This window comes from Odocoileus virginianus, chromosome 23 (genome assembly GCF_023699985.2).
Source record: "Odocoileus virginianus isolate 20LAN1187 ecotype Illinois chromosome 23, Ovbor_1.2, whole genome shotgun sequence".
In the NCBI taxonomy this organism is placed as follows: Eukaryota; Metazoa; Chordata; class Mammalia; order Artiodactyla; family Cervidae; genus Odocoileus; species Odocoileus virginianus.
The window spans coordinates 6,857,048-6,978,189 of NC_069696.1; the positions used below are offsets into that span (position 1 = coordinate 6,857,048).

Sequence of the window (121,142 nt, forward strand, 5' to 3'; positions counted from 1 at the left end):
CTCCGAAGTCTGGGGTTTGAACAGCTGAGATGGAGAGACTGGGTGTGTATGTTGCTGAGCTAGGGTTGATGCACAGGAGTGGGATCTTGGCTGTGCAGGGCATGGAGGCCCCATCTCCTACCCACGTGGAGGCGCTGAATGGGCAGTTGGATACAGTCTGGAACTCAAAGAGAAGCCGTTCCCTCTGGAAATACAAAATATGGAGCTCCTGAGCCTACAGATGGCATTTAAAACCACGAGACTAGATGAGATCATCGAGGCAGAGGGTGTAGGTCGAAAGGAGAAGAGACCCACGACTGTGGACTGTAAAATGAGACAAATGACACCTTCACCCGCGCGGCTCCGGGGAGATGTCGCGTTAACTGCCGCAGTCAGCGCTCTAACCGGGATTGAGAATCCCGGGGGGCGGGGCCTGGGCCTGGGCGGGGCCTATCTGGGGCGGAGATGGCCAGGGGCGGGGCTGGGGAGCCGGGAGGCCGCTCTGGGGCCGGGGGGCGGCCGGGGCGGTGACGTCACCGTATGACTGGGTTTTTATGAATGAAAGGAATCCTGTGAGTGAGTAATTCCGGGAAGCTCGCCTTACAACTCGGCGCGGCCCCCAGCGCTGCCCGCCCCACAACAAAACTCGGCGCGTCGCTCCGGCGATCCGGGCTGGGAGCGACCCGCGGTCGGGACCGGAGGGGGAGGCTGACCGAGGCGCGGGCCGAGGAGAACAGCTCTGACGGCAGCGGGACCCCGCGCGTGCCAGGGACGCCAGGCGAAGCAAGACGAGGGGCGGGTAAGGATCGCGGGACCAGCGCGCAAGGCCAGCGGGCGGCAGGGTCTCCGCGGTCCTGGAACGTGCCTGGGGCGGGGCGCCGGGCCCCACTCAGTCGGTGCTACCGTGGATCCCTCGCCCGGACTGCAGGCTTGGGAGGGTGTCGGGGTGAGGGTGGGGGGTGGGGCGGAGGTCCTGTGGGACCGAGACGCGGCCGAAACGAACTTGGCGGGGTGCGGGGTTAATGGGCCCCTTTTGGGGGCGCGGGCCGAGAGGCGGTGAAGTCGGGCAGGAAGGGGCAGCGCGGGCTGGCGAGCGTCAGCGTCCGCCCAGGCGGGGCCGGGGGCGGTGTGTGCAAGTACGTGACTCGGTGAGAACAGTCCCTGGACCGGTGCCCGCAGGCCGTGCGTGCGCGGTTTGTTTACGTCCGAGGGCGGGCGTGCGTGTGTGTTCCCTGGCCAGCGTCGTGGGTATCCTGCCCGCTGCGTGCTTGCGCCGTGTACCTTGGGGAGTGTGTGTGTGTGTGTGTGTGTGTACCTTGGGAAGTGTGTGTGTTTGTGTGTGTGTGTCCGAATGCTCCCAGGCGGGGCCTGTATAACCAGCGGACCGTACCTCCGAATGAGCGTGACCACAGGAATAAAAGAAGCAGCGAGAGAAATGGCCCAGTCCATAGTCACAAGGGTCTGGGAATTCTCTCCCGGGTTGTCCCTTTCCCACCAGCCGGTGGCCGCCAGGCCCTTGCTCTCCCCGGAGTTTCCCAGGACCGCAGCCACGTGACTGCGGTGTTTGTCCCCCACCCAGAGCCGGCGCCTTCAGCCACGGGGTGGGGCGAAATATCAAAGATCCCACCGGGCTTCCCTGGGGGACGAGGTGAAGGTGCCACCCCTGGCTCCATCACCCCGGTAGGTCTGGCAACAAAGTAGACTGGTGTCCAGGTCCTTGTCCCCAGGTTTTTTGGCTGCCTGGGGAAGATGGACCCTCCCTCGGGACTCTCCATCATCCCCGAGGTTGCCCAGCCCCTCAGTCTCAGGAGGAACAGGAAGGGCGGGGGGGAGGGGGTGGGGGGGGGGGCGGGGAACACGGTAAAGGTTGGAGGTAGGAAGGGATACCAGGCTTCCTCTCTCTGGTGCCTACTCCTCTGTCTGGTCTGGGTTCTAGAGGTTGTACCTGCTGGATCAGGAAGGGTGAGAACCCAAGGTTGGGGTGGAGCTGGTTTCTGCCCTTCTGGTGGTTTCAGTTCACAAGTGGGACTAATCACACAGAGCTATCGATGACTGGACCTGAGGAGCTAGTTGAGGACCTGGGCCAGGCTTGGTTAACAGGCAGCGGGACTACTTGTCCTGGGGCGGGAGGGGTTACTGTGAGACGGCTGGGCCCTCCCACCACCACCTCACCCTGCCCCTGCTCCATCAGTGCCCTGCTGAGGGATGTTGAGGGCTGGGCTGGGGCCTGGGGCTTCCTTGGTCCTATTCTGCCCTCTCTTCCTCCTGCCCACAGGACTACAGGATCATGGGGTGTGTGGGGGGGGGCATTGAGCTGGACCAGATAATCTTTTAACTTTGAATCTCTGAGCTGCCACCACAGCTGGTAACTTCTGTGTCCCCATCTGTAGCAGCAACTAGGCAACATCCAAGGTGGTAGGATGGCAGTGGGCGTGACAGCCTCCACATACAGCCTAATTTCCAGGGGAACCATACAAGAGAAAACAGAGCCAACAGCCCCAGGCGGAGGCCAGGGATGTCCAGGAATATGTGGAATATGTAAGGGAGGTAGCCGCCAGGAGCACAGGAATCAGGCAGGCTGATCTTCAAAACTGGGCAGGAAACATCCCTGAGCAGGGTTAGGGAGCAGAGAACAAGAGGAAGTGGCCGATTGACTCCGTCATAGATGGAAAGGTTTAACCTCCCACTGAATCACCCCTGGACCTTCAGTAGGGCCCAGGACCCAGTGAGGGCTCCCTTGGCCCCTGTGCCTCCCTCAGTCCTAATACTTTTAGCCTGCGTTGCCATGGAGCCCACCAAGGACTAGATGCTGGGGATAAGATGGTGAACAAATCAGATCCAGCTTACAGTCAAGGAAGGAAGACAAAGTCGAGGAAAGAGCCACTAAACTAAATGCAAAACCACAGCTGAGATGGGTGGTATGAGGAGGAAGGCACTGTGATTACAAAGTACATAACACAGTTCTGACTTAGCCAGGGCAATCAAGGAAGGCTTCCCTGAGGAGGTGACAGTCAGGCAGAATGTCAGATCAAGTGATAATCATCTGTGAAGACCTTAAGGGCAGGGGCTTTGATTCAGCTTTGGGCCTTCAGGGTGCAGCACCAAGCCTGGGACCTACACGGTAGGTGCTTCTTGGGTGTTTGCTGATTGAATGAATGAATGAGCCCTGGGTCAGTGTCCTGGTAAAACTCCACAACACCTAGAGAAAAAGGCCTGGGAACCCCAGGTGAGCAAGAACTCCTGGGCACAGGCTATAGGATTCTTGAAGCAGTTTCTGCAAAGCAAGCAGATCCTGCAGGGCTCAAGTTGACAGCTCCTGTTACACACATGCACCCCGTGTGTCCCTTTTGGGAATGTGTGGGGATGGTAAGAGTTTGTTGTCTGCTCATTCGTTTGTTGTCAGCATGGGGATCCTGGAAGAGTGTGGGGAGAGAACGTGGTGGTGGCCAGAAGGGCCTACCACATGGACTAGAGGGGAGGCTGCATCATAGGGTTTTGAAATGGGCCGAACATGGTCAGGTTTGTAGGTTTGTGTCAGTAATGATCCCTCTGACAGGGAGGAGAGCTGGTGGGGTCAGAGGTGGAGGCAGGCAAGACTGGATGCCAGAGAGCAGGTGGTTTTGGTCACAGTGCAGCTGAAAGAGGAAATGCTTAAGGGCTAGGCATGGAGCAGAGGGAGAGTCAAGGCTGATAGTCTCTGAGTTTGTGTTCTCAGGTCCCTGCCCCCAGGAAGTCTTCCCTGATTTTCCTTCCCTTGCTCCAGGGCCTCTACTCTGCTGGTGGTCTTGGAGTTCCATTCCAGGCCAGAATCTAACTCTCTAAACTTTGACATTGTCAGTGCTAGGAGGTACTGTAGGCTTGGTGGTTTGGCGTGTTGGGCCCAGAGAGAGGGAGTGGTGTACCTGAAGTCACACAGCAAGTGTTAGTGGGTGGTAGACCCCCAGGCTGCTACTTCCCTGTGGTGCTGGGTTCTCCCAGCTCTGCTCCCCTTCCAGCAGGGAGGAGGCTCCACCAGTGCTGGCTGCCAAGGCCCAGGAAAACACATTTTTTCCCTCTGTCCTCACAGAGGAAGCAAAAATGGCTCAGCAGCCAGAGGAGCCCATGCCAGCGGGTGGGCCGTTTCCAGGATGCCTCTGAGTGGACTAGGGGGCCAGGGGCCGTGGCTGCTGACTGGGCAATGCGGCTGTCAATCCCCCAAGCCATGTCTCCAGGGAATGTTAGGAACCTGCAGACCCTGGAGGTCAGGACTGCTGGCTGGTCTCAGGAAGGGAAGAAGCAGGGTTTGGATGTGGGGAGTATTCAGTTCAGTTGCTCAGTCGTGTCCGACTCTTATCCTTCAGAGAGGGGAGTATAATGGCTGGCTTTGAAGAAAGAGCCCTGAGCTGGGGACTCCAGGGTTCCAGTCCACCACTGCCACCAAACAGTTACTGAACAAGGAGGTTGGATCAGTTGCTGTCTCAGGCCCAAGGTCTACCACACTGGCCGAGGCTGCCTGGAGGAGGACCCCGGGCCCCTTGTTTGACAGCCCAGCAGCTCCCGGTCTGAGTTGGAGAGCTGAAAGTCTGAGGTTATCAGCCAATGTGACCTTCTTGTGACTTTCCCTCCGTGACTGCCTGACTCTGCTGAGCTAGGATGTTCCTGGGCAGACATGGGTACCTCAGCTGACATGTAGCATGTGTGAGGGGCTGAGGCTAGGACAGGAGGAGAAAGAGGAAAGGAGGCAAGAACAGGTTTAAAGCCTCCCTGGGGTCCCAAAGTACCTAGAATCGCAGCCAGCAGAGAGGATGGGACCTTCAGTCATTATCTAGTATAGGGCATGGCCAACAGTTATCTCTTGGGCCTACTCTGGAGGGCTGTGTTGAGGAGGAGTCTAAGGTTATGTCCAAGCTCAGTGGAAAACAGCGCTGTGTTGAGAAAGATTCAGGAGCTGTGTCCAACCTCAGTGAGAAAAAGTGCGGTAATTGATTATTGATGTCCGTGTTAGGAGTAGAGGGAGGAATGTGGGGGAGATAAACCAACCATTTGCCACTTCTGATCTTTCTAACCCTCTTGTTTTTACACACGAACACCATGATGATTGTCCCCACTGTGTAAGTAAGGAAACCAAGGTCCAGGGAGGAAAAATGCCTTGTCCTAGGGGCCATACCTCCAGAGTTCTGCATCGGTCACCCACCACATATTGCTCAGCACCCAGCAGGCTCTTAGATCACCTCTCCCATCAGGCTCTCTGAGTAGCCCATACTGCCTGAGCGTCACGTAATACCCCAGCCCCCTAAACAGCCAGCCAGGAGGCCTGGATATCTGTATGACACTTGCAGACCCAGCACAGATCCTGGCACATCAGAGCTGGGTAGCCTTGGAGCCGGGCGAGTCCTTCTCTTTACAAGGGTGGGGAAACAGGGCCCAGAGAGGGTGCCCTGTGAGGACCTCACTGCGAGGAGACATGTGGCTCCATATGGCCTCAGTCCCAGGCTTTATCCACTATTGGCTGTGTGACCCTGGACTACTCTATTGACCTCTCTGGCCATTACCTCACAGGGTTGTTGGGAGAACTGGGGTACTGATGGTGTGAAGGCAATCAGGATTCAGTCCTGGGACCTTTACACGTGTTCAGAATTCCTCCTGATTTAGAGAAGGCAGCCATTCACCTGCTGTGTGACTTCAGGCAAGAGGGGCCTCTCTCTGGTCTCTACCTCCCCTTGGGTGAAGTGAGGAGGCAGGGGCCAGACAGTCTCTAAGAGCCTTTCCTGTGTGACCTTGGCCAGCCAGGAGACGCCCAGTCAAAGCGAGGTCCCAGGAACTGCTACAGGCCCAACCCCTCCTGGACAGACTCAGCAATTCTAATGGTGCTCACTGACCTCTCCAGTTTGCATTATTTGGTTCCATCAAAACCCTGTGAGACAGGTATTGTTCCCAACCTACAGACAGGAAAGTGGAGACCTAGAGGGGAGGAGTGACTTGCCCACAGTCACACAGCCTGGAGAAAACAGAGATGGGACTCAAACCAGGCTTGACCCTTCATCCACTGTTCCTTGCCTTGTTTCCTATACCCTCCCTGGGAGCCAGTTATGAAGACAGAATCCCTTCTTCTCCCTCCCATCCTCTTGGTATCTGTATGCTATCCCTGCCATGCAGAAGCAGATAGAAAGGAGGAAGAATTGAAGGCAGGGCCAGGAGGTTTTTCTCTCGATGGTCTTCAGCAGGGTTTGGGCTTGGCACAAGGTTCAGACCTTGACAAGCTGGGTGACAGACAGTGTCATAGACCCACCAATCCATACCTCACCAGTGCCTGCTCCCTGCCAGCCCCTGTGCTGGCAGCCTCACACCCAGAGCTGTCTGCTCCTGGTTCTTGGCTGTGGAGGCCCCTGTCTGGTGGGGAGTCAAGGAAACAGACCCTTACAACAGAGGGCAGAACTGCTCGGGTGGGTGGTGCTGAATAAGTCCTAGGAGTCTGGGAGGCCTTCCTGGAGGAGGAGATGTCCATGCTCAGGGCAGAAGGCTGAATAGTAGGAGTCTGCCAAATAAAGTGGGAGTGGGAGGAGAAGTGTCACAAGGTTTGGCGTGACCCAAAGGCAAGAAAGCATGGGGTGAGAGGAAGTGAAAGAAATTCCTTGTGACTGGAGGGCAGAAGAGAGGAGGGCAGTAGTGTGAAAGGAGCCTGGAGGTTAGTAAATGGGGTTATGTGATATGGGACAAGGGGTGTTTTAGCCTCTCTGAAGAGGTAACACTGAGCAAAGATCTAAATGATGAAGAGACTTTGAGAAGATAAAAAGGAAAAGAACAGTAAACCCAAGAAAAACCCAAGAGCCAGAAAAAGCCAAGAAAGTGCAAAGGCCCTGAGGCTGGAATGAACCATTCAATGAGGCCACTGTAGCTGGACCACTGGGGCCAAGGGAAGTGGTATGAGATGAATTCTAAGATAGCAGGGGCCTTGAATGTGAAGATAGTAGTGTTTGGATTTCATTCTAAGTGGAAGAAAAACTGACTTTGGTCTCCTCTCTCCCCTAGGTCTTAGCCCAGAGGGTACCTTCTGCAAACATGTCTGTGGATCCCTTATCCAGCAAAGCGCTGAAGGTGAGAAGGCAGCCCTTATTGTCTCCAGGCCTCCCCTCCCTCCCTGCCCAGGCTGAGCTCCCATCCCAACTTCCCCTTCAGTCCCTAGAATCCCCAAGAGGGCCTCAGCAGACATCAGGCATTCATGAAGCCAATCATGGGGCCTTTTCAGGCCCGGCCTGGCTGGGAACCAGCAAGCCTGGGCTCTGGCCATAGGCTGTGTGCCCCAGGGCAGGTCACTTCCCTCTCTGGACCTACTTCCCCATGAGGACAACGTCCACGGAGCAGTGGGACTTTAAAAGTGCTTTCTTGGGTTTTTCTGGCTGAGTCCAGGCCGAGTCGCTGGGTTAGAATCCGGACTCAGCTCTAAGGTGGCTCCTTTTGTATCCAGATCCCTGTCTCACCCGGTTTCCGCTTTGGGGATTCCTGCTCCCCTTCGGAGTTTTGGAGCAAGTCCACCACCTGCTCAGTTTCCCTGGCAGGGAAGGGGGAACACTAGCGGTGGAGGGGAAGCCGACCCCAGCACCCTCTGCGCGCCGGGTCCAGAGCTCAGGGCCCGCAGTGTAGAGTGTCACCCTGAGCCTCAGTTTCCCCACGCGCCCACGCCCGCAGATCAAGCGTGAGCTGAGCGAGAACACGCCGCACCTGTCAGACGAGGCGCTGATGGGGCTGTCTGTGCGCGAGCTGAACCGGCACCTGCGAGGGCTCTCGGCCGAGGAGGTGACGCGGCTCAAGCAGCGGCGCCGCACACTCAAGAACCGCGGCTACGCGGCCAGCTGCCGCGTGAAGCGCGTGTGCCAGAAGGAGGAGCTGCAGAAGCAGAAGTCGGAGCTGGAGCGCGAGGTGGACAAGCTGGCGCGCGAGAACGCCGCCATGCGCTTGGAGCTCGACGCGCTGCGCGGCAAGTGCGAAGCGCTGCAGGGCTTCGCGCGCTCTGTGGCCGCCGCTCGTGGGCCGGCGGCGCTGGTGGCGCCGGCCAGCGTCATCACCATCGTCAAGTCCGCCCCGAGCCCCGGCCCGGGCCCCGCCCCTGGTCCGGGCCCCGCCCCCGGCCCCGCCCCCGCCGCCTGCTCCTAGTGCTCGCCGAGTCCCGCCCGTTCCACCCCCGCCCATTTCCCAAACCACGCCCCTCCGGCCCCAGCTGCCTTCCTTAAGTGCCTAAACGCCGTCTCTGTCTCCAAGTGCCATTTCTCTGCAGCCACCAGCTCCCCCCGTGGTGAACACATGTTCCCTCCCCAGATCCTGTCTTCCTCGTGCGGTCTCTGAAACTGGGACCTAATGGCCCCGGGGAGGGGCAACTTTGGTGAGATAGGAGGTCTGGTAAGGTCGAGGTCTGGCGTTTCCTTTCCTAAAAACTTCAGCCTTCTCAGTTTGGGAGGATGGGATACAAAGCTGATTAGAGAAGGGCCATCGAGGGGAAGATGGCCACCCCTCATTTTGTAACTGCTCAGATCGTGCCATAGGTCTGTCCCCACCCTCCAGGATACAGGACCAGACTTTACCCCCGCATGCCTCTGGTAGGATTGACCAGTTGGGAAGTTGATGTTCCCGTCTCTGCTCTGGGCCTGGATGCCTGGCCCTCCAGAGCTGGAAGACTCATCAGAAATCACCTAGTGAAGTCCAATTCACAGATGGGTAAAACAGGCCTCCAGCAGACCTGACAATGCCCGAGGCCACATATACTTAGCGGTTAAGCTGGAACCATGTCTTTCCACTTCTGCCCTGAGATTTCCAGCCATGATTGTTGGGGGCAGTGGTTGGGGCCTGAAAAGGTGATGCAAGGGCCTCCGTGGTCTGAGAGGTGGCTCTCTGTGAGTCAGGTGAAGAGAAGGAAAGAGAAGGTGATACAGATGGAAGAGAGGGAAGGAGCTGGCCTGACTCTGTCCTGGGCTCTCCCTGAACCCAGGGAGCTGGCCAAAGAGAAAGGGGACAAAGGAAGTGACCACAGAGGCAGGTGGGGAGATGAGAAGACAGATCCTACGGTTCTGAAACCTGGGATAGGGGTCCTTAAAAAGGGAAGGGACCTACCTGTCCATCCTGTTGGGTGGGGGCAGGTCACTGCCATTGACTGCTATTCTCCTGAGAAGTCTGGCCCCAGCCCCTCCCCCTCCCCTATTAGACAGCTGCCCCTTCCCCGCTGTTTATTTATTGCACGAATCTAAGTTATTCTCCCCAGCCAGAGGCCTAGCGCCCACTGCCTGGGAAAAGTGGTGTGCAGCCCTGAGCTGGACTTTATATTTTATATCTGCAAATAAAACACATTTTATCTTTTATTTAGGGAAAGCCGGATGGCAAAACAACCAAAAAATGTGTTTTAAAAGAAAAGTGCCGGCCCCCAGAATTTATTTATTTTTCTGACTTACAGTAAGCGAGTTATCCGCCTTCTGTATTTTGTAGACTTCCTGAATAAAGTCGAGTTCTCTTTTTCCACAGTTTAGAAGTATGTGTCCTGGTTTATGATTTTTTTTTTTGCAGGGGTGGGTTCTGAATGAGGGGCCCAAGATGGATTCTGCTTTCAGTCCCAGACAGAACCCTCTGATGGGTGGGGGGTTTCCTCCAATTTGCGGATGAAGAAACTGTGACCCATCACTAACTCTAGCACCTGGGCTTGCGCTGGGGTAGGGTGTGGTGGTGGGGGCGAAGGGGGAGGTAGGGTGTAGGTGGGAACCAGACAGGGTCCTGTCCTTCCATCTGGGTGCCTGGAGCCAAGGAGCCTCCCTGGGGAAGGCAAAGCTAGGCGAACAATGAAATGTAGGGTTAAATTCCCTGGGCATCCCGTCAGCAAATAAACAGTCCCACCCAGAGAGGAAAATTCCCCGATTTAAGAGGAATTGTTCCAGTACTTTCACATTGAGGTCTGACTTTCTACAGCCAAGTAAAAAATATTTTCCTCGTGTTCCAGAAAGGCACAGGGAGGCAGAGAGAAGTGACTTCCTCAATCCCAGCCTGCAGGCCTAGAACGCAACCCTGGGTCTCATCCTAGGCCCCAAATTCCCTGCTGTTGTTCAGTCACTGAGTAGTGTCCGACTATTTGTGATCCCATGGACTTCAGCATGCCAGACTTCCCTGTTAATTTAATCCGATCTGCCAGTGCTTCCAGGGCACCCTGGGAAAGAGTGTTCTGTGGTCCAGGGGTCAGGGAAATTGGGGTGTGTCTTTCTCTAGCTGTATGACCTTTGATGACTTATGTCATTGCTTGCAGCCTCAGTTTACCCATCTGTACAACTCAAGAAGTGTAAGGTCGTACATGTGGCAAACACTGGGGATGCCAGGGGCTGCAAGCTTCCACAGGCAGACTGAATGCTTACCCCAGTGCACCTGATGTCCGGGAGGAGGAGTTCCATGTGGCTGGGTATGGAGGGATGGCTGGGCTAGAAGGATGCTTCTGGGGAGGACCTGAAAGCTGGGAAACGGCCAGACCACACTGGCTGAGTGGGTCCACAGGCCCGTCTCCTCTCTCAGGCTGGGGTCCAGGATCCTGATTCCAAGACACTGAGCCCAGGCCTGTGAAAAGGACAGCAGGAAGCCGTGTGGGGGACCCAGTGGAGGGTGGCCGGGCTGGGAATTTCCCCCGCCCACGCCACATTCCTGAGCGCCCCTGTCAGCTAGGCCAGGCCACAGAAGGCATGCAGTGATGGCAGGAAGGTGCCAGGTGTCGCGCATGCCCACTGCTGGGCAGGCCCTGCTCCAGGCCTCCTACCCCGGGTCCCAGGGTGGAGGGTGGGCTCCTGGAGGCATGGAGATAGACTAGGAGGCATGAGGATTGCAGGAAATTCTTTAAACCCCAGGAAGACAGCTGCAGGAATGGGGCTGCTGGAGGGTGTACCCCATTTAGTTGGTTGACTGAAGCCAGCACAAGGCATCAACCCGCTGCTGGGTGTCGAGGTGGGTGGACCCCTAGTGACCAATGTCCCACTGGCCAGAAGAGGGGGAGACACTCTGTCCAATGGGAACCTGGGCCCTAATTTCAATCTGGCAATGTGAACCCCCCATCACTTATACCTACAACCTGGACAGAAGAGGGTTTCCTAGGACACCTTTGAACCCACAACCACTAACCCCACCCCCAAACACACACACAGGAGCTGGGGAAAAAAATCTCACCCATTGGCAGAAGAGATTTCAATACAATCTATATTATCTCATATATATATTTCTTTCTCACTGTATTTGCTCACTTCTGTCACGCATTTAAAATGTCACAGAGACCAAAATAGAGCGGCTTTCTGGTGGAACTCATGGCAGTCATACACGAGATACAAAACTAGGGGACTCTGTCTTCTCATACATCATACAATTAATTTTTCAAGTATTTTTTATGTACAAAGAGCTACTCTATTGGGGGAAAAAAATTAAAAAAAATAAAAAGACAAGGTAGGTTACACATCCTAGGAAGGAGGGGTGGAGTGGTTGGGCACGCGTTCCCAGCCCCCATCTCCCCAAGGACTGCTAGCTCCCTGCCACAAAGCACCTCCCATCCACCTTGCAAGTGGCCAGGGCCAGAACAGGCAAAGACGGGGGTGGAGGACAGGGGGTCAGCAGCACACTTTGGCCTGGAAGGAGAATCAAATTCATGAAAGCAAATGACAGGGGCAGCCCAGAGGTTCTCCGTGGACAGCCCACACCTTCCTGCACAGCGCGGTACCAGCTGGCCAGGCCCATCCAATGGGGCCCACGAGCCAGCCTCTGTGCCCCTCAACCCCAGTGCTGGCTTGGTTGCCACAAGAGGCAGGGGAAGACTCCTGGGATAGAACCCCCTGCCCGACCTTGGCGTGGTTCAGTCCAGGAGTGGCCAAAAAGTTAAGAGATGCCAAGGTCCCTCAGGGTCGGGCCCCCTTCCCCTCCTCCAGGCTGGTGCAGCCCACACCCGCGTGCTCTCTGGGTTTCATGTGATGGGAACGCTCTGCCTGAATGAACATGCAATTGTGTCCCATTATCACGAGGCTCCTCCAAAGACAGTGGCCAGTGGAAGCCTGGCCTGCCTGGGGGCTCCGGCCCTGGGAGGCTCCATGCATGTGGGCGTGGAGGTGGGTGAAGGGAGGGGACTGGTGGTCCTGGCCACCCCTGAGGCCTGTCCAAGGGTACTTGGCCCTGCACTACAGGATCCACGGAGTGCCAGCAGCTTAATAGGGAGCCCCCCAGGGAGTATCTGGGTCAGACTGATAGCCGGGGGCAGGGGCGGTGGGGGGCTTTCATATGTGACTAAGGCACAGAAGAGATGGGCCGTGGGGCCAGATGAGGCAGGACACCAGGCCCTGTGTGGATATGGGGCCACAGAGAGGAGTCCCCCAACTCTGGGCTCCCCGCCACACGCCCCATCCCTCCCGCCTGCGCTCCTCCTCCAGAAGCTGGTCTGCAATGCAGAGGCCAGGCCCTCCCCGTGAAACAGGAGCGAGGAGCCCCAGGGAGAGACGAGGATCCAGCAGAGGAAGGAGGGCTGGGAGCCCCTGACCCTTTGAGTAGCTGGGATGCAAGGGCTCTGCTCAAGATGCTCTCAAGAAGGACCCCTCGTGGGAGGGCAGTGTGCACTGCTGGCTCCTCAGCAGGCCCACGGAAAGGGGTGTGAGGCAGGCAGAAGGGGCAGCCTCAGAGGACGCCCAGGCGCCCTCCGAGGTGGGACCCATGGCTCTTGGTGTCTGGCTCTGATCCCTGCAGCATGCCAGGCAGGCCTGGGTCGGGAGGAGGATCCGCAGAGAGCATCCATGCCCTCTCCTCCCACCCAGGTGAGGCTAATCTAGCATGGGACCAGGGGAGCAGGGTTGGGAGCAGGTGGGAGCCCCAGGGGGAGAGTATTGCACGGTGTTTGGAGGAGGGGTTTACGTCTGGTTGGGGGGGGAAGAGGTGAGGGGCTGAGAAGACGGCAGCCGCTGGTCCACAACACAAGCGTCGGGGCCTGGGCACGGCTGGTCCTCACAGGACGAGCCGCAGGGGCACGGGGAGTTGCTCCCACCATCCTCTCCCCGTGGTCCAGGCAGCAGAGCCATGGCCTTGTATAAATATTCCTGAAGGCTCCTGGGTGAGCCTGGGCCGTTCCCTGGGCAGACGGCGGCGTCGGGCTGTTCCTCTTGAAGCGATATGTGAGTGTTTCTGGTCCAATAAATTAAACGGCGATGCCAAGGCTGTGCCAGCCGGCCTCCCTGCCTGGAGGTGAGGCCGGAGGCGGGGCACACCCTGCCCTGGGCCAAGGGGCCGGTCCGTCCCCCTGCCAGCAGCAGCCGCCCCTAGAACTCATCGTCGGAGCTGAGCAGGAGCGTCTTTTCGTTGTCGCGGCCGCTGCTGAGGCTGTGGGAGCGGGAGAGGCTGTGGGCGGCCCCACGCCAGGTCGGCCCGGGCTCCAGGGTGGACTGCTGTGTGTACTGCTGGTAGGCAGGCGAGAAGTTGTGGATGGCGTCCTGCACGATGTCGTGGGGGTTCATGGTCTCCTTGAGGCTGCTGGAGATGCTCTTCATGGGGGCACAGCGGCCTGCGGGGAGGAGGCGGGAGGCGGGGTGAGGGGTCTGGGCAGCAGGGTGCAAGGCAGCTGGGCCTCCGCCCCTGGTCCCAAGTGTGTGTCATCTAACCAACCCCTCTTGGGACGGAGAACAGGGTCCCCGACACGAGAAGGGACAAGCAAAGGGACGGCTCCTCTGGCTGCGGTGCACCCCAAAGGGAGACAGTCAAGAGCCATGAGGGGCAGGGGGGGTCTGGGAGTGGGGAAGGGAGCTCGGGTGGAGACTGGGGTGCTTCAGGCCTGAGTCCAAGGACCCCAGGGAGTGGGGGGAGAGGGCCCAGGCCTGTGGGATGCTCTCCTTCACTCTGGAGAGCAGACAAGGGGCCCGCTCCATCCTAACAGGCTGACAGGGGCCTGGACCCACAGCAGAGCAGACATCTTCGCTCTGACAGGGCGGGGCCCCTGTCTTGAGGTGCTCGATCGCTCAGTCGTGTCTGACTCTTTGCGACCCCATGGACTGTAGCCGGCCAAGCTCCTCTGTCCATGCGATTTCCCAGGCAAGATTACTGGAGTGGGTGGCCATTTCCTTCTCCAGGGGATCTTCCTGACCCAGGGATCGAATCTGCATCTCTTATGTCTCCTGCATTGGCAGGCAGGTTCTATATTCCTTCCTAATTCCCTAACACTGTCCTCAAGGGCTCAGGGAGGGAGCGGGGGCAGAGATGGCCCAGGCCCCCACACTGAGACGTAAGGGGCAAGCCCCACTCTGGCCCCAGTCCCAAATTCGCGTGCCCTTCCCCGCTTGGCGTTCTCTGCCACAGAACAGAACTAAATGCCCCAGTTTCCCATCAACAAGCGCTGTGCCCTGAGAATGCACAGGGCATGTTCCAGAACAATGAGAGATAGGATGAAGCAGGCAAGCTCTACGGAGGGCAGCCCTTGGCAGATGCTCTCTGTGCCCAGGGGTGCTTGTGCGGGAGGAGACGGGGACACAGAGAAGGAGCCAGGGAGAGACTCATGCTGGTGACAGGGACCAGGACCGGCGTGCAGGACAGACGTACAGACTGACAGTGGAACCTACCGTAAGGGCCGTATGTTGGCACTGCCCGAGGCCAAACCCGGGGCAAAAGCAGGGCAGGGGGAGAGGGAGGGGAGCCAGAGAAACAGAAGACAAGAGACAGCTGAGTGAACACCTTATGCCCACCACCGAGGCTGGCACCTCACCGCGTACGCTGCCCACCCCACCCCAGGTGCCGCCCCCTGCCCCCAGCGGGCACTCAGATAGCCCCACTGCCCCTCCAGGCCTGGGCAGGGGGCAGTTCTGTCCATCTAGGAGACTCCTCCTTCAGGGCTCAGGCTTTCTTCTGCTGGGGGACAAAGAGTGGACACCCAGGATGCTGGTCAGAGTTCAACCTTAGCACCTAAGGAGGGACCCACCCACCCCACTTCTCTTCACGCTTGGCTAGAAATCCTGAGCCTGTGTTACATGCGTTGCCAACTTTGCAACACTTCATAGATGGGGTGTGGAGGAGGGGGCGCTTGACAGGTACAGACCACACCACAGAGCTGGCTTTGCACCCAACTCTGATGGGGGCTGAGAGAGGCCAGGCGCTGTGGTTAACAGGTGGACAACCAGCCTAGGATCCACACAGTGGTGGGCAAGGGCATGTGGCAGCTTCCCCGGCTGGGCCGGGGTCCTTGCTAGAGCCGGATGCCTGGCCACGCTGTTTCTGGCTGGGGGTGGATGTGTCTTGGGGCAGTGGGCGAGAAGACAGCCTAGGTGACCGCAGACGGCCTCTGTGGGGAGGGCCACCACTGCAGAAGCAGAGCCTTAAACCATGTTAGACCTTAATGGTCTAGAAAGGGTTCTCGGCCACGGCCTCAGGCTCCAGGCACCAGAATGACCAGGTCCCAGGGACATCGCCCTCGACACTGGGAGGGTGCTGGCCACATCTCTTCCAAGTGGTGTGAAGTGTGTGGGATGCCAGCCAGCAGTGGTGAACCCTGGCCAGCACAGTCCCCCGGCACTAAGTGTAGAATCCAAACCGGAAAAAAGACGGAGAGTGCCCAGGCGGCAAGTGTGTTGGGTGAACGTGGTCAAATGCCCAGGAGTTGAGAGGCCTGGAGGCGATTCAGTCCACATACCTACAGCAGCCACAGGTTTTTAAGGCACCTTCTCAACTGGGGAAAGCACAAGACAAGTAGGGTGGGAGGGGGGGCCCCTGAGGAGCCCTGCACAGGCCAGGCCAGTGCTTCTGCACTCAGCTTAGCATGCCCAGGGAGCCTACGGCGGGCACAGGTGGTAGGCCTGGGCAAGTGGGCCCTGGGTCTTCAGCCACACATGCAAGGAGCTGGCAGCAACCAACCCCGTGGGTAGATGTGTTAGACCAGGCGGCTTCCTCCTCCCCAAGCCCTCCTACCTCCTCGAGGGGCAAGTTGGTTGAGGCATTGGCAGCCTCTTCTTCCTCGTCACCCTGAGCCTCCCCTCTCTGCCCAGCAGCAGCCAGAGGCAGCTCCCAGCCCCTGCTTCTCCTGAGAGCATGTTAGAATTGCCTGGGGAGCTGTTGGCACATTCTGCCGAGCCCAAACTGAGGCCAACTACTGCAGAATCTCTGAGGGTGGGGCCTGGACAGCATTTTAAGAGTCTCCAGGGCATCTTAATATACAACTGGGGTTGCCAACTGCTATTCTAACAAAGAGAAGATTAGCAGGTGTAAAAATAAAGCTGTTAAAAGCTATTACCATCTGAGTCTTTTTCTTGGAAGTAATCAGGTTAAAAAAGAAAGTTTTAGAGACAAGGAAATTACAGGACAAAATGTATAATGCTATTCGATACCAGGAACCGAAGGACACTGTTTATCTCAGGGTCTCTGTCCTGACCTTCCCATGGGGATAGTGTGCTTTATCATCTCAGGGTCTCCATACTCCAGACCTGCTGCAAGAGACCAGGGTAGGGGCAGGGGGGATGTCTAGCTTCCAGGACCAGTCGCCACCCCCACCAACCCCTTGTAACTGGGGGCAGGGGTGCCTGGACCTCGGTGGCCCCTTTGCTACACCAAGGGTCCCCTCCTGACCTCCTGATCCGTCAATACCAGAAGGACCCTGGGAGGCAGGAGGGGCCGAGGCGCAAGGCCGGGAAGCACTCTTCCTGCTGGTAGGGGTTTGGGGGTCAACTCTAGGACCCTGGCTCATACCTTGTGCATCCAGCCTCTTATCGGCATAGACCTTGTAGGTGAAGGCATGCCGCAGGGCCAGAGCTGCAAAGAACATCTCCACGCAGATGATGAAGTCCTGGTAGCCAGCAGCCACGGTGCCCTCACCCACCGACACGCGGGCCGAGTGGATCTTGGGGATGGCCCCACACTTCTCCAGGATGGCCAGGAGCATGCCTTGAAGGAGAGGTGTGGACGGAGTGCCATGGGTGTTGAGCCCAAGACAGGATTCCCTTCTCCTTTTCCTTCCACATAGCGCCCCAGTGTCACACTCCCCCGGGAGGATGAAAGCAGGGTGCATGGATGCTCCTATTGGGTGGGGGTGCTGACACAAGCTGGAGCCTTGAGGAAACTACCCCCAAGGTCTTGGCTGAACACCCACCCTGAGATCCCCCTGTCCAGGAAGCAATCCTGCCAAAGTTGGCTCCAGTGAGAGGCCCTTGGGGGCCCAGACTTCATGACCCACGGGTGCTCAATGGACAGAGGTTCCTTTGAGCTCCAGCCAGGATCACCCATGGACACCTGGCGGCCTGGACCCTTGGGGCACTGGGGATGGTAAGCAGGTGGCAGAGGATGAGGCTGAGGGGACAGGGAGCACAGGCTGGCCTCGCAGGGGCCGGGAGGAGGCTCACCTTGCCAGAAGGAAAGAAAGATGACAGACTTGACCATGAAGAACTTGAGGACAGGGCTGTAAGGGCTGAGCAGCTCCCGGGTGGCAAAGTAGAAGAGGAAGAGGGCATAGAGGGCCAGGCTGACGGAGATGTTGTAGATGATGGTCACGTAGAGGTAGCCGCTGGTGACGCTGCGGGAACCAGGGACATTCTCGGGCTTGAACAGACCCTTCTGAGCGACAAGGGGCCTCCGTCCCCCTTGGCCCTGCCCGCATGCCCCTCTGCACAGCTCTCAGAAGGCTCCCTGGGCTGTGCTCCCCGAGGCACTGACAGAAGTGGTCAGAACACTGGGGGCAGGGCACCGGTGAGCCTTGCCACCTGCAGCTCCAGTGCCCACGCTCCTGGCATAGGGCTCCAGGCGGCCTCGGGGGCAGGGCCTCAGCCTGATGGTCTGAGGGACAGAATCTGGCTTGGCTCTTTTCACTTGAGCCACGTTCCGTTCCCTCTGAGCCTGTTTGCTCACCGACCCCTGGGGACTGTCGTGCGGGACTACAGGGGGTGTGTGTGCAAGCTCAGGGCCTAGACACATGGTCATGCTCACTAAACCCTCAAGTGGGGTGTGTGTCAATCCATGCAGAAGAGACTCGAGCCGGGGCTCTCATGGATCTGGCTCTCTCATCCCCTCCCTGGGAATGGTCACTGTCCCTTCTTGCCCCACTTCCCCCAGGGGCCCCACTCTGTGGTCTGAAGGTGACAGACGCGCCTCTGTCAGAGGCGGGGCCAAGTGTGATGGCGCCACTGCCAGGCTCCGGCCCTGAACTCAGTGGTGCAGGGAGGCGTGAGGACGGATGGGGTCAGGCTTGCCCTCCACTCGGACTACAGACACAGATGTGGGGCCAGTCTGCAGCCACCCCTCCCCTCAGCCAGAGCCTAAGCCTCTGGGCAGAGCCGCCCACTCCTCCCTACACGCACCTTGGAGCGGGGGACCCGCCACTTACTCAAAGTCACCATCCCGGTACTTGCCGAAGGCCTGGAGGACCACGGTGCTGACGGCCATGAGCGGCTTCACCACGCAGAACTGCAGGGTGGCCTGTTGGGGAGAAGGCAGGAGTCAAGGCTGAGCGCACAGCCCAGGGCAGAAGCACCTCCTCTGGCCAGCTGGGCTGGTGCCAGAGGCCAGGGATGGGAGAGGCCCACTGTTCTGCCCCAGGGGAACTGCTGTCTGCAGAGAACATGAGACAGTAATAGGGCAATGCGGCTGCACACAAAGACGGGAGGGTGTGCAGGAAGAATGGAGGCGACACAGAGACAGATCCCATAGGAGAGACCACGAACATGCTAGATACGGGACGACTGGCAGAGGGGGCAGCCAGGGGCACGAGCTCAGCCCAGGGGCAGACAGCAGACAAGGGCAAGGGGTTAAGTGCTGGTGTGCGGCTGGCCGTGGGGAGCAGGCCTCCCACCCTGGGTGGGTGAGGGCCTCCTCGTCCACCCCAGGTCTGGCCCTTGGCCCCATGCTCTGGGACTGGGTCTAGGATTTATGTTGAGCTGGGGTTTTACTGGCGATGGAGATGACCCCAAAATAGGAAGTAGCCCAAAGCCCAAGAAAGGCCTGGAGTCCCGACATGAGTCTGAATTCTGGCCTCATCAACTACCTGCTGCGGAAGCTCAAGGGGGCAGTCACTCAGCCTCTGAGTGGCTGTGCGTGAAGGATGGTTGTGACCAGCCCCCTGCGGCAGGGTCACTGTGCGGGGACTGAAGCACAAGGCCACACAGGCTGCCCTTGGAGGTCTCCCGCATCTGAGCACTCAGCAGAGGCCTCTGCCACCAAAAGAAGCCCTCAGCCGGGTTTCCACAAGTCCCTCCAGAGGCCCCGGTAAATGCCAAGGGGAACTGCGGTGCTCATGTAATCATGAGAAGCACCACTCTCTAGGGGCTTCCCTGGTAGTTCAGTTGGTAAAGAATCCGCCTGCAATGCGGGAGACCTGGGTTCAATCCCTGGGTCAGGAAGGTCCCCTGGAGAAGGAATAGGCTACCCACTCCAGTATTCTTGGGCTTCCCTGGTGGGTCAGTTGGTAAAGAATCAGCCTGCAATGCGGGAGACCTGGGTTCTATCGCTGGGTTGGGAAGATGCCCTGGAGAAGGGAAAGACTACCCACTTCAGTATCCTGGCCTGGAGAATTCCATGGATGGTACAGTCCACGGGCTCGCAAAGAGTTGGACACGATGGAGCGACTTTCACTTCACCACTCTCTAGAAACCCAATAAATGTCTGCCACAAGGTCCTACTTGGGGAGGTAGGATTAGCTTTGAAAGGCTAAGCTAGTGTGGTTCCAAATGGGGCAAGGCCCCAGTGCAGAGAAAGTAACCTATGGAACCCTAAGTTTCTGACCTGAAAGTGGCTCGAGTGAGGTTTGCAGGGGAGCCCGGAGTGAGCTGAGCTGCATGGCTGCCAAGAGGAGAGGCGCACATGATAGGGTTAGATGGGTGATGCCCACAAACCCCCCGGCCCCCACCCCCTCAAGAAAGCGGGACCAGCACCTTTGGGGAGAGTCAGCAGCGTGTCTCAAATAAGCGCTGGTGCTGTCCTGGCTCAGCTCACGCAGTGCTCAGGACAGCTCCATGACATAAGTCTGTCATCACCCCCAGGGTACAGATAAGGAAACTAAGTCATGGGGAGACTGGCTGAAGTGGCAGAAGACTCAGACCCAGACGGGGGCCCTGATGACAAAGCCGCGGTGTCCTCTCTCGAAGGGGAAAGGGTGAGGGTTTCTTTAGTTCTCTTTGACGACCTGTCCCCGCCACCTCCAGGACCAGCAGCGGAACACCCGAGCCCAAAGGCTGGGGAGTAATTTCCAACAAGGCAACCAAGCTAGTGATCTAGGGTCAACACTTCGTACACAGTCCTCCAAGAAGAAGGCAGAGTCACAGCTGGGCCGGCACTAGTAAACAAAGGCTCTGAGAGGCCCCACCCTGAAGCCGGGACAGTGTGAACTCTTTCCCTGCAGGTCCCGCGGGGAGGTTTTGAATTTAGAAACACCCGAGGGAAGGAAGATCTGGAAGAACTGGAGACTGGCTGTCCAAGCAGGGCTCTGTGGGCGGGGCTGTGCACAGGGCGTGGCCCCGCCCAGGAGGGAGCAGAGAGGCCCGCCTCCAGCAGGTCTGGGGATGAGCTGTGGGTTTCATTTCCCAAGATGACGCTGCACGATGCTGGATGCTGGATGGGCTGACGGGCCCTGTGGAGATGAAGCCGAGGTCCTGACAGCGGGGCACAGTGCCTGAGACCCTCCTGAGCAAGGGATGGTAGGCTCAAAGCCAGGGCTGTGTTAAGGGCTTTCCTTCATCTGTTCCTCAAACCATCCCTTGAGGTTAAGTATCATTATGCTCATTTCAGAGAAGAGGAAACCAAGGCTCAGAGAGGTTTCATAATTTAGCCAAAGTCACAAAGTCAAGAGGAGAAGCCGGAATTCAAATGCAGACGGTCAGAGACCCAGATCAGGCACTTGAGCACAACACCACTCTGCCTCCTCCCAGGCCACTGGAGACCACTGGGAGGGTGGATCTGGAAACTGGAAGCTGCTGGGCCACCTGCCAAGTGGGAAACTAGGGAAAGAACCAGAGGCTGCGCAGGTCTGTTCCATCATGTTCCTCAATGCAGAAACCCTAGCCATAGCTGATAAATTTTCACACTGAGAGTCCATGCAATTCCTCGGACTCTCACACACACACTGAGACTTGGATGAAGTGAGCAAGCGTCTGGGACCACTTCCTGCTCAGGGGCTGCATCAGACACCCTGGGGCACCTGCTAATGTTTCTCTGAGGACACCCCGCCAGTGCTTGCGCATCCCTAACAGGTCGGGGAGTGGGTGCCTCGCAGGAAATGGGAACCCCACTGGTGGGCCTGGAGCAGGGTCCTCCTGGCCTGACACCTGCCTCTGCCGCCCTGTCATCCAGGGGCAGCCTGGTCCCTGCAGCTGCCGCTCCAGGGCACAGACCCAGGCTCCTGGTCCCCGGCCTGCAACTCGTGACCAGGGCAGTTGTAGGGGGTACCCACCTGCTTGCAGAACCGCAGGAACCCGATGGAGTATGTCTTTCCCCAGAGGCAGCAGGTGCCATACATACAGCTGGACCTGGAAGAGACAAGTGGAGAAGGGCTGGTGAGCAAAGAAAGAGCCGGGACTCAGGAAAGCAGGGCGGGGCAGGCCACCCTTACTCTCCTTCACACCCTGACAAGCTGGGGTAGAGCGGGGCAGGGCGGGGATCAGGCTCGGATCCTGGGCAGTCTTTGAGCAGCCTGAGGCCAAGCACTGGGGGAGACACAGCATATGCCGCAGGAACCCTTGGGATGACAAATCAGCCTGAAAGGCATTGAATGTGAAAACTGCAAGAGGGAAAAAATAGGAAAACAGCAAAGGACAGGAAGAGAGAGAAGGAGAAAGAGCCAGGCGGGCCCTCCCCAGAGTCCCAATGAGTGACCTTGCTCAGGAGGTGCAAGAGAGGCAGAGTAGGTCAAGGTCACAGGCAGAGATGGTCTGCGTGACCAGCTGATGCCAGGACGGCTCAGAGAACGTCAGGCCCAGGAAACAGGGTGGTGTGGAGGGCTCCAGGGGACTTCATACTCACTCGATGGGCTTCCCTCTGATCTCTGACATGATGGAACTTTCCCCCCCGAGGTATTCATAGCACAGGCTCAGGAAATTATAGATGACCAAGGCTGTGAAAACAAAGTCCAGAGAAAACCACTCAGATCAACAGAACGGATAAACAGATGGTGGAATTCTAAACAGCAACGAAAGTGAATGAACCACAGTCACAGGCAGAGACTGGAGGTGGGGAAGACTGGAAGTGGGTGGGGGGGACCTCAGGAATGTAAGAACCCACAGTGGATATTCCACTTGTATAATCAAACTCAGGCCCAGCTAAACCATGCTGTTCACAGATGCTGCTTGTCATACCATAAAAGAACGTGATTACCACCAAATGCAGAATTGTGAGGGGCGAGTTGGACGGGCAGGCTGGGGGTTTGGAGAGCTGGCAGGGTGCACATCCTGGGTTTTAGCCTTATAATTGTTTACTAGTTTTATGTACTTTTCTGTTTCTGTGTTACGGATCAGTTTTATGACCAAGCAGCAATTAAACATTCTCCAGAAGGATCTCAGGAGAAATTCTCAGCAAGAATGAGACAGAAAGAACCCTTATGCATTCATCAGCATGTAGCAGCATCTTAGCCTATAGCACGGTAAGCTACAACAAAACGTATGAGAGGTGCCCAAAATACAGTGCAAATGTTTCAGGAAGCTGGGCCAGCGCGTTCTGAATCAGGACACAGCTTGACATCGCCCACAAAGATATAAAATCTGCAACAGCCACCAACAGGGGCACAGCAGAAATATGCTATGAGTGCTATCAATACAGCACTACGTTGTAATTGGTCTCCTGGTCAGAGGACTTCTGAGGGGTCAGCAAATGAAGGCTGCTGCCGGCAGGGTGCTAGAAGTACCAGGACTTGCTGGAAGCCAGGGCACAGAGAGGAGGACGCATGGAGGAAAGGTGCAGGAAGCAGACCAGGGGCCCGGGGCAGGGGAACAGGACAGGCATCCGGCAAAGGAGTGAGGCCAAGGGGAGGGTCAAGGCGGGGTCAGGGGATAAGAAGATCTAGGAAGACACATCACAGGCCCTGCAGCCAGCAGGCCCCTTCTCATCTGACCCACCGTCCGCGTGCAGCAGAAAGGCCTTCAAGGCTCCCAGAGCAGGCCCCCGGCTCAGTTCAAGGTCTCTCAACAGGTGGCCTGGTTCCTGCCCACCCCTCACATTTCCTTCCCAGCAACACAAGGTGCTCCCTTCCCCTCAGCACGGTCTTATGCCCTTCGTGCTTCTGCCCTCAACGGTCCCACTGCCTGCGCCCTGCCCTCTGCACTCCTGGAACTGTCAACCCGTCAGACATCACCCTCCCTGAGAAGTCCCTGGCCACCACCACGGGGCCCTGTGCATCCCACATCCATGGAACCTGCTGATTTGCAGATACCAGGCAGTCGCTCCCCCCTGGAGTGTGATCACCGACTGGGATCAGCATGGGCCCAGCCCTCACCCATAGACTAACATAGACGCTTGACTGCCTGGAATTGGAGCACAGCAGATCCTGGCCATACGTCTGTAGGTAAAAGTTGGCCTTTAGCAACTTGGAAAGGGCTGTACACCCCTTAGTTGGTCTAACCTGCTACAGGTTCATGTCTGGGGCTGGGAAACAGGGGCCCAAGTGGCACCCTGTATAAACAGGACCCACAGCACCGGCCGCCTGTGCTGTGAATATCCCCTTGGAGAGACACAGCAGAGGGTTCACAATGTGGCTCTGCTGGGTACTTCTCTGCAGCTCAGTTTTCTCATCTGTTAAATAGGGGCAAAAAGAGCCCCTATCAAGTTAGGAGGTGGTGGGGTTTCTGTGCGTATGCAAGGTGCTCAGCAGAGTGGTTGGCACTCTCAGCATCGGCAGTCACAGCTCTTTATCTGTCTGCCTTCCCTGGGGGCCCGCTGTCCCCTGACAAGGCCTAGTGCCCTGCATGTGGCGGGAATCTCCACTGACTGGCCTCCAGATCCCTTTCCATGAACAGGAACTTTGGGCATCTGAAGGCAGGAGGTGAGGAGCATCAAGCCAAATCTGATGTCAGTCTACTAATATGGTTTTATCCAAAACCATATAAGGCCAAGAGGAGTGGATGTGTCTCTTCCAATCGGCCCAGCTATACTGTAGTCAATGGTATTTTTCCAAAGGCAGCCACATCCCCTGACACTGACACTCCTCTGCTGAGAGATGGGGGTTTTCTTCCCTCTTCTAGAATCTGGGTGAACCGGGGAGACCATAGCAGAAGCAAAGCTTTTTGACATCTGATGTTGTGGTTTAGAAACAGCAATTTATAAATTTTTGGCTGTGCTGGGTCTTCATTGCTGTGCACGCTTTTCTCTAGTTACGGCGAGCATGGGGGGCTATTCTCTAGTTGCGGCGCGTGGGCTTATTGCAGTGGCTTCTCTTGTTGGGGAGCATGGGCTTCAGTTGTTGCAGCACACAGGCTCTAGAGCACAGGCTCAACAGTTGTGGTGCACGGGCTCAGCTGCTCCAAGGCATGTGGGATCTTCTCAGATCAGGGATCAAACCCACGTCCTCTGCACTGGAAGACAGATCTTTACCACTGAGCCACCAGGGAAGCCCAGAAAAGGCCTCCTTGAGATGGCTGTCCTTAGACCCCGCCAACATGCCGAGAGGAAGCCCACACTGGTCCATGTGAAGAGTCCACATGAACAGGCTCACGTGGCAGGAACCCAGGCCCCCAGCTGATACCAGCATAAACTGCCAGTAACACGAGGAAACCAGACATCAGATGATCCATCCCTGAGCCTTCAGGTTCTCCAGCTCAGGCCCAGGTACCACGGAGCAGGGCCAAATTGTCCCTAGAGTGCCCTGTCCAAATTCCTGACCTGCAGAATTCATGGACAAAATAAACAGCTGTTTTACACGTGCCTGTTTTTGGGTAGTTACACACACAGCCAAGTGAGTGGAATGCACATAAAACCTCTTCTGGAATCCCCACGCCATGCCATGATCTCTCAGGCCTTCCCTTGGGGATACATTCAGGTCGTACTGCTAAATCCCAGAGGCAGACCCAGCTGCGACGCCACCTTGTCATTGGCTGGTCCCCTGTCTTATCACCATGCTGACGTCACACCCCACAATCTCTGTGGATCCACCTGCTCCTTCAGTACAAGAGGCAGCATAAAGCGGCCAGCAAGCCATGGACCCTGGAGCCAGACTGCCTGTGTGTTCCACCACTTAGGTTCCACCACTTAGGAGCTGTGTGGCAAATTTCTTCCGTGCTCTGGGCCTCGGTTTCCTCATCTCTTAAGCCGGGGCTAACAGCTCCTTCTGGGTGGGGGCTGCAGCAAGGATGGGGCTCGGGGCTGAAAGTGTGATGCCTTATCTACGAGGCTGGGCTTACAGTAAATACTGTACAGTGTTACCCACTGTCTTCTGTAAGCATCTTGCAGGCAGGACCCGAGGCCCACCCTCAACAGCGATCAAAGGGCTTGGCACTTCCACACTCAATCAGCATGGAAGAAACGAATGGATGGACACAGGTCACAGCTCCAGGTGAGGCTCAGAGAGGAGGACTGTGGATGTGGCCCTCATTCAGTCCTGTGCTGGAGGTGCTCACTCTTTCACAGGCTGGGAAGCTGCACCTTCCCCAAGGTAATCTGACTTCCGGTCACCAAAGACAAAGTCCAAGGGAGAGGCCACAGGGACCCAAGGTTCCTCTGCCCCTCCGTTCAGAACCAACAAACTAGGCTATCTTGCAATCCACTTCTGGGAAGAGCTTGGTGCCTGAGCTCACATCCTTTCCTGTGTCGCAACATATGTCAGCCCGCTCCTGAATTATGTGGTCCAGTTCTCTGTCCATATGCAGCTCTGCATTCAACTGGTGAGATCACCAAACTTCATCCATCTCTCCCAATTCCAGATTTTTGACCTTTGATCAGTGCTCTGGGGCCAGACAGTCTGCAAAATCCCGATTTGCTGATGGTTTCTGTTAAAAGAATCATTAGTGAGTTGATAATGCATCTTGGAGAAAGGAAACAAGACAGAATCTCCTGGAGATGACTCAACCAGCCCACACCAAGACCCACTGACCATCTGGAAAAATCAATGCCCTTCCTAGGAAATGACAGAGCCATGCAAAATACCACCCCCACACTCCAGCATGTATGTTTAAAATGGACAGCTCAACACACAGCCAGGGAACAAACACAGAGATAAGCTGGCCCTGAACGTCAGAAGAGCAAAAAAGATTAACAGTGGGGGTTCTCACCTGACCACGCTTCTGATCACAGCTCCCATTCTGGTTCCCTGGAGAGACCCCAGACACACAAGTGACCAGAGGGGCCACAAGGAGCATCCAGCATAAGAGAAAGAATGGGCTCTTTCTCTTTCTCTCACCCTGGACAGTCAGGTACCTGGAACTTCCATCTCCATTCTAGACACCAAATCTTAAATGAACTAGAGACAAATGCACACAATCAGAGGCAAAAGACCAGATTCAACTGCTGAGCAAACAGGGGCCACCCGAACATTCTTTCCCATTTTTCCAGTGACTGGTAATCAGCATGGACAATAATAGACACAACATGCTACAGCCAGGCGGGCAGGGTCCTCGCTCAGCACCTGCCCCCGGATTCTGAGCCACTGCGATGGTCCTAGCTCCTCCTCCCTCATAGCTTTTCTGCCCTTTACTGTTCCTGCTCACTGCTGCTCCTGCCACCCGAAAAGCTGACTCCGATCCCTGTCTTCATTGGTTTCTTCTGGTTGCCTGTCTTTATCCTGATGGGTTGAGCTCTTCTGATTCCTGGCTCTCTCAGAGCCGTGACCAGCAAGGGCCACATCCTGCTGGCAGCACACCGGTCGTTGAGTCTTTGGTGGTCCTCAAGCTGTATTTGGTGATCCTCAAGCTGGTGGTCCTCAACTGTACTCTCCCCACCTGGGAAGAAGTTTCACTTTGGACCAGACTCCAGGAATCCAAGTTCATCCCAAATTGGAAACTGGGTGAAAAAAGCATCATTCTTTGTTTCTCTCGTACATGTAAAACCTCTTCCCTTAACACGAGTTCACACTTTCGCAGGGAAGAACCTTGTCCTGTATTCCTTCCCCAAGCTTGGCCACAGAGCAATTCCTGGACCTCAGAGACCCAGACCAGAGTCTGGCCTTTGGCAGTTACTCTCTAGGTAACAATTTGGGCAAATTTTTTAGCCTATGTGAGTTTTTTTTCACATTTGAAACATGGGGATGATAACAGATACTCTACCAGGTAACTGAGGTGTGAGAATGAGCTGACAGTAACGAAAACACATGTGGTGAACTGAAGTGCCACACAAACCGTAACAAGACAGTGCCCGCATGAAGCAGCTGAGGAAGGCTCTGCCCCATCTGAGCTCCAGCCATCTGCAACTCTCCAACCACCGTGCTCCCCAGGTTGTCTCAGAGGCATCTTTAGGGGCGACCCCCTACCCCAATCAAACACTAAATGCAGGCAAGGGGGCCGGATCCCACCGCTTCACCGCCTGCCTGCCCTGCACACCCTGGTGGTCCAGCCCCAGCCCTGAGAATTCTGGCCCTCACGAGGTAGTAGACGCTCAGTGGTAGAGAATCTAGCGGCGTTGTAAAAGACCCAGGTTCAATCCCTCGGTCGGGAAGATCCCCTGGAAAAGGGAATGGTAACCCACTCCAGTGTTCTTGCCTGGAGAATCCCATGGACAGAGGAGCCTGGTGGACTACGGTCCATGGAGTCACAGAGTCAGACACGACTGAGCAGCTAACACTTCCATCAGGGGCACTGGGCAAGCATCCATTTCTCCCTCGATAGTGGAATCACGACCTCCAATTCACAGGGTTCACCTCCATTCTCCCCTAAAATGGCCCTGAAGTGAGAAGGAATTGGGGGTAAAGGTACAAACCTTCCAAGGCAAGGACATGGCCCCAGAGGCAGCAGGTGCCATGAGGCAGAGGGATGTCACAAAAGCTCTGGAAGGTGCGGCATGGTCGCTGACCTGGGGACAGGAGGGAGCCACAGAACCCCAGGAACCTGTGTAACCGGGCGCGCCAGGCAGCTCTGATGGCTGTGGGTGCAGATGCCAACACCAGCCACCAGTCTCCATGTGGCGCTCTTGGCTTTTTCCTTTCGAGACAGTTGAGATGGTTCTGCCCTCACAGAACTTGGCCCAGCTAAGGGCAGCGATGCAGAGACTTGCAGAAAATACAGACGGGAAGTCTGAACACGAAGGGAAGATGCCCAGGGCCCTTTCCCAGCTATAGATCAGCCCCTCAGCATCCTCCTCCTAGAAGGTGATGAGAACATTATTCTCTGGGGGAACAGGCCCAGAATCAAAGAGCCTTCATGTACTGTCTACCCCACCACTGCATGCAAAGAGCAGAGGAGCAACCTCCCTGGTGGTCCAGTGGTTAAGACGCCCCACTGCCACTACTGGAGGTGCAGATGCAATCCCTGGTCAGGGAAATAAGATCCCATATGCTGCAGTAAAAATAAATAAATAAATAAGTAAATAAAAGGCGGAGGAAATGTCCCACGTCCTATCCACGTCCTCCACCCAACTGGGATGAGGCCCAGCAGTTTTAAGACCCATTCTTCTTTTCCACTGTTTGAGGTTTCTTATTTTGGGCTCCAACATGTACTTGGTATTTCCTTTACTTATGTGTGTGCTCAGTCATGTCTGACTCTTTGCAACCCTACAGACTGTAGCCTGCCAGGCTCCTCTGTCCCTGGGATTTCCCAAGAAAGAATACTGGGTTGCCATTTCCTCCTCCAGGGGATCTTCCTGACTCAGGGTTTGAACCCACGTCTCTTGCATCTCCCACACTGGGAGACAGATTCTATATTACTGTGCCACCTGAAAAGCCCAAGCCCCCTTCTCAAATATATTAAAAAAAAAATAGCCAAGATCACCAGACATTTGAGGAAAGCTTCTTACTCAAAGGTCAAAGAGCAAAGTAAGCAAACAAATGGAAGAAACTCAAAAGACAGATATATTGTGGGGAAAAGAAGAAAAATGTACTAGCATCCCCAGAGAGAGAAGAACAAGACCACGAACAAGGGAAAAAGAGCAGGGAAGAGCGCCTGACATTTTACAACATGATAAAGGAAATAAAACCTTCAACAGAAAGCTCAAAGGCAAAGATTTGAAACATAATCAGAAAAATTCTTGGAAAGCGGAACAAAGAAAGAGATGGAAAATGCCAAGAAACTGTAAAGGAAATTTGAGGCTCAATCCAAAAGTGCAACATCCTACTTAACTTATTCCAGAAAGGGATGATAAAATGGAAGGGAAAGAATTATCAAAGAAACATTCAGGAAAATTTCCCAGAACCTTAAGACATGAGTAGTGTCCACCCTGAAAAAGCCCACCAGATGCCCTGCATGATGAACACCCCATCTCTCGTGAGATTTCAGAACAATGGGGATAAAGACAAGATCCTAAAAGCTAGGAGAAAAAAAAAAAGAGTTACATACAAGCTTTAAGGATCCAGCAGACTTTCCAAAAACAACACTGGAAGCTAAGAGACAGTTAAAAACACACCTTCAAAATTCAGAGGGAGAATGATTTTCAATTCAGAAATCATATTCCCACTGAACACCAGTGAACTTAAACATGATAATAAAGATATTTGCAGATAATGTTCAGATTTCAAAAAACAGAACTCCCGTGCAACCTATCTTCTCAGGAAGCCCCTGGAAGATGTATGCTCACCAAAAAGAGCAAACCTCAAACGCTGAAAAGATGGCACCCAGGGAACAGGCGGTTCAGGACAGGAAAGATGGCAGGATTCCTGGACTGACGGTGAAGGCAAGACCCAGGACAACAGCTGAAAAGTAAGAGGCCTCGAGGACAACCAGTCCAGATGGGGGCAAGGAGGGCAGGACTCCAGGAGGATCGCCACCTGGAAAACCCAGAACTAGGGGACTGACAGGAGGGCTTCTTTTTTTATTCGACTGAAGTGCTGGGGGGATAAATTAATGATAAGAGACAGAAAACAGCAAGCCAAAGAGACAGACAAGTAGTAACCAGAGGGAAAACAAAGCGGAAAAAGGAAATGTTGTCTTGGGTCATTGTAAGGCTGAGCCCTGAACAACAGTTACAGATGTTTAATCCACACACTGAACACAGACTAAGAAAAATCAGGATACGATCACATTAAAAAGAGGAAGGAAAGAAAACGTGTGTGTGTGTGTGTGCATGCGCGCGCGCACTGTAATTGGAGATAAGATGCCTAACTCAAAGCCTTCCCTGGACTTCCCTGGCAGTCCAGTGGTTAAAACTCTGCACTTCCACTGTAGGGGGAATGGGTTCAATCCCTGGTTGGGGAACTAAGCAAGATCCCACATGCTGCATAGCGTGACCAAAAACAAAACCCCAAAACCAAAACAAAAAGCCTTCTGCAGCAGGAAGTCACTATGTAACACTACATAAAACTGAAAAGCTAAGAAATAACAGTAAAAGCCTATTTTTAGGTCACTGGAACCAATGAAACCAGTTTCAAGAGTTGAAAGTGGGATGACTTTGAGAGTGAGGAGGAGTTAGGGCAGTTTTGTGTTTCAATCAAGGGCACACATTACTTCAATAAAAGTAAAATCCTAGTTGTTTAAATTTTGTTTTTAAAAAAAAAGCAAATGTCTCTAAGAGGCCCGACAGAGAGTCTGGCTCTGAGCCGGGTACACAACAGGTTGGTTCTATCTGAAATGAGAGGCCCCCAGTCCAGTGTTGGGACACTGAGGCGGAAGGGTGGGAGGATGATTCTTTTTGACTTTTCAGGGACACACCCCATCATCAACTCCGTGGGGGCGGCTCCTGCGGGCAGCTGCAGATAAGAGGACCAAGCAGGAGGCGCGGAAAAGGCCAGGCCAGGGCCCAGCCCACCAACTCAGACACTTCGAGCTGGCGGACTAGAGGGGCGGTCTGAACTCCACGGCAGCTGCTGCGCTGTTTGTAAACTCCTTCAGAGAGGCCAAGCAGATAATAGCGTTGCTAGGAGATGTGCCTCACAGGGCAGCCGGCTTCCTGTGAGGACCTTCGTGTGGCTGGAAGGATAGGCCGGGCTGGACCTGAACAAAAGGGTTCTGAGATGGAGTAGCCGCCGACCATCTGCTGCTGCCTCTGGGGCCCAGAGTAAGATGGTCTGGGGGCCTCGGGTGGTCCCCACTTCTGCCGTGAGCCCCAGTCTTCAGGGCCCTGGAGAGAAGGGAGTCTATAGTTGTCCCCCCATCACACGGGATAGCCCCACCCCAGGCCCCCAGTATGGAAGTGCTTTTTGCTTCCAAAGAAACCAGTGGGCAGAGGCTGCTCCTGGGCACCATGGCGAGGCTGGCAGCTGAACAGAAAAGGGAGCCCCACCGTCTCCATCCTCAGGCTTTACCACTCCCTAGGTGCTCAGTGCTTTCCCTGGGGACTCCAGCGCTTCCAGGAACATCGGGCTCTAGGGGCCCTGCCCAGCTGCCACGTTCTCACCTGACAGAGCCGGGCAGGGACTCCAGCCCCGGGGATTCAGCGAGGCCCCACGTGGGTGACTGCAAGGCACATAGCAGGCGTTTAATAAAGTCTTTTCTTGTTTTGGCTGTGCCAAGCCATACACATGCTCTTATTAGTTCCCCACCCAGGGACTGAACCTGCACCCCCTGCAGTGGAAGCTCAGAGTCTTCCTTTATCCGTTCCAAACATCCAGAGGCGTGAGCACCTCTTACCTGCTCGCTCTGTCGCCCGTGCTCTCTGCCCGTGTCTGCCCGTGGAGCTGACAGTCCACGAGGGAGACGGAGCCACTCAGGCTCACACGCTACCCATGCTTAACTGCAAACAGGGGCTGGGAGCCGGAGCCACGGGCAGGCCTTCCTGAGGAGATGCTGGAGTCAAGAGGAAAGGGCTCTGCAGACACTGGGAAAACGGATGTGGTGGGCTGGGTGGAAAAGGAGGCCGGCCTGGCTGCAGGGCCAGCGGGGCCCACCGGGTGCCTGCATTATCTCCTCAAGTTCAAAGGCCACTTCCTGTGCCCCGCGAGTCTTCAGGGATACACATGTTCAAAGTGAGATGAGAGGAGAGACTCTAGCTTCTCTGGGGCCAAGCACACTGCACTCCAATATCCAGGGCCAGGACAAAGCGCCCCCTGCCCCTCTTCCCCGGGGTCTGGGAAGCAGATAATCAGTCATGGTCAGAGTCTCGGTATAAGGAAAACCATGTTTGGGCATTCTACCCGAAACCATCAGCGCAGGTACGGACAGGAGACAGGAAAGCATAGAACTATTGAGGAGGGTGGGCGTCAGAGCAGGGATCTTGAGTTCAAGGGTCCTCCTTCCTCTCCCTGCAGGCCTGCCTGGGGACAAGCCAAAGCATCGCTGGCCTGCGACCTGTCCTGGGGTCTCTGGCCTCCCTTTCCTTCACCCACTCAGCACCTGGAGATTTTCTAAACTGCAATTTCCAGTCATGTCATATTGCTGTGTATCACCAGTAAAACAGAAAGCTTCTGTTTCCTTCTATGCCCCCAAGGCCGTGTACGTCCCCATCCCTGCCTCCCAGGCCCATCGCCTCTAGCCACTGGCCTCTCCTCTGGCCGTGGCTGCCCCCCACCCCTGCAGCTCCCAGCACCCCCAAACCGGCATGCTGAGACTCCTCTCTGCCCAGAATGAATGCTCATCCATGCCACTGCCTGGCAGATGCCAACTCATCTCTAAGACACTGATCCCTGCCCCATCCCACCCCCATCCCCAGCCAGGGCCACTGGGAGAGAGTATCCCTGTCTCCTTGTGCTGTTTAGGCCACACAGATTCCTGGACGGCAGGCAGGGTGAAGGTTGTCTTGCCTGGAGCCCAGCACAGGGCCTGGCCGGGTGCTTGAAGCTCAGCATAGGAGCAAGTGACGTGTCCACACCACACGAGACCCTTACCCACCTGTACCTAGTGGTACAGGGATGTGTGAAGCCCACGGGTTGTGTGTGGTGGTGCCCAGGCAGCCTTGAAGACCCGGGCCGTGAGGTCACCCCCAAGATTATGCAAATCAGTCAGGGATGAGCTGGGATCCACAGCGATGACACGCTCCCTGGGGACCAGGATGTGTACATGGCTGGGTTTGGGAACCAGGTGAATGATGCAGGAGTTGATTAACATGCATGTACTGTCCCTCCACCTCCAGGACTTTCTAAACACCTGCCCCTGGACTGTGGAGCTAAAACACAGGTGAACAGGCAGTGGCCCACCCTGCCCTGTCCCTTAACTAACTTATGGTGTAGAGGGTGGGACAGACGGGACCCTCCCTTCCACGAAAGAGAAGCCCTTTCTATCTACCAATGAGCCACTTATTTGCTGTCCCCACCCTCACCAGAGATGCCAGCACTGAGAAAGGAGCCCTGATCCCGGGTGTCTGCGGAGGAGTTTGGGGGCCACATCACAAAGCATCTCAGCAGGTGACACCTGGTTACATGTGTGCTGGTATCTGGGTGGAAAACCCTGAAGGGGGTCAAGAAGGGAAGGGTGGCCTCTCCAGGAGGAAGCCAGGAAGAGGGTCTTCTAGGTCCCAGACAAAGTGGGGGTGCACAGCTCCCAGCCACCCCCCCTACAGCCCTCTGGCTGCCGCCCGAGCCGTCCTCACCCTCGTAGCAGTCACGCACGGTGCCGAAGTACACGTAGTACTGGTCGTTGGTGAAGAAAAGGAGGCTGAGCCAGGAGTCGAAGGCGTAGATGGGCACGATGAAGAGGATGCGGACGATGTAGCGCTGCTCGTTGGGGCAGCTGTAGCAGCGCAGGTGCATGTAGATCTGGGGGTGGAGGGGGCCGTCAGCAGGAGCCCCAGAGACCACGGCCCGCCCGCTCCACGGGAGGAGGAGCCTGCCCGGGTCCGGCTCTGCCCTCAACTAGCACGGGGACCACCGCGTTAACTCAGCCCTGAGCCTCTGCGTCCTCCTCTCTACACTGTGATGACATACACTTCCCAGGTGAGGCTGTTGTAAGCATACGACCAAGGGGTGCGTGAAGCCCACAGGCTGCGTGCGGTGGTGCCCAGGCTGCCTCACAGACCCAGGGCCATGAGGTCACCCCCAAGATTATGCAAATCAGTCAGGGATGAGCGGGGTCCACAGCGATGACATGCTCCCTGGGGACCAGGACGTGTGCATGGCTGGGTTTGGGAACCAGGTGAATGATGCAGGAGTTGATTAACAGGCATGTACTGTCCCTCCTCTTCCAAGACTTTCTAAACACCTGCCCCTGGGGCGTGGAGCTAAAACACAGGTGAACAGGCAGTGGCCCACCCTGCCCTGTTGCTTAACTAACTTATGGTGCAGAGGGCGGGACAGAAAGGACCCTCCCTTCCACAGAAGGTGGAAGTCCTTTCTGGCTGAGTGGCGGCAGCAACAGCCTCATTCTGGGTCTCACTTTCCCATCTGTTGAACAGGGGGAGCGCTGCCTGCCTCGCTGGCAAGTTGGGAGAATGCACTGCAGTTTTTAGAAAGCAGGGGAAAAAATAAAAGCTGCACACAAATGCCAAGAACGGCTCTAACCACGATGCAACAGTCCCAGCAGCCAGAGTCTCCCTCGTCCCAGCTCCCATGACTTCATGCTTGGCCCAGCCAAGCCCTGTGCTCGGGGGAGGAGGAAGATGAAGCATTTCCCATCTGCTGTGAGCCAGCCGTCTGGGAAGCAATCGGGTTCTAGGAGGGACGGGGAACCCTGGGACCGGAACGGGCTCAGCCTCCCTCTTCACGGAGCAGCCTTCAAACCTTCTTCCTTGGGCAGCCAAGGAACATCCCAGCCCACGGCAGCCTCCTCTGGGAAGGCAAGCCCAGGGGGATGGGAAACTTGACTTCTGTCCCAGCTCTGCCACCAACTTGTATGTGACTAGGCTAGTGTCTCCTCCCTCCTTCCTCTCTGGGTCTCAATTTTCTCATCGGCAAAGGGGACACTGCCACCCTGTACACCGTTCCCAGGTTCCCCTATAGCTTGGGCTGGACGCGTGACCAGTTCTGGCCCACGGAAGGTGGACCATTTCTGGTTGAGAAAGTTAAATATTCAGAGTACTTTGTACACACATCCCTCCCTGCAGTTGTCAGACAGATGTTGTCTTGTAACTGTAAGATGCTGGAGCCACAGAATGGAAACTGACCGGCACTGGGCTGGCTGAGCAAGAACCCGACTCCCCCGGGGAAGCCCCCGAGATTCAGGGCTTATTTATTACTGCAGTGTAGCCTGGCCTGGCCTAACTAATACTGTGTTGGATGAGAAACCTCTCGGGACCACCTCCCCCGGAGCACTGGGGCTTGCTGGCTCGCCTGGCCTGGGTACCTGGTGGCAGGTGATGAGCAGGGCTGTCCAAACGAAGAAGCCAGAGATGGCCTGAGCAGCAGTTGTCATCAGGAACACGGGCTGCTCCATGGCCGTGGGGCTACCCTCAGGGATCACGGAGACGCTGGGCGAGGCTGCTGCCGTGGTGGGCGACGCTGGATCCGGGGCCAGCGCGGCCCCCCTCACGGTCATGGTGCCCGGCAGCAGGGGGCTTCCTGAGAGAAAGCCTCCGAGTTAATGACGAGCTGGCCTAGAAAGAGGGAACCACAGTGTTAGCCTCCTTCCAGTGTCAGCAGCAGCACTGGAAAGAACATTCTAGGCTTTACATCTCCCTTCAAAATGTGACCAGACCCTGACCATGCCTCACTCCAGCCGATGGATTAATGGAACAGGCTCTCTCTGCTTCTTCCTTGGCCCCACCATCCACACAGAGCAGCGAGTGAACCTTCTAAGACATCGGTCAGATTGAGCCCTTCCTCTGCTCAAAACCCTCCAATGGCTCTTGTCTCCATCAGACTACAAGCTGTTGTCCTTACAGAGGCCCACAGACTGCCTGATGGGCCCTCTACACTCTCTGATCTCAAGTCCATTCCCATCATAATCCTCCATTCCAGTCACACTAGCCTCCTCTGGCTCCAACATGCCATGCCTGCTCCTGCCACAGGGCCTTTGCACGGCCTCTGCCCCGCCACACAGCACCTCCCACACACCCTTTAGGTCTCTGCCCTGACCACCCATTCAAATATGACCACCCTCACCCAAGGCACTCTGACCTCTTTATTTCTCTCCAGAGCACTCATTACCACCTGACTTCAGCTGACAAACCGTACATCACTCACGTGTTCGTTAACCCTGTCTCCCGCATCAGATACTAGCTCCCTGACGTCAGGGGCCCTGTTCTGCTCAGGACTGGATCTGCGGCCCTTGGTCAGTGCGGGCACAGGACAGAGTGGGTGTTCAGTGATTGTCTGCAGTCTCCAACCATCTTTACACCTCTTTTACAGTCTAGCAGGGTCACTTTAGCACTGAGGCACCCCCTCTGATATTTCTCCCCAGTGTTCCTAGCGGCTGACACTTGGTCCTCACCATCCCGCTGTGTCGTGCTGGATATTTTGTGGCCCTTCCCCACCTCCAGACTGCTCACCTTTTAATTTAGCTCGCGGACCGCTCTTCCTAAAAGCCTGCCCTGTTCACTTTGCCCATTTAGGTTCTTCCATGCATGTCACCCGCCTCTGTTGTCCTACATGACACGTGCTGCTGTCATTTGCTTGCATTTATCCTCCTAAGTCTGCCCACTCTTCAAGGCAAGACCACTTTTCCATCTTGGAATCCCCAGCAGCAAGCTTAGCACCAAGACCACTTATAATGTTTATTTTATCATCCATCGATTTCCACTCCTCATTTCAAAAGGAATTTGAGGTACGTCAGAGAGAAGCAAAGAATAGGGTTGAGGCAGCTGACATAAAGGAAGATTCTGGGTGGGGAAAGTACACAGGATGGCACTCCAGCATCCCGGGCAGTTACCCCACGTAGACGTCATGTCAGCCCCACACTTCCTGGTAGCAACTTCAGTATCTGGGGTAACAAATTAATAGTTTCACATTGGAAGGAAACCATATATTACAGAACTGTTGTTATGGTTCTCCTGGCAAGTTTACAAACAAGGGCCAATGGTAGGCTGGGGGCTGGCATCACTCTCAAAGAGTGAAGCCATTCCATCAGAAGCACCTGGAAAGCTCTAGGAGGACCAGTCACTCCCCCCCCCCCCCCCCACAGACTTGCCAAGACCCACGGCCCTGATGGAAGTCCTTTACAGTGTTGCCACCTGTTGACAGGTTGGACAATGCCATCCTGGGGTCACAGAGCATCCATGCAGCAAAGGCCCCAGACTAACCAGAAATGGACCAGGTGACCATCCAACCACTGATGCAAACAGGTGAGAAGGTGAGACAAGAAAGAGCCCTGGCTGAGGCTCAAGCCTCAGCTCCACCACGACCGGCTGTGTGTCTGCACAGGCTCAGTGGACCCCAGAGGGTCTCCACTGCCTGACCCAGAAAACAGCCAACCCCCCACACCCAACCATCCCAGCCTGAACCCTGCAGTCAGCCCAGATGACCTCTCCCAGTGCCCTCCCCGTCTGAGCTACAAGATACCGACACCAACAGGAGGGTTCCTGGGGTCTTCCCGAGGTGCATCCTGACCCCGAGACAAAGGAGAGGATTTTTCCCACATCTCCCCACCCCTCTGCCCCCATCTGAGTCATGTCTGCTCTTAGCTATATGTTTTTACCCTGGAAGAGCCCCCTGTGTTTCTATTTTCCTGTAAAAATAAATGATCTCTAACGCGCCGACTGAGAGAAGAATCTCGATTAAAAACTCAAAACTGGAGAAGGCATCTATATAAAGAAACTCAAAACTGGAGAAGGTGTCTATATAAAGACTGGTGGCGCTTTGAAAAAGAGACACAGTGACAAGTCTAAGAATAGCTCCTGTAAGTATGGTTGCAACATTGAAAACCAGTGCCAGAAATATTTCCTAAAAGAGATTTGGGTTGTAAATCATCATCTTTGTCTGTCATCCCAAATTAAATGAATAAACACAAGGAAATGGGGGGGGGGGCTTCAGGAAGTAGAGACATGCTTCCATCTTCTCCTTCTGAGCAACGACTGGGTGTGTCAAAGGCTGTTTTGTCCTCGACTAACAGCAGTGCTGACGGGACTGTGTACGGACTTCCCGAGACGGGGTAACCGCTGAGCTCTGGCTCCGCCAAGGGGTGACCCCGCTAGGGCATCTATTCAGTGCGGCCGGTTTCCTGCGGGGCTTTGCTTCTTCTCCTTCGAGCGCTCTCCTTATGTCGGTCATCTGGTTCCCAAGAAGTCCACTCAGAGGGCGGGTGACTTGCCCCCAAATCAGACCCAGGACTTCAACCCGGGTCCTAGAACATGTTCCAGGTGCGTACTGTCTACCAATGGGGGCCATGGGTGAGCTGCCCCCCTGGGCTCCAAGCTCCCTTCCAGGACGGGGGTGACGGAGGTCATGGCTGTCTCACCATGGCCCTGACCCCTAGCAGGAAGGGGAGGGAGGTACTTTCCAGGAGGGGAAGCCGTGGCCTCGGCGGGCGCTCCTGCAGCCTGACCCACACCAGCCACGTTTCTGACCATGTCTCGTGCTGGGGCCCCGTGATTTACAGACCATTGACCTCATTCTCAGGCGGCCCTCGCTGTTTACAAACCATTTCCCCCCACATGACCTCATGCCTTTTTTCACAGCCACTCTGAAGTAAGTAGGACTGTCTGCATCTTAGAGATGAGGAGAACAAAGTGAAACTGGGTGTTTACAGCTTCCAGGGTACCACCAAATGACTCGAGGGCTTTCACAATAACCCCCAAAATACTTCTGAGGGTTCCACCAAATGACTCAAGGGCTTTCACAATAACCCCCAAAATACTTCTGGGGGTTCCACCAAATAACTCTAGGATTTTCATAATAACCTCCCAAATACTTCAGGCAGTGCTCTGACTTACAGGCGCAGGGTCCCTGGCACCCAGAGAGGCAGGTGAAGGCGGCTCTCAGGGCTCGCCCTGTTTCCGGGACCCTGGGCAGCTAGCTCATGGCACTAAACCCCGCAAACTTCACAGAGTGCGGGCGCTGGCGGCAGTGGGTGGGCACTGGTTCCCATGCTTTCACACTCGGGACAGGCACCTTCCTGGAAAGAAGCTCTGCCGGCCTGGGTCCCAAGAGCGAGCAGGACGCTGGCTTGGTGACACCTCAGACTTGGGAGAAGTAGGGGGTTTTGCTCCCCAGGGGAAAGGACCTCCATAGTTGCCTTTTCTCTACGCAACCCACACACACCAGAGGGGGCGGACTCACAGATGGAGCTCAGAACCTCAGCTCTAGCAGGTCCCCTGTATGTTCTTAATTGACTGAAGTTAAACTGCCAGGGTCGTGGTAGAGAGCCTGAGGGGAGACACTGGAGTCATCTTTCCAGCAAACACTACCTGAGGCCTTTGGACACTGTGCTAGGCATGGAAGACCAGGTTGAAGGACTCATGGCTCCTTTACACGCCTGCTCTACGTGACTGGGGAACCTGGAGGCCTCACCCCCACCACATTGCACAAGGGAATGCCCACTACCCAGGGAGCCCCGAGGAAGCACCAACCACCTTGGCCAAGGCTGGGGAGAGGGGTCGGGGAAGGCTTCAAAGTGGCAGCGGCTTTGGGCAGAGCTCCAAGGAGCACACCCAAGCTCCAGCTGTGAGGTCAGCAAGCCGAGTTCCTACTGGACTCCACCACCTGCAAGCTTGACTTCATGTCTCAGAGCTTCAGTTGCTTCATCTATAATATTTGAAGGTAACAACATCATTGTCAGGGGAGTTTCCACTTTACACAAGTCCCATTAGTAAATGAAGACAGAATGCAACCAAAAAATGACCATTTTGCAACTCCTAATACAAACAACGGACATAGATATGGATCATCAGTGGATGATAAAACCACTGGGTGAGGCTTCTGGGGAATCTGATAAAGGATGAAACAGGCCACAGTCAAGGTCAACATTACTGAAGAGGGGCATGGGGTACACAGAACACATACGACATCATCTAGGAAGAACCCTCATCCCAAAAGTGAACTGGAATCAAAGCAAGTCCCTAGAACCAACCACCAGTACCCAGGAAATACAGAGGGTGGCACAACAGATGAAATGATACCATGAGGAAGCAGCAGTAAAGCCAGACCATGGGACCACTTTATAGGACAAAGGACCTGGTTTCTCCCAGGAATCAAAGGTTTATAAACAAAGGTGGCTGAGGGGCAGTAATAGAACAAGAGGCCAAGGAGACATTACAACTAAATGCAACATGTGGACCTGGTTGAGTCTCTATGCTAGCTGCTGCTGCTGCTACGTCGCTTCAGTCGTGTCCAACTCTGTGCGACCCCAGAGACGGCAGCCCACCAAGCTCCCCCATCCCTGGGATTCTCCAGGCAAGAATACTGGAGTGGGTTGCCATTTCCTTCTCCAATGCATGAAAGTGAAAAGTGAAAGTGAAGTCGCTCAGTCGTGTCTGACTCTTAGCGACCCCATTGGAGTATAATGGGTTATACTCCTATATAAAACAAGAAGTTAAAGAAAATAAAAAATAAATCAAAAATAGAAGAAGACACCTTTGAAATAGATAGCACATGAGAATTCCTGCCAATTTTGTTAGGTACATGTGTTAAGTCGCTTCAGTCATGTCCAACTCTTTGTGACCCTATGGACCATAGCCCACCAGGCTCCTCTGTCCATGGGACTCTCCAGGCAAGAATACTGGTGTGGGTTGCCATTTCCTCCTCCAGGGGATCTTCCCAACTGAGGGATCGAACCCGCATCTTCTGTATTGGCAGGTGGGTTCTTCACTGATGAGCCACTTGGGAAGCCCACATTAGGTGCATGGTAGGTATGCAAAAATAAATGTGTTTATCAATGGAGGAAGAATAATCATTTCAATAAATAGTACTAGCTAGAACAACTGGATATCCAGAGACTAACCAAAAAAAGAACCTTAACCTAACTGTGGTGTTGGAGAAGACTCTTGAGAGTCCCTTGGACTGCAAGGAGATCCAACCAGTCCATCCTAAAGGAGATCAGTCCTGGGTGTTCATTGGAAGGACTAATGCTGAAGCTGAAACTCCAATACTTTGGCCACCTGATATGAAGAGCTGACTCATTGGAAAAGACCCCGATGGTGGGAAAGATTGAGGGCAGGAGGAGAAGGGGACGACGGAGGATGAGATGGCTGGATGGCATCACCAACTCAATGGACATGGGTTTGGGTGGACTCTGGGAGTTGGTGATGGACAGGGAAGCCTGGCGTGCTGTGGTTCATGGGGTCGCAAAGAGTCAGACACGACGGAGTGACTCAACTAACTAACTGAACTGAACCTAAACCCTACACCATATACAAAAATTAATTCAAAATGGATCATGGATTTAAATGCAAAATATTAAAAATAATAATAATAATAATTTTTTAAAATGCAAAATATAGGGACTTCCCTGGTGTCTCAGTGGATAGGTATCTGCCTGCCAATGCAGGGGGCATGGGTTCAATCCCTTGTCCAGGAAGATCCCATATGCCGCAGAGCAACTAAGCCCACACACCACAACTAGCCTTACTCCAGGGACCGAGAGTTGCAACTACTGAAGCATGTGCACCCTAGAGCTTGTGCTCCACAACAGAAAAACCATCACAAGGAGAAGCCCGGCACCTCAACAAATAGTAGCCCCCACTCACTGTGACTAGAGAAGGCCCATGTCAGGAGCAACAAAAATTCAGCAAAGTCAAAAATAAAATAATAGATCATTTTTTTAAATGCAAAATATAAGACTACAAACCTTTTAGAAGACATAGGAGAAAATCTTTGAAACACAGAGCTAGGTGCAGTGTTCTTAGACTTACCACCAAAAGCATGACCCTCTAAAAGGAAAAACTGAGTGGACGTCACCAAAAGTAAAAACTTGCATGCTGTGATTATGTGAACAGCATGAAAAGACAAGCCACAGAGCAGAAGAAAATATCGTTGAGCCACATATCCAACAAATAACCAGCATCTGGAATATAAAATATAAAATATAGCATATAAAATGCTCAAAGCTCAACAGTAAAAAAAAAAAAAAAACCCCAAACAATTCAGTCAGAAAATTTGCAAAAGATACAAACAGACATTTCACACAAGAAGTTGCATGGTCAACATGTAAACAGCTATTCAACATTAGCAATTAGGAAAATGCAAACTAAAACCACTATGAAGTATCACTACCCACATATAAATATGAAATAGTGACATCAAACGTAGGTGAGGATGCAGAGAAACTGGCTCACACATACATTCCTGGAGGCAGTATGAGATGGTAGAGCCGCTCTGGAAGAGAGTCTGGCAGTTTCTTATAAAACAGGCACTTACCATACAACTCCGTAATCACTCTTAGACGTTTATCCTAGGGAAATGAAAATGTACATTCACACAAAAACTTATACACGAAATGTTCACAGCAGCTGCGTTTGTAACTGTCTCGGAAACATGGAAACAATCCAAACGTCCTTCTACAGGTGAAAGGTTAAGCTTTTGGTACATCCAGACCATGGAACACCACTCAGCAACAAAGAGGAACAAACTATTGATACAGGCAGCAGTCTAAATGGATCTCGAGGTATTGTTTAAGTGAAAACTGTAAGTCTTAAAATATCACATACTGCCTGGTTCTGTTTATATAACATACTCAAGACAACAAATCTATAAAGATGGAGAACAGATCAGTGGCTGGCCGAGGCAGCAAGGAAAGGGGGCGCACAAATACACAGAGGGAAACACAGGAGTTCCCTCCAGGCAGAGACATACTTTGTATCTTGAAGTGGTGGTGGCTACATGAGACTACAGGAGACAAAACTGCAAAAAAGGACACACACAAGCAAACAGGGAAAACTGCACAAGGTCTGTCGTCTGTTGTCTAGTTGGGCTTCCCTGGTAGCTCGGCAGTAAAGAGTCCGCCTGCAGTGCAGGAGATTCGGGTTTGATCCCTGGGTTGGGAAGATTTCCCAGAGAAGGAAAAGGCAACCCACTCCAGTATTCTTGCCTGGGAAATCCCATGGACAGAGGAGCCTGGTGGGCTACAGTCCATGGACTGTAGAGTCAGACACGATTTAGAGTCTAAACAACAACTGTTGTCTAGTTAACAGCACCATAGGGACTTCCCTGGTGGTCCAGTGGCTAAGACTCCATGCTCCCAAGGCAGGGGCCCCAGGTTCAATCTCTGGTCAGGGCACTAGGTCCCACATGAAGCAACTAAGAGTTTTCATGGATCAACTAAATGTATCACATGCCGCAACTAAGTCCCAACACAGCCAAATAAATATTTTCAAAAAACTGTACTAATGTCCACATCCTGGTTTTGATATTGGCCCACAGCAATTTTGAGTTGTTAGCCTTGGGGGAGGAAAGGTACATGGGATTTTATGTACTACTTTTGCAACTTCCTATGAGAAATGGCAACCCACTCCAGTATTCTTGCCTGGAAAATCCCATGGACAGAGGTGCCTGGCAGGGTACAGTCCATGGGGTCGCACAGAGTTGGACACGACTGAGCGACTTCACTTCTTCACTTACTACATGAGCCTATAATTGTTTTAAAATTTAAAAGGTTTCAAAAGGTCCTTATCAAGTAGAGATGCATACTGAACTACTTAAGGGTGAAAAAGAATGTGACAGCTGGGATTTTGCTCTTTGAAAATGGGGAGAGACAGATGCCAACAAGACCGCCAGATGTCACTAACTGTTGCCTCTGAGTGACCGGCAGGTAGAAACATCGTCTACTAGGCACTCTACTTCCCCGTGTTAGACACTTTTCATAATAAAGTTTTCGACCACAGAACAGGAGAATTTCCCACCAGATTTGTAATGAGATGGATACTGACTCAGGAAATCATCTCTATCAGAGACTTACCGGTTATCTCGTAGAAACACAATCAAAATGATCTGTCAAACCTAATCACTGACCTCAACACATCTTTCTTTAACCAAAAAAAAAGAAAAGTTCTACTTGCCCATTTTCCCCTGTGACCACTGGCTGTCAGAGATGTGCATCCCAAGCATGTTTCAAAAACATCTTTTGGTGCTATTTTAGTGGCTAAGTCAAGTCCGACTCTTGTGACCCCATGGACTGTAGCTTGCCTGGCTCCTCTGTCCATGAGATTTCCCAGGCAAGAATACCGGAGTGAATTGCCATTTCCTTCTCCTGGGGATCTTCTTGACCCAGGGATCAAACCCACATCTCCTGCATTAGCAGGCGGGTTCTTTACCACTGAGTCACCAGGGAAGCCTAACATCTCTAAGCATGTTTAACATGTCCCTCACAGGAAAGGCTTGTTATCACAGTCAGTGAGAAAGAAACTGCTCTTTGGTGTGTTTTTTGTTTTTTTTTAGGAACTGCTCTTTGAAAGAAACCTCAGTTAGTGCAGAGGTTTCCAGAAAACTATATATAAAAACACTTCTCCTGTTACAAGAGTATGTCACCCAAAACAATATGCTGAAACTTAAAAAAAAAAATGCTCATATCTGAGCTCCTAAAAGCCTACGTAACAGAATTTTCTAATCTGTTTAAAAATTTCCAAAGCATCTGAGTGGGTTTTGGACTCATGCGTTAAGAACTTTAAAATACCTTCCATTTAGTTTACAGGAACATCTGATTGGCCTCAGGGAGGATGGAAATGTACTAGCCAAATTTCAACAAATCCTCTGCATACGCGTGCATGGATGGAAAAATGAGTAACCCGATTTAGAAAACAAGCCAGTGATGCGTTTCCTCTGTGTGCAGCTACGTGTCCCAGGCAGGGATCTTTTTCAGGGAGGGCAGCCATTAAAATGAAGTATCTAAACAAACTGCTCTCTCCCACAGCATCAGAGCACAGTTTCCAAAAATAAGTACATGAAGCCAGAAGGTTTTTGAACTACCCACAATTTTAATTTTTAAAAATCATTACATCTTTAACTCATCTTCTGAATCCCAGTTTTAGTGTAGGTTTGATGATACATGTATTGTAACAGTGTATCTTTACAGTTTTTGTGTAAACACTGGCTTCCCCAATGGCTCAGCAGTAAAGAATCTGCCTGCCAACACAGGAGATGCAGGAGACCTGGGTTCAACTTCTGGGTTGGGAAGATCCCCTGCAAGAGGAAATGGCACTCGACTGAGTGACTAAGCTTGCAATGTGTGTGTGTGTGTGTTATTTGTTCAGTCGTGTCCGGCTCTTTGCGACCCCATAGACTGTAGTGACTAAGCTTGCAGTGTGTGTGTGTGTGTGTGTGTGTGTGTGTGTGTGTTATTTGTTCAGTCGTGTCCGGCTCTTTGCGACCCCATGGACTGTAGCCCACCAGGCTCCTCTGTCCATGGAATTCTCCAGGCAAGAATACTGGAGTGGGTTGCCATTTCCTTCTCCAAAGTTCACAATGTAACAACAAGAAAATAAAAGTATATGATAACTACAACACTATCCATATAACGGGGGCATATGCCCCCAAAGTTCTTTTACTGATGGGGACATGTGAATAAAGAAAGTCTGGAGTGATGCTGGAAGCAGTGGGAAAAGCCAGTGACTGACATGGCTCCTAACTTTCTCTGCAATCTCTCTGCCTCTGTCCTCCCACCTCCCTCAGTCCCAGGCTGAAGCAGAATGAAAGCACCATCAAGGCCTGGTCCTGCCTCTTCCAGAGGCCCAGCTACCAGCGAAGTGGCTCCAAACGTGGGCCTTATTCGCCTGCCCCTGCTGCACTTGGTTGGAGGCTCTGGGTCAGGGAAGCCGAGCTGGAATCTCGGTGCTGCCACTCAGCAGTGACTGGGCAGGTGACCGAACTGGTTCTCTGGGTGCACCATGCTGTAAGCAGGACCCGTGGGCCAAAGGCGTCTACCAACTCAGAGTTGTTCAGATTTAAGGAAGGACTGTGCTGCTGTACGGGCCTCCCTGGTGGTGGCTCAGACGGTAAAGCGTCTGCCCGCAATGCGGGAGACCCAGGTTCGATCCCTGGGTCAGGAAGATCCCCTGGAGAAGGAAGCAGCAACCCACTGCAGTCCTCTTGCCTGGAAAATTCCATGGACAGAGGAGCCTGATGGGCTACAGTCCATGGGGTTGCAGAGTCAGACTTCACTTTCTTTTTCTACGGGTTTCCTAGGTGGCACTAACAGTAAACAACCCACCTGCCAGTGCAGGAGGCAGAAGAGACTCAGGTTCAATCCTTGGGTTGGGAATATCACCTGGAGGAGGAGAGGGCAGTCCACTCCAGTATTCTTGCCTGGAGAATCCCATGGACAGAGGAGCCTGGTGGGCTGCACTCTGCCGCTAAGTCGCTTCCGTCGTGTCTGACCCTGTGCGACCCCATAGACGGCAGCCCACTGGAGTGGGTTGCCATTTCCTTCTCCAATCATGAAAGTGAAAAGTGAAAGTGAAGTCGCTCCAGTCGTGTCCAACTCTTCGCGACCCTCTGGACACAAGTGGAGTGACTTTAGCATGCATGCATGGTGCTGTATGTAGTCCTTATGTGGTAACACCCCTAGAAGGGTCTGGGTGGCACCCCCAAATCAAACACATAGTATTTCCACAGAGAAAGGTGAGATATTTTTAAAGACCATAATTAGTCTTGCATCAATTCAGGTCAGATTTTTGCCACAAAATTAGTTTGCTGCAGACTTAGGAAGAACCTTTGGGATTTCAAGCGTTCTGGATTCCAGAAAGGAGGAGAAGGGACACGTGCCTGGACCATCCTCCAACATTTGGGGAGGTGATGCTCCAGGAAGCAGGAATCAAGTGCAGTTTATTTTTTCACTTATCTTCAAACATGCCCACATCCCTCCTCCTGATCTGAAACTCTGTGAGAACACATTAGGCTTTGATGGTGGGATGCAGAGGTCCAGAGCCCTTGGCAGCCAGGCCCCAGCCTCCCTCCCTGCCTCCTCCGTGAGTGCTGGCAACACAGGATCCCTCCACATGTGGCCTGGCCCCTGTCCCAACGCACCCTCCTCTCAGCCATGGTCCTCGTGGCAAGTGACCACCTTCACTCACAAGCCATCCTCAGCAACACAGCCTCCGTGAGGGCCGGCCCACTCCCTCCCAGCTGTCTCCATGAGGTTTGTTCCGACAGTGTTCCCATCTCCCTACACCTGAGTCATCTATCTCTCGGCCTGGCATAGCACCAGATACACAGCAGGGACCTGGAAGAGATGGATCAATCAGACGACTGATAATGCCAGGCATTAAGCCACGTAATGCAGGCTGCTGGCTTTCCGTCACCTGGTCCCTGCTGAAGGACCTCGATGTTTGGCTGGAGGAAGGGATAGGCCAGGGCAAAGGATGGAGGCTGAGTCACGCTGTCTCACACACGCCTTCCAATGTGGAGAGGCCACGCCATGAGGGCAAAGGGATTTGTCCCAAGTGCTCCATCAGAACTTAGTCCACCTGGTGTGAGCAACAGGAAGGTGAGAACCTGCCAAGATAGGGATGTTTGAACCAACTGGCACAAGATAGCAAAATGTTCTGGCTGCTTCCAGAAGAAGGAAGCTCCCAATCAAACGGGGCGAGAGGCCTCCTGGTGCAGGGACACTGATCGAGGAACCTCTGGAGGGCGGTTTACTCTTTCTTGTCTTCTCCCCAGTCAGCCTGCAAGCTTGTGGAGGTCAGAGGTCATGTCTCATGTGCAGCTCTGATCTCTAGCACCTACCTCAGGGCCTGGATGTGGTCAGCACTCAACAGGCTTTGGCTGGATAAGGGCGGGGGAAACCAAATGAATGTTTGGGCTCTGCCACTCCTTCCAACTCTAACACTCTATGACACCTCCCACCAGCCCTGTACCAACCCCCAGGAACACCACCTTCTCCTGTGCCACCCGCTCCCAGATCTTTACCACCACCCCCTCCTCCCTGCCTTTGTAGCTATCACCTTCTGTGGACTATTACAGTTTGCACGTGGCATGTCCTCCCTGGCCTTTCCCATTATTTACCACAACTGGGATTAAGTCTGTTCCCTTAACATCCTGTGAGTCGGGCTCTATGAGTGCAGGGACTAAGTACCATGATGAAATACACTTGCTGAACGATTGCTGTGGGGACATGGTGACAAGGACACTCAGCCGGGGTGCACCCAGAGCAGGACACGTCAGGTGAGGGGCATCGCATCGTGACTGACAGATGGCCTGTAGCACTCTACAGTTGACAAAGCACTCCTGACAGCCGTGTGGAGTGGGTTTTATTGGAGTCGCAGCATCCTGGCAGGGTAACAGGGCCTTCTGGGAAGGCCTCGGGGAGCAGCAAGCCACAAGGCTGGACAGAGCTCACCTGGCAGGTGCAGAAAGCCAGGCTTCAGAGGCCTGGGGGAACAGGGTCAGGCCAACCCAGCATGCAAGGGAGGAGTATGAATGTCCTGGTTTATGAATGTCCTCCGCACCTCCTATCAGCCACCAGAAGGGCACCTGTGATCATAGGATCAGAGTACAGGGAGATGGGGACATCTCAAGTAAAATTCAACCAGGCCCTGGCGAGGTTTGATGAACCACGCCACAGCTTAGCAAACAACTGGGAGTGATGCAAACACTCACAGCCGCTAAAAGAGCCCCACCCCGTTCTTCTCTGGGAAAGACATCTTCTGGCTGACTCCTGTTCTGAAGACACCCACCTTTTCCAGAAAAGCTACAGAGCTATATGTATAATCCCCAGACTCAGCCGCCTGCCTTGGAACTTAGGTATTTCAGAGACTCTCACCATCTCACCAAGATTTTATTCTATCATTTCACTTCATGCTTGGGCGATACCTTGCCGTTTTGTGTCCCCTACAGATTTTCTGTGTGGAAGGCTGAATAATGGCCTCCCAAAGATATTCACCTAAACCTGTGAATATCTTACCTTAAACGGCCAAAGGAACCTTGCAGGTGTGATTAAGGCTCTTGAGATGAAGAGATTATCCCAGATTATCTGAGTAGGCCAGACAGAATCACAAGGGTCCTTACAAGAGGGGAAAAGAGAGGCTTTGAAGTTGGAGGAAGGGCCCTGAGCCAAAGAATGCAAGTGGCCTCTAGAAGCTGGAAAAGGCAAGGAAACAGATTCTCCCCCGTCGAGCCTTCAGAAGGAACGGGGCCCTGCCAACGCCTTGACTTCAGCACCATGAAATACATTTCAGACTTCTGACTGCAAAACCAGAAGATAATAAATTTGTCTTTTAAGTCACTAAGTTGCTGGCAGTTTGTGTCAGCCGCAGTGGAAACTAATACACCTAGTTTACAGATGAGGAAAACAGGTCTGGAGGGCTAAGGTCATCTGCCCAGAGAAACCTGGGAAAGGGTTCCTCACGCTTCCCGTGCCGTCCTGTCAGGCCCCCGGATTTTCAAGGGCTGTTAAAGAGCCGTGCGCTCTGGGGTCAGACAGCAGGACTTGACTTCAAGCCCCATCACTCACTCACTCTGTGTCTGTGGGCAAGTTACACCACCTCCCCCTGCTGCAGCCTTCTCAGCGGTACGATGGGGCTGCAGCCACACTCAGGTTCGAGAGTTATAGGGAATAAACAAGTTACTACACAGACAGCACTGACGACAGGGTCAGGACGGCATGGCGTTATCTGTGACAATTCACTCCTGTTTCACAGGCATTCCCTCCTTTGGCCAGGGTGGGAGGGCACCCACCCAACAGTCTCTGAGACCTGGGCCAGTCCAGTCTCCGGTGGTCGGCTCTTTTTTAAACCTTCCAAGGTCATATTTCCATTCATCAGGTTCCGATCCAAAGCCTTTTGAGCTGCAGCCACGAAGTGCTTGCTCGGACGGTTGCTACATACCCATGAGCCAAGCTGGGCTGGCAACATGCTCACCCGCACATCTCTGGAATATTAACACAGCCCAGGAGGGATTTCAGTTCTTTTATTTAAGATCCATGGAGAAACTTTCACCTTCGCAGAGTCACTAGGCCACCCTTGATTTGAGCACAGTTAATCTGAACTGGCCACTGCTTCCACTTCAGCCATCGGGGGGATGACGGACCCTCCGGTCTCCGGGGGACTTCTGAGTGGCTGCCTTTTGGGGGAGGCTGACCCACATCAGAGCAGGTCAGCAGCCCTCAGCCTGGCCCTTCTCCAGAGGGGATTAGAGGGAAAGAGCAGCCAGGGGCTGGGCGGTTCTGCCTGGTTAGCCTCTGGAAAGAGGATCACATGCCCTCCCGAGGGGGCAGGGTCCTGTCTCTTGGTCCCACTCCCCTGGGATCAACAAAGACAAGCCAAGGCCACGCCAGCAGCTCTGCATCTGTCCCTCTTCTCCTGGGGCCAAGTTCCCACGAATCTCTCAACAGGAAAGAAAAACCATCCAATTGTGTATCTATCCTTCAATTGGTGGTAGGGACGGGCGGGGGGGGGGGGGGGGGGTGGGTGGGTAGGTGCAGAAATGAAAGAGAACAAAGTAATCCAAAATCCTTCAGCAAGAGCTTACTTATTTCAGCCTTGTAATTAAGTTTTGTTTTGTTTTTTTTTCCAATACATACCAGGCCAAATTTTGACCCTTACAGTATTCTCCCAAACTGAGAACAGATGGGCCAGAGCTCAGCCTCTGTAACTAGACTCTGTGTCCCTCTAATGAAACCACCTTTTCAACCAGCTAAACCCAATCAGCCCTAAGCAAACGAGTCCCCCTTTGGATAAGAAACCCTGAACCTCAATAGTCGCACTGGCCCGGAAAAACAGACTGTGGAAGCCGAGACCCCTGAACCTGCCCCGACCCCTGGGACTCCTCTGGCAAGAAGTCCAGCTCCAGCCCTGCATACCCAGTGAGAAACCCCAGCCTGAACGTCATTCATGAAAACACGTAGGTACTGAGTGGGCTGAGCCAGCATTCCACCCCGGGTGCACACCCCACAGGAATCCATCCACATGTGCCCCACAGATAAGAACAAGACATTTCATAGCAGCCCTGCTTAAAACACCCAAAACCTGGACACAAACCAAATGCCCATCCTCAGAGTGAATAAACAGGGATGGTGGGTCCACAAACAGTGAGTGAAGGGCTCTAGCCCTGGGGGGTGAAAAATCCACACATAACTTAGTCACCCCTTTGCTTCCACACCTGCAGATTCAACCAACCATGGATCAGGCAACACTGTGAGCGCATTTATTGAAAAAAACAATCCATGGATAAGTGGACCCACACAGTTCAAAGCCATGTTCAAGGACCAACTGTATGTTGAAACAGCGTGGACTTCCACGCCGCAGTGAGCAAGGACTGCTCTACACAACCTGGGCGACTCTTCTGAAGAGTAGGCCAGATCCAGTCAACAGTGGTGAGGTATGAGCAGTGGTTCCCTCAGAGGTTTGTGACCCAGGGAGCCCCAGGGAGAGCTTGGGAGTGTTCTGCAGCTTGAGCTGGACAGTGGTTTACACGGGCATTTACAGATGTAAAAATCACCACACGGTACACCTACCGTGCACTTTACTGTGGCTGGTTAGTGAACATACACCTTCAAGCACCTTCTGTGTGCTAAGTCCAAAGTGGATCTCAAGCAAGGCTCTAGCCCTTACGGGCTCACAGTCCAATAGGGAAGAAAATATTAATACATTCAAATAACAATGCAAAGTTGCCCGTGACCAGTGGGGCAGGTGATGAGAGTTGGCCAAGCGACTGCTGGCATCACTGCCGAGTCAGGGGAGGGGTAGAATAAACTGATCCAATGCAGAGTTTTGGAGGCAGCCAGACCTGTGTCCGATCCTACTTCTCACCGTGTGACCTGGACCCGACGTTTGCTCTGCTTCTTCAGCCTATGGCTTTGCCATATGCCACTTCAGCCTATGCCACTGTGAACCACAGTGGCAAACACAGCATTTCCTGGGTCCTTGTGAGGGTCGGGGAAAGAATGCACACAGAGCACTGGGCCGTGAGATTTGTTATTCCTGCCACAAGGCTGGGCCCGCCCTGTGCCAGGCACCATGGTTCACAGATGTGAAACCAGCCCTGCCCCCGCTCGGCTCCTGATCCCACCACGAAGAGGGCAGCCACCACTCACCCACTCGGCAAACATCTAACAAAACAGGGGCTGTGATGTGGACTTGGCCCTAAAGGAGCCGGCAGCCCAGTGGGGAATCAAACACCTAGGACACAATGTAAAAGGCTTAAGTGCCAGCGGAGGGGAAGAGATAAAGAAACGGGGGAGGGCAGAGGGCAGAGGGCGGTGGAAACCGAGCTGGGCCTTCAGAGGTAGATAGGATTTGGACATGGAGACGGCCTGGGAGGGAGAGGCAGGCAGGCAGAGGGAACGGCGTGAGCAAACAGCACGGAGGTGGGGAGGCGAGGAGGCACGTGGAGGAAAGGGCGCCCAGTCAAGTGCTCAACCAGGGGCCCAGTAAGCAGGGCCTGGGGCAGGGACTTCATTCATGTGTCAGAGGGGGAGCCCCTGAAGATTTCAGGGGTCAGAAAATAAACATATCAGAGCAGGGACTGAAATACCAAGCTAGACAACAGTGGGGCTTCAGAGGGACCAGACGGAGGGGGTCTAATTCTCCAGGGCTGGGACAAGGGGCCAGACTTCCCAAGAAACACCCAAACTTTCACGTCTGGCCCCCTTCGTGAGACCCAAGCTTGCATTCTTGATTAACTGATGGTCAGGGTGTCCCTGGGACAGCAAGGAGAACAAACCAGTCAGTCCTAAAGGAAATCAACCCTGAATATTCACTGGGAAGGCGATGCTGAAGCTGAAGTTCCAATACTTTAGCCACCTGTTGCAAAGAGCCAACTCCTTGGAAAAGACCCTGATGCTGGGAAAAAATGAGGGCAGGAGGAAAAAGGGGGGACAGAGGAGGAGATGGTTGGATGGCATCACCGATTCAATGGACATGAGTCTGAACAAACTCCGGGAGACAGTGAAGGACAAGAAAGCCTGGCGTGCTGCAGTCCATGGGGTTGCAAAGAGTTGGACACGACTATAACTACAGGGGCCTGAGTGAGGACGCTGCTCCTTGACAGGGTAGCCTTGGCCTTCCTGCAATGGACAAGAGCTGAGAATACCTTTCCCGTGCTTCTTGTTTATTTAATTGTATTCATTTTAAGTTTTTGGAAAAGTCACATAGTCACATGAATCGGCACTCAAAAGGTATGAGGGGTCTCCAGTGAACAGCTTCTGGGCACCACCCCGACCCCAGAGGCACCCCAGTCAGCAACTTCGTGTGAACCCCCAGAGACCCTGAGCACACACAGAAGCAAATGCACTTCCTACTTCCCTTCACTTTCGCACAGATGGAGGCAGAGCAGACACACATGTCCTGCACCGGCCTCGTTCACAGAACTCTATTTGGTGATTGCTCTGTATCCATGGATGGCCAGGAGCCTCCATCTTACTTTTCATGGCTACACAGTGGTCCATAGTTTGGATGGACCATAATTTGTTCCTGGCCCTCTGCGGATGGACTTTCAGGTTGCTTCCAACCTTGTGCTATTAAAAAAGAGGCAGCCATGACTAACTGCACAGTTACTTTGTACATGTGGCATTTCATCTGTAGGGTAAATTCCTAGAAGTGCAACTACTGGATGAGAGCATCAAGCATCTGTAATTTTAAAAATGTTGCTGGAGATGCAGGATACATTTTAATCGCTCATCCAATAAAGAAGCCTAATTATTGAGGAAAATACTGACAACACCCACGGACATCCAGATGAAGAAAGTCCCATTTTCAGCAGATAGAGAGCACTGGGTCAGGAGGTGGCTCCAGACCCGGAGCAGCCCTGGTCCAGTGCCCTGGTCCACGAACTCGCATTCCTCACCTCACCTGTGAAGGGCCGGACCTGCTCAACCCCTCAGCCCTTCCTGGCACAGACAAGCTCTGGTTCCAGGGCCAGCAGGAGTGTGGACGAAGACTGGCGTCACCACGACACCCAGCTTTAATTGGTCTCTCTGAGCAAAGGTACCAGGGGAGGGGCAGGCAGACCACGAAGAAGGCCTGGTGGGGAGGGGTGGGAGTGCAGAGCCCGAGAAGGTGGGGTGCTTTCTGTCTGGCCATCCTGATCCAGTGACACGCACCTGCATGAGCTGGAGGGACACCGCAGCCCTGCATGACACACTCAGGCTCCATTCCATTCACTGCTGTGTCCATCAGACCTGTTATGTAACAGCCACGGCCACCCAACCCTCGCTCATCAAGCAGCGGCTGGCAGAGGATGGAGGCGGGCCCCTGGATGCCTCGCGACCTCCCTGTGAGATAGGACAGCTGAGTAAATGCAGCGGGCAGGGTGGGGCTTCCTCCCACCCCCACAAATCCGGCTCAACGACCCAGAACTGCAAATGGAAGAAGTGGTCTTCTGCCCCAGCCGAGTGGGAGACACCTCTTGTCAAACCAAAGGCAGCATTTGAGAGGCAGAAGGCTCGCCAGCCTTCCCTGTTCCCAGCCCGTGCTCAGACTGGATGGCCAGGGCCTCCTGTAAATCAAATCATACTCAGATGCCCTGAGTTACGGCTGTTAACACTTTTCTAACCACTGCCCCGTGCACCAACCTTTCTTTGTAACGCAAACACGTACCGCCTTGCCAAGTCCAGACATTCATACATACTATTTGTTTGTATTGGTCCCACCGACCAATTCATGGGGAGACACACTTCTCTTCCTGGAAGCGAGGCCTCGATACCTACTGTTCCAGACAAGCTCACTCCCTCTGCTCCTCCACTCACCGGCCTGGGCCCGTGCTCTGGGTGGCCCCCCTACCTGCAAAGCCTTCTTCAGCTTCTCCACCTGCCCACTACCACTGTCCATCAGAGCCCCAGCTCAGCTGCCCTTCTCCCGGGGAGTCTCAGCTCCTCAGCCCACCGGCAGGCAGAGCAGAGGGCTGCCTCCTGGGGCTCCCACAGCTTCAACCAGAACCTCTACGAACATGCTTTCCAAGTCTGAGAAGCAATTCCACCTTCCAGGCTTCCCAGTGGGACTGCAGGCTCTCTGGGGGCCGTGGCTGTGCTGGAGGGGCCACTCAGAGCAGTGAGGGCACAGGATTTGAAATTGAAAACCTGGGTGCTTCCTTCCACAGTTTCTTAGGCAAATTCACCCTTCTGAGCATCAGTCTATCGGTCTACAAAATGGGCGCACAATTTCCAAGATGCCAGGACCTTCCGGAGGATTAAATGAAATGTTATTTGTGAAAAGTCATTTGCAAACTGCAAAGCCTCACACCAATCCCAGTGAGGATTAGGAATATTAGTACTAATTAATATAAGAACAATGATTAATATTCATTTCTTCACACACATCCCTTTACCAACACCTATCATTGTGCCTGCAGGCACCCAAAATGATTGCTTGTGGAATCTCAGGTTCTCTGTTCATTCTAGATGGAAATAAAATACACAACTGCTAGAAACATAGAGACCAAGAGCCTCTGCCAGCGGCTACAGCAGCCGCCGCCGTGGGGTTAGTTATTTTCGCCTGGAGCTTTCCTGTAAGTGATGACCCAGAGGGCTTTGGTGAACAGCCCTGCCCAGCAGGATGGAGGTGCCCAGCCACCTGCCAACAGGACAGGGCCTCCCTAGGTGCAGGCTGCCCAGAGGGGCTGCAGCAGGGGGAAAAATAAAGGTACCAAACTCCACACACATTTTGCTCAGGATGCAGAGGCTGTCAGATCTGAAAATCCCTTTCAGGGTGACAGATGCAGTAACTTCTAGAGGTCTCACGCCACCCCCTGCCTTGAGGTGAGGGTGGGGACAGCCATCCTGAGACCACCCTTGGCTAGAAGGTACAAGGCCCACAGATCACGGCTCCCCAACCAGGAGACTGAAGTCTTCCGGAAGATTGCCAAACAGACTTCAGGTTGGAAAAGAAGACACATGTGCGCGCGCGCGCACACACACACACACACACACCGACACATGTGCGCGCACGCGCGCGCGCACACACACACACACACACACACCCCTTCTCAGGTTGGAAAAGAAGACACATGTGCACACACACACACACACACCCCTTCTCCATTCATCTTCACGAGACGATGAAGATGGGTTCTCCCGAGGCCCCTCCTCTGGTGGGTGGGAAGAGGTTCAAGGTTTTCTAACCTAGGACCTCTTCTGGGCCCTGTGGCAGCCAGCAGATGACGAGCAGCCCCACTGGAGGGCAAGTGACTGAACCAAGGTCATCACCAGTTCTCTGACTCTGGGGAGTGTTCCGCCTGCTCCCCACACCGTAGGGCCATCCGGCAAACAGGGTGGAGACCTCGTCTTTCCCACAGAAACCTTGAAACAAAGCATTAGGAGGCACTGTTTTAGCCCCTCTCCGATTCTCTCACATTGATGGCTAACTTTTTCATGGAGTGGGTAAAGGCCTGTGACCCGATGTGATATCAACAATGAGATAACGCAGGATTATGCCTAGGAGGATTATGCCACTTTTCAACAGTGACTATTTCTTGGTTATTGGAAATCCAGGGTGACTTTTATTCTTACCCTCCACTCTCTTGCTCCAAATTTACTATAACCAACAAGTACTATTTTAAAAAGTAGAGATGCCTATTGTTTTCCATAGGCTGAAACATCCCAAGCTTTCCGTGAAATGCTCATTTCATCGTGTGTGACTTTTTAAAAATACAGTAAAGCTGGAAGTGACGCAGGTTAGGCACAAAGGCTTTCTGGGTGGGATCTTCCCTCTCTGGTTTCCGCTCCAGAAGAGAAGGAAAAGGAGGTGACTGTGGGGCTTCCTGCCTCCCAGCCCAGGCCCGAGACTTCCAGGCCATCAGATAGAGCCTGCCCTTGGGCAGACCCAAGGCTGTTTAATGTACCTGTCGGCTCCTGATACGAGCTCAATCCTAATAAACAATGTTGGTCTGACCTGTCACTTCTCAAGAATAATTCTAGCTTTATCCTGAGTGGCAATGATATTAAGCCATCCAAGTGTTGGCTTGTTTGGTCAAAAACTATTTCAGCACCTACTCTGTGCAAGGCATCATGCCAGACACTGAGTCACCATTAACCCCAGACTGGAAAAAAGACCAACTAGACAGAGGCAGGCCCCGTGTCACCCTTCTAAGTTCTGCTCAAGCATAGGGTTTCAGATGCACCAAACAGGAATGTGAACAAGTGCTGCCGAATTCCAGTGCTGCCCCTCCCAGGACTCGGGAAAGTGAGGGCCAAGCCTGAGTCCCTAGTGACAACCCAGCAGCTTAACTGCACTGAATTACGGTACCTGAACTGCAGGCCACTCAGCAGAGGTAGACAAGACGGGGAGGGAACATGAGATAACCCGAAACTTGGGGACCATCCAAATCTTCACTCCTGGGCCTCTCACACTGTACTTCTTCCCCTTGCTGTCCTCTTTGAGCCAAGATCACATTCAGTTAACATTAACTAAGGGCCTACTATGTGCTGAGGGTCTACTATGTGCTGAGCCCTGATGCCAAATAGTTTGGCAGACAAAGAAAACTCAGACCTTTGCTCTGCACGTGCTACGCCCTCTGCCTGGAACCTGCTTCCATATAGACCAGGTGACAGTTTACATGTCACCTGGTCAGAGCAGTGCCCGCCCAGGCAGGAATGCCCAGTGTTCCCTCAGAGCACCCATCACACCTGCAACGGTTCTCTCCCCAGACAGATACTCGGCTCCCTGCACTGACACACAGGTGTGCAAACCTCTTTCCTGAATAAACTGAACAGCTTAGAAGGGTATGATAAAAGCCATTGTTTACTGAGCACACGCTACGGGCCGAGGGCTGTGCGGAGCTCCACGCAGACATCAGAACATCACCGTCGTATGACGGCTGCACTATTACTACTGCCCTTTCACAGATGAAGGAAATTGCATCATCTCCCCCTATTTTTAAAGAATGGGAATTAGAACCCAGTCAGCAACTTGTCCAAGGCTACGCAGCTAATGAGAGTGAAGATTGAACCTCAGCTCTTAATTCACTCTCCAGAAGGCTCGGCTGACCTCCCTCTCTCCCTGGAACCCAAAGGGGTGCTTCTTGGCCCTGTGCTCCCAATGACCATTTCTGTCCCCTTTGTGAATCCTCAGCCTCCTCTCCTAAGGCACTGCATTCAAAAGTCATCCCTGACTCCTCCCCCCACGACCTACACCCATGGGTTCCCATAGCTGACGTGGACCCCCTCTGCTGGGCTTCACGGACATCCTGTGCAAAGACCCCTAGTCTTTCAGCCCTGCAGGGCAGGACAAGCTGGGACACTCAGCTGGCTAGTCAACACCCAGCAAAGCAGGTGGCTAGGGCGGGCATACCCTCTGTGAACCCACAAGTGAGATCGAGTGGTTAAGCCCAGCTCTCTGTGCCCACTTCCCCCTATGTCCCTAGCCCCACTCATGCCTGTATTTATAGCACTCATGAGCATGGGGGCCTGCAGGATACAAGATGGGGAAGGGGGCTACCCACTCAGTTCAGATCCACAGGGTGAGAAGTCAGGGGGGACCTGCCAGGCCCAGAACAGCCAGGAAGAACTGAAGTTCCAGCTCAGAGAACCACCCCCACCACCAGCCACAGAGGCCAGGCCAGAACCACCATGACAGCAGTGGGCTCCAGAAGCTCATCCGGCGTCACACAGGGCTGTCAAGACCAGAAGCTGCTGGAAGAACAGAAGGGAAAGGCTACAGGGACCAAAAGGATGCCACTGACCTGAGGGAAAGTAAAAGGAAGAAAAGCCCAGTGTCCTTGGAGTTACCTGCAGGAAGGAAGGGGGAGACGCGCCAGCATACTGCACTGGAACACGCAGCTGAGGATGCCGCTTGCTTTTTGAAACCTTCAGGACTCCCTGCTGGCCACTCTGGGGTCGAGTCTAAACTCCTTAGAAGAGCCTTCAAAGGTTTTCAGGCCCCGGGCCCTTGCAGCCATGTCTGGGAGGCGAGGTATTTCAGACCTTTGCACCTCTTCCTGGGGGCTCCCTCTGCCTGCAAGGCCGTATCCCTCTCCTTGGGCAGAGCATCCCCGTCCTTCCAGACCTGGCCAGGGTTAGTGGGGAAGAGCATGGACTCCAAGGTCAGCTTCCCAACCGGTGCAGCTTTACCCTCCTAGGCTGCCTCCTCTGAAAAACGTGGAGAAAACTGTCCCCACCTCACTGGGTGGTGGGGGATGAAACGCAGCAACTCACCAAAGCGTTTAGAACTGTGCCTGGCACAGAGTAAGTGCTTAATAAACGAGCTGTTGTTCCTACTGTCCTCTGGCCCCGCTAGGGCCCTCTGTTTTCACCACAAGCAGAGCACTGTCTGTCACGTATCTGTTACCCGGTGGACAGGCTCAGCCAACCACTGCCTTGCAGGAGACACAACCCACAACTCAGCACAGTGCTGGGCACACAGTAGGTCTTCAACAAGCGCTCACCACCTGTGAGGGTCCAACGGCAGACTCCCCCCAGAGCTCTTCCAGGGCCCAGCTGCTGGCCTTCCACAGCTCACACACCAAATCCCCAGTCTCCAGGCCCAGCAGAGTGAGAAGGGCATTCACAGTTACTTGGTTTCAAAACAATGAAGGGCTGTCCTCTGCCTTCCCAGGCTGCTTCCACTCCAGGGAATTCACAGGGAGAAATGAGCACAGCAGGGACTGGAAATAGCACGGAGCCCCTCTCGGGGAAGCAAGCATGGCCAGCCCGCCAGGAGCCAGGAGCAAAACCTCAAAGGCAGAGGAGAAAACAGCCTCCAGACTGAAGCCCGAGCTCTGCAGAACTCGGCCAACCCCAGCGAACTAGGACAAGATCACTTGCACCCATTTCGCCTAGAAGCTCTTCCTCCCACCCTCTTGGTGACCTTTAGATGGGGTTCCTGGTATAACCCACTACCACGTGGGAGCAACTGACAACACATCCCCCCAAGGCTGCACAAAGGAACCAGGCTGCCTGGGGTTCCTGGAGGGAGTTAACAACACCTTCTCCACACTCACTAGGTATCAGGGCCTCGTGTCTGGATTGAGGTCACTATCTACGTCCATCTCCCAGCAGACCAGAAGCCCTCAGAGGCCAGGCACCAGGTCCCATTCATCTTTAAATCCCTGTGCCCCTAGCATAGTGCCTGGCACGTAGTAGATGCTCAGTAAGCCATGCATGCTCAGCTGCTAAGTCCTGTCCGACTCTTTGTGACCTTATGGACTGTAGCCCACCAGGCTCCTCCATCCATGGGATTTTCCCAAGCAAGAATACTGGTGCGGGTTGCCATTTCATACTACAGGGGATCTTCCTGACCCAGAGATCAAACCCGCATCTCCTGTATTAGCAGGCATATTCTTTACCACTGAGCCACCTAGGAAGTCCTGCTGGGGAAGTTACAAGGCAGCAAAACCGGGCAGCAAGAGACAGGTGCTGGTTCATGATCACTCCATCCGGGCCTCCCACATACATGGACAAGGAGTCACGTGCTCCCTCTGGGTCCCACTTTCCACATTTGTAAAGAGGGATAACAAACCGTTCTGTATTCACACAGCCTCAGAGAGAACTAACTGGGGAAACACACATGGAAAGAACCATAGCATCAGAGGAATGCTAGTTACCCTTCCATTTCAGCTCAGCTCTCTCCGCACCTTCCCACCTCATGTTGGAGCCTTTTCTGCTGGCCATGTGCCCCCTCCCCCAGCACTGAACCTACTATTGTTTTATATCTTTCACATCATTGTGACTACTTGGTTTTAAGTTGGACTCCCCCACCGACCGGAGAGGTCCTGAATCCCAGAGGCACCATGTGTTCGTGTTCAAAGCCTGATAAAATGGGCACACAAGCCTGACTGCAGGGCCCCTCCTACCCACAGTCCAAGCTCTGATACACATACACACACACAGCACCCTCCAGCACACCGAAAAGGAAGGGAGATAGGAAGGGACGCTGCACACGTACCCTGTGAAGGAGTCACACCTCTGAGACCTGCACCTCCTCAGCAGGTGTGTGAGCTTGTTTGCCTGGCTGCCTCCGCGGCACAAGGGCCTCCAGGGCACTGATTGCTGCTTCTTTCCTTACATCAAGCACCGGGCAGTCAGATAAATAATACATGGCCTTTACCTCACTCACAGGTATCAGACGTGCAAACACCTACTTAGTCCCACAGTGCCCTGTGTGTGTGTGTGTGTGTGTGTAATGCCTGGCCTTACACAACTCCAGAGGGCATATCTAAGTTGGGAACTGATACTCATGCCCACCTCTCAACCCTATCCTCCTGCCATGGCCTGGAGTCCATCAGCACTGGACCTCATCAGCGTGTCCAGGGAGGAAACCGAGGGGAGGCATGCACACACCCTAAACCAGTCTCGGGAGGTCCCTTCCCCAGAAAACATCCTTGGAGCCCCAAGTCCCTGCCGGTGCCCCTCCAGACTGCAGACCTGTATGCAAGCCGTGTACACCTTCATGCACGGATCCCCGGGAGGTCTTGCCAGGCCAGTCACCATCCCAGATCATAGCTCCCCCCCGCACAGGAGCTCCCCCACTCACTCGGTCGTGCCAGGCGCCAGCACACCCACCAGGCGCACACAATCCCACTTGCAAAGGGCCTGTCCAGCCCGCCTCCCCTCTTCCCCCAGCCACCCCCACGGGCAGGTCCGATTACACTCCAGGCGCGGGCCCCGCCACGTTGGCGAGGAGGGGGCCAGGGCACACCCACGGGCGGCCCCGCGACCTCGCAGGGCGGGGAGAAGGCGCAGGACTAGGCCAGCGGGGCCGCAGACACCCCCTCCCTCCGCTGCCAAGACAGCCGCCTCCGTCCCCTTTCCCGCCTGAGGACCTGCGGCCAAGGCGACCCGCGGGGACGACCCCCCAAGCGGGCCCCTCCAGATCGGAGCAGCTCCTAGGTCCCCGAGAACCCTCGGCTACCTCCCCCCGCCTCGGGGCCTCCCGCGCAGGGCCGGTGGGCAGGGTACCTCAGGAGCCCATGGCGGCGGCGTGTGCGGGCGACGCGCGGCAGCCGGACTAGGAGAGCGAGGCAGGCGGACAGCACCGCGGCCCCGAAGCCTCGCCGCTGGCCGGCGCGTCCCGGACCCGGCCGAGTGCCGCCGCGGCGCGCCTGCGCACTGAGCGCGCCGCCGGGGAGGGCGGGGCGGCAAACGCGAGGCTGAGATCACCCGCCCGGCCTTAAAGGGGCCGTGGCCCCAAACCCCTGGTGGTGGGAGCGATCTCGGCTCTCCAGCCTCTAGCAAATCAGTCGAGTCGCCTCCCCCGACTCCATCCGACCCCCACCAACCCTGCCCACTACTGAGCTTCCTGAGGTGCAGGGACAGAGTAGTGGGCTCCAAGCTCTGTCCCGGCACTCTAAGGCTTTATGGAACTTCACTTCTTTTAACCCTAACTCCCTCCATTTGGGCCTGTTTGAAAATGAAACAGTAACGGCTTTTTAATCGAGTGAAGGATGCAGGTGTTTGTGGAATGAATGTCTACTGAAGTGCTGTGTGCAATAATCAAAATGAAATTGTAAAGGAGAGGAAGAGGTTTTTCTTCCCAGTCCACTTAGTAGCGCTTCCGTCTTGCCCCCACCTTGCTCTAGGTAGCCTAACTAGCAAATTCTTCAGATATCATTCAAACCGCCCACCTCATTTCTATGTGCCAGGTCCACACCAAACAGCAGTTTAACTGAAAAACAGAAAATCCAATCGAGTTTTGGCTTTGGTGTGTTCAAGATCCCCACAGTTATCTCTATCCTCAGCCCAGACTCCTCCCCTGAACTGTGTACTCAACACCTCATCCTTGAGGCCCAATAGGAGCTCAAAGTCAACAGGCCCACAACAGAACCATCTCCTCTCAAACTGCAGAGACCTGCACTCTCATAGCCTGTTAGCAGCTCCACCCTTCCAACACCAGCCAAGAACTCCTGGAGTTACTCTAGGATCCCTCCTCTCACCCCCTTACCCACTAGACCAGGAAATTATGTTGGCTTCCTGCTAAGTCACTTCTGTCGTGTCAGCTATTTGCGACCCCATGGACTGTAGCCCACCAGGTTCCTCTGTATGTGAGATTCTCCAGGCAAGGATACTGGAATGGGTTGCCATGCCCTCCTCCAGAGGATCTTCCCCACTCAGGGATTGAACCTGCGTCTCTTACGTCTCCTGCAGCTGAATTCTTTACCACTGGCACCAACTAGACTCTGACCTCTTCCACCCCATCTCCATTGCTACCAACCACTTTGCTTATTTTCTGTCCAGAATTATTGCAATATTCTTGTTAGGGAATGAATGTTTGTATCCACCCCAGATTCATATGCTGAAATCTTAACCCCCAAATGTGATGGTGTTAGGAGTTGGGGATGGAAGGTGATTAGCTCATCTAGGTGGAGCAGAGCAACTTTTGGAGCAAACTTAAATAGGATTTAAAAAGAGACCCCAGAGAACTCTGTAGCCTGCTTTCTGCCTCCTGAGAATACAGAAAGAAGTTGGCAGTCTATAACCCAAAAAAGGGCCCTCAGCAGAACCTATCATGCTAGAAGGCAGCCCGATCTTGAACTTCCAGCTTCCAGAATTATGAGAAGTAAGTGTCTCTCATTGATAAGCCAGTCAGTCTACAGTAATCTGTTATAGCAACCCAAGCTGACCAGTTGAATAGTTCTATGAAGACCTACAAGACCTTCTAGAAATAACTCCCAAAAAAGATGTCCTTTTCATTATAGGGGACTGGAATGCAAAAGTAGGAAGTCAAGAGATATCTGGAGTAATAGGCAGATTTGACCTTGGAGTACAAAATGAAGCAGGGCAAAGGCTAACAGAGTTTTGCCAAGAGAACACACTGGTCATAGCAAACACCCTCTTCCAACAACACAAGAGAAGACTCTACACATGGACATCACCAGATGGTCAACACTGAAATCAGATTGATTATATTCTTTGCAGCCAAAGATGGAGAAGCTTTCTACAGTCAGCAAAAACAAGACCGGGAGCTGACTGTGGCTTAAGATCATGAACTCCTGATTGCCAAACTCAGACTTAAATTGAAGAAAGTAGGGAAAGCCACTAGACCATCCAAGTATGACCTAAATCATATCCCTTACAATTATACAGTGGAAGTGACAAATAGAATCAAGAGATTAGATCTGATAGAGTGCCTAAAGAACTATGGACATGACTACAGTATGTGATATTGTACAGGAGGCAGTGATCAAGACCATCCCCAAGAAAAAGAAATACAAAAAGGCAAAACGGCTGTCTGAGGAGGCCTTACAAATAGCTGAGAAAATAAGAGAAGCTAAAGGCAAAAGAGAAAGGGAAAGATATACCCATTTGTATGCAGAGCCAAAGCCTTTGACTGTTTGAATCATAACAAACTGTGTAAAATTCTTAAAGAGTTGGGAATACCAGACCACCTTACCTGCCTCCTGAGAAATCTGTTTGCAGGTCAAGAAGCAACAGTTAGAACTGGACATGGAACAACAGACTGGCTTCAAATTGGGAAAGGAGTATGTCAAGGCTGCATATTGTCACCCTGCTTATTTAACTTATATGCAGAGTACATCATGAGAAATGCCAGGCTGGATGAAGCACAAGCTGAAATCAAGATTGCCAGGAGAAATATCAATAACCTCAGATATGCAGATGACACCACCCTTAATGGCAGAAATCGAAGAAGAACTAAAGAGCCAAAGAGCCTCTTGATGGAAGTGAAAGAGGTCAAAAAGTTGGCTTAAAACTCAACATTCAGAAAACTAAGATCATGACATCCAGTCCAATCACTTCATGGAAAATAGGTGGGGAAACAATGGAAACAGTGACAGACTTTATTTTGGGGGGCTCTAAAATCACTGCAGATGGTGACTGCAGCCATGAAATTAAAAGACACTTGCTGCTTGGAAGAAACGCTATGACCAACCTAGACAGCATATTAAAAAGCAGAGACATTACTTTGCCAACAAAGGTCCATCTAGTCAAAGCTATGGTTTCTCCAGTAGTCTTTACCAGTTGAGCCACAAGGGAAGCCCATGGATGTGAGTGTTGGGCCATAAAGAAAGCTGAGGGCCGAAGAATTGATGCTTTTGAACTGTGGTGTTGAGAAGATTGTTGAGAGTCCCTTGGACTGCAAGGAAATCAAACCAGTCCATCCTAAAGGAAATCAGTCCTGAATATTCATTGGAAGGATTGATGCTGAAGCTAAAATTCCAACACGTTGGCCACCTAATGTGAAGAACTGACTCATTGGACAAGACCCTGATGCTGGGAAAGATTGAAGGCAGGAGGAGAAGGGAACGACAGAGGATGAGATGGTTGAATGGCATCACTGGCTCAATGGACATGAGTTTGACCAAGCTCAGAGAGTTGGTAATGGACAGGGAAGCCTGGCGTGCTGCAGTCCGTGGGTCACAGAGAGTCAGACAAGACTGAGCAGCTGAACTGAACCGAAGCTGGCCAGGATGACTGTGATATTTTCCTAATCTGTTTCCCTTTTTCCAGGCTTTCCTGGTGCCCCAGTCTACTTCAGTGCAGGAGCCAGAGGATTCTTTTATTTATTCTTTAAGGTTTGGTTGTTTTTTTTATTTTTGGCGTGTACCATTTTAAAGTCTTTATTGAATTTGCTACAATATTGTTTCTGTTGTATGGCCATGAGGCATGTGGGAGACTAGCTCCCTAACCAGGGATCAAGCCTACCTCCCTGCCTTGGAAGAGGAAGTCCTAACCCCTGGACCACCAGGGAAGTCCCCAGAGGGATTCTTTTAAAATTTAACTCAGAACATAGCACTTGTTTGCTCAAAGCCTTCCACTGGCTGCCCAGTTCACTCTGAGTAAAAGCCAAAGACCTTACAGATCCCTGCTGAGTCTTCCCTTGCTTCATCTAACATTCCACCCACCCAGCCATGTCTGACCTCATCTCCTGTTTCTTTCCCTCCATGCTGACCCCTTGCTGTTTCTAGAACAAATGAAGCCTTGGCCTCAAATCCTTTGCACTGGCTGTTCCCCCTGCTGGGACTGCTGTTCCCTCAGATACCTATTGCCGTCCCCCAGTGGCTCAACAGTAAAGAATCCGCCTGCAATGCAGAAGGTGTGCCAGGTTTGATTCCTGGGTCAGAAAGATGCCCTGGAGAAGGAAATGGCAACCCACTCTGGTGTTCTTGACTGGAGAATCCCATGGACAGAGGAGCCTGGCGGGTTATAGTCCATGGGGTTGCAAAAGAGTCAGACACAACTTAGTGACTGAACACACACACAGATACCTGAATGCCCCCTCCTTCACTTCCTTCTAGGGTTTACTGACACATTCCCCACTCAGGAAGCCTGCCTTGACCACACTAGTGAAATTGCCAAACCCCTTACCTGCAAGTCCTGATTCCCCCTTTCCAGGCTCCAGTTTTCCCCCCATCACTTAATTTCTATCATAACATAGTTCGCCTGTTTTACTGTTTGTCTTCAACCCGTAAAACATAAACTCTAGAAGAACAAAGATTTTGTCCTTGTTGTTTCCTGATATAATCCCAGTATTTAGTACAAGGGCTGGTATGGACAAAATGCTCAAAAAATATTTGTAGCATGAACAAAGATCATCTAGAGAAAGTCTTCTAGGCAAATTCCTTCCCAGCTCCCAGGTAGGAAGTTGCTCAGGGCTTTCCCAGCACACAAACAACATTTATCATCAGTTGCATCATCTTCACTTGTTCTTGACTTCCTGATTCTCTCTCCTTACACGTGAACCCCTCCAGGGCAAAGTCCTTGTCTCAGTTATCACCATATCTTATGCTTAGCAAAGAAACCTAGAAAACAGACACATCTGGCATCAGACCAAACCACACCCTTATTCAAGTTCTTAGTCCCTGTTCACCAAGGGCAATCTTTGGGTTTCAATTTACAGAGGCCTCAGGCTGGCAGGAGCAGAGGCAGGTGGTGAGTATTTTTAGGTTTGGGTTGTTCAGAAAGGGGCTCACACACAGAAGGTCACCTGGCCTGAGTGACATGGCAGGTTGGCAGCAGGTGGCACTGGGAGCCCTCATTGTTTTCTCCTTGTCTTTCCTCATCCTCTCCCCAGGCTGTCTAATTTAGAAGATAAATGTTTCCCTGCTCTCTCACCTCCTCACTCCTTGCAAATTCTCAGTCGCCCTGGCTCAAAGATGTCACTCACATCAGTCCCCTCTCCCTTCCATGCCCAAGGCCACTGTCCTGGTTCAGGTCCCCTTGGTGTGTGTTAGTCACTCAGTCCTGTCTGACTCTTTGTGACCCCCTGGACTGTAGTCCGCCAGGCTCCTCTGTCCATGGAATTCTCCAGGCAACAATACTGGAGTGGGTTGCCATTTACTTCTCCAGCAGGATCCCCTTAGTTCTGGACAATAGTAACAGTTCCCCAGCCCACCAGGCACCTTTACCCCTGCTCACTGGCTACAGGAGGAGCCTTTTTCCACTTCCAGCAACCAGCTACTCTTCCTTCAAAGGCCAATTCAGATGTCATCCTTTGGTTCTTTCTAGATCCCCACCTCCCCCACCCTCCCTTCCCCCATTCTTTTTTAATTCGCTTCTCCCAACAAGAAAAAACTCACAAATGATTTGAAATTCATCACAGAATAGTTAAGTAATTATGGTAGATCCATGCCCTAGTGGTAAACAACCTGCCTGCCAATGTAGGAGATGTAAAAGACTGGAGTTTAATCCCTGGGTCGGGAAGATCCCCTGGAGAAGGGCATGGCAACCCACTCCAGTATTTTTGTCTGGAGAATCCCATGAGCAGAAGGGCAGAGGGACCTGGTAGGTTACAGTCCCTGGGTTTGCAAGCAGTCAGTCAGACAGCTGAAGCAACTTAGCACGCAGGCACACACACAATGATATATATTGTGTAGATATCAGAACAGCCTCTATGCATTACAAATAACAAGGGAACAATGATTAGGAAGACTACTCATCGGAAAAGGTAATAAATTTGTAATAAAAAGTAATAAATTTGCATGACAGCCTGATCTGAACTCTGTAGTAAAAAAAAAAGTCTTAGAAGAAAGATTGAAAGGAAATATAACAAAATGTTAATAGTGGGTTCTCCTAAGTAGCAGGATTATGAATATTAGTTATCTTCTCTCCCCACCTCCTTCTCTCTCTTTTACTTGTTTAATTTTTGTTTGCATTTTCCAAAATATGTTTGCAAAAAGCATGCAATGTTTTCAAAGTAAGAAAAAAGGTTGCTTAAAGAAATGATTTGTTGTTCCCTCCTGTTTGCATCATTTCAGCTGAATGCATCTGGTTCTCCGCCCCACCCTACCCCCAGACTAAGGGCCTCTCATGGATAATGGGGACCAGGTTGGATTATCTCTGATCCCAAATCCACTCCTAGTATCTGCAGGAGAGTACAGAGGAAAGAGCCAGGGCCTCAACGGTGCTACTGATGAGTGGCCTCGAGCCCAGAGCACTTCAGATACACTTGCCTGCAGTCTCTGCATCTCCCACTTGCCCCCAAGGATGCTGTGGGAGCTCTGGCCAGGTGCCCTGGAGAGGCAGTGTGGTGTGGCAGGCAGAGCACAGGGCCAGCTCCACTTACTTCCTAGCAGTATGGTCTTAGGCAGGTGGCTTTGACTCTCTGAGGCTCAGTTTCCCCATCATACAAAAGTGTTGACACAGAATTTTGCACACGGTTGACAAGAATGCTACAGTCTATGGCATGGGGCTGCTGAAGGCCCAACCAACTTATTACCCGAATTGGATCCATTTGGTTGCAGCGGATTAAAAGCCAATTCAAACTAACTTTTAAAAAAAAAAGAAAGAGAATTTAAGTGCTCACTTAATTAGAATGTGTGAGGCACAGCTGGATGTGAGGCTTCACATACCTTCATTAGCTCACTATTTCTCTCATTCTCTTGGGGGGTGTGTGTGAAGGGCTTGTTCCCAGGTGGTCTTCCCCTCTACAACAAACAGAATACCTTTCCTTTTGTGGCTGTTGTGCTCAGTCATTTCCGACTCTTTGTGACCCCATGGACTGCAGCACACCAGGCTTCCCTGTCCTTTACTATCTTCCAGAGCTTGCTCAAACTCATGTCCCTTGAGTCAGTAATGCCATCCAACCATCTCATCCTCTGTCGTTCCCTTCTCCTCCTGCCCTCAATCTTTCCCAGCATCAGAGTATTTTCTAATGAGTTGGCTCTTCCCATCAGGTGGCCAAAGTATTGAAGTTTCAGCTTCAGCATCAATCCTTCCAATGAATATTCAGGGTTGATTTCCTTTAGGATTGACTGGTTTGTTCTCCTTGCTGTCCAAGGGACTCTCAAGGGTCTTCTTCCAGCACCACAGCATCTTCTTCAGCACTCAGCCTTCTTTATGGTCCAACTCTCATGTCTATACATGACTACTGGAAAAACCATAATACCTTTCCCAAGAATTCAAAAAATTCTGTTTCATAATTGCCTCTGATTGGCCCATCTCGGGTCACTTTCCCATCTCTGAGCCAGTCACTGGAGCCAGGAGCTGCAGTGCTCCAACTGGCCAGGCCTAGGTCAATGGCCGTTTGGTGATGTCCAAGTGTAAAGTCATCTCTTGTGTTGTTGAAAAAGGGTGTTTGCTATGACCAGTGCATTCTCTTGGCAGAATTCTGTTAGCCTTTGCCCTGCTTCATTTTGTACTTCAAAGCCAAACTTGCATGTTACTCCTACTTTTGCGTTCCAATCCCCTATAATGAACAGGACATCATTTTTTGGTGTTAGTTCTAGGAGGTCTTCTAGGTCTATCATGGAACTGATCAACTTTAGCTTCTTCGACATAAGTGGTTGGGGCATAGACTTGGATTACTGTGATATTGAATGGTTTGCCTTGGAAAAGAATTGAGATCATTCTGTCATTTTTAAGGTTGTACCCAAGTACTGCATTTTGGACTCTTTCATTGGTTAAGCAACAGTTTAAACCCTATTTGGAACAACTGACTGATTCAGAATTGAGACAGGAGTATGACAAGGCTGTTTGTTTTCACCCTGTTTATTTAACTTATATGCAGAGCACATCATATGAAATGCTAGAGCTGGATGAGTTACAAGCTGGAATCAAGATTGCCAGGTGAGATAGCAACAACCTCAGATATGTAGATGATACCATTCTAATGGCAGAAAGCTAGGAGGAACTAAAGAGCCTCTTGTTAAGGGTGAAGGAAGAAAGTGTAAAAGCTGGCTTAAAACTCAATATTAAGAAGACTAAGATCATGGCATCTGGTCCCATCACTTCATGGCAAATAGAAAGGGAAAAGGAGGGAGCAGTGACAGATTTACTCTTTTTAGGCTCTAGAATCACTGCAGATGGTGACTGCAGCCATGAAATTAGAAGACGATTGCTTCTTGGCAGGAAAGTTATGACAAACCTAGATGGTGTGTTAAAAAGCAAAGACATCACTTTGCTGACAAAAGTCCGTATAGTTAAGGCTGTGGTCCTTCCAGTAGTCATGTACAGATGTGAGAGTTGGACCATAAAGAAGGCTGAGTGCCAAAGAATTGATGCTTTTGAACTGTGATGCTGGAGAAGACTCTTGAGAGTCCCTTGAAAAGCAAGGAGATCAAGCCAGTCATTCTTAAAGGAAATCAACCCTGAATATTCATTGGAAGCACTGATGCTGAAGCTGAAGCTCCAGCACTTTGGCTACCTGATGTGAATAGCTGACTCATTGGAAAATACTCTGATGCTAAGAAAGATTGACGGCAAGAGGAGAAGGGAGCAACAGAGGATGAGATGGTTGAATGGCATCATCATTCAATGGACAGGAGTTTGAGCAAACTCTGGGAGAGGATGAAGGACAGGGAAGCCTGGTGTGTTGCAGTCCATGGGACTGCAAAAGAGTCAGACATGATTTGGCAATTGAGCAACAGCTACCATACCGTCATCCCAGGGCTGATGTGAAGATGAAATAACACAAGAAAGGTTACTAGCACTGGGCCTGACATGCTGTTAGGACTCAGGAAGTATTGTATGTATTTACTCATCTATTTTTAGGCCATGCCAAGCTTGTGGCTCAGCTGGTAAAGAATCTGCCTGCAATGCGGGAGACCTGGGTTCGATCCCTGGGTTGGGAAGATCCCCTGGAGAAGGAAAAGGCTCCCCATTCATGTATTCTGGCCTGGAGAATTCCATGGACTGTATAGTCCATGAACTCGAAAAGAGTCGGATACAACTGAGCGACTTTCACTTTCACTTTTCACTTAAGCCAACAAGTGAGACTTTAGTTCCCAGACCAGGGATTGAACCCTAGCCCCTGCATTGGCCATGAGTAGTCGTAACCTCTGGACTGCCGGGCAAGTCCTCAAGAAAGTGTTGTGTTTTTGTTTTGTTTTTGTTAGTCACATTTGACTCTTTGAAACCCCATGGACTATATAATCCATGGAATTCTCTAGGCCAGAAGACTGGAGTGGATAGCCTTTCCCTTCTGCAGGGGATCTTCCCAACCCAGGATTCGAACCCAGGTCTCCTACATTGCAGGCAGATTCTTTACCAGCTGAGCCACAAAGCAAGACCGAAAGTGTTATTTTTAGTACCTATAAATATAACTAGCAAGAAGGCCTTTCCTGAAATTCCTGTTTGCAACTGAAAACATAAACAGGCCCAACTGGGTCAGTTTTGATGACCCTGCTTCAAACTCTGGCATCAGTGATTCTGTCCACAGCAACCACCTTGTGTCCAGTGTCAGGGCCTTGTTATTGTTCCCATCACCTGGACCACACTTCTTCTCACACCCTTTTCTTTCCCTAGTTAATTTCTGCCCCTCCCTCAGGTCCCTGATAAAATGTCAATTCCCCTGGATATGTCATTAAGTAGAGAAAAGAAAATACTGTGCAGAACAGTATTAAATATATCATTTATGCAAATATATGTGTGTACATCTATTTGTGTGTGGTTTAAAATACATAGTTACTGAAGCTGTGCTCTATAGCTCCTGAGCCGCAATTACTGAGCCTGCACATGGCAGCTACTGAAGCCAGCATGCCCTAGGGCCCGAGCTCCCCAACAACAGAAGCCACCACAGTGAGAAGCCCACACACAGCAACAAAGACCCAGCACAGCCAAAAATAAATGCTTTTTAAAAAAGTACATAAAAAAACAGGGAATGCCCTGGCAGCCCAGTGGTTAGGGACTCGGGCTTTCACTGCAGAGGGTGTGGGTTCAATCCCTGGCTGGGGAACTAAGATCCTTCAAGCTGTGTGGTGTAGCTAAAAATATAAAATGACTAAAAATAAATAAAATGCATAGTCATTTTCTGGAATGCAGAAGAATGGGCCCTCCCCTGAACAGAGGGCAAACAAGGACTGGGTCTTAGTCATCTTTGCTCAGAACCCGACACACAGGGCCATCATATTCATCACGACTACTACGCGCTGAGCAGTTGCTATGTGGCAGGCAATGTAGTAAGCTCTTCATTATCTCAACAAGCAGCGGTGGTGACTGCCATTTGGCTGATGAGGAAACTGAGGCACAGAGGCGCATCATTACCTGGCCAAGGTCACACCTGAGCCGCCCAGCACATAGGGAGCCCTACTGGTCCTCGGTTTATTAATTGAACATGGGACCCACACCAGTCCCACAGGGAACTAGGAAAAATCAGCTGGCAAGACAAAATGCTTCTGACTTCACAAAGACTCTCCTGTTGGGATGGTGACCATCAGCAAGCAGAACAAGGCCATTTCTGCCATCCAAGTTGTGTGTGTGTGCGTGTATGCGTGCGTGTGTGTGTGAATCAGGGATGTGGCTGGTGATGTTTTTATGGGTTGCTGTGAAAAGAGCCTGAGTTGGAGACACAGAGGAGCTTCCTCTTTCTGCCTGTCTGTCACACGCACACACACAGACTTACACACCTGGGCCTCCAACAAAGGCGAGATGAGTCCCACTTCAAGCTAACCTAGCCAAAACCAACAAGCAAATGAAAACAAAGAGAAGGATTTACTGCCAGTTTCCTTGGAATCACTAGGAGCTTGTTTCAGGTTCTCTACAAAATCCCAGGTTGCTGCCAACTATCCCGAGCACTGCAACTGGGAAAGGGAGGTTCTGCCACAGGTCAGGGACGTGCAGGAGCTGGGGAAGCTGGGTCCAGGGATTCTTGGGAAAGCCTTTAATAACAAGAGGGAAGGGACCAGAATAGGCCTGGTGGCCCAGTCTCAGATCTGCTGTGACTCAGTAAACCTGGAGGGGATGACTTCAGAGGGGCGGCACCTTAATCATAGGTGCTTTGAAGATGCAGGGATGAAAGGCCTTGGGAGGTATAATTACAGGAGATGCCATTCTCTCAGGGGCCTGCAGGAGCCCAAGTCACCATCTGCAGAGATATGTTGTGGGGGTCCCCAGTGGGGCCTTCTTAAAGGGGCAGTACCCCAGGGCTGGGCTCTCTGCTCCCTTCACTCCAGTTGCTGGCTGGACGGCTCTTCCATCCCACCAGCGTCCCCTGCACGGGCAGCGCAGCCTCTGCGAGGCCAGCTTCCAGCTCTGCAGCTTCCCGCCCCTCAAAAGGCAGCAGGACCCAGCCTCACAGGGAACAGTTGGGAGGACAGACAGGAAGATGCTGTTGGCGTCTCAGGGCTAGGGTGGAGGGAAGAACGGGGGGAGCAGGCCAGAGGAAGACGAGGAGGGGAAGGTGGCTCTCCGTCACCATGGCAACACTTCCCTGGCTCATCAGACCCCTTCTCCGTCACCCAGCCACGCACCGCCCCAGAAAGCTGGCCCCAGACAAGTGTGGCTTGAGCGCAAGATGTCTAGTGATTGGGCAGCTGGAGGCTGGAGCTTGGAACGTGTTTACTCCTCTGAACGATTAGACGGGTTCCTGTGGGCGCCTATGTTGCAGGCTTCGGGAATGAGGATGTGACGTGGGGGCCTCAGCCTTCTTAGCTGTAACTATTCCCATCTCCATTTCTGAAATAGAGCAGGGATGGGGGAGGTGGAGGCAAGGGAATGAGAGAGAATACAGGAGGGGAAGGCTCTCTCCTTGGCAAAGTCACGCTGGAGTGACTCCTACTGGAGCTGATGGCAGGGGTCTGCCTGATCCACTCCCCAAAGAGAGGCCCTGGCTTTCGGCAGAGGGGGGTGTAGGGGGGTGTGGGGGGCATCAGAAGGTAGGTGGGAAAGAGGAGGAGAGAGGCTGCCTTGGAGCAGCCCCGTGGGGCCAGCAGCGTGTGTTTTATGGCGGGAAGTGACTGAACCAAGTTCAGAGGAAGCCAAGTCCTTCCTTTTGTCCCAGACCATTTTCTCCGGGTGTCTCCTTGGTCTTCTCCCCGCTTTCCTCCTCCAGACCTTCTGCCATTCAGTCTTCAATCCCCTTCCTCCAGTGATCTTTGGCCGCCAAACAAGAGCAGGCCTCCTGGATCCTCAAAACCACCTCCTTCCACATCTCAACCCCAGTTGCTTTTTCCCTCCCCTCTCCCCGACACCCCCTCAGACCAAAGGTCACCTGCTGACTTTGGTTGAAGCGGTTCCCCTGTGTGCCAGAGGGGCAAAGTTGCACGGGTGGGGAGGGGCGTGAGGGACCTTGCAGGCGGGTTGCATTGCGTACATCTGTTTCAGGTAGTGATTACACAGGTACATAGAAACAGGCAAAAAGCTATGGATGCCTGTACACTTAAGCTGTGTGCGTTTTTCTGTGCATGAATTATACTTCAGTCCTTAGAAAAGAAAAAGACGACGACCTTGGGGGAAATGGTCGGTGGGAAGCTTGTGTTTTGCCAGCCCCCTTTCCTCTGCTGTTTGCTTTGAGCTCGCTGACCCCGCCCTCTTCCCTCATGCCCCGCCCCCAGCCGGGCGCCTCTCTCCCTGGCCCCGCCTCCTTGGTTTCCAAGCTCCGAAGGTTTCTAAGCTGCGAAGGTTTCCAAGCCCCGAAGGTCTGCCCTATCTGCGTTCTTGCCTGCGATGCTCCCAGGCTCCCGTGTAGGTCACCTCAGAGCCTCCGACTCCTCCCTCTCTCTCGATCGGCTAAGAACAGATCGGTTCTAAAAACGGTTCAGTCATCCTTGCCTTCTGGATGTCTCCTGCCTGGATTGTAACCGTAGCTCCCTAACTCCTCTCCCTGCCTCCTTTCTCCATCCTTCAGTCTCCCTGCCCACTGTTGCCGAATTCATATCCCTCAAGTTCACATCCGCCGTGCGCTCTTCTCTAATCGGTGGTTCCCCACAGTGCAGACGCTGTTGGATGGAAGTCAGGCCAGTGGGTTCCGGCCTCTGCCTTCTCCATCCTTGGCGGCTGTATATCTCCTCCCAACCCCTTTGTGCTTGGATCTCTGAGTATATATCAACCTAGTTCATACCTCTGGGCCTTTGCACATGCTGTTTCCTCTGGTGGGAATGACTGTCCCCACCTCATCCCTCCTCCCCACCCACCAGGCCACCACCACCCAGTAAATTACTCACGTTTCAAGGCTCAGATCAGGTATTTTTTGAACACCTTCCTGATACACTGCCTCCCTCCTTTGTCCCTGGTTCACACTGCATATCTCACAGCAGATTTTGGATTGGGATAAGCCATTGGTTAACTTGAGTCTTTCCCCTGACTTGGGCCCTTGGAAGCCAAAGTCACACCTCATGTTTGCAACATGCAGTAACCATTACTGAGCACTTCACGCAGCACTGGGCTAGAGTGAAGGTTAGGAGCATGGGCCACTGTGTCTCCATGTCCTCATGCATTCAACGAGCATCAGAATACACCAGCCTCCTAGGATGCTTGTGAGCAGAGAGGGTGGGAACAGAGCTTGGCACCAGGAGCCTCCTCAGCCCTTATGAGCATCTGTGGTTTTATTTAATCTTACAACCTCTGAAACAGGTAATAGCACCTCCACTTTACAGGAGAGGAAACCCAGACCCAGACAATGCCCCAGGTCACAAAGCCAGCCCTCTGGGTTTCACTCTGTGCTCTCCACCCCCCACCCCTGGACTCCACTCCCCCTCAGCCCAGCGCTGGCACCCACAAGCCCCAATATTTGTTGCATGAACAAAAATGATTCACTAAGTGGCATGCTTGCCCCCTCCAATCTGGGCAAAATTTCCGGGTAATTGTTTGGCGTACTTTATAAAAATAAACTGTTTGCCTGGTTGACGCATCCTGGTCACTCCCTGGCCTCAGCTTAAATATCACTTCCTCAGAGGCTGTCAGCCACCACCCCCTCTCATATACATTAGCTCCCTGAATAAGAAACACAGGAAAGAGAAACCAGACACCAGTGATGATGTGGGTAGGAACACAGTGGAGGGGGCAGGGATGGCAGTGACTCTCTATAATTTGACTTTATTTGTGATTTTTGGCTGCACTCTATGGCATGTGGGACCTTAGCTCCCAGATCAGGGATTGAACCTACGCCCTCTGCATCGGAAGGCGGAGTTTTAACCACTGGACTGCCGGGGAAGTCCCATAACTTGACTTACACAGCTTGATGTTCATATATGTAATATCTCCAAAAAAAATTAAACCAAAAGAGAGGGGGGGCACTAACTCATTATTCAAATTAATAACCACACAGAACACAGAAAAAAGAATGATTTCAAGTTACATCCAGGCACTGTGCTCTGACCACATTTCCTCAGAATATAATCTAAGGGGAGAAAAAAAGTCTGTAAAGAACTCTTTACCCCATAGGTATTAGGCTTCCAAAATCAGTCCTGAATATTCAGTGGAAGGACTGATGCTGAAGCTGAAACTCCAATACTTTGGCCACCTGATGTGAAGAATTGACTCATTGGACAAGACCCTGAAGCTGGGAAAGATTGAAGGCAGGAGGAGAAGGGGACGGTAGAGGATGAGATGGTTGGATGACATCACTGATGCAATGGACGTGAGTTTGAGTAAGCTCTGGGAGTTGGTGATGGACAGGGAAGCCTGGTGTGCTGCAGTCCATGGGGTCGCAGAGTCGGATATGACTGAGCGACTGAACTAACTAACTAGTGGCTCAGTGGTAAAGAATCTGCCTGCTAATGCAGGAGACTCAGGTTCAATCTCTGGGTGGGGAAGATCCCCTGGAGAAGGAAATGGCAACGCATTCCAATATTCTTGCCTGGAGAATCCCATGGACAGAGGAGCCCGGTGGGCTACAGTCCACGGGGTCACAGAATCAGACTTAACAACTAAGACATCATATGCTTTTAGTGTGAGCACGTGTCACTCTCTGTTGTGTCTGACTCTTCGAGACCCCCCAGACTGTAGCCCACCAGGCTCCTCTGTCCATGGGATTTGCCAGGCAAGAATACTGGTAACAAAAACGGCAAGGAGAGGGTTGCCATCTCTTTCTCCAGGGGATCTTCCCAACCCAGGGATCAAACCCATGTCTCCCACATTGCTGGCAGATTCCTTACCACCTGAGCCACCAGGGAAACCAAAACTTACATATATTGTAGGGTACAGCAAATAAGCACATTCGTATTAGCAGGAACTAAAACCTTCACTGCAAAAGATACATAAATAAAAAGGTATTTTTTAAAAAAGATTAGCTCCTTGTATTTCCCCTCAGGGCCCACAGTTGCTAACTTCACACCTACTGTTTGAAGCCAGCTGGGAGGGGCTGAGAGTGACCCTGCTCCAAGGCAGGCCTCCATGTGGCTCACTGCTGCAAAGCAGGACCCTCTGGCCTTTTCTGGTGGGTTTGTATAGTCAAAGCTATGGTTTTTCCAGTAGTCATATACAGATGTGGGAAAGTGAAAGTGTCTCAGTTGCGTCTGACTCTTTGCGACCCCCTGGACTATACAGTCCATGGAATTCTCCAGGCCAGAATACTAGAGTACTGGAGTGGGTACCCTTTCTCTTCTCCAGAGGATCTCAACCCAGGGATGGAACCCAGGTCTCCCACATTGCAGGCAGATTCTTTACCAGTTGAGCCACAAGGGAAGCCCATGGATGTAAGAGTTGGACCACAAAGAAAGCTGAGCACTGAAGAATTGATGCTTTTGAACTGTGGTGTTGGAGAAGACTCTTGAGTTCCTTGGACTGCAAGGAAATCAAACCAGTCAATCCTAAAAGAAATCAGTCCTGAATATTCATTGAAAGGACTGATGTTGAAGCTGAAGCTCTAATACTTTGGCCACCTGATGCAAAGAACTGACCCATTAGAAAAGACCTTGATGCTAGGAAAGATTGAAGGCAGGAGGAGAAGATGACAGAGGATGAGATGGTTGGATGGCATCACCAATCTGATGATGACATGAGTTTCAGCAAGCTCCGGGAGTTGGTGATGGATAAGGTAGCCTGGCGTGCCCCAGTCCATGGGGTCACAGAGTCCAACAAAACTGAGCAACTGAACTGGAAACTGAGGAATTAAGGTTTCCCTGATGTCTCAGATAGTAAGGAATCTGCCTGCAATGCAGGAGACCCGGTTCAATCCCTGTGTTGGGAAAATCCCCTGGAGAAGGAAATGGCAACCCACTCCAGTATTCTTGCCTGGGAAATCCCATGGACAGAGGAGCCTGGCGGGCTACAGGCTATGGGGTCACAGAGTCAATACATGACTGAGTAACACACACGCAGGCATTAAGGACCCACCTTTTCCGCAGTCTCACAGGAAGGGCCAGCAGGAGACCTTTTACTAGGGCTGAGCCAGACTGTGGAATGCCAGCACTGGAAGAGACTTGAATTATGGGGATTTTAAGCAATGCCCGACTTACAAGGGGCCTCTCAGAGCCCTGCATCCCCTCCCCAAGTTGAGTTCTTGCCTGTGGGCAGAGATCATGGTAATAGTGGCTCTTGGGTTAATGAATGAGAAATAGGCCGGAAATGTGTGCTGGATAAACATGGGCTGCTAGACCAATTCTTGGATAAGCTGGGTCAGACAAAGGCCGCTAAGGCTGAGGGCTGTTTCTTTATCGGAGCTTGGGCTTTGCTGAAGAGACTGTCCAGGGTCATCTCTGGCACAACTGTCTTCATGGTGTTCCTTCATCTGAAGGCAGAGAGGTTAATACTTAACTCTGGATTAGTGGTTAAGATAACTCAGAATTGTGGATAAAATAATGCGGTGAAGAGTGCTTTGAACTCTCCCTACTCAGCAGGGTCCCGGCATCACCTGGAACGTGTTAGGATGTGGACCCTCAGGCCCACTCCAGCCCTCCCGAGTCAGAAGCTGCATTGTAACAAGGTCCCCAGGTGGTTTGTGTATAGTTTTTTCTTTTTTAATATTCATCTGGCTGTGTTGGATGATGCCACACAATATGCCAGCAAGTTTGGAAAACTCAGTAGCCTCAGGGTTGGAAAAGGTCAGTTTTCATTCCAATCCCAAAGAAAGGTAATACCAAAGAATGTTCAAACTACTGCACAATTGCACTCATCTCACAAGCTAGCAAAGTAATGCTCAAAATTCTCCATGCTAGGCTTTAACAGTACATGAACCAAGAACTTCCAGATGTTCAAGCTGGATTTAGAAAACTCAGAGATCAAATTGCCAACATCCGCTGGATCATCAAAAAAGCAAGAGTTTCAGAAAAACATCTATTTCTGCTTTATTGACTATGCCAAAGCCTTTGTGTGGATCACAACAAACTGTGGAAAATTCTTCAACAGATGGGAGTACCAGACCGCCATATGTGCCTCCTGAGAAATCTGTATGCAGGTCAGGAAAGCAACAGTTAGAACTGGACATGGAACAACAGACTGGCTCCAAATCAGGAAAGGAGTACATCAAGGCTGAATATTGTCACCCTGCCTGTTTAACATATATGCAGAGTACATCACGAGAAATGCCAGGCTGGATGAAGCACAAGATGGAATCAAGATCACTGAGAGAAAATATCAATAACCAGATATGCAGATGACACCACCCTTACGGCAGAAAGCGAAGAGGAACTAAAGAGCCTCTTGATGAGAGGACAGTGAAAAGGTTGGCTTAAAACTGAACATTCAGAAAACTAACATCATGGCATCCTGTCCCATCACTTCATGGTAAATAGATGGGGAAACAATGGAAACAGTGACAGATTTTATTTTTGGGGGGGGCTCCAAAATCACTGCAGATGGCTAACTAACTGTAGCCATGAAATTAAAAGACGCTTGCTCCTTGGAAAAAAGCTATGACCAACCTAGACAGCATATTGAAAAGCAGAGACATCACTTTGCCAACAAAAGTCCGTGTAGTCAAAGCTGTTTTTTTCCAGTAGTCATGTATGGATGTGAGAGTTGGACTATAAAGAAAGCTGAGTGCCAAAGAATCTATGCTTTTGAACTGTGGTGTTGGAGAAGACTCTTGGGAGTCCCTTGGACTGCAAGGAGATCCAACCAGTCCATCCTAAAGGAAATCAGTCCTGAATATTCATTGGAAGGACTGATGCTGAAGCTGAGGCTCCAATACTTTGGCCACTTGATGTGAAGAACTGACTCTCTGGAAAAGACCCTGATGCTGGGAAAGACTGAAGGCACGAGGAAAAGGGGACGATCAAGGATGAGATGGTTGGATGGCATCACTGACTCGATTGACACGAGTTTGAGCAAGCTCCGGGAGTTGGTGATGGACAGGGAAGGCTGGCGTGCTGCAGTTCCATGGGGTTGCAAAGAGTTGGACACGACTGAGTGACTGAACTGACTTGACTGGCTGTGTCAGGGCTTGGTTGCATTACGCAGGATCTTTCATGCAGTGCATGAACTCTCAAGTTGTGGCATACAGGATCCAGAGCACATGGACTTCAGTATTTTTGGCTCCGTGGCATGCGGGATCTTAGTTCCCTAACCAGGGATTAATCCCGTGTCCCCTGCATTGCAAGGCGGATTTTGTTTATTCACTTATTGGCTGTGCTGCATTTTCATGCTGCTCGGGCTTTTCCCGAGTCGTGGTGTGTAGGGTTCTCATCGCGGTGGCTTCTCTTGCTGCACAGAACAGGCTCCATAGGTGTGCAGGCTTCAAGAGTGGCAGCCCTGGGCTCTAGAGCACAGGTCCGACAGCTTGGCTCACGGGTTTAAGTCGCTCCTCCGGTATGTGAGGTCTTCCCGGAACCAGGGGTCAAACCTGTGCTTCCTGTATTGGCAGGCTGACTCTTGATCACTAAGCCACCACGGAAACCCATACCAGGCAGATTCTTAACCACTGCACCACCAGGAACGTCCCTGTGTGTTGATTTTGAAGCAAAGGGTTGAAATAGCCCCAAGGAGGTAGCAAGCACCGCTCGAGTGCCCCCGGCCACACCCGGTGTGCCAGGTCTGCTGGGGAGAAGCCCCCAGAGCGAAGAGGTGGGCCAAGGGCTTCCCAGGTCACTTTATCCTTTTCTACTTTATTACTTCAAATTAACAACCACAATAAAGCTCAAAAAAGTCCAATATTTACACAGGAAAAAAGTACAAAATTCCCCCCAAAGTTCTTCGGTATTTTTTTTTCAGTTTTTTAAATTACAAAGTAATAAAAAGCTTTGCTCTTTAATTAAAAAAAAGAAGAAAGAATAAAAGGGGAAACAGAGGTAAATAAATTAGGAAATACACACACGGAAAAAAAAAAAACAAAAATAAAGTAAAAAAGGGTTAACTAGGTGGGATGGATAAATCCAGTGCCCAGCCCTGAACTCCAGGCTCCTCCTGACAGAGACAGAACACTGGGAAGGGGGAACCCAGGTGAGTGTCAGAACCAGGGAATTAATTCTTAACCCAGGAGCCAGATGCTTTCTGGAAGTAGTCTCCACGGATTCTGCCCCAACACCAAAAAAGCGGGACCACAGGCCGAGGACAGTCTCAGGGGTCGGTGGTGGCAAGGACCGTCTGTGCCCTTCTTGAGGGACATGGAGGTCACCACCCACCCCCATGTCCTTGTCAGGGGCATAAGAAAAGTCGGCCTGGCAAGCGGGCGGGACACCTGCTGTTCTGGGAGACAGAGGTCAGATACATACACACCCACAAGGACTCTCAGCCCCACTGCCTCACCACCCCACTCCTCAAGGTCTCTGTGGGGAGGCAGAGAAGGGACCCTTACGCTCACGGGGGCACTGGCGAACGCCCAACACAGAAAGTTGGTGACCTTCATCTCAGGGGGTGGTGGGGCCTGCACTTATCTTCTAAGGTCCCCAGGCTCATGAACACCCAGCAGGACCTGCCTCTGACCAGCTAATCCATTCCCCCAGCGCCTCGGGCCACCTCCCGAGGGCCTGTGAGGACCCGCTGCAGTTCCAGTGCGGAAATGTCCCTCTTAGCCAAGTCAGGTGGCGGCTGGGTGGGGCCGTGGCATCCAGTGAGTGTAGCCTGGTATCTGGGAGCCTCTGGCAGCCTGAAGGTTGTGGGCGGCGGGGAACGTGAAGGGACAGGATTCTCTGTGCCGAGGGTATCCCATCTTCTTGCCATCAGCAAATAAAAAAAGTAAAAATAAAAAAAATTCGAAACAGAATCCATCGTTGGTTTTGTGCTGGGTCTTTTTCTTTTTGTTCTTTTGAGTGGTTTCTTTTCCCCATCTTTTTGTTGTTGTTGTTGTTGTTTTAAAGAAAATACAGTGAAGACACTAGAAAGGGAGAGAGAGAAGACAGATCAGGTGGGCATCCGCCCCAGCCACCCATCCACCAGCCGCCTCCTGCTCCAGTCTCCCCGGCCCCAAGGCTCTGTGCTTAGTCGCTCAGTCGTGTCCGACTGTCTGCGACCCCATGGACTGTAGCCCGCCAGGCTCCTCCGTCCACGGGGATTCTCCAGGCAAGAACACTGGAGTGGGTAGCCATGCCCTCCTCCAGAGGATCTACCCAACCCAGGGATCGAACCCAGGTCTCCTGCACTGCAGGCGGATTCTTTACCATCTGAGTCACAGTAAGTGCTCCATTTTCACAGAAAAGACACAGAATCACTTTCTCTCCTCTCTTTTGGTGAGCAGCCACCCCACAGCTACACAAACACCCCACCCTGCCATGAATGGGGCTGGTTCCTGGGCGTGAGGCTGACAAAGGTGAACCCCGAATGCTGGCCCAGAGCTACGTGTGGAATACATGTCTACAAAGCAGGTCATACGCAGTTGATGTGAGGTCAAGCCCCTGAAATGTCAGCTGCTGCCAGCCACGTGCATATTCCCCAGGAGCTCAGACCACCCCTCCCCGACACACACCCCCCCCAAATTAGTCCCTGCCACATCCGCCTTCCAGATGGGGCCCCAGAGAGCTGAGCTGTAACACCCCGCCTCAAAGCCTCATGCAACCACAGGTCCCATCAAGGCTCATATTGACCAGAGGGCGCCCCCCACCCCTCCCGCCACCGGAGCTGGGGAAGTCACCAAGGGCCTTCTCAGAGAGCAGGTAAACTCCTGACTTCAAAGCTCTACTCTGTTTGCATGAATGAAGCGTAACAGCCCAGAGACTGAGACCCGGGCTAGAGCCCTGGGGAAGGTCACAGGGTGGGCCCTTGGGTTCCGTCCCTGCTACCAACTTCCCAGAACAGTTAGGGCAGCGTGGGGATGGAAGGCCAGCCCCATACAGACAGAGAGGTTTCCGGCAGAAATTAGCTGGTGTGTGCTGGGCCTGCTCAAAGCACAACCATGGGTTCCTCCGGGGGCCGTGGGAGTCCAGACCCGGCTGGGCTGTGACTACAGCAGACGTCGACTCACCTAAGCAAATACTGGTCCGATGGGGGCTCCTCCTCACTTTCCGAGGTGGTCAAATGGCACGCTTGTCTGGGAGGAAGGGAGGCAGAAGGGTGGGAGGGGCTGAGCTGCTGGCAGGATAACTGGGCAAGTCTCTCCCCACTGTAGTGTTCTACCCTGCCAAGCCCCTCGCGCAGGGGAAGGAGTGGGTGTGTGATCTCAAGCACCCCAGATGTTCGCATTTTGTAGACAAGCACATGGCCCCGGGAGGCCCAGCAGCTGCTCAAGGCCGTGGGCTTTCCAGCTCTCGATCTGTTCTGCTGGGGTGCCGCCACCACCTCCGGAGGTCCAGAGCGGCTCTCCCTCCCACCTCTGCTGGACCCCTTCCCCGGGGGGGGACTCCAGATCCTCCCTTCCCCACTTTCCTAGTCCGCACACAGCCCCTACGTGGGGGCCACCCGATGGGGTCCGACCACCCCTCCATTCTGTGCTGACTGGGGATGGCGGGGGCGTGCTGATGGCAGGGACCACAAGCCCCTCCGCTGTGAGCTCCCTGCCACCCACCCGGGCTGGGCCCCCTGGCAGAGGGCTGGGTCCCGACTCCCACTGCCTTGCTGGGGAAGCGGTGAGGCCCAGAAGGGGCTGGGGGCAAGGGCAGCTCACCTGTGAGGCTGAAATCCGGGAGACCTCTTGCCGCCCAGTGAGGTCGGAGGACGAGACGTTGGCGGGCGCGCCCCTGTGTAGCCTCATGCTCACCTTCCTCTCTCTGTCGACCCGTGAGATCGCTCTGGGAGAAGTATTGCCTGGAAGGCGAGGCGGATGTGGAGGGGCGGGGGAAAAGGGAAGCTGCCCTCAGCACCCAGGGCCCTGGCTGCCCTGCGCCCCCTGCCCGCTGCCCAAGGTGCACACTCACCAGCTTGCTGGATGCGGGAAGCAGGGGTGGAAGCCACAGGCTCCGCTGCACTGCGGAGCCGGTTGGCGGTGGCCCCCGTGGGCGGGCCAGGGGGCAGGGCCCGGGTCGCCGACCCCCGGAGCTGCCCCATCCTCTCCTCTCGCTCGTGTTCTCGCCGCTCCCGGTCCACATCCTCGGGGTTTCGGGCTGCACCCTGCAGGCATGAGACGAAAACCCTGGTCAGCCCTGCAGGGTCGGGGAGCTCCGGGATCCGGTACTCCATCGGGGTCAGAGCAGGGGAGGCAGGCCAGGGGCGGGGGGTGTCTCAGAAACCCTCTGGTCCCACCGCCTCCCCACAAAGCAGGCAGCCCGAGAGACCCGGAGATGCCCCCTGATCACACCGCACAGAGAAAAAAACAAAGCCACAAGACTGCCCAAGAGGAAGCTCGACCTGGGGAGCAGAGAAAGGTCACTCTGTCCTGGTCTCGTGGGGCCTGGAGTCAGAGCTGGAAGGACTGATGCCCCAGGATGGCCAACCAACCTAGGTCCCCCCCACCCCCATGTAGAGAGGGCCCTTGGCTCCTTGACGCTTCCAAACACAGCAGGGCAGGTGCTCAGAGGCCGAGAAAAAAGTTACAAAGCGAGCTGAAGGCGGGGCCAGGACTCAAACCAGGCCTCTCAGGGCCCAGTTAGGGGGATTTTTTCAAAGGGCTGTTCTTCCCCTAGACCTGGCAATGGTTTCACAACTAAGAGGCCCAAGGGACCCACACAGATGCTGCCTTGCTTGGGATGGGAGCTGGAGAAGGCATGGGCTAGATGCCCCATGGAAGAAAGAGGCACAGCAGGTAGACAGGGGTGGAAGAGGTGCGTGAGCCCCTGGGGGGCTCTGCCCTCTAGCCACTGCCACCCCCAGTGCAGGAGGAAAGGAGAAAGGCCCAGAGAGAGGAGCGCGGCATGGGGGCGGCAGCAGCCGCGTTACCTAGTTGGTCCTGGGGTCGTCCACAGGGAAGGGCGGGGGGCTGGCATGAGGGGGGCCGCATCTGTGAAGGAGAGAGCTGCAGGCTGAGTCGGGGGGGGGGGGGCAGCCTGCTCATGGGCCACAGGCTCCTATAACCCTGTCTCTCCCAGAGAATCAGCCGAGAAGGCCTCACTGTCCTTCGGAGATGAGATGGGGGCTGGCTTTGGACTTAAAAGCAACTCCAGGAGCTAGTGGCTGGGGGATCAGAGGATCCTTGGATCCTACAGGAAGAACCAGGGCCCAGAGAGGCCTCGGGAGGCCTAGGGCCGCATAGCTCAGGGCAGAGCTGGGCTATGTCCCAGTCTTGCTCCACTCTCCGTGCTCCCAGAGGACTCAGCAGAACATCCTAGAGACGTACGTTCTCCGTCCTCCCACCCTCAAGCCTGTCCAGACAGGCCGGGAAGCACCAGGGCGCCACCGCCTGACCCCTGGTCCTCACCCCAGGTTCCCACCCACTCGGTTAACAGATGGGGGGAGAGAACGACTGAGCCAGAAGCAGGGCCAAACCTGTGACAAGAGCTGCCATGCCCACTCATTAAATATCCCTCGGGGAGGGGGCGCATCCACCCTGCAAGGCAGATCCAAACTCACTCTCTGGTGGGGGGACACTGAGGCTCAGGGAAGTCAAGTGACTCCCCCAAAGGTGCCCAGCCCAGGGGCTGTGGCTGAGCAGAGGGCCCTGCTCGGGCCCACAGAGGCAGGAGGAGCTGAGTCACTCAGCTCGTACCCACCCAACCCAAGTGATGCCTCAAGAAACGCACACCAGGGAGGTCTCTCGGCTTTTATTTGCCCACGAGAAGACACAAAAGGTCAGTGTCCAAGTCACACGAGCCTTCCCCTGTGTCGTGCAGACCCCTGTCGTTGGCAGTGTCGAGTTTCCACCTGGCTGGCTGGTTGGACTTCAGAATACAGTGGCTCTGTGCAGCATCCCAGGCTCCAGGTACCCGGGGACTCTGGGGCCCTGATGCTGAACGATACGGCGTGGCCCCTCCAAGGAGGGAAGTTCTCAGTCAAGGACAGGATCCTTCCCACGGAAGAGTCTGCAGCCCTCAGTGCCCAGCATGGTGTCCGGTCTGCTGGCAGGTGCTGATGAAGGCTTCTTGCAGGCAGGGCAGGAGGGGTGAAGTGGGAGGAGCTTGGTCTCCAGTGAAAACGTGGAAGGTCCCCAGGGCGTGTCCACAGATACTTCTGCCAGGGGCAGCTGGAGGCGGTCAAGCTCACCATAGCGGGGACAGGGTCAAAGGTGCCCAGTTATCCAGTCCGATGGCCCTCAAGTCAGAGATCAGTGCGGGAGGTTGGTACCTCTGCTCAGCTTTTGGCTCCAGGGCCTGCCTCGACGGGAACTCCAGGAAGGGGTTAGGGTGCCAGCAATGGGTGGAGAGAGTGCTCCTGGCCTGGTTTGAGGCGAGATCTTGTGGGCTGGATGGTCCCATGAGAGGCTCTGTGGGGAGCCGATTGAAGCTGCAGGTGCCCCTGGACTTTCTGCAATGATGGACGTGTTCATATCCACCTTGACGGGTGTGGCAGCCACTAGCTGGCCACCTGTGGCTCCTGAAAACTTTAAATATGGCAAACGCAACAGAAGAAGTATGTTTTCAGCTTTAATTAACTTTAATGAAAAATCAGCCACACGTAGCCAGTGGCTAACACATTGGCAGGCACAGGCCCAGACTTTGCAAAATCCACTCTCGGAGCTGTACCGAGAGGAAGGGCCAAACTCGGCCCCGAACCAGACTCACGAATGCCTCTGTACACAGGTGAGAGGGTGTGCACAGCACCCTAAACAGCACCCTGGGGCGAGAGCTGTGCTCCCAGCCAGAAGATCTGTGGTGATGGGTGCCACTGCCCATCTCCCACCCCTGGGGTCCTCCAGCCTGTAGGACACTTTCATCCTCCGCCCAACCTCTGCCTTGCTTCTTAGGCCGCTGTCTGAGAGTCAGAAAGAGCGCCAATCAGTGACCAAGCGCCGATCCCAGGGTCCTGGAGAACAAGGCTTCAGTCCTGAGTATCCGGCAGGAGGGTGCCCACCAAGAAAAGAGGCAGTCAAGAGGACACGCGGTCCAGGAAGGGGCCTTTAATGGGTTCAGGTTCAATACAGAGGCTGCTGGCGGGCTCTGGCCAAGGCTGTTCCTGGGGTCCACTGCCACCAGGCCCTTCTGGGCAAGGAACATCGGATCTCCTTCAGGCTCTGTTCATCAGGCCACTGATTCGTCCCCAAGAATCTCACAGCAGGGCCTTCTCTGCCACGCCCTCTCCAGTGTACCCCCACCACGTCAAGGGATGTCTCCTCAGGCCTGGCCCCGATGGGCTTGGGGACACCTGGTGATGTCAGAACTGGGGCCCTGCAGTCCAGACCACAGGCCAGTAGTTTTGGGGGGGCAGCTCCTCCACCTCCTCCACGGGCCTATGTGGAGGGCCCTGGGTGCCCAGGGGCGCCGGGCACCTGGAAGGGACAGAGAGAGCACAGCGGAGGCTCAGCCTCTTGGGCTCCCCCACCCACCAGGCGGGAAGTATCGGAGAAGTCAGAGCCTGGAGGTGCTTACCAGTACATGGGTGGGTTCGCCGGCCCGACACAGGGACAGGGGCGGGGGCTGGGCAGTGCAACAGCTTCGCTGTCGCGGGGCTGAGCCTGGCTCGAGGAAGCCCCCTTCTCCAGAAGAGACGTGAAACAAGACACAGGATGTCACAGATTCCGGAGTCCCAGGCCCAGCGGACGAACACTTCCCACCCCACCCCCACGACTCTTAAGAGAGAGAGAGAGAAGAGAGGTGCCTAGCAAGACCCAGGGTGCCACAACCAGGGAGAAGGAAGCCACAATGAAGGGGTCCAGGCTGGCCAAGGGGGACTCAGCGAAGGCCACCAGCTGGCACGTGCAGGGCACCAAGAGCAAGATGCTGCAGGCCAGGATCAAGACAGCGGGGGGGCCCACCAGTGCCATCCGGGCCCGGCTCACCCAGGCGCCCAGGACGGACGGGAGGCCCAGGCGGGCCCTCTTGGGTCCAGTGGGAGGCAGCGCCCCACCTGGGCCCGGCTGATCGCGGCGGCACAGGCCGTCCGCACGGATGAGGCTGGTGTGGGGGTCACGTGCGCCGTCCAGCTCGTAGCACCCGGCTTCCGGGAGCCCCGCCCACCACAGGGTCACGTTGGCCTTCCCGGTCCAGTCCCCCAAGCCCGCCTCGGCCTTCAGGAGACTCACGAATTTGAGCATGTTCCAGTCGAAGACGTAGTCGTAGGAGAAGCCCTGCCGGTGGAAGAGGTTGCGGAAGAGCTGGCGCAGGTAGGAGTAGTCGGGCTTGTCGTCGAACCGCAGTGAACGGCAGAAGTTGAGGTATGTGGAGAACTCGGCTGGTGCGGGGGGCAGGGGGGACAGAAGGTGCCGTCATGAGGCCCACGCTCCCAGGGGCCCCCCCCCCCCCCCCCCCGATGGCGCTGTCCTACCCAGCCCCGCCCCGGACCTAAGACGGGTCAGGACGACGTCCTCCCTACCCCAAAAACAGTCGAGAACCTGATGGAAATTCTAAGCCACAGGAGGAAAACTTGGGTTTCCTCCTCTGAACATCAGAGGTGAGAGAGGGCCCTTGTGAGATAAGAGAACACACACACACTGGTTCCTCTCCTGGGGCGCCTAAGGCCCGTGTAATTTCCTAAGTGGTGAGGGCGCAAGGAGCATCCTGTCCAGTCCTCAACGGAGGAGACTCCAGGTGGCTCCCGATGGCAGCGGGTCAACAGAAAGACCAAGCCATGATCAAAAGGTTGGAACTCCTGGGGCCCACCCCTACTTGCTTCCCTAGAAAAGGGAGGGGGTCTGGGAACGGAGTTAATGGTCACCACGCTGATGGGATGAAGCCTCCATAAATATCACAACAGCATGGGGTATGGAGGGCTTCCTGATTGGTGACCACATCCCCAACTCCACTCAAGATAGAAGCTCCTGCACTCGGGACCCTCCCAGACCTCATCCTATGTGTCTCTCTTCAACTGGCTGCTCATCGGTATCATTTATCACATCCTATCAAAAACTGGTGAAATGTCTTTCCCTGACTTGAGTGAGCCAAATTAATCGAAGCCGAAGAGCGAAACCTCAGATTTATAGCCAACTGATCAGGAGCACAGGCGGCAACCTGGACTCGTGATTGGCATCTGAAGTGTGGTGGGAACAGCCACGTAGGATTGAGCCCTTAACTGCAGGGTCTGATGCTTCCTCCAGGGAGGTAGTGTCAGAAGTGAGTTAAAATGCAGGACACCCTGGAGTTGTTCCTGACACTCAGCCCTCGCGAGGTGTGTGGGCTGGGGACATGAGCTGAGCCTGAACAACGACAGAGCTGTGAATGACGGATGCTCTAGTGCTGGGCAGTGGTGGCCCAGAACAGGCTCTGTGCAGCCTCGCTGGTCCCTCAGAAGGGGCCCTGGGGACCGCAGGCTAAGCTTGTTGCCCCAGCGGGCTACTCACAGGGGTAGCCTTTGCAGAGGACCTCGATGGGCGTCGACATCTTCTTCTCGCTGATCCGCTCGTATTTCTGGCGCTTGGTGGCCGCTTTGAGGCCCTGCCAGGGCAGGGAGCCCAGGTTGAAGTACATGAGAACGTAGCCCAGACTCTCCAGGTCGTCTCGACGGCTTTGCTCTGCAGAGAAAAGGACAAGGTGAGGGGCAAGGTCCACCTGGGCTCCTGGCTGAGGGACCCCCTTTCTCCAGGGGTCTTTGATTAAGGTGAACAACCCCCCCTGTGCACTCAGCACGAGCCCACCCCCACCCCCCACATGCTGGCTGCACTCTTACCCCTCCTACAGGGCAGGGGCCTGAGGCTGGGCTTTGCTCACTCAACCTAGGCCTAGTGTCTCCAGCTCAGGCTCTCATCCATTTAGCCACTATGCAGTAGGCGCCCCGGGGCCTCCCTGCCCAGCCCACCCTGCGAATAAGGCCCAAGCAGTGGCATCAAACAGGGCTGGGTCAGACCCGACTTTAACGCCTGCTAAGCAGCACGGCCTAAAGTGCCTGTGTCACACGGTGGGCCTGCAGTTCCCACCCGGTAAAAATGGGGACACGTCCTTGCCCACCAAGGCTGCTGTGGGGATGACTGAGGCATGAGATAAAGAGTGCTTCTTGCGAAGGAGAAGACCTGCCTGTGTGACCAGCCACGGAATAAACCCAGGCTGCAGAAGGTAGCCAAGGTCCTGGCGGGCAGCCCACAGGTACCCTCTGCTCCCAGGCCTTGCGCACTCACCGATGCCCAGGTGGGTGTTGATGGAGGCGTAGCGGGCAGTGCCAGTCAAGTTCTTGTTTTCCCGGTAGGGGATGTGCTGGTGGGTGCGGGCGTCCCGGTACTTCTTGGCCAGGCCGAAGTCAATGATGTACACCAAGTTGCCCTTCTTCCCCAGCCCCATGAGGAAGTTGTCGGGCTTGACGTCCCGGTGGATGAAGTTCTTGGAGTGGATGTACTCAATGCGGCTGATCTGGGGGAGGGGAGAGCAAGTCACTCAGCAAGTGCTGAGGCAGGGGGAGCAGGCTTTGCCAGATGCTCGGAGCCAGGCCTGGACTCGGGGCTGGGGCCCTACAAATGGAAAACACACCCGTGGTCCCCTTCCAATGGATGGGGACCCCTGCCACAAGCAGAGGAGCAATATCAGTCTGCAACCACCATGTATGATGATTTCGAAGGGGCAGGTCAGGGAAGGCTTCCTGGAGGAAGTGACAGTAGAGGAAACTCTGATGGAGTGATTCATCAGGTTCACTGTGATGCAGGAAAGTGAATGGCAAGATCTAGAAAGGAAGTCCAGGAAGGCATTCAGGCCTCATCGGCCTGGTTCTATACCCTCAGGGTACAGAAGAGGCCCTCAAGGAACCAGAGAGGCACTTCGGAGGTTGTTCTGCCAGCCAGACTTGGGGGAACAGGAGTACACGGAACCCTAAGCTTGGTGGGCAGGGGAAGACAGAGATGAAGCACACAGGCAGGAATTAATCTCTGGCTGGAGGATACCAAAGTCAGGGAGACATGAGGACCTTCCTTTCAACAATGCGTTAGAAACACATGTTCACTGCTTCTCGGCCTTTTGGCTAAGATCAAGTGTAGAAACACATGTTAATAAATACGCACACAATCTGTCTTCTGGCAGGTTGGCCCCCTCCCTGGGCCTCAAGCTTCTGAATGTTTCCTAAACTCAAAAAACCTAGACTTCTTTGAGTTTCATGTCCTGTGAGAATGACAACCCTCTCTGCGCACACACATTTAGCCTAAAATTACAGGATGTCTGCGGACTTTCTGCAGGGCAGACACAGACACAGACCCTGGGGGACAAGGTCTCCATGTACCATTCCAGGGCCAGGATTTTTGGGGGTTTTTTTTTGCCGTGCCATGCAGTATGTGGATCTTTGTTCCCTGACCAGGGATCGAACATGCGCCTCCTGAGTTGGAAGCAAAGTCTTAACCTCTAGACCACCAGGAAAGTCCCCCAGGGCCAGGATCCTGTGCTTTACTTTTTAAAAATTTTTTTCTCCCTTGAATTTATAAAAGGATTGAGGATGCAAGCAACGCTCGTCCATGGGCATGGCACTAGGTGGTGTCCCAGATGACTCCACGAAGGGGAGCCACTCCTGAGGGGGCCCAGCAGCTCCCCTATGGCTGCTGCATGGGAACAGGCCCTAGGTCTGGGTGACCATGGGCTTTACAGTCACCCGAGGGCAGCGTCCCAGGCCTTCCGTGGGAGCCCAGCTGAGCAGGTCTGGAGTGGAAACTGGCAGTCTATGTTTTAATACCTCCTCCCCCAGCCATGGCTGATGGTCAAGGTCCCCTGGTCCCGGTCCCATGTCGCTATCACGGCTTCCTGCTCCAGCATCCTCTGGCTGGGTACCCAGTGTCCCCCTGGCCCGAGGGAGGAGGTGGGGGGACTCACCATCTGGTCGGCCAGGAGCAGCACGGTCTTGAGGCTGAACTTGCGGGAGCAGAAGTTGAAGAGGTCCTCGAGGCTGGGCCCCAGCAGCTCCATGACCATCACGTTGTAGTCCCCCTCGGCCCCACACCACTTGATGGATGGGATCCCCACTGCAGGGAGGCGGGGCAGTCAGGCGCCGACACTCCCCAGCCCACCAGTCCCTGGGCCCCTCCCCATGTGAGTGCCCAAGGCACAGGCACAGAGCTCCCACCCCCACGCCCACCGCCCCTCCGGCCCTCACCTCCCCCCTGCATCATCTTGTAGAATTTGCTCTCGATGTGCAGCTGGGGGTGCTTCGTCTTCACACACTCCAGCTTGATGGCAACTTCTTCACCAGAGGCGATATTGGCACCTGCGGGGACAGGGGGACCCAGGCCACACTCAGCTGGCCAGGCAGCCCCAGGCCAGGACCACTCCGGGCCTGCTCCTGAGCAGCTCAGTGTCCCTTGGGAAGAGGTTGAAAGGTGGCAGAGGCCCCGGGCTGTATCCACGGGAAGCAGAGGAACTGGGGCACAGAGCAGGCCCCTGACCCAGCCTCGGCAGGAAGGGAGAACCAGAGCTGCAGCACTTGCTGGGGGAAGGAGCGGAGGGCTGCGGCCATGCAGAGAATCGGAGGCTGGGGCAGCAGGCGGCCGGATGTGAGGGGCCAGGGCAGGGCCAAAAGCGTTCCCAGACCACTCAGGGGGGCTGTGTCCTGCAGAGTGGAGCCACTGAGGTCTCCCAAGCTGGAGAGAGGCGCAGTCAGTGGGGTGTGGAGCCGAGGAAGACAGCAGGCAGAGGGGCAGGGCTATTTCAAGAAAGATCCCAATCCAAGCTGCACCGGGCCTCAATTTCCCCAGCTACAGTCATGGGTAGGCTGAGCTGGAAGGCTGGGGGCTAAGCTGAGAGGCCGTCTCCTGCTGGGAGTCAAGGGGGTCTATAGCTGCCATCACTAAATGGTGTGATCTCAGCACAGAGACAACACAGAAAGTCTGGAGCGGGACACAGCCGCTGGAAGAAGGGGGGCAGGATAAATCCAGGACCTCAACCCGGGGACGCCCGAGATGGGGCTCCACCACAAATGTGCCTGAAACAGCCGGCAATCTGAGGAAAGACAACACAGCTCATGCCACGCACCACAAGCCCTGAGTGGAGCAGACGATCACATGGGGGGCAAAGATCGGAGTGTAAGTTGGCTCAACCACTTTGGAAGCCAGGTTGGTCTCTGTCTGGTAAAGCTGAACACACAGAGACCCTCGGTCAAACCAGGCCACTTCCAAGGGTACACCCTTCAGAAACATGAGCGCTAGGAGGCCAAGCAAGGACCTTTGCACAGCAGCAAAGGACCACAACATCCAGCCCCAGAAGATGGCCACAAGGTGGGGCAGATGCCCAGGGACGCCCCACGCAGGGGGAGACAGGCACGATGGCTATGCGGTAGCTCTCTGCGACCGAACCCTCTCTGAGCAGCGAGCAAGGCGTAGCACTGCTTACAAAGGCCAGAAGGTGGAGACACCCGAGAGTCCATCAGCGCAGGCGTGGAGAGCCACTCTGCCTGTCCCTAAAAATGAACTGGGCACTGACACAGCCTGCGACACTGACAAACCTTACACACACAGTGTGCAGTGGATAAGCCACACTCCAGAGGGCAAATACTGTCTGATTCCATTATATGAAATGCCCAGAACAGGTGAACCCATGCAGATAAAGATTAGACTGGTGGCTGCCAGGGACTTGGGACAGGGGGAAGTAGGACAGGCTACAGGGCAGGCTACCCCACTAAACAGGTGCAGGGTTTTCTTCTGGGTGATGAACTAGACAGGGATGGTGGTCACACACACTGGAATTGTACTAGTGAATCAGTGAAGTTGCTCAGTCGTGTCCAACTCTGCCATCCCATGGACTGTAGCCTACCAGGCTCCTCCATCCATGGAATTTTCCAGGCAAGAGTACCAGAGTGGGTTGCCATTCCCTTCTTCAGGGGATCTTCCCGACCCAGGGATTAAAACCAGGTCTGCACTGCAGGCAGACACTTCACTGTCTGAGCCACCAGGGGAGCCCCTGGGGTTATACTAGAGGCCACTAAATGGTTAATTCTTAAATGGTTAATTGTATGTCATGTGAATTTCACCTCAATTTCAGGGTGAAAAACCGAGGAAGGAAGGGAAAGAAGGATGCAAGCACAGTTTTGATTGTCTCAATTTCAAAACGTTCCACACGTTTAAAAAAAAACAAAAAACAAAAAAAAACCCAAAACGTTCCACGCTGAATTTTGTATAGTTTAGGGACATAAACATGATAAAACTCCTCAATAAAAGGGTATAACTTAAAATTTAAGATTCAGACAGTCATTAGCTCTGTGTGGGGGAAGCAGAGGGTGGGATGGGGTGGAGTACTAGGGGTTTTCAGGGTGACAGAGCTGTCTTCCTCCAACTAGTGGTGAGAAGAGTGCCTTAAATGGTGCACATGTTTTATACATGTAATTTAAAAAATAAAACAATGAGGTGTTAAAAGAAGGGAGCATTGCTTTTAATCTGGGAGTAGACAAGGTTTCCCAAAGAAAAGCAATGCCAAATAATGTTCAAACTACTGCACAATTGGACTCATCTCACACACTAGCAAAGTAATGCTCAATATTCTCCAAGCCAGCCTTTAACAGTACGTGAATCAAGAACTTCTAGATGTACAAGCCGGATTTAGAAAAGTCAGAGGAACCAGAGATCAACTGCCAACATCCTTGGATCATCGAAAAAGCAAGACTTTCAGAAAAAACATCTACTTCTGCTTTACTGACTAGGCCAAAGCCTTTGACTGTATGGATCACAACAAACTGTGGGAAATTCTTCAAGAGATGGGAATACCAGACCACCTGACCTGCCTCCTGAGAAATCTGTATGCAGGTCAAGAAGCAACAGTTAAAAACTGTACATGGAACAACAGAGTGGTTCCAAATCGGGAAAGGAGTATGTCAAGGCTGTATACTGTCACTCTACTTATTTAACTTATATGCAGAGTACATCACGAGAAATGCTGTGCTGGATGAAGCACAAGCTGGAATCAAGATTTCTGGGAGAAATATCAATAACCTCAGATATGCAGGTGACATGACCCTTACTGCAGAAAGTGAAGAAAAACTAAAGAGCCTCTTTATGAAAGTGAAAGAGGAGAGTGAAAAAGTTGGGTTAAAACTCAACATTCAGAAACTAAGATCATGGCATCTGATCCCATCAATTCATGGGAAATAGATGGGGAAACAATGGTTGGGCTCCAAAATCACTGCAAATGGTAACTGCAGCCATGAAATTAAAAGATATTTGCTCCTTGGAAGAAAAGCTATGACCAACCTGACAGCATATTAAAAAGCAGAGACATTACTTTGCCAACAAAGGTCCATCTAGACAAAGCTATGGTTTTTCCAGTAGTCACATATGGATGTGAGAGTTGGACTATAAAGAAAGCTGAGTGTCGAAAAATTGATGCTTTTAAACTGTGGTGTTGGAGAAGACTCTTGAGAGTCCCTTGGACTGCAAGGAGATCCAACCAGTCATCCTAAAGGAAATCAGTCCTGAATATTCATTGGAAGGACTTATGCGGAAGCTGAAATTCCAATACTTTGGCCACCTGATGCGAAGAACTGACACATTTGAAAAGACCATGATGCTGAGAAAGACTGAAAGCAGGAGGAGAAGGGGACGACAGAGGATGAGATGGTTGGATGGCATCACCAACTGTATGGACATGAGTTTGAGTAATGCTCTGGGAGTTGGTGATGGACAGGGAAGCCTGGTATGCTGCAGTCCATGGGGTTGCAGAGTCGGATACAACTGAGCAACTGAACTGAACTGAAAGGTTTTTTATCCCTGACTTAAAATCCAGAAGCCATTAAAAAAAAAAAAAGTCTCCCTCCCCTCCAAAAGTGGAATTCCTTCCCCATGGCAAAAACACCAGAAACAAAGTCCAAAGACTGACAATACATACATACTCATAACTTTTATCAAGGGCAAAGAACTAATATCACACTAATATACACTGAGAACCTACAAATCAGTAGGAAAGAGACCAATGACTCCACAGGAAACAGGCTGAGGAGTCAAACACACACTTTACAGAAGTGAAGTCGCTCAGTCGTGTCCGACTCTGGGACCCCTTGGACTGTAACCCACCAGGCTCCTCCGTCCATGGCATTCTCCAGGCAAGAATGCTGGAGTGGGTTGCCATTTCCTTCTCCAGGGGATCTTCCCGACCCAGGGATCGAACTCAGGTCTCCCGCATTGCAGGCAGACACTTTAACCTCTGAGCCACCAGGGAAGCCTGATATAGACTGAGCAGCTACAAATCAGTAGGAAAGAGACCAACGACTCCACAGGAAACAGGCTGAAGGAGTGAAAAACACACTTCACGGAGACAGAAAGAAATTATTGGTATAAAAATGGCTTACTCATGAAAAGAGCCAACCTCCCGTAAGAGAAAATCTAAGTTAATATTATCCTGAAAGACCAAGTCCATGTAAGCTGGCCTGCGCTGTCTGTGGGCCGGGGGCTCCCCTCTGCAGCAGACAGGCCCTGTATGAACTGGGGAAGCCGGGCTGCAGGGCCACCTGGATCCCTCCAGCTTCCACTTTGGGGAGTTTACTCAACAGGCACACACAGGGCAAAACAGGCCTGGATGAGGCTGTGGGCTGTAAGCTGTTTGCAACAGTAAAAGCTTGGAAACAACCCAAATGTCCAGCTCGGGGCCTGGTTAAATAAAGAAAGGCCCATCCATAAAGCGGAACACAATGGAGAAAGAATGAGGAAGCTCTCTCGGTGCAGAAGTGGAAAGATCTCAAAGATACAGGAAGTGAAAAGGCGAGTACAGAACAGTATGTATTCTATGCTGGAGGACACAATATGTATCTGTGTTTCCTTGTATCTACATAAAGAAACACTGAAAAGAAACATGAGAAATACACAAGGCTGCAGGGCAGGAGAGGGAAAGGACATTTCTCTGATACTAAGTTCTATGTTGCCCTTTTATTTTTTTTTCAAATCTTTGTTAAAATTCACAGTGTTTTTTTTTGTACATTCACAAGGTTATGCAACCGAAACCACAATCAAGTTTAGAATACTTTCACCATCCTCAAAACACCCTATTCTCTTAGTAGTCACTCCCCACCTCCCCCAGCACCCCCCCAATGTAGGCACCCACCCCCACAGAACCACTTTCTGTCTCTATGAATATGCCTACTCCTGCCACTTCATACAAACGGAATCATACAATGTGCGATCTTTCGTAACTGGCTTCTTTCACTTGGCATGCTTTTGTATTCTGGACTTCAGTTGTGTGTATTTTCATTTCTGAATCACATAAAATTAAAATTAAAAAAAAAAAAATAAAGCAGATCCCCAAATTCAGTGCCCAATGGGAGAAAAGAAAGTGCTTTGCAGACTCTAAGGTGCTTCTGAAACATCAACACTCATTACTGGGGAAAGCCTTGCATGTTTCCGGGGGGACAGTGAGGATGCGGGCACCGGGGGGTTGGGGCTCACTGCAGTCCACCAGCCTAGCAGTGGCAGGAAAGGCTGCAAGGGCTCCTGTGGTGTGAAGAGGACCAGGCCAGAGTGGTCACAGCACGTGCAAAGGCCCGACGGGGGTGGGGTGCAGTGAGCTCTGGGTGGTTCTGGTGCAGCTGGTGCTCGAGGGGGCTGAAGCAGACAGCTGAAGAGGCGAGGGCGGAGGAGGTGGGAAGGGTCTCAAGTGCCACAGTCCTAGGCATCAGCCTGAGCCTCTGGGCACCAGGCCTGGCTGTCTTGTTACAAGGCCCTGTGATTCCGTGATGGGGCCATCCTGCGCACTGCAGGGTGTTTTCCAGCCTCTCCGACTCTGCCCACCCTGAGCGAACAACCAAACCTGCCTCCAGGCCTTGCCAAATGTCCTCTGTGTGACAAAATCTGGCGGTCCCACCCCTTGTTGGGACCACTGGTGTATCCGGAAGGACAGGAGAGAACTTGAAGTCTGGGTGGCAGGGTGGGGGGATGAATCTGCACGGAGGCTGCTGCAACTGTCCAGATGACGGTAGCCCCGTGCAGGCAGAGGGCAGGGACCAGGTGACGCAGGGCCTTCAGCACTTATGATTCAGCAGATTGTGCAGAGAGCAGAGGTGTAGGGGGAACGCCCCTCCCTGAGATGGGGGAGGGGTGGTGAAGGGGAGGGGTCTTTGGGCCCCGTGAGCTCTTACACACCATCCTGCAAGGACTACTGCTTGTATCTCTATTCGATGTGTGTGGAAACTGAGACACCAAAGACGAGCAGGGACCTAAGCTGTTAGGCAAAGGCGTCTGACTCCCACTGCTGCCAAGCTGCCTCCGGGTCCCACCACCCCCACCAGATCCCCGCACTGCCCTTGAACTCTCACCAGGAAGTCCCAAGTCCTCCCTCAGACCTCCCTTACTTCTCACAGCTGGGGACCTGAGGCTCAGACAGGTTAAGTAACTGGCCTGAGGTCACACAGAACCGGCTGGGGCAGAGCCAGGATCTGAAACTTCATCTCTGGAGCCGCTGCTTTTTTCTCAATTTCAGTTCCCTAGCATCTCATTCATCACTCAACAGACACACACTGAGCCCTGAGCCGGCCCCGCCTCGGAGGAGCCCAGCTCATCCTCTGTGGCAGGGACAGTGGAGAAGTTTGACTGGGTACAAAGTGCCAGGCGAGCACAGCAGAGGTGGCCCCTCGGTGGGATACAGCAGGTCTGCGGGGGGCGGGATGAGACAGTCTGCAAAACAAACCTGGACACCGAGAAGGGCTCGGCCCGGCTAGCCCTTGAGGGTCTGGGACCTCGGCAAGTTCTAGGTGGGGAGGGGGATGAGCAACCTCATGTGGGGGCTCCCTCAGACACCTGGCTGGATGGAAGATGGGGCTGAAGCACTCCCCACAATCACCCACTGGGGCGCACCATCCCCTCCCCATTTAGAACTGAGGCCCAGAGACTAAGGAGAGGTCTAGAGAGTTCCTGAGGGCAGCCGGTCAGCAGCTGGTAGAGTAGGTGGCACAAGCTTGGCCACCTCCAGACCCCACGCAGCCAAGGTGAGGCCCTAACAAAGTGGGCCACGCCTGCCAGCCAGCCCCTTGCAATGCCAAGGGCGAGGGAGGAGGAGCCTGAAGAGGACTACTACAGGCCGGGAAGCCACATGTGCTTGTCCTCGGTCGATCCTGGAAAGCAGGGCCTGGAGGCCGCGCCCAGCCCCACCTGCAGAGGCCATCTGGAGTCAGGCCCTGGCGCCAGCACCAGCGACGAGAATGTGGCCAGAGCTCTGAACAAAGGGAGTCAGCGAGGCCAGCCGGGCAGGCCCTACAATCCCTGCCACCCCCATGCGAGCGAGAGGGGCCCAGGAAGGAGCTGGCAGGACACTGCACCAGGCCAGGGTCCCCGCGGCCTGTGCACTGACGAAGGCAGGACAGTCAGTGGAGAAATGGCTCCCGGCCCCCCGCTCAGGCCCAAGAGGACCCAGCTCCTCTGACAGTAGCAAATCCTAACCAAGACTGAAGGCTGGGAGACACCACAGAAAAGCACCACTCCTGGGTCGAGCACGTGCAGAGGGTCTGTGCGCCGTGATCTCATTGCTTCTCGCCACCCTGGGGGTCCCACGACCCCACCTTGCAGATAGAGAAGCCAAGGCTGGCAGAGGTCATCCCTTGTCCAAGGGCATACAGCGAGGAAAAGAAAGGCCAGTACCCAGAGCCCGGTAGAATTTATTCCAAAGTAAATTGGAGGAGTAAACTCAGACCTAGATTTTAAAATGAACTAGATGATTACTGGGAATTAAGGTTTCCCTTGGTGGCTCAGATGGTAAGGAATCTGCCTCTAATGCGGGGGACCCAGGTTTGGTCCCTGGGTTGGGAAGATCCTCTAGAGAAGGAAATGGCAACCCACTTTAGTATTCTTGCCTGAAAATCCCATGGACAGAGGGGCCTGGTGGGCTACAGTCTATGGGGTTGCAGAGAGTCAGACATGACTGAGTGAGTCACACACACAGATGATTACTGGATAAACAGAAGTCCTGTCCCAGGGAGGACCAGGAACACTGGCTTTCTGAATGACCTTGGGCTGCCCTCTATTTTGGGGCCTCAGTTTCCCTTCTGCAAAAGAGAAGGCCTGGGGTTCAGCATTGTCTAGAAGCAGGTGTGCACCTGCCAAAAGTTGCCTTAAACCATCGGCTCCAGGCTTCAGTCCTGAGCCCGAAGCTGCCACGATAAAAGGACCCTTTATATCCACCCCAATTTCACAAACAGGAAGGAGATGGGGTACTCCCTCTTTCACAGATGGGAATGCTGGGGCTCAGAGAGAGAAAATGACTTATCCCAGGTTACAAAGCCCATGAAAAATAGACGGGAGACCTGAACTCACCCCCCACATCCCAACTTTCTTCTCCCCTGCCACGAAGGAGGCCACTTCACAGGCCTCTGCATGTCACAGCCCCCATTTCCTCATTCCTTCATTTCAGAGGCTTTCACTGAACCCCCACGTGCTGAGCCCTGGGGCAAAAGTATGGATGCAAGCCAGTGCCCCTCCCCCACCCCCACAGGAGTTCGGAGTCGCAGAGCAGACCTTTCCATCAGCCTGCACTGTCCCCTCCCCCTCTGCCCTGGGCTCTGCTGTATTTCCAGGAGGGTGGTCTACTAGGTGCCTGACCATGACGTGCACATCCGGCTGGCACTTGCCAGCCTACAAGACGCTCTCCCCCATGGAAGACTTCCCCTGGAAGTCCTTGGTCGGCCAGGCAGCAGCATCAAACAAACCTGCTGCATCACACAAACCTCACCGACCGCACCAAGCCAGGTCTGACGGCTCCCTCCCACGTCCTGTCCTCTACATTCTCACTCCTTGGAGGGCTGTGGGTAGAAAGTCTGCCTTTTCTAGTTGTTTGTTTGTTGTTTTTTTTTTTTTCTTTTTTGGCCACACCACTTGGCCCACGGGATCTTAGTGCCCTGAGCAGGGATCGAAACTGCACCCGATATTGAAGCACAGAATCCTGACCCCTGGACTGCTAGGGAATGCCTTGTCTTTTCTAATTTTGGAGAGAAGTCCTGGTGGCCAATGTGACCATTCCACCCTGTCTCGATCTGTAAAGCGGGGACAACTCGGCATTGTCCCCAGAGGTGGCTGTGAGCAGAGACCACATTCGCACAGGGCTCGCAACACAAGTACTTCCTAAAGAATGTAGGCATACATGTCTCCCCCGACCTTGATGGGGAAGCAGTGGCCCACTGAGAAGCCCTCATACCCCAAGAGGGCAGGGACCCAGACCACTGGCTAAGAGAAACCCTCTGAGGTCTGAAGCAACAAGCCAGGGACAATGACCTGTCGGCTTCCTCCGCTCAGGACAGAACTGACCAACAACTCTTTTTCCAGGAGGGAAACAGAGGCACAAATGCTGCCAAGAGCACCGGGACAGCGACCGGGAGAAACCCCAGGGGCTGCCACCTCGCCCTAACAACTCCCACTCTCGATCAACCAACACAGTCTCTCTCTGGACCAACAACTGCCAAGGGAGGGTCGCACCTCCTGACTTCACCCCCCCACCCCCATCCCCATCCAGGGCTGCTGAGAAAGTTGCATTCTCGGGGGTCAAGGACAGGGGTGGGGTGAGACGTCAGTGATTTACTTAACAACAGGAGACCACGCTCAGCCTTTCAACAGGAAGCACATCCGTGGAGAGAGATTCTAAAAGTTACGACCACCGCCACCGCCCCCGCCCCCGCCCCCGCCCCCGCCCCCGCCCCCGCGGTTAGTGGAGAGCCTGCATCATTCCAAAGTTTTCCTGGGCTGAATTCCAGGCAGCCAGACCACAGGGCGGGGGCGGGCCTAGCGGGGGAAGCCAACAGCGGCCCAGGCCACTTCTGTCCACCAGCATCCTTCTTCCCAGGAGACAAGACAGGGGTGCTAACCCAGCCTGGGCTTTCCCACGTCCAGCTGGAAACCCAGATCATCTGCAGCTAGAAACCCAGAGTTAAAAATACCTCCTGCAGCCTGGATGGCAGCACTGACATCCCAGATGCCCACCCTCCTGCCCTGACTGAGGAGTCCCTCGGCCTGCCTTACCCCCAGCCTGCGGCTTCCCTCCCCACCTGGGATGGTTCTGGGACAAACAACCAAAACACAGAGTCACATTCGAGCTTCAGAGCATGAAATCTTGGCATCTTTCCTCCAAGCCCCCAGGGCTGTCCCAGGGGCTTCAGACCCCACTGAGCTGGAGCCAGAAACACTCACCTAGGTAGATGTCTCCGAAGGACCCGCTCCCAATCTTCCGGCCCAGGCGGTACTTGTTCCCCACACGTAGCTCCATGGTTCACTCCTGTGGAGGGAAGCAGAAACACAGGGTCAGAGAGGAGGGGAGCTGGGAAGGGGGTGAGCCCCCAGACCCCACCCCTCCCCCACCAAAAAGGTCCCGCAAAACCACAAGAAAAAACTCGGGACACTGCAATCTCCCTCCGGCTGGCCTGGAAGGGATTTGGCCTCATTTTGCCTGAAGGGCAACCACGGGTCAGGTAGCCCAACTGCCTCCACAGGTGGTGAAGCTATCAGAACAGGTGTCAGGGTAGCCAGGCAGAAGAAGGGGGTTGGAGACAGGGTGCAGGAGGAAAGAGCAAAGCAAGCAGTTCCTCGGGGGACATGCATTTGGGGACCCTCCAATAGAAGCCTCTTAGGGCAGGCTAGTCACAATGGGCAAAGACCCTGAAAGGAAAATCAAGGACAGAGCGGGTGATGGAGAGGGCAGATGGAGAAGCTGATCACCTTGGGGCTGCTGCCACGGCAACCACCAGCTAATTCGAGCCTCCAGGGACAGGAGGACAGAGTGAACGGAGGGTCCCCAAAGGAGTTCCTCAGCCCCCTTAGGACTTGGAAATGATGGGGTCCCAATGGCCCCATTCCCACCCCAGGCTTCCAGCACCAAGAACCAAAGGCCAGGTCTCCACAACCTGCACGGGTCTTCCCAGAGGTAGACTCTGCAAGTTTTCACTGGGCCCCGCAAAGAGAGATCTCCCCAACTCAGGGGGAAGGTCGGAAAGGGGCCCCCAGAACATCCAGCTTCCAGTCTTCTCCCTCTCTCAACCTCGCAACACCAAGAACTGCAATAGGACTCTCTGCACGGCCTTCTATGGATAAACAGACAGTTTGGGGCTGACTTTCAAGACTTGGAGGGTCTCCTAAGAAGGCCCTGCAGAGCAACCGAGGGGACCAAAGCCAAGTTTTGAGCCGCCTGTCAGCTTCTTTGGGATGAGAGGAGGTCTGGGGGGAAAGTGCCAATCTGAGCACTTCCCTCCCTGCTGTGCCCTACCCTGGGTGTCCAAGCTCTCTCAAGCTCTCTGAGCTAGCAGGGACCACCCTGGGAGCGACCCCTCTGCTCTGGCCTGGGGCAAAGATCTGGGCATATTCGAGGTTCTGGCCAACAGGGGAGGAAACTCCAAGGCTGGGAGGCGAGGTCTTGCTCTGGGGGGCCTATGAAACAAGGAGAGGGTTGTGGGGGAGTCCACTAAGATCACAGCCAGTATGGACAACTAGGAAGACGGGCCACTCTCTATAGACAGGGAACTCAGGCCCAGGGAGGTCATGCCGCCTGCCCGCCTGCCCTCCAGCAGCAAGTCTCCTCCCCTAAGGCCCAGACAGGGCTCCTGCTGCCCGACCTGGCGGCTTCCCACCCACCCGCTCATGCCTGGGCCAGGGGGCCACGCAGGAAGGGGGAAAAACAGCCCAGAGTCTCGGCCCCTTCCCCACACCAAGGAAGACCAGGAAAGCCAGACCCACCTGGGAGGCGAGGTGGGAGAAGAGCTTTCTTCCACGAGGTCGTGGTCAGTCTCTGCCCACCGGGGTGGAGGCAAGGAGCCGACAGCTCCTGCCCGGGAGAGACGTCCACCCCAGCGCCAGTTCCCAGGGAGCCGCCGCTAGCCCTTCAGCAGTGGTCACAAGGAAGGAGCCTCCACCCCGCGCCGGCCAAACTCCGGGCTCTCCACCAAGGGCCTCTGCCCACACGCCCCGGCCAGTCTCAGCGGAGGTGCCAGGGCGGCCAGGAGAACCCACTCCACATTTGCGGGAAACTCACCCGCCACACACCTCACACACACACCATCCTGTGTGGACACTTCAAAGGAAGAAAGAAACGCAGACGTGTACCAGGAGCCCCGCTGGGGGGAGGGCACGGGGTGGGGGGTGGGGGCGGGGGGACGCGGGTGTGTACACACACAAACACCGCCACCCCCCCAGTCCGTTTTCCGCCAACGCCAATTCAGAGACCACACAAGGCAGCCGGGGAAGCCGCAGGTTCGGAAAGGAACATAAATACACCCGCATCCTATATTACATAAATACCCACGCCGGGTTATATAAATACCCATGCCCTCCCGTCTGGGTGTCTTACATAAATACACTGCACATGACCCCCCCAGCCCCTCCCCACTCACCCGGCTGTCGGCAGAGAAGGGGAGAAGAGAGGGTGCAAACCACTAGCCCTGCAGGCAACCCACCCCCTACCCCCACCCTGGGCTGCTCCTACACCCCAGGGGCCAGGGCCCCAAGGAGAGCCTAGACTGTCCCAGCACTGTCCTCCCAAAAGCCTCCCAGAGAGCAGAAAGACTTGAGGCGGGAATGGGAGAGGCTTTCCAGTTCTTTGCTGCTTCTTTTGGGGGGGGGAAGAAGGGGGGGTGGCGCTGGAATAAATGAAGGGGATAAAAAAGGCGGACGTGAAGATTCCAGAGTTTCAACCGGTTAAGAAAAATGAGACAAACTACCAAGCTGAATGGCACATGGGCAGTTTTCTTACTCCCTGCCCACCTCCTTCCCTGGATCATTAAAATAAAAATTGGAGGGACATCCCAGCCAGCCAGCCAAAGAAGCCCCAGACATAGGCATTTATTGAACGAGTGCAACTTAAGATACTGGGGATCCCCTGGCCCTGTCCCCAAATCCTTCTCCTGAGGAAGGCTGATCCAAGAATATATGCAAGAAAACTAAGAGAAAAAGTTGGGGAGGGGGCTCACCCCACTTTGAGTTTGGTGTGAAGAGCTTGGGAATCCACTCTCTAAAGACACCCGGGCACAAACATAGTTTTCTCTTCCACGGGGACTTGCAAAACATGGATTTCTCACAGGCAGAAATGGGAGAATCCGATCTGATAAATAACCCCCACCCCTTTCTTTCTCTCCACAAAGGAAAACAAGAGTCGGTGGCTGGGTGACCAGACACCCCATCACCCCAGGGCCCCCAAGCGCCCCCATCCAACACGCGGGAGCAGCCCTGCTGACCCCCAGGTCTGGAGCACCCAAGCCAGGAGCGGAGGGGTGGGGGGCGCTGCTGATGGGCTGGTGAAGCCTATCGAAGCCCAGGGTTTGGCCGAGAATCCCGAATCAACAGAATAGGGTGTCCCCGGCACCCCAGTCCCGGACCAACCCCCCCCCACCACGCGTCAGCGTCCTCAAATCGCAGCCAGGGGTGGCCGCCTCGGCTGGCCGGGGCCTTGAAGGGTCCAGCTGGGGAGAGAGAGACGAGCCGGACTGGGGGTGGGGGGGTCCCCGGGGCAAGCCTGCAAAATAGTCACCCTCCTCTCCTCCTCGTCCCCAGCCGCGCCTTTGTCCTCGCCGGGCCGAGCGGGCGGCGCCCGGGCAGCCCCCCCATACCCGAGTGCGAACGCGCGTGTGTCCGCCCTCTCCCCCCTCCCTCTCGCGCAAAAACAAAGAGGCGGAGGGAGCCCCGTTTCCCCCCAGGTTTGCGCCCCTCCGCCGGCCCGCGGCCCCCCAATATTTACCCCGCCGGGAAGGCGCCGGTGCCGGGCCGCTGCTCGGGGGGCTGCCGCAGGCGGGGGCGACCCGCCGGGGCGGATGCCGGAGGATTTGCAGAGCCGCCCGCCGCGCCAGCCTCTCCCGGCCCAGCCGCCGCCGCCGCCGCCGCGCCGCCGCGCTCCGCTCCGCTCGCCCCGGCCGGGTTCAGGATCTGGCTCTCAACGCCGCCGCCGCCGCAGCCGCCGCCGCCTCCCTCCTCCGGGCCCTCCTGCCCGACCGCCCCCGCCGCCGGCTCGCGCGCTCCCGCCCGGCGCGCGCCCGCCGGCTCCCATTGAGCCCCGGGCCCGCCCGCTGATGTCATCCCCGACCCGCCGCCGCCGCCTCGGAGGATTTAAAGGGCCCGCGCCCCCCCTTGCTCCCGGACACGGTCCCGCGCCCCTAGCCTCACGAGGAGCGCCTTCCCGGATCGGGGTCTTCCGTGTGGGGCCGGGAAGCGCACACAGGCACGGACACCACTGATCCAGTGGGGGGCACAGGTGGAAAAACCTGGGTGGGGGTGGGGAGGAGGAGGCGCCCCCAAAGCTGGGGTCTTCTAACCCCAGACCGTCCTCTCCCCTCTGCCGGGTTCTGTCTCCTCTCACACCCTAGCAGTGGGCCCCTCCGAAGGCCGGTGTTTATGTGAGTTACTGCAAAAGGAGATTGTTTAGAGAGTTGAGGGCTTGCTCCGCCTCAGGGCTCTGAGTGCTGCTGAGCACGCAGGCCAGGTTGACTCAGGGGCCAACTATTTGACAAGACAGCAGGAGATGGAGGGACGTTGACAAAAGGCCCAGAGAGGTAGCCAAGGCTGTGCTGCTTTCTCCCCTCCGTAGAAGAAATCAAAAGCGACCTTTCTCGTCTGCCTTCCTCCTCTTGCAGCAACTCAAACCCGCTCAAACCCGTGGGCACAGGGCTGACCTCAAACCCAATCCTGTCCTCACACGTTTAATGACCCACCCACACAGGAACGGCCTGGCACCGGTTGGTTCCTGCCTTCCCTGCCCTGGAACCAACACTTGAGTCAGGGTCCCCCAAGTGGTGCACATTTAGCCACATTGCCTCCCAGCTCTGGGCTCAGGTTTCCTCACCTGCAGCCCTCCCCAGGTCACCAAGAATTAATTATGGCTTCCTACTGGCTTCCAGAGCAGGGGATGAAAGCTTCCAGGGCAGGGTTATTAACACAATGATATTTACACTGTACCATGCAGAGCTCCAAATTATGACACACAACCATTCATGGCTGTGGACACACAAGTGCTGGAGTGCGCTGCATCCAATCCCAGAAGCATGGTTGGTGGGAAGAGTCACGTCAATAATAATCGCATCTTCCTTCGAGCCTGAGGACTTAGTCACACAGTCTCCAAACTGGCAGAAGCCCCACAGACTGGGTTCTTTTAGAGCCCAGGAAACCGCAATCCAGAGAGGGGAAGGGGTTGGCCCAGGGCCACACAGCCCAAGATGTCTCTGTTCTCCCATCAGGCCCTGGGAAACTGAGTCTGTCACGATCTCGCTTCCAGGAGCAGGAGAGTGAGGACAAGTCTTCCAGGAGAGGTCTGGGGCATTCAACCGGGGACCTGCCCTCAGCGCCACTTTTGCCAGAGAGCGTCACCGGCCAAAAGTGGTAGGCTTTGCCTGGCCTGCGTGGTGCTTTTTGTTGTTACTTCTTTTGCTTTGTTAACTGATTCCCAGAGTTTTAAAATGGAAAGATTTGGAACTTCCCTGGTGGTCCAGGGGTTAAGACTCCATGCTCCCAATGCAGGGGGCACAGGTTCAATCCCTGGCTGGGGAACTAGATCCCACACACTGCAATGAAAGCTCCCACACACGGCAATTAAGACCTGGCAAAGCTAAATAAATGAATAAAATTTTTAAAAAAGGAAAGATTTTTAGATGACAGGTCTGTATTCCCTACTTCTCTTGAAGTACTGGGAGAACTGCCACTCTGGGCCCAAACTCACCCTGGGCCCTGGCCACACTTAGCCGGCCTGGGTGGCAGCCACCCACTTGGTCACAGCTCAAGGGCCCTGGTTTCCTCATGTCAGCTTTGTTTTGCCCATTTTGATGACTCCTTCATCTCCTGGAGGCCCCCAAGTGTGACCTGTCCTAGAAGCCAGCCTCCAGGCTTGGCTACCAAGGCCCTTCCGTTGTCATCTGTTTCCAACCCAACCTCATCAACCCTGAATCCTGCTTCCAGAGTCCAGGGAGGCCAACCCTGCCTGTGACTGCAGGTTCTCCTGAGTAAGACAAGGTGCCAGGCCTGGGTCCCCAGGCAGAGGGCCTCCCCTGGCACCACTAAGCAGGGTGGATACACCACTGTCCTCTCCATCACCGCCAACCATCCCAGGCTTCCTACATGGCCCTGTTTCCTAGCTCTCTCTCTCCAAAAAGGGACTGATAATCCCCCGCCCCCCAACCAGCAGCTACTATCTCATTTAATCCTCTCAATTCTCAATAGAGGAGATGGAATCCTCCTCTATCCTTTTCCTGGTTGGGAGAGAAATCTGAGGCTCCTCACCTTTGCCTCCAGGTACACATTAACTAGGGGCTTCCCTAGTAGCTCAGATGGTGAAGCATCTGCCTGTAATGCAGGAGACCTGGGTTTGATCCCTGGGTCAGGAAGATCCCCTGGAGAAGGAAATGAAAATCTACTCCAGTATTCTTGCCTGAGAATCCCATGGACGGAGGAGCCTGGCGGGCTATAGTCCATGGGGTCGCCAAGAGTCAGACATGACTGAGCAACTAATACGCACACACATAACAGTCAGATGGCCCAGCTTCCCGTACCAGTCTTGTCACATGTCTCCTCCCATCCCAAAACTTGTAACTGACCCCCCTCCACACACACACACCACTGTTGATCCTGGTCAACCAGTCTTCAGACCGACTCCTTGCCTCGAGGCCTGCCCCCAGCCTCTCCCCTCTGTCCCCACCCAGTCTTTCCCTCAGAAGAATGCTCCCCACACCCCCTTCCAATTAGCTGTTCCGTGGGCCCAAGTTCTCCCCTTCTTTCTTCCCTCTGACACCACCCATGGGTCCTTTTAAAGAACTTTGCCTCTTAGCTCTCAGGAGAAAACTGAGGGGACGAAAAACCCAGCCAAGGTGGGGGGGTGATTCAAAGGGAAGGAAAACTTCTATCTAGCAGCCTCTGGGCCTGAGGCTGGGTTCCAGACTGGATTCTCAATGATTCCTCCCAGGACTTAATGCCCAACTTTAAAGCCCAAGGATGTGTCAGGCTGGAGTTCCCCTAGCTCCCCTCCCTATACACCCTTACCAACCCACCCACCCAGAAAATGCAATCAGGCCTGGGACAAAAGATGTCAGTGAAGAGCTAATCACTGAGTCCAGCTCTGGGTTTCAGTTCCTCTTTACTGGGTCAGGGGCAGCCATTCCTGAGAGCTTGAACCGATTTTTCTGATAATCCAGAGCCCTGGGCTGGGAAGCTTGTGGTGCCCAATGATGAGGAGAAAGATTTCAGTATCGCCCCCAAGGCACCTGCAACCTGAATCTTGGGGCAGGGGGAGGGCACTGTAGATTTACCATGAAGCAGGGAGGGGCCTTAAAATGACCCTACATAGCACTTCCCTGGTGGTCCAGTAGTTAAGACTTAAGAGCTTGCAATGCCAGGGATGAGGGTTTGATCCCTGGTCAGGGAACTGAAATCCCACATGCTGTGCTGTGTGGCCAAGAAAATATTGAAAAAGTGAATTATGGGGGCTTCCCTGGTGGCTCAGTGGTAAAGAATACACCTGGCAATGAAGGGGACACAGTTTGATCCCTGGTCTCGGAGGATCTCACATGCAGCGGAGCAGCTGGGTCTGTGAGCCACAACTTCTGAGCCTGTGCTCTAGAGCCCGGGAGCCGCAACTACTGAAGCCCAGGCTCCCCCGTGTTCTACGAGAGAAGTCACAGCAATGAGAAGCCCGCACACCACCACTGGAGACTAACCCTCACTCTCTGCAGCTAGAGAAAAGCCCACACAGCCGGAAGACCCAGCGCATCCAACAATGAATAAATAAATAAAATTATTTTTTTTAATGAATTAAAAAAAAAAGAACCATTAAAAAAAAAATGACCCTACACAATCTGTCCCCCAAGGCTGCCCCAAAGCCTCAGGATCTCAGGCCTGGCTCTCTGGCTGCCAAGGACATGTTTCCCACAGGGATCAGCCTCCCTCGCTCAGGTCAGGACCTTCAAGTCCCTTTCACAGGGAGGCCTTCCAGTCCTGATGTAAGATCCACCCCCGCCAACCCCCACCCTCCTCCAGACACTGCCTCCCTCTCCCTCTCCTTTTCTGCTTCATTTTGTTTCCTGGCACTTTGTTGTTGAGTCGATAAGTCGTATCTGGCTCTTTGTGATCCCATGGACTGCAGCACACCAGGCTTCCCTGTCCTTCACCATCTCCCAGAGCTTGCTCAAACTCATGTCCATCGAGTCGGTGATGCCATCCAACCATCTCACCCTCTGCCGCCCCCTTCTCCTCCTGCCCTCAATCTTTCCCAGCATCAGGGTCTTTCCCAGTGAGTCCTGGCACTTATCACTATCCACCTTATTTTATATGGTATTTATTTGATTTTTTTTTTTTTTTTTTTGGTCTGCCTCCCCCACTGGAATATCAGAAGGCAAGGAGTTAAACTCTTTGGGGTCATCACTAGGTCACCAGTATCAAGACTAATGTCCTTCCAGCACACAGAAGGGATTTAACAAATACGTGCTGAAGGAGTGAACGGTTGGATTGTGAAAGGACAGCCTTCGCTAGCTCTGAGACTACACTAAGAGCTATCACTTACTGAGCACCTACTATGTGCCAGGCCCTCCCTGAGCCTTGTTACCTGCATTCAATCTTCACATGTATCCTCCGCAGAGATAGTGGCCTGGCAGAGTTATGCTCTTAACTACCTTGCCCAGGCTGGTGAAGAACACAGCTCCAGGACAGGACCCTGGTCCCCTCCATCAGACCACCAAGCCCCTCTACCGGAGAATCCATTCTGGACCCCAGTGGAGAAACAGGGGGCCTCATGGGGCACATTTACTCCAACTCCATCATTTCACAGGCAGAGAGCCTGGGGCTTGGGGAGTCTTGCTCAAGGTCACAGAAGGAGTCTGAGACAGTAGACCACAATGGTTAAAAAGCTGACTTTGGTACTTTCGAACTGTGTGACCCTAGGAAAATTCCTTCAACTCTCTGAGCCTCGTTTGTAAAGTGGGGATAATACAGATGGGCATGCACAGAACACCTTAGTGCAGAAAAAGCCCTGAATAAGAGGAAGATGCTGATGCTATTGATTGCTCTAAGGAGCAGTTAGGGAGCGAACACAGGCCTGTCTTGGATTCCTTCTTCTTTCCTTACCTTACCTCCCCTTGGAGGGGCCGCCACCAGTCCCTTTGGGGTGGGTGGGCTGGAAGGACACAGGCCTAGCTGGGCCCAGGTGAGTCACTGGCCCCGCCCACTCTCTGTCTACACCTGTGTTCTTGGTTCTAGGAGAAGTTTATCTGGGGTCTTCCTACTCGTGTCTTTCCTGAGACCCCCAAGGGTCAGTGGCCCACATAGGCTCTGCTCTCAGAGGTTGTCCTCAGGCATGCTAGCCTGAAAATGCTGCCTTATTCCATTCACCCTGGCCCTTTGCCCCAGACCCTTCCAGGATGTCCCCCTCACCCCCTGGCTGCTCCTACAGGTCTGCCCTGCCCTGGCCTGCCCTCTCCAGGTTCCACTGCTTTGCCACGCTTCTTCTGGGTGACCTTACCACATCGTCATGACTAGTCAGGTCATTCCGGCAGTGATTCCTCCCTCCTCTGCCAGCTTCAGCCAAGAGGCAGCAGGGCAGGGCAGCAAGTGGCTGGACCGGGGCCAGGAGGCTTGAATTTCAGTGGGACCTTGGAATTCACAGCCCCTACCCAGAGGGCTGGACAAGGAGACCTGTAAGGCTCTTTCTTCAGTCTTCCTGTCCATAAACTCAAGGCTGGACTGGATGGGGAATGGCCTACACATTCTACATTTGGGCAGTCTGTTAAGAAACACCTGAGGTCACACACATCTGGGCCCAGTGGGAAAGGGTTCTCTTCCCATCACCACCCCCATATTCAAAACACGTGCACTTCCTGTCAGCCCTGCCTCCCAACTGTGTTCTGAACCTGGCTTGAATTACTTGGACACTACACTGGTCTGTTAATGCTGAAGTCGTGTCCCTCTGCTACTGAAAATACATCACAGCTCCTTCTAGCGGCGTGAAATCCACGTTCTCTCCCAGGCCTGCCACAGTCTGGCCCCGACTTGCCTTTCAGGTCTCACCCTGAACCTCTCTCCTCCTTGTCTTTCCTTTTGTCACACGTCAGGGCCCCTCACCCTCCGCTCCTTCTACCTACAATGATCTCCACCACCCAGGTCTTCAGTGACTGCCTCCTACTTGTGGTTCAACACCCAACTCAAAAGTCACCTCCTCACGGAGGCCTTCCTCGATCACACAATCTAAAGCAGGCCGCCTTGTCCTCCGGCTCTCTTTGCTGGATCACCCTGACTTTATTGTCTTTATGGAACTGCTAGAGGCTGAACACATTAGCTTGTTTATTTTTAATGCTCGTGAACATAATCTCCTAGAGAAAGGACCCCTCCTGTAGCTGCCCCCGTGGGCCCTCAGTTGGTATTGGGTGTCCATAAATATTTGTGCAATGAGCGAACTCTGCCCGGTTGTGTGGTCGTGGGGGTGGAGGCGGGGCTGGGCACTTTCCATCCCTGGGCCAGATGTTGCCTGACAGCCTCCCCTCAGGGACAGGCCTGTGGTTTCTCCTCTCCCTCTCCGGGCCTTCTTGTGGTGGGCTCTTGCCCGCCCTTTGGCGGGGGCACACCCTCTCTCAGCATTTCCTATGCTGCTGTCTTCTTAAGGGAAATCAACTCCCAGAGGAGTTAGGAATGTCTGCCACGTGTCCCAAAGGCACAGTGAGCACTAAAAATACCCCAGCATCACCAAAGGACCACATCACCCTGCCTCTAGCCCCACCCCCCACTCCCATCCACTCCCTTCCGACAACTCAGCCTGTCCCCTGGCCGCCCCTCTGGGCTCACCTGGCCCCTCTGAACAAGGCACAACCTCCGTTGTTCACACTGCTGTTGACTCTGTCCAAAACTCGCACCTTCCAGCCTCTGGGAATCCAAGGAATCCCGTCCCCAGGATACACAACCACTCATTAGCCAGGCCACGGGAATTACGATGATTGCCACGGCTAATAATCCCAATTCCCACAACACTTCTCAACTCAGCATAGCTGCTGCGACTCATCATCTCTTCACTGTGTCACATGCCTGTCCATAAACATTTCCTGATGCCAACTTCTCGCAGGGCCTGAGAGGTGCTCACCGGACCCTGTTCGCCAGGAGTTGACAATCCAGGTGGGGAGTCTAGGTATACTGAAGAAAAAAGATGGACTAACAATGCCAGACAGATCCACGTGGCCTGCGGTCGGCAGAGGCACCAAACGGTGGCCAGCCACCCCCTCGCCCTCCACTGGGGTGTTCTATGAGATGTACAACCTGGGTTTTCTTAAATTCAAGTGAGGTGTTGCGCACATACAGCATCCAGACAAGTCCCTGAGTCCCCTTCTAAGCGCACTGAGCCCCAGCCCTTTCAGAGACTCAGGAGTCGCCACTGGGGAGGTGGGTCTTGAAAGTGGGTAGGATTTGAGGGTGGCGAGGAGACAGAAGCTAAAGAAGAATAGCCCAAGTGAATGCCCTATGGAAGGGACCTCAGATATTTGGGGGTTGGGGAGCCACTGTGGGGAGACCAGTCAAATGGCACCCAGGATCCCTCTCCCTCTAGATAGAAGGTTGAAAAGGAAGGTGGAGGTCAGTAGGGTCACCAATCCAAAACAGCTAAATAGGGGGTTTATCCACTGTTAGCTCAGAGCAGCTTCAGGTTCTACACATGGGTGAAAAGAAGAGACAGGAGTTGAACTAGCAAACTGACATTTATTGGATACACAATGTGCCAGCGGCTGCACTAGGGCACTCATGATTGAACCTCGTTGAATTCTACAATCCTGGGAGCTGGAGGTGGCCCCACCTGTTTCACAGCTCAAAACTCTGAGAGCGCCCAGGAGAATCTGACCTAATGTTCATAAAGGCTATGAAAGGCTCAATTTACCCTCCCAGATCCACCCTGGAGCCTCACCCTATCCTCGGGGACTGGGCCCCATTCTGCCTTTGTCTCCCTCAGGCCAACTTGGACCTGCCCATGTATCTCAGGCCCCCACTGAATGAGTCTGCTCACCCACTCTGGAAGCATCCAGAGGATTCTGGGGCCCATTAAGGTGGTTATGTCCAGGGTAGATACCTGTTCATGCAGCGACCCACTGGGGTGTGGGAAGAGAAAAAATGGAATTTGTATTCTTATTCACCTTAGCCTTCTAAACATTCTATTTTATTTTTATTTATTTATTTTTGGCTATGCTGGATGGCTTGTGGGATCTTAGTTCCCTGATCCAGCGATTGAACCTGAGCCCTTGGCAATGAAAGTGTGGAGTCCTAACCACTGGATCACCAGGGAATTCCCTAAGTATTCTAATTTAATGTTTGTTTTATAATGCACACATTGGGGCTTCCCCAGTGGTTTAGCAGTAAAGAATCTGCTTGCAAATCAGGAACTTCAGGAGACATGGGTTCGATCCCTGGGTCAGGAAGATCCCCTGGAGGAGGGCAACCCACTCCAGTATTCTTGCTTGGAGAATCCCATGGACAAAGGAGCCTGGCCGGTTACAGTCCATAGGGTCGCAAAGAGTCAGACTCGACTGAAGAGACAGTGCGCACAGCACACACACACTCATTAACACAGATAATATATATATATATACACACACACACTTAAGTTATAACAAACAGACGTACATTTAAATACAAAAGGCATGTTTAAAACTATCTGTACAGACTGGGTATTCAGCCAAAGTCTGCATTAGTGTTTAGGACCCTTGCAATGAGTTCTCACTTGAGAGGCAGTGATGGTAGAGACCCTGCTTTAACTAGTTGGATTCAAGTCCTCAGTCAGCTACTTCTGGGCTATGTGGCAGGGTGAGTTTATAGAACCTTCCTAAGCCTCATTTCATCATCTCAGGGATTGGTGTAGTAATAACACTCAAGTGGATTAAAAGGGGTGATGGACAAAAAGTCTGTAGCCAGAGCCTGACACATATTGATATGTGCAGTTATTACCAACTCAGTTACAGGAAGCAGAGCCAGGCCTGGTCTGGGCCTTGTGATGGGCCCTCCTCCGATGGAGTGTGTCAGTTGCAGGAGACTCAGAACCCAGAATGAGTCATTAGAAATCAGTGTGAACAGGGTTAAGGATATCAACAGGACGTCAGCAGGATATCAACATCCCAGAAAGCCCTGATGGTCCAGGCAGAAGATGACAACAGACATGTATTTGGAAAAACAGGTGTGCATCAAATCAGACACCACTGTAGGCTAAAGAGGCAGCAGTAATGGGAACAGACACTTAAGTTAGCATGCCCAGGATTGAATCCTGGCACCATGTGGGTAATTTATTTAACTTTTTGTGCCTCAGTTTCACCATCTGTAAAATGGGAACAGTAAGGTGACAATTTCATAGTATGGCTCAAAAGCAATTAGAACAAGAGGCTGGCAAATGAGGCTCTCAACAAGTATTAGTTCTCAAGTTCTTATCTGTGAATTGGAAGGTGACTTCCCCGATTCTGTTTCAGAACATCAGTGATCCCAGACACCCAATTGCTACAGGTACCCTGACACCCTCATTACTGTCCTGACAGGCCTGGCAGAAACAGACAGCCTCAAGGGAATTCCCCTAATGGTCCAGTAGTTAGGACTCTTCGTCTCTATTGCCAAGGACCCGGGGGATTTGATTCCTGATTGGGGAACTAAGATCCTGAAAGCTCCGGATCAAAGCTCTGGCCAAGATGAAAAAAGAAAAGAGAGAGCCTCAGATGATTGTAGACCCTCAGTACAAGATTTACTTAGTCCTCAGGAGTTCCTGCCAGGGTTCAGAGTCCTTCTCATCCAGTGAGAGCAGGCTGTCGGGGTACATTACGGGAGAGCCAAATTAGAAACATAGAACAGAACATCCCAGGTCAGGAAATCATGCAGATGATTCAGGGAGTGTGGATTTCCCACTCTAACTGAAGTGTGGCCACAGTCTAGCGCAGCTGACAAGTTCCCAGCTCCCACCCCCCTGAAGATGGCTAGAGGTCAAGAAGATGAGGGGCTCAGGGTGAGGGTGTATGACCAGAGACAGACTATGTCCCTGAAAGTGGAAGGAGGCGCTGGCTAGCTGTGGATAGGCAGGCCTGGCAGTGGGTATTAAGTAGGTAGGTGAGGAGTTATTCTCCCCATTTGACAGATGAGAAAATGGAGGCTCGAAGAACAGAGACATCTGTTTTCTCTAAGCACAACTTAGCCTGGTATAAGTGCAGCTGGTGACTCAGCCCTGACCTCTTCCTCCTCCTACACTGAGTAGTCTCTGGTGTGGAGGCCCCTGAGGGTATTAGGAGCCTGGGACTCCACACATGCTCTGTTACTGCTGCCCGTGTGGATCCTGAACAAATCACGAGTGCCCGAGCCTCAGTTTCCTTATCTGTACAAGGGGTTGACTACTAAGCTTCCCTTCTGCCCATTCTACTTTTCTTTCAATCCGCTCACTCTGAACTCTTTCCAGAAGCTGTCCCAAGGACTTGAACCTATGAATCCATTGTGAGGTTGGAGGTTGCCACCGGGGCCTTAGGGGCCCTGTCTGTGCCTGGCCCAAACAGAGTGGATGGCCATGCCCATCTTTCCCAGACCCAGAGGCCTCTGCATTCTGGGGTTTTTCCCAAGAACCCATTCTCCCTCCCCAGCTCTTCCTCTACTCCACTCATAGAGCAGTTTCCACTGGTCCAAATCCTTCCTCCAAACTCACAAACATGTGGACCCTTTTTCTGCCAGAACCATGGGAGCTGGGTGGGAGATGGGGATTATCTACATAAATTAGCTCACCTAATCCTCACAATACCCTGGGGAAACAGATTTATATAGCCATTTCCCAGATGTGGAAACTGATGCTTAGAGAGAGCAAAGATCTTTCCCAAGATTCCCTTGTTGAAGGCCTGCTTGACCTAGAGCCCATGTTCTTTCTATTATACATCTCTGTCTCCCCTTCTAATCCTTCCTCCAAGTGTTCAGAATGGTACGCAACTATGGCCCATCCTTCAAATGTAACATTATGCAGCCATTAAAAATAATGATTATACATACTGGAATGACTAATAACAACACAAGAAAATGCGTATGACACAATGTTAAGAGGGGAAGACATAAAAACTGTACATACAGGATGATAAAGTTACATTACAGTGATTGCCTCTGGAAAAAAGATTGAAAGGAAATACATCAAAATAGCCACAGTTGTTTTGCTTGTGTGTTAGTACCATGGGTGATTTCTTTCCTACTTTTATTCAGTTGCCAAAGAGTCAATCAGTGTCTGTTACTTTTACAACAAAAAAAAAGTTATCGTGTAAAAAAATAATAATTTGTGGTTGAAATATTTGGAAATCTGCTGTTTCCCCGTCAGCTTCCCCTCCTTCAAATCCCTCCGAAGTCTACGTTTTCAATACAACGTGACTATAAACAAGAGATACAGTAGGAGTTTGGGGAGAAACCAGTACCTCCTCATAGGCCGGACCAGCTTCGCTCTTTAACCAGGCTCTTTTCTGCATCCAGTGAGGATTCCCACCCCAGACCCTCCTCTCAGCCCCCACCGTTGGAGCTCCTGCGGACACTCACCTGACACTCGTGGGCTGGCCTCCGATGCGAGATGCGCACACCTGTCCCTCCAGGTGAGAACTCCGCGAGGGCGCCGCGCGCAGGAAGGAGGGAGCCGGCCAGGCGCGGGGCCGTGACGTCCCAGATCGGTCCCGCCCCCGACTTCCCGGCCACGCCCCCGCTTCCAGGCCCGCGGGGATTCGTGATTCTCGTGTTTGCGGGGTGAGGTGCTGGGGACACTTCCCCCGACACGCACACCTCATTCGGACTGGGGCCCCTGCCATCCATCAGCGGTGCCTCCAAAGTGCGACCCTCGGGGGTGGGCGGACTGAGACGAGGGGGGAGGGGCCCACCACCACCCCCCAATACCCCCCCAATCCCTCTGCTTACACAGAACTGCTGAGTTCTCAGATTACAGGTTCACAGCACCTGGGGTAAGGAATGATCGGAGGGACGGGGGTGGCCTGTGATTCCCCCCGAGTATTTTCTTCATTTCCTACCCCCCTCTCAGTACTACCTTCTGACCCTACCTCCTGCTAAAGGGTGTGAGTGAATGGCCAAGAAGGGTGATTCCAGCCCTTGGGTGTCAGAGAAAATTACCTGGCATCTGACAGCAATAGTCAGGAACTGTTTCCATCTTCTTTGTATGATCAGAGCTTGTTTATACTTGGCGAAGTTCAGTGTTGAAAATTCTAGCAAAATGGTGGCAAAAATCAAGAGCACCAAGAGGTTCACCTCTCCAAGTCCCTTGAAAAGGTGTGGCCCTTGGGCTTCGGGATTTCATTCTGAAAATCTGTCTTGAGGAAGCCATTCAGGCACATGTGTCCCCTGTGGTGTTCTTTATTGTGGTGAACTTGGAACACCCGGGTTAGGTGAAGAGCACAAACACACCCAATCGAATATTATGCAACCATCTAAGAGTTGTGTTTACAAACAGCTAAGCATACAAGGAAATATGTTAAAATATTAAGAGAATAAAAGCAGGCTGTAAGTGAGTGGTGACAGCAGGCTTAGTTGTCCTTTAAAGCAAAACACAATTTCCTGCATGGGAAAGAACCTTTAAAGAAAAAATTCACTGTGGTTATTTCTGGGTAGGGGCACTATGAAGCTTGTCTTTTATCCTTGTTTCCTGTATTTTCATCTAATAGGATTATTTCACTTTTATAAAGTCCCTCTATCTCCTAAATAGTTCCCATTAATTGAACACTTCCTATAATTTAGAATAAGCCCCTTTCATGCAATCCTTGCAATAGTCCTGAAGAAGCAATTAGTAGTCTCTCCCTCCCACCCAGGAAGCCTCAAGGCTAGGTAGGACCCTGGGGGTGGGGTGAGTGGTGGGGCGCAGACATAGCTTCTGGGAGACCAAGCTCTGAGGTTGACAGGTCAGATATTTCAGCCTCCTCAGTTCATTTTATAGCCTTAATGTATTCTTCTGATTATAAAAGCAACATCTATGTTTTACTGAAAATTGAGAGTAAGCAAAATGTAGAGAAGAAAAGTCAATCCTTTCACCGCCTGATCTTGTATTATAGAAATTTTAAAGAATACTAAAAAGTAGAGGGGATATAGTATAATCAACCCATATACCCAATATTAATTTTCAACAAATAGCAACATTTTTTATTCTTGTTTTATCTACCCCCCACATTAAAAATTTTTTGGCATATAGTTGTTTACAATGTTGTGTTAGTTTCAGATGTACAGCAAAATGAATCAGTTATGTGTAAATAGATATAGCCACTCTTAAAAAATTATTTTCCCATATATGCCATTACAGGGTACTGAGTGAAGGTCCCTGTACTATACAGTAGGTACTGATTAGTTACTTATTTTATATATAGTAATATGTATGTGTCAATCCCAACCGCACACACATTATTTAAAAGAAAAATACAGAGATCATACTTTACCTATAAATACTTTGGTAATTGGTAATTATCTCTAACAGATAAGGACTTTGTTAAAAAACAAAACATAGGCCCACACACAACTATTATAACATCTGTCAAACATGATACCATTTATTTTGTTAGATCATTTAATATGCAGTCCATGTCCAAATTTCCCTAATTTATCTTCAAAATATCTTTTTATAGTGGGTTTGCTTGAATCAGGATCCACACAAGACCCACATATTATATATGATTGATAAATCTTTTAAATCTCTTTCTTTCATTGAGATGTAATTCACATATCATAAAATTCACCATTTAGAAGGTGAACAATTTGATGGCTTTCAGTAGCTTCACAGGGTTTTGAAACTACTACTTTATCCCTATCTAAGCCCCTAAAACTTTTATCATCTTAGAAAAAGAAACTCCATACCCACCAGCAATCACTCCCCATTTCTGCCTTCCTCCAGCTGCTGGTGACCACTCAGCCACTTTTGTCTTTTGCCTACTTTGGTTATTTTATATAAATGGGATCACATGATATGCGACCTTTTGTGTCTGGCTTCATTTGGCATCATGCTTTCAAGTTTCCACCATGTAGCCACATGTATCAATATTTTATTCCTTTTCATGGCTGAATAATAGTCCAGACCAAGTTTTCCACCATCTAAAATTGGTTGACTGCATCCCTGTGGTGTCTTTTAACATGCTCCACTATCCCCTATGTTTCTCATAAACTGGTAATTAGATGTAGATTATAAAAACTGAAGGCTTGATTTTTTTCATTAATTAATTTTTATTTATTTGTTTGTTTTTGGCCATGTAGCATGTGGGATCTTAGTTCCCCAACCAGGGATCGAACCCAGGCCCCCCACGTCAGAAGGCAGAGTCTTAAACACTGGACCACCGAGGAAGTCCCTGGAAGCTTGATTTGATTTGGATTCAATGATCCTCTCAAGAATGTTTCATGGATGATGTTGTATCCCTCCCAGTGCATCAGAGAAGGAGCCACAGGTCGGGGTGTTCCACCATTTAGCAATGCTAAGGTTGATCAGTGGCTTTAGGAGTCATTAATCTCATCATTCTGCTTTAGAGCTCTCTTCAAACTTTTACCCAGTGATTTTAGCATCCATTGATGACCATGAATTCCGTCTGCTAGTTCATGCTACAGTTTATAGATAAAGAAACTAGGCTGGGAGAAGTGGTATGCCCAGGTCACGGGGTTGGTGATAACCCTAGCTCCCACATATTAGAGCTTATTATGTGCCTGGCACTGTGCTGAGCATTTTACATGAACTGACTCATTTAATCCTCTCAGCAGTCCTTTGTTGGCTTTATATTCTGATCTTCCGTTTCAAATCAGGAAACTAAGGCCCAAAACTGTGCCCTTGGTAAACTTTGGTACTTCATCTCAGGACATACTAAAAGACAGAGAAATGGGGAAAAAAAACAGTGTTGGACTTCCCTGATGGTCCAGTGGTTAGGACTCCGTGCTTCCACCGCGGGTAAAATGGGTTTGATCCCTGCTCTGGGAACTAAGATCCCATATGCCATATGGCATGCGCTCCCCCTCAAAAAAATTCAACATAAATAAATAAATACATAAATTTCTTAAAAAGCACTGTGTTTTCTTGCTCTGGTAAATATAGGCGTAGACAAAGTGATCAGAACTATAGAGAAAAAAATTTTTTTTAATTTTAAAGTAGAAAAAAGAGAACAAAAGATGGGACTTCTCTGGCGGTCCAGTGGTTAAGACTCAATGCTTTCACTGCTGTGGGCCTGGGTTCGATTCTGGTTCAGGGACCAGAGATCCCACAGAACAAAACAAAAAGAACCATAGAGCCGTGGAGTCTCCCCAGAGGAAGCATCACTAAAGTCGGGCCTTTAAGCATGTATAGGAGTTTGCTGTGGGGAGTACAGGCAGAG

General features: G+C 53.2%; 3 protein-coding genes and 1 long non-coding RNA gene across 14 annotated transcripts; 1 reads left to right on the forward strand and 3 right to left on the reverse strand.

Annotated features, from left to right (window-relative positions):
- The first annotated feature begins 453 nt into the window (after positions 1-453).
- Positions 454-9,464, forward strand: MAFF (MAF bZIP transcription factor F). Its single transcript, XM_020896422.2, has 3 exons — positions 454-778; positions 6,988-7,053; positions 7,645-9,464. The coding sequence occupies exons 2-3, from the start codon at positions 7,018-7,020 to the stop codon at positions 8,107-8,109; spliced, it is 501 nt and encodes a 166-aa protein (XP_020752081.2). The 5' UTR covers positions 454-778; positions 6,988-7,017; the 3' UTR covers positions 8,110-9,464.
- A 1,684-nt stretch (positions 9,465-11,148) lies between these two features.
- On the reverse strand, positions 11,149-61,647 carry TMEM184B (transmembrane protein 184B). Of its 4 annotated transcripts, XM_070453319.1 has the most exons (11): positions 61,506-61,647; positions 53,718-53,888; positions 35,160-35,409; positions 33,472-33,637; positions 21,910-22,000; positions 21,341-21,416; positions 18,284-18,375; positions 17,307-17,476; positions 16,657-16,851; positions 14,544-14,564; positions 11,149-13,495 (listed from the first exon to the last, which is right to left on the reverse strand). In XM_070453319.1, the coding sequence occupies exons 3-11, from the start codon at positions 35,349-35,351 to the stop codon at positions 13,254-13,256; spliced, it is 1,245 nt and encodes a 414-aa protein (XP_070309420.1). In that variant the 5' UTR covers positions 35,352-35,409; positions 53,718-53,888; positions 61,506-61,647; the 3' UTR covers positions 11,149-13,253. The 4 variants fall into 4 exon arrangements, with proteins under 4 accessions (XP_070309420.1, XP_020752139.2, XP_070309419.1 ...); XM_020896480.2 differs by lacking the exon at positions 53,718-53,888 and having other exon boundaries at positions 35,160-35,374; XM_070453318.1 differs by lacking the exon at positions 53,718-53,888.
- On the reverse strand, positions 24,786-32,417 carry LOC139030557 (uncharacterized). Its single transcript, XR_011482923.1, has 2 exons — positions 26,142-32,417; positions 24,786-25,859 (listed from the first exon to the last, which is right to left on the reverse strand). It is a non-coding gene; the product is annotated as an uncharacterized lncRNA (long non-coding RNA).
- A 19,034-nt stretch (positions 61,648-80,681) lies between the features above and the next one.
- Positions 80,682-117,419, reverse strand: CSNK1E (casein kinase 1 epsilon). Of its 8 annotated transcripts, XM_070453323.1 has the most exons (12): positions 105,560-105,844; positions 102,031-102,115; positions 92,046-92,156; positions 91,766-91,914; positions 90,100-90,328; positions 89,329-89,499; positions 88,075-88,223; positions 84,840-84,900; positions 83,882-84,074; positions 83,632-83,771; positions 82,993-83,058; positions 80,682-81,909 (listed from the first exon to the last, which is right to left on the reverse strand). In XM_070453323.1, exons 2-11 carry the CDS (start codon positions 102,104-102,106, stop codon positions 83,042-83,044), a joined length of 1,296 nt encoding a protein of 431 aa, XP_070309424.1. In that variant the 5' UTR covers positions 102,107-102,115; positions 105,560-105,844; the 3' UTR covers positions 80,682-81,909; positions 82,993-83,041. The 8 variants fall into 8 exon arrangements, with proteins under 8 accessions (XP_070309424.1, XP_070309425.1, XP_070309426.1 ...); XM_070453324.1 differs by lacking the exon at positions 84,840-84,900 and having other exon boundaries at positions 105,560-105,840; XM_070453325.1 differs by lacking the exons at positions 80,682-81,909; positions 82,993-83,058; positions 83,632-83,771; positions 83,882-84,074; positions 84,840-84,900 and adding exons at positions 86,469-87,321; positions 87,422-87,525 and having other exon boundaries at positions 105,560-105,847.
- Between the last annotated feature and the right edge of the window lie 3,723 nt (positions 117,420-121,142).

Excerpts from the sequence above, each read along its gene's own strand:
- MAFF (XM_020896422.2), top strand. The coding sequence starts at position 7,018 with ATGTCTGTGGATCCCTTATCCAGCAAAGCGCTGAAG. Across the intron at positions 7,054-7,644 it reads TATCCAGCAAAGCGCTGAAG|ATCAAGCGTGAGCTGAGCGA; the intron begins GTGAGAAGGCAG and ends CCACGCCCGCAG.
- TMEM184B (XM_020896480.2), bottom strand. The coding sequence starts at position 35,351 with ATGACCGTGAGGGGGGCCGCGCTGGCCCCGGATCCAGCGTCGCCCACC. Across the intron at positions 21,417-21,909 it reads ATCAGAGGGAAGCCCATCGA|GTCCAGCTGTATGTATGGCA; the intron begins GTGAGTATGAAG and ends TGTCTCTTCCAG. Across the intron at positions 16,852-17,306 it reads CTTTCTTTCCTTCTGGCAAG|GCATGCTCCTGGCCATCCTG; the intron begins GTGAGCCTCCTC and ends CTCTCCTTCAAG.
- CSNK1E (XM_020896473.2), bottom strand. The coding sequence starts at position 102,106 with ATGGAGCTACGTGTGGGGAACAAGTACCGCCTGGGCCGGAAGATTGGG. Across the intron at positions 92,157-102,030 it reads CTTCGGAGACATCTACCTAG|GTGCCAATATCGCCTCTGGT; the intron begins GTGAGTGTTTCT and ends CTGTCCCCGCAG. Across the intron at positions 88,224-89,328 it reads CCTCTGCAAAGGCTACCCCT|CCGAGTTCTCCACATACCTC; the intron begins GTGAGTAGCCCG and ends CCCCCGCACCAG.